Source organism: Netta rufina (genome assembly GCF_964035555.1).
Source record: "Netta rufina genome assembly, chromosome: 7".
NCBI lineage: Eukaryota > Metazoa > Chordata > Aves > Anseriformes > Anatidae > Netta > Netta rufina.
Genome location: NC_140130.1, coordinates 23,412,726 through 23,514,305, shown reverse-complemented (window position 1 = coordinate 23,514,305; position 101,580 = coordinate 23,412,726). Strand labels below are relative to the sequence as shown.

Below are 101,580 nucleotides of genomic sequence, written 5' to 3'. Positions count from 1 at the left end.
ACTGTTTCAGGAACCCCATTTTTTCCCCGATTTTCCTCCTGTGAATGCCCCCCCCCTTGCTGCATTACCCACAGCCGTAGGCTCCCTGCCCTGATGGGGGGGGTCACTGGGTGTGAAACGCCCCCAGTCCTGGCTGGGAAATAAGCGCTCGGGACAGCCTCAAACCGAAAAGTCGTTTTATTGGTACCATACATGACTCATAAATGGCACAAACTATGGAGGAGAAGGGGAAAAAAAAAAAAAAAAAGAAAAAAGAGAAAAAAAAAAAAAAAAAAAGAAACAAAAAGGCATTACAGTGTGTGCCCGGGGGGGTGAAGGGGGACAGCGAGGGGCATGTCACCACCCCACGGGAGCCCCAGCAACGCGGCAGCGGTGACAATCGTACCTTAACTGCAAAGCACAGCCCCCCCCCTGCCGTGCCAGGCCCCCACCGTGGGGTCCCCATGCTGGGGGGGGGCACAGGGCGCAGGAGCCACCCCAAGGCGTCTCCCTGGGGTTTTGGGGCCGGGAGCAGGCCAGGGCTGAGCGCGGGGCTCAGGCACCATCTCCCAGCCCCACCCCGGAGCCAGCAGCAGGGGGGGTGTCATGGGGGTGTCCCCCCCAGTTTGGCCACCCCCCCAGCGTCTCAGCCACGGGTGGGAGAGACGCAGAGTGCGGGCGGCCCCCCTGCTGCACCCACAGCCCCCAGTGCTCACGGGGGGGGTCCCCACGGCACCAGCCAGCCCCCAGCCCCATAGGGCAGCGGGACACCGGCTGGGGGGGGGCTGGCAGAGGGAGGGGGGGTGCAGACCCCACAATTTCCCCAAACCGCAGGGCTGCTCCGTGTGCCCCAGGCTCCCTAACACACGCACACGCTCTCGCACACGCACGTGCACCCAGCAGCCAGCCCTGCCCTGCACAGCCCCAGAGCCCCCCCCTGGGGCAGCACACGCTGCAACCCCCCCTCGGGGGGGTATCCCAGGGCCCCAGCTCCCCCAAAAATGCACCACAGAGGCTGTCTGGGGGAGCTGGTGAGCACAAACATCCCCCCCCCCTCCTCCAGGCACCTCCTGTCTTCTCCGTGGAAGAAGCCTTGGAAGGATTTTTTTTTTCCTTTTTTTCTTTTTTTTTTTTTAAACCAAAAAAAAAAAATAAAACCCAAAAAATTATTATTATTCTCGTTGTTTCCCCTAACATCGATGGAGGCACCTGCTCTAGTGATAACACATTGAAAGAACAGTATCGTACACACTGTCTACAGCGCGGAAATGTACAAGCACGAGGTACACGAACCCGAGGGCGGGGGGGGGGGCAGCGGGGACAACAGCACACAAGATTTACATTGAGGAGGGAGGCGGGGGGGGCTGCCCCCCACCCCCTGGAGGGATTTAGAAAGGAAGTCTGCAAAGTCTCTCCTTGGTTTGAAGCTCTCCGAACTGGATATAAAACGAGACTCCCAAGAGAAGAAGCCTGTACAAAAGTCAGGACAGGGTGAGAGCGCTCAGGGCAGGGAGGGGGGGGGCACCAGCGAGGGGAGAGGGTGGGGGGGGGTGGGGGCTTTTCCCATCTTTTTTTTTTTTTTTTTTTTCTTTTTTTTTAAACTTACAATTTTAATAATATTATTTAAAAAAAAAAAAAAAAAAAAAGACAAAAGTAGGAGGTACCGGGAGCCGGGGGGGTGGCCGGGGTGCTCCAGGCAGGAACGCGGGGGGCCGCAGGCACGGAGCGAGGGTGCCGGCCACAGACCTGCGGCCTCGGCCCCCCCCGTGCCCCCCAGCCGCCTCCCTGCCAGGCGATTCCTATGTACACAGCCCCCGTGGGCCCTGCTGTGGGTGAGAGAGGGGATGGGGAGCAAAACGGGGGGGTGGGAGAGCGGGGAAACGCCAGATCCTCGTTGGCACCCCCAGCGCAGCAGGATCTGACCCCCGGGTGGGGGCTGCGTCCTTCGCCGGCCCCCCCAGCCCCCAGGTCGGGCTGGAGATGTGCAACCAACCCTGCGGGCTGCTGCCCAGCAAACCCCAGCCGCCAGACCCGGGGCGAGGAAGAGGAGGAGGAGGAAGAGGGTCGCAGAGCTGGGCTGGACCCCAACGCGGGGCGGCTGCGCCCCCGCTCCCCCTGTTCAGCAGGCAGGGGCTGGGCGCACCGGGAGGGGACGATGAGAAGCTCTCCGGGGAAGAAGCAGGGAGGGAAAGGGAGAAGGGGGCAATAACGAAGCTACGGCCCCGGATACCCACCCCTGCCCCGGGGTCTCAGGGGGGGAGCAGGGTGGAGGGAGAGGGCTGGGGCTCGCCCCCGGCCGTGCATCCCGCCGGCCGCGCGGCGCCGGTGCGCCCCGGTACCTCGCCGCTTCCCAGTCACTCTCCGTTGCAAATGTACAGGTAGATCGGTTTGGACTGAGTCCGCGGGGGGGTCGGGGGGGGCCGCAGGGCCGTTACTGCGACGCCTGCGACGTGGGGTTCTCTGACTTGCTCTCCTGGCTGGAGGGCGGTTTGCTGTTCCAGGGGCTGTTGGCCCCCAGCGCGGGCGAGTTGTTGAAGCTGTCCTCGTCGTCGATGCCGTTGGCGGCGTCGAACTGCGTGTTCTCCAGCCGGGTGATGAGCCGCTCGTCCTCGTCCCCAAACTCCCCCCCCATCAGCGTGGGCTCGCCTACCACCATCACATCCTGAAAGGGGAGACGGTCCCGAAACATAATCGAGGTGGGGGGAGCCCTGGCCGCCGCACCGCCCCCGACACCGCAGCCCCTTCCCCATCACCAGCCCCAAGGTTTGGGCACCGCCTGGGTTGTGCTCAGGGGCTGTAACCCCCCGGCCCTGGGCTGGGTCTCGCTCTCTGCAGGGGCTGAGACCAAGGGGGGGTCCTGGAGACCACCCCCCTGCTTGTCCCCATCGCCAGGAGAGGGCTGGGGGGCTCGGACAGGCAGCCCTGGGGCTCTCCCCTCAGCCACTCCCCGAGGCTGGGAGCCCTCCCCTCCACCCCGGGGAAGGAAGAGAGAATGGAAACGGGATGCTTACAGGTACCTGACTGGACAGGGCAAAGGTGCTGGCCGGGCTCTTCTTCTTGCTGTTGCTGTTGTTGGTGTTTCCCCCGCCCGAGCTCATGGTGCTGCCCCCCGACATCTTCCTTTTCCGGCGCTTGCTGGGCTGCTGCCGCGCTGGCTCCGCTGTCCCAGGAGGGAGAGGTGGTCAGCCCCGAAGAGCAGCAGCTGGTGCCCCCCCAACCCTTTTTCTACCACCCCCTCTAGCAGGGCCACCTCCTCCCGTCCGTGCCGGGAAGCCCGTCGGGCAGCAGACTCACCAGGCGGCGCGACCATCCGCTGCCACTTCTGGAACAGGCAGGTCTTGAGGCAGTCCCGGGGGCTGAGGCTGTAGGTCTTGTGCCGTGACATGAGCTCCTGCATTGGTTCTAGGATTACACAGAGCTGCGGGGAGCAGAGAGGCTCGGGGTTAGACAAAACGCCCCTGGCACTGGCAAGGGGCCCCCTGTCACGCAGCCGTCTCCGCGTTGCGCCCACCCGAGCCGCACGTGGGGCTCGCAGGCTCTAGCAGATTTGCTGCCCCACTGCTCTGCGCCATCTGCCCCTCTTTCCAGATCCCCTGCACACTTACTCGGAGGTAGTTGAGTGTGGAGTTTGAGAGCCCACAGCGGGTGATGTTCTTGGATAACTGGTCCAGCATCTGGGGGTCCTGCGCCTAGGGGCGAGAGGAGCAGGGCTCAGCGGTGTTCAGGATGCGTCCTGGTCCCCCCCCATGCTCCAGATGGGGGGACAGGAGGGGCCCCCTCGTGCACGGCAGGGAGAGAACAGGAGCAGAACTCACATGCATGGCGAGGATGCTGCGGGGGATGAGCTCTCGATGCTGGCGGATGCTGAAATGCCACGTCTTTATCCTCATCATGTCGTCGAACATGAACTCCAGGTAGAGCCGCCCTTCCACGCACACCTGGCCAGGGCAAAAGGGTCAGGCACACGCTGCCAGCACACGCTGCCACCCTGTTCCCCCAGCCCACACCCCCAGGAACCCACTGCTCCTGCACACCAGGACACCCTCCCCGTGCTTGGTACAAGCCAAACCCATCGGTTTGCACAACGGGGGGGGTCCTGTGCAGAAAGGGGATGCTACGGGGCACCCCGTGCCATAATCACAGCCTGGTGCTCGTGGGCACAGCCCCGTCTGCCCGTGTGCTGGGTGCTGCCGGTACCTGGGTGAACATGGGCTTGCCGTGCTGGGTCACCATGGTGCACTGGTCGCAGTCCAGCGAGACGAAGTTGTTGTGGAAGGACTCCTTGGGGTGCTTGAGCACGTAGTAGAGCTCCGTGGCCCCTCCTTCAAAGATGCTGCGGAAGTAACGGGGAATCAGAGTCCGGCCGATCGCTGGAGTGGGAAAAGGAGGAAGATGAAGTCAGTAAACCCGGCTCCTTAGGGTGTGCTGGCCCATTCCTCCCCCCATAGCACCGCGGTGAGCCGCGGGCCCGGCCCTGCTGCTACTCACTGTATCTCTTTGGTCCATCCTCCAAGCAGAAAGTGATTGTTAGCATGGCGTCATCCTCAAAGAACTCCGTGGTGAAGGCGTCCCACCACAGATTGTCACATTCCTGGGGGTGCCAGAGAGACGCCGGGTCACCGACAGCCCCGTGCCGTGCTCGGCCCGTGGGGGGCTGCAGGGGGCAATAACAGGGGGCTGTCCCCTGGCCAAGCAGGACCCTGCAGCCAAGGGGATTTCTCCCAGACCCCACACAGCTCGTGAGGACGGGCAGCACAGAGCGCTCTCAGCGTGGGCTCTGTCCCCGTCCTGCCGGAGGGACCCTGTCCCCAACGGGCCCAGCTGGGAGCATCCCCCCGCCCCCGGCCACCCTCCCCTTGAGCTCCCCACCTCTGTCCAGTTCTGCAGCCTCTTGTTGAGCTCGAATATCCTGTAGTCGGTCTGGTTGCCGTACGGCGTGTGCCTCCTGCCAGGGAGCAGAGTGGGAGCGCTCAGAGCAGGAGGGAACCCCCGTGGGGGACACAGGGATGGGGACACACAGACACACACCCCCTTTAGGGCTGGGCAGAGCCCCAGCACCCCCCGTAAGTCCCCAGGGGCCAGCAGCATGCCCACCCTGCAGGGCACCCCCATCCTTGCCATGCACGGGGCAGGCTCCCCGCTGTCCCCCGGTCCCCCCGTGCTTACCCGATGCCAGGCTCCAGGTACGTAGGTGGGTACATGGGAGTAGGGCTGGGGGGAGAAGCAACACAGCGGGGTCAGCAGTGGGGACACCTCCACCCCTGCCCTCCCCGGCCCCCCCTTCCCTGCCACCAGCATCGAGCAGTTGGGATGCTGACGTCCGACAGTCCCACAGGGGGACTCGCTCCCCAAAATTGGGCTCTGCTCCCCGGTCCCAGGGACCTGTCCCACAGCTCCTGGGAGCTGCGCCCTGCTCCTCTGCAGCCGGGCAGGATTGGGGTTGGAAAACAGGGCATTTTGGCAGGTGCTGGGGCTGCTCCCTGTCTGGAGTCACCCCAGGAGTTTGGCCTGGCGAGGGACTTGGTCCTGCAGTGCTTGGGGACCTGGGACCCCCTTGATCCCCAAATTTACCATTTCTCCACCCGGTCCCTGCTCTGGCCCCGTCTCTCCCCTCGCACTACCTGAACTCCACGTGCTGCAGCCTCACCACATTTCTGGCGAGCCAAAGGCTCACAGCACCCCAAACCCAGCAGAGCCCTCCCCGAGCCCCGGCTCACCCCACATCTCGATCCAGCATGGTGCCCGGGTGGAAGGGGGGGAAGGCGTTGCCGTTCGGGGGCTCCTTTGGCGAGTACAGCTTGAACGACTTAGAGGAACAGCCTGCAGAGAGAGCAAAGGCACGGGGTCAGCCGGCTGCACCCCGGCACCGACCGCGGGCAGCCCGTGAGGAGAGACACCCCTGCCTCATCCCCGTGGCGAGGAGGAGGAGGAGGAGGAAGAGGCCAGACCCAGGGGTGCCCAGGGCTCACCGGGTGCCCAGGGCTCACCGGTTCTCAGCCAAGGGACGGGTGCAGCCGGAGCGCTGGGGAGCACTCCGGGCCCTATCCACCCCCCCAGCCCTTCCACGCTGCTCCTAATCCCGCTGCCCCGACCCGGGGAATGGCAGGGGATCGCTTTGCTGACCTTTCCATCGCCATGGAGACGGGTGAATAATCGCCCGGACGGCGGGTCCCCAGGCAGCCACCATCTGCCACTCGGGCAGCCCGGCGCTCGCCGTGCTCGAGATGGAAGCAGCCGCCACCAACCATCCCCGCTGCCACCCAGGGGAGTCGGGGACCGCCCGCACCCCGCGTCCCTGCTCCCCGGGGGACCTCAGGGTGGGCTCCCACGCTCCCGGTCCCCCACCCGCCGGCTTCCCGGGAGCGCCGCGGCACGCCCCGCTGCCGGCAGGACCCGGCACGCCGAGCCGGGCGCCGCCGAGACACGTGCGGCGGGGCTGAGCCGCTCCCCGCGGCCGGGCGAGGGTTTGGGCTTGGGTTCGGGCTCGGGCTCGGCGCCGGCGGGCAGCCAGGCAGCCGGGCCGGCCCGGACGGGCACGGTGCCAGGGAGCGCCGGTTTCACCGGCTGGGCCGGCCCCGCCGCCGCGGGGACATCCCCGGTGGTGCCGCGGCACCGGCCGGCTTGCAGGGAACGTCTCCGTCCTCGGCAGGCACAAAAAGAGGAGCAGAAAGCCCTAAGGAAATTGGGGCACGGCCCCTCGCCCCCACCTACATCGATTTAAAAAAAAAAAATATTTGCCACGGAGGAGGTCGGTGCTGGCGCTAGGGAATTTCTGCTTTCTGCGCCAATCCCGCTCAAGTTGTGCCCCACGGAAATTCAAATTCCACCGAAGCCGTGCTGGAAATTCAGCCTTTTCCTCGCCGCCTTGCTGCTGCTACATGGCATTACGCTGAAGCGTGCTTGATGCACGGGAAACTTTCCAAAGGCGAGCGTCTTCCGTCTGAAAGGAGCCGATCCATCAGGCGCAGAAAGCAGCAGCGAGGCTGAACCCTGCGTGCTGCCCGTCACCGCGTCCTCGAGCGAAAAAAGAGAACCAGCGGATCTCACCCTCTGATGTTTTGTTTTTATTCATCGATGAGAGAAGGGAGGAAAAGCCCCCGAGGGTTCCTGCTTTGTGAATTTCTCTGTCCTCGGCCATGTGTGGATCAGGGCTGAGCTGCAGACCGCGAACACCCTCGGTGGGCACGGGACGGTCTGCCAGGGTGGTGATGAGGGAGATCCCTCCCTGCCCGCTCTGCTCCTGCTGCCTTGCTGACAGCCGGGACGGAGCCCTGCTCCACCCCGAGCAGATTTAGCAGTGATAGGATCAGTTTTGGGGCCCTGCTAAGCACCCTGCCGCAGCAACTGGGGAGGGAGAGGTGCCGGTGACGTGATCCCAGCACCTCCAGCACCCTGAGCACTATTTTCAAAATATGCTGCTGTGTTAAGTGGTTTTAAGTAAGGTTACCAATAGCCCTGAGATTTACTACGGGCTGCCCGAGTGCTAAATCCACCGCAGCTACACACACACTACCAAGTGCACACGGGACAAGGCCACGACTTTGTGACAGCAGCACCAGCACCGATCTTCACCCAGGCACAGACAGAGCACACCGTGTGCTCAATGCGATGCCACTGCTATCCATGCTGCCCTTTCCCCAGGGGCATGGGGTCCCGGACCCTTCCCCACCCTCTCTCTCCCCCTGGCAAGAGGCTCGGCGCCGCGAGAAACGCGCACGTGGTCGGCGAGGAAAATCCGGCTGAGGCTGCGGCGAGGGAGCTGCCGGCCCGGGCAGGTCCAAGGGGCGGCGCGGAGCAGGAGGAGGGGACCCCCGGGGGCAGCGGGCAGCCCACCCGCACGGCACGGGGCGATGGGAGCAGCGGGAGGAGCTGGGGAAGCGGCTCCATGCGTCCGCGAGGGAGCCACGTAGCAGCCGGCGTGCCCAGCGCCCTGTCTGCCTTCTCCCCTGCTTCCCCTGCCTGTTGTGCTGAGTGTCCCCGCAGCTGGAAACGGGGTGGAAAATCCCCAGGCAGCCCCCAGAGGTGGGGAGCGCGGTGTTTGCGGAGCCAAAAGCAGCGCCAGCACCTCGCTGTCACCCCAGCAGCCCCCCGCAGGTGCCCTCTGGCCAAGTGGAGCCTTCCTTCCCCAGCTGGGGAGCGACTGCGCTTTGTGCACAAGCAGCAGAGCTCAGAAACGAGGCGAGGCATTAACAAAAATGAAAGTACAAGGGAAGAAGCATGAAGCTTGAGCTCCAGCGAGGCCGCAGCTCAAGCAGGGAGCATCCTGCTCCTCCCAGCAGCCGGTGGCACAGGGGCGAGCCTTCGCGCGAGGGCTGTCGCTGCTTCCCGGCATGCTCCCGGCCCGCTTCCTGGCTGCCTAACGAGGCTTTGCAGCGTAAATAGCAGCATTGTTTCGCAGGCGCTGCTTTGCCGGGCTGGGGGAGCCGTGATAGAGGCAGGAAATCCATCTGCCCAGCCCAGCCCCGCTGGCGAGGGCGCTATCCGGAGCTGGGCGCAGGGCGGCAATTCGCACTCGGGTCAAGTGGTTCGCGTGGCTTTGGCCGGTCAGGGTGTCTGGTGCTGGGGGGCAGAAGCAAGGAGAAGCATCCAGAGAGGCCGAAACACACGGAGAGGTGCACGGTGTGCCCCGGCAGAGCTGCTCCTCCATCCCTCCTTCCTCTTGTTCGGAGGGCACGGAGAGGGCAGCGTGAACCAAAGGGAAGCCGGCACCACCCCACACCCCCTGCTGCAGCTTGGAGTAAAAACCAGCACACAGCAGGGCAGAACCCACAGCGCTGCCTGTCCTGAGGATTACACTCTCACTTTCCTCGAGCCATGCAGCAGCTGTGCCCACATCCAAGCAGCCTCCGAGCTCACCCTGACCATTAGCTGTCCCCTTGCCGGCACCGTGTGGCCTCACCTCCGGCACCCGGCGATTTGTTGCAGCACGGCAGCCCTGGGGACTCCCAAAAGTGCTTTAGTTCGCTGCTGCCGAGCTGCCCGAGGAGCTGTGTGGCTGAAAATCAAGCACGTTGGGTTCCCCAGTCCCCGGTTAGAGTCAGCCTCCTCCTGGGGACACGCGGGGGACACGCCAGGCGGCACCCCAGCACATCAGCACCAGAGCACGCCGAGCAGGGAAATCCCAGGCGCTCCTTCCTAGTGACCGAGTTGGAAACTCAGGGGGACAGCGGGCGGCCAGAAGAGCAATAATTAACTGCAGCCTGACGGATCTGGACGGCGGGAGATGAATTGGGAAGGGCTGATTAAAAAGCTGTCACAGCTGGAAAGCTCCCGTGCCCCAGTGCTTCCGCGGCGCTCCATCCCCCAGCCTCCGGCCGTGCGTCCCCGGAGCAGCTCGGACACGCTGGAGAGGTTTGGGCCAAGCCACAGACCTCGGGATGTGGATTTGTGCCCTCGTCTCTGCTCTGTCTGACGCCGGGGTCTCTCAGGGCTGGGTGCTCAGCAGGGTGCTGGGCTCGCAGCCGGGGCTAGCAGGAGCCCCCTTCGTGGCCAGGCCCGCAGACGCGTGGAGGGAGATTCGAAGCGGGAGGCAGCGCGCCCTGCCAGCTGCACAACGGGCTGAAAATTGAATCCCTTCCAGCGCTGCAAGCCCCAGATGCAATCCCGCAGATAACCCACTTCTCAGCTCCACTGCCATCAACGTGGCGCGAGCCAGGCGTTTCCTGGGACGCTCAGGGACGCATCCCACTGTCCCCAATTGTTCCTCTCATCTTGCTGGCTCGGACCAGAGATCCCCCATCAAACATTGCTGGTTTCAGCCTCAGGAACGCGCCTTTCGCATTTCCAGCCGCTCTCCCTTCCCTCCAAAGCCCTCCACCTCCAGGGCTCCTACAGCAAAGTGAGGGTGCCCGAAGTCAGGATGCTCGGGGCTGGGCTTCGGCTTCTCCCACTGCTAGGATGCGGGCGGCACAGGGAAGTAAATAAACACCACGATGCTGGAACCACAGGGCTGGAGAAAACCCTCGTCAGCATCCCATGGGGAAAAAGAGGGACCAACACGCCTGACAAACTAGGATTTGCATTTTCAAAGGGTTTTAGACTCTGTGGCAGCAAGGAAAAATACACAAAGGTAGCCAGGCACGGTGATGGTCCTGCAGGGCTCACAGACAGCTCCTCTGCCCCAGCTCACGGCTCCTCACACGCCCGCAGCACCACACAACAAGGCGACCCCTGCGGTTTTGCGTGGCTGCTGCTCGGGGCAGCTCTCAGCAGGAGCAGGATCCTCCGGCAGGGGCTGGAGCCGCGGCGACAGAACCGCTGCCATCCCCTGCTGCCTGCCAGCCCCCGGCTCCAGCAGGGGAAGGGAGAGGGAGGAGGAAGGCAGAGAAAAGCCCGTCCGGTGCTGCTCCCGGGGCCGAGGGGAGGCTGTCAGCCCCCACGTGGCGCATGGAGATTGGCAATCCCGGGATGCACCGCTCGCTGCCGGCCGTGGCGAGGAGCAACGAGCGCTGCACGCTGGGACGCGTAGTCCCCGGGGACGCGGCCCCGCCGCCCGCCGCCGCCGCCTCGCTCCATGTTGTGGTGTCCCAGCTGCAGCACGGGGACGGGGACGGGGACAGCAGCACCGTCACCCCCAGTGGGACGCCCGCACAGGGCAGGGAGGGCACAAGCAGCGCTGTACGGAGCTTGCTGGCATCAGAACAGTTTGCAAAGTGCCACCTGCACCAGCTGAACGTCTCTGTCCTGGGTTAAACCGAGCAGAAACAGCCCGTGATAGATCTCAGAGCAAATGCTTTTGGGTGCTGCCCTGCCAGCAGAACGTGCTGTGCCTGGTGTCAGGGCTTTTGGCACAATGCTCAGGATCCCTCCAGCCCGACACCAGGCTGCTCGCCGTCCTCACCGCCCTCACATGGAGCAATGTCACAGCCCTGCGCCTACAGGCACCCCCAGTCGGCTGGAGGCAGGGGAACCAGCCCCTGGACGTACCCACAACGCAGCCCAGGGCTGATCCCAGTTGGGCTGGGATCTGCCAACGGCACCAGCACCCCCCTGCACATAGCACAGCAGTTACGGAGGAGCTGAACCCAATTCCCATCCCGAAAGAGCTGGCAGACTGATCAGCACAAACCGTGCCGCGGCAGGGAGGGCCAAAACCCCGGAGAGCCACGGGTTTGGGACACATCCACCCTGTGATCCATGGGCATGCGTGGCCCAGGGGGAGCTCCCCGACCCAGGAGCGAAGCCCTGCAGAAACCACCCCACCTCTGCTGCCCAGCCCCGGGCCCATCTCACCCGGGCATCCCCACTTTTAAGAGCAGTCTGCCTGAAACAACGGCCGGGAGGGCGACCGGTGGGACAGCCTCGCTACCGCAGGTGTCGCAACCGCACGGAGCAATTAGCGGCCGCACGGAGCAATTAATGTCAGAGCACCCTGCCCAGCGGGTCACTCGCAGGACGGGAGCTTTCCGAAGGAGAGGTGGTCAGGAGAAGCGCTGCTGCTGCTCCGTGACTGTGCAGGAGCCGTGGTTTGTCCCTTCGGGCAGAGCTCGAGCTCGTGGCAGAGTGCTGGCACGAACAGCTGGGGTGCTGGACACAGCTCAGAGCCCCCCCAAAAGGAGCTGAGATGCTCCCAGGGCTGGCCAGAAGGGTCTGGAGGAAAACACTGCCACGCTGCTGCAGTTCAGGGTGACGGAAAACACTTGGGGACGATCACTGCTGCGCCTGGTGGTGCCACCCTGCCAGCCGCGGGACAAGGACAGGTCCTCGTGCCCACCTGGCCCACCTCTTCCCACATCACGAGGGATGCGGGACGTGCTGCCTGCTCTCACCCGTCTCCAAAAGAAGCTGAGAGGCTCCGCATCACCAGCGAAAGGCTCCTCAGCTCACCAGTGAACTTTTGCATCCTTTCACTGGCACCTTCCTATTTTACATCGGCTGCGGCCAAGGGGAAAAGTCCCCAGCAAACCACAGGGAAAGCCCCGCATCGCCAAACCTCCCAGCGGGAGCCTCTCTCCCCTCGGATCACAACTTCTCTGTTTTTAAAACAAGACATCTCGCACACCTTTCTGCTCGGCGCTCCTTTCCCGAGTCCTCCAGGTGTGCTCGGATCGCAGATTTGGGATCTCTACAACATCAGGAGGGCAGAGACCAGGCTCCCTCCTCCTTCAGAGGAAACCACAACTCTCCCACAACAAGAACACGCCACAACCCGAGGCTTTCAAGAAAGAAGACGTCCAAATTCACCGGGACTTCACACAAACCGTGAGAGCTGGCACCCGACCGGCTCCGGAGGAGTCGCTACAGACCCGCCGAGACAAAGCGCTCCGGGACGCACGGCGAGAGCAGCGCCCGCGGAGCTGGGTGAGGAGGGTTTGCTCCCACACCTGCAGCTGAAGGCCACCGGGTCTGCCCCAACATCGCCGCGAGGAGCGCCGGTCTGACCTGTAATCCCAGGCGGCGCTTTTAGAGGAACAGAACAAGCTGTACTGATTTGGGGAAGAAAGTTTTCCAGCCCCCGCAGGATCCCGCAGCCTCCCAGCCCTGCGCTCACGCCTCGAGCAGGGACCCTCGTGGCACGGCTGCCCTGCTGAGCCCTTCTTCACCCTGCTTCTCTTTCGGGTTCATGCTGCAGCCCCGCTCTCCTGGCCACGTCCCCGGTTGAGCCTGCAATTGCCCATGGCCCAGGACCCGTCTGGAGCCACCAGCGCCGTGTCCCAGCCACGCAGCCCTGCGGCAGCTTCGGGGCTCGTCTCTCCCAGCCACTCGGGAGAGGCGTGGGAGAGCCGAGATTTTCAGTGGGAAAATTACCTGCCCGGCCCGAGGGCCCCGTGCTGCAGTGCAGGGACCCAGTCCCCTGCCCGGGCGAGTCGCTTCAGCTCCCCGGGAAACCGCAGGGACGGGCCCCGGGGAGCCCCAGGGGCGAGGGCTCGCGGCCCCGCAGCTCGTGCCAAGCCTCCGTCAGCACGGGGCCGGTGATAGAAACGGGAGCACACGCAGGTGCTGCTCCCCCCGTGCCCCCCCTGCGGCCCCGAAAGGCTTTGTCTGTGGGCAGGGATGAGCTGCGTGCTCCTGCAACCCCAAAGTCTTGCAGCACCCCTCCTCGTGCACCCCCTCGGATGTTTCGTTCCCTCCGAGGTGCTTTGGAGACGCTCGCGGGACCCTCGGAGCTGCGGGAGAGGACAAAGTTGCGGCGGGCAGGGAGGAGAGGTGGGCGAGCAGCCCCCCGTGACAGAGTGCCCGGAGGGGGCCGGGGGGGCGCGGGGCAGCTGTCAGGGGGCTCGGCCGAGGGAAGGAGCCGGGGGAAGAACAAAGGGAGCTGCGGGTCGGGATGGAGCGGGGCACAAGGGCTGCCGGCAGCGCCAGGGGACGGGGACACCTCTCCGAGAGGCAGGAGCCGGATGATGGGGAGAGGGGACGGGGAGGGGGACGGGGGGACAAACCGGGGAGGAAGAGGGGAGCCCGGGACGCACGGGGGAGCTGGAGACGGAGCCAAGGCGAGCTGGGGATGGGGCCGGGAGCCGTGGGGCTGCAGCTCGGGAAGGGAGAAAAGGAACGGGGGCACCCGGGGCGCGCACCGGGAGCGCACCGAGCGCGCACCGGGCGCGGGACCGGGGTCGTTGGAGAGGGCGCGGGGGGGGGTCGCCGGGGTGCCGGTGCCTGCGCTCTCAACTTTCCGGGGGCGCGCAGAGGAAACTTCCCGGGGGTGTGGGGGGGGGGGATGCGGAGGAGGAGGAGGAGGGGGGGGGCCGGGACTCACGGCGGGCGGCGGCGGCGGCGGCGCTGGGGCGGGGGTCGGAGCGCGGCGGGGCTGCGGGCCGCCATGGGGCCGGGGGCGGCGGCGGGGCGGGGCGGGGCGGGGCGCGGGGCGCTTCCTTTGTCTGCGCCGCGCCGACCCCACAATGGCTGCGGCGGCGGCGCGCCCGCTGCCGGCCGCGCGCACCCCCCCCCCGGCTCGCCCCGGGGCACCGGCACCGCCGGCGGCACCGGCACAAAGGGGAAAGGAGGGGACCGTAACGGGGGAGGGGGTTAAGGGGGTGTTGGGGGGGTGTTTGGGGGTGGCCCGCTGCTCGCCACCGAGGGTGGTTGGAAGTTTGGAGGGTTGGGGTCCTGCGCTGCTCGGGGGGTGCTCTTGGGGTGCTGGGGGCAGTCTGGTGTCTGCAGCCGCAGCTACGAACACCCCCTGCACCCCCAAAACCATATCCAAACCTACACACGCCCCCTGTACCCCCCTGTCCATATCCACGGCTGTGCACACCCCCTGCACCCCCAGGTCCATATCCCCATCTCTGCACACCCCCATAACTCCATGCCCGCACCCACATCTGTGAACGCCCCCTGCACCCCCATATCCACACCCACGCACACCCCCTGTACCCCCACACCCACACCCGTGTCTGTGCACCCCCCCGTGCCCCCACATTTATACACACACAGCTACACACGCTCCTACATCTGCCTGTCCCCCGTGCACCTGCCTCTCCACGTGCACCCCCAGACACCCCCCTATGCCCCCAAACAGAAGGCCGCTCGCTTTACGTGCACAAAAGCCACGTTGCCACCCACCCCACTCCCCGAGCCCAGCAGAGGGACCCCCGGTGGTCTCCCCACGACCCGATTTACAGGCACACGAGGACCAACACCACGAGGCCGGCAGCGGAGAACGGCTCCGCTAAGGGATGCTCAGCGCCTGGAACACACCGCAGGCAGGCTCGAGCCCTAGCCCAAACACTTAAAACTTTGAATCGACGCTGCTCACACTCACCCTTTCCATGCCTGAGTGCCCAAAGATGCCTTACAAACCCATATACGCACCCAGGAGGTGACGCATACAGCCACGCACTCAGCCACACGCCTTGCCTTCTCCCCCCTCGCCCTGCTACCACCGAGCAGCGCCAGGCAGGAGCATTTTGCCCCCTCCCCACCTGCAGGTCCTGCTGCAGGCACAGCCCAGGGATGGGCCCCGCGCACAGCACCGCCAAGGTTTGATCCGTGCCTTGGGAACCTCCCTCGCACGCCGCTGGGGCTCGGGGAGGTGCAGGACGGGCGCCGTGCGAGCGGAGGGCCCAGGAAGGAGCAGTGGTTATTTATTTGGCTCAGCAGAGCCAGGGCTGTCGCGCACCGACGCCTGCGAGCATCGCACCGACCGCCTCCACGCCTGGGAGGAGAAACCACCGGCGTGCAAACAGGCGGCAGCGCCGCGGCTGCCTGCGAGCTGCCGACGGCTCACGCCCAGGGCGCAGCCCGAGCCCACCGCCCAGCACCCCCCCGAGCAAAACAACAAAAAAATAAAAAATAAAATGGGAAACCGAGCAACCAAGCCCCCCAGACGCCCTTTTTGCTGCTCAGGTACCCACCAAAGGGCTGCGGGCTGGGAGAAGCGGGCCCATCGCACGGAGGTGCCCCCATTTGTCAGGGCTCCGAGCACAGCCCAGGGCTGAGCTTGGCACCAGCTGGAAAATATCCCTTCCCCTGTGAAAGTTTCAATAAAGGCCTACTTTTCTCTAGTTTGCTTTGATTTTTCTTTGAAGTTTTTCAGGGTTTTTCTCGCTTAAACTTATTTCCCTTTCCCCAGGTTTCTGGTAAGAACAAAAAAAAAAAACAACAAAAAACACACCACGCAGCTCATTGGGGAGGTGGCACGACGAGTAAAACGCAGCGTTTCGCAACGGGCAGCACATCCATGAGCTTTCCTTTCCTTGATGAGACTCTTAACTTTTTCCAACGAGGATCTTTGGGTGAAAATTTCCATTTTGTCAAAAAGCCAAAATCATTTTTGGGGGGGGGGCAGAAAGCCACATTTCTGCAGCAACCCTCCCCGCTGACACCGCGTCCTCCCCACGGACACCCACCAGCCCAGCCGGGGTGCCCTTGGGTAACCCCACAGGCGAATTTGGGATCCTCCTGGGCCGGGATCCCAAAGCTCAGCCTGGCTGCCCCGTGCCCCGAGAGCCCCCCCAGCTCCAGGTGGGACAGGCAGGCTGGGTGCACGCAGCAGGCACACGCATGCGCACACCCGTGCGGCTCGCCCTGCACACACACGCTCACAGGCAGGCTCTGGGCCGGCACGCACTTGCACGGCTCCTGGCACAGCCCTGGACACGTACACACACCCGCCCCGGGCACGCACACCTTCCCACACCCCTTCCCTGCCCCGAAGCAGCCGCTGTGGGGTAACACAGGCAGAGCTGTGGGGCCCGCCACGCATCCCCTTCCTCCGTTACAGCACGTGCAGGGTGCGCGCAGAAACCTCGTCCGGCACCGTGAGGTTTTGGGGTGTCCTCCCCAGCCACCGCGCCTCCGGCCTCGTTTTCTCGTCACCTGGCAGGCAGTGCTGTGGGTAAACAGAGGGAAAAGCCCCACAAAGGCAGCTCTGCAAGAGGCAGGCACAGCGGGATGGGCACACACTGGCCGTGCCACGGAAACGTGCAGTGCCCAGGAATGGGGCACAGGGGACGCTGAGCGCCCCATCGCTGCCCGGCTCCTGCCAGCCTGCATCTGTGCAGAGAGGGTGAGCCGGGCTCTGGGAGGCCACAACCTGCTGTCGTTAGAGCAATAAATCACCTGGCCGTGACACCGGTGACAGCTACGAGATGGCACGGCTCTCCTGGTCAAGACTGGCCATTAAAGTGCCCCATTCCCTCTCCGGATCCCAAGGCTGCACGATGCACACCCAGCCACAGGCACAAAATACTGCAAAAAGGGGTGTTTTGCCCCCAGAACGGCTACTCCTGGTGCCCGTGCCGTGGCCACGGGGCTCGGAGAGGAGCACCCACCAGTGTGTGGGCTCCACAGCCCAGCGCATCCACGACAAACACGCCCCGAGCAATTTATCCCGGGGCTCAGCAGCCCGCCGGGACTGCTCACGTGTCCCTGCTCGGCTCTGACGACAGCGCTGGACTGGTCCACGTGGCTGCAGCAGCCCCAGCTGTTTATGGTTATAGCCGAGTTAATAATTAAATAGATGCTGGATGGAGAGCAGAAAGGCTGGGATGCAGCTGGGAAGCGTGTGTGGTGGTGGTGGTGCTGGGGGAGCCCCTTCCTCGCGATGCGCTCTCGCCCGCAGCGCGGGGCCGATTCCAGCTCCTTGCATTTCCACGACGGGACCCCCCCAAGCATGGGCCCCTCGTCTGCCCTGGCTTCCCAAAGGCCAGCAGGGCTGCAAACGTCCCCACCAGCACGGCAGGGCCATCACCAGCTCCGGCTGTCCCCAGGGCTGTGGGACACCCACCGCTGGTGCAGCAGGAGCCAGCCCCGGGACACATCCAGGACACATCCCTGGTGGGATCATGGATGCTCCAATGGCTCAGATCCCCACAGCAGGGGAAGCTCGGTGCCAGCCACACAGCCCAGCGAAGCAGGGCATGCAGCATGCAGGCAGGACACACAGCAGTAGGAATAAAACCCTCTGCACCCCTGCGTGCCCACAGCAAGCCTGCTCCCACTGCCAGCCGGACCAGAGGCGGCTGGGACAACGCTCCTGCTCCATGGGATGTGGGAATGGTGCCACCACGCCAGCTTCCCACCCCCCTGGGGCTCTTCCCCTCGTGTGCCATGTCCCCACAACACAAGCAGAGCAGCGGGGGCATGGAATGGGAGCCTGCAGCCCAGGGTGCCCGCGCTGACACCCGGTGCCCGCCCCGGCGCACGCAGGCACGGAGCGGGGACGCAGAGACACGCTTACAGAAAAAATAACAATAATAAAAAACCTGCTAGCCATGCAAACTGCACAAACAGCAGCGGGGAGACGGACTGGCCTGGCACTTCCCAGCATCCGGGATTCATCCAAACCGTGGCAGGAGCGGGGCACCCCCGCACGCAGACGCAGCCCGCAGTGGGGAGGCGCAGCGCGCACCCCGGAGCACCCCTCTGGGGGAGGCACAGCCGTCCCTGCACCACAAAGCCACCGCCTTTCAAATGGAAATGGGCTCTGCTTCTCTGCCTCCCCCAAGGGGGCCTTCCCTCGCCTGGATCAGGGGGGTGGCTGGGGCAGGTGGGCCCCCCTTTTTCTCTGGAGAAGGCACGGCTCCATCCATCGCTCTCCCCGAGAGAGAGAGAGAGAGGCTTGGGGGAGGCTGGAAACTCAACAATGACTCATGCTGAGCAGGCGGCAGATCCTGGGGGCTCCCGGGATTAACCCTTCCAAAACAAAACCATTTCCAGACACCAAGACGCGCAGGGAAAGCCCGGGGGCCTCGGGAGAAGCTGCCTACGGGGGCAGATCCTGAGCGTCCTGGAGGGAGCAAGGAGGAGGACCTGGGTACGTGCGCGCTGAGCGCTGCCACCCCCTGCCTCACAAGGGCAGCTGGAGGAAGGTGCCACGAGGGGCGCAGGACACGCGAGCGCCGTGCAGGGCCATCAGGCTGCCCACAGGCTCCAAGAAGGAGCAGCCTGCACGTAGGTTGTGGCAGGTCCTGCTGGCGAGGGGGGCTTCTCACAGCGGCCCCACCGCCGGGGAAGCGCCCGCTGCGTTCCCACGCCGTGCTGGAGGTACCACAACGCGCATCCTGCACAAAAAAAAAATAATCCAGGAGCTGGAAAACCCATCCCACCCCTCCTGCACAGCAGCCACCACCTTGCTCACACTGAGGGGCACACTGGGGGCCAGCCCAGGGCTCAGCCTTGCCCCCGAGCCCGGGCTCCTGCACCCGCAGGCTTCGTGGCCCCGCCGCGGCCACCCACGGCCGCCAGCCCTGGCCCCTCTGGCAGCGGCCGGGGGCGAGCCTGCCAGCAGCGCGGGGTTTACGACTCCAGACGCTCCAGGTGGATTCTCTCATGTTACAAGAATGGTTCGTTTTACAGCCAGTTTCCTGGCCTGGGGCTGGTCCCCGCAGCCCGGCCGGGCTGGGATCCTGCGATGGATGGAGAGAGGCGCTGGGGCAGCACAGCACAGCCAGCACCCCGGGGCCAGGTGGAGAGGGGGGCAGGCAGCACCTCAGGGGGGCTGGAAATCCTCGACAGCACCCCAAAGAGCTGCTTCAGGGGAAAAGCAAGGCACAGGCTCAACACCCAGCCCCGCAGCCCTGGGGACTGTCACTTGAGCAGGGAGGAGACGAGGTCCCTGGAGCTGCAGCAGGGCCCCGCGTCGCTGCTCCCTGCCGATTTACGCCGCTGAAAGCAGCCACCCACGACACCCCACTCCTCAAAGATAAGCAAGAGGGGGATGCCAAATCCCCTGTACCCACACGCGGGGGTCACTGGGACCCTGTAGGATCCCCGTGGCGTGGTTGGGAGGGATGCTGCAACCCCCACCCCGGACCACACGTGGGACGCCTCCCGTGGGTTGTTTCCCGCAGGTAACTCCAGCAGCAGAGCCCACCCCCTCTCCCCTCACCCCCGGCGCGGTGCTGCTCCGAAGCAGCTCTCCGAATATAGCAGCATCAAATAGCTCTATCAATAATGCATCGCTTCTGCTTCCTCTCGCTGCTGTGTTTTTGTTGCTAACATGTGTGTCCTTCCTGTTAACAGCTGCCTCCGCTCCGCCGCCTAGGCCAAACCGGGACACGGCCACCGCTGCGTGGGGACGGTGGCTCCTGGCCCCCGTGAGCCCCGTGGCTCCGGGTCACAGCCCCGACGTTGGGGACAGCCTGGGCTTTGCAGGGGAAGCTCGCTGCTGCTCCGAGCCTCCTGAAGCAGGCACGGTGCTGCTGCACGCCGCGGCTCCCCAGAGCACCCAGCACGGCACGGGGCTGGGAGGAGAGCATGGGCACCTCCGCGGGGACACAGCCCCCTGCCTGCAGGCTCAGCCCTCCCCAGCTTCACCCAGCTCCCCAGAACCCCACAGTGAGCTCCGTCAGGGGCTCCTGCCCGCCCTGCCCCAGGCTCACCCCGCTTCCCCAGCCCGGCAGCCTCCAGCCCGAGGCGGGCGAGCTGTAAACCGGTCGCTGCACGCCGGGGCCAGGCGCCTGGGCTTGCCCCGTGCCCGGCGAAGCAGCGTGCTGTGATCTGCTCCTGCTGGCAGCGAGGCAGGAGCTGGGGCCGGGTGCCTGCAGCTCCATCTCCAAGGAGGGTGGCAGCGGGGCAAGGGCAGCCCCCAGCCCTCCAGAGGAGCCCCAAGGGCTGCGCACCACGCTGGCAGCGTCTCCAGCGCCGGAGGACGCGTGCCAGAGGTTTGCGCACACTGCTGCGGCAGCGCAGAGGCCTGGCACACAGCGGGAGCAGGGGGTGACACCCCGCTCCCCTCGCTGTCCCCGGAGCAGCCGGCGTCCCAAAACCACTCAGCCGGTGGCTGCTCCGACCTGGGTTTGGCTGCACAAACCTGGCTCTGCTCCCAGCGCAAGCCCCTCGGTGCGGAGGAGGGGCCCGGGGCCGGCGGCTCCTGCAGAAAGCAGGGGGCCCCCGGCTCTGCTGGAGCTGGGAGACCCTCGGGAGCCTCCCCCAGTCTGCTCCGAGGCCCTGCGGGAGCGGGCAGGGCGTTATCTGCGGCCCCACGGGCAGGGTGGGGTGGGAGCAGGGCAGGGGCTGGCAGCGGGGAGATTACGGCCCCATCTAACGCCCTGGGAGCGAGCGGTTTGGGAGGGAAGGGGACAAACGGCAACGGGGAGCCGGGCGTGATGGCTCTGATGGGATCCTGCCCCTCTTGGTGCCCTCTGTCACAGCAGGACGGGCCGCAGAGCCCCGCGGGTGCCCGTGCCCACAGGGGTGCCCCAGCACGTGTCCGTGCTGCAAAGACGAGCGTGCACCAGCCCTCGTGCACGGCCGCGCTCCTGCACCTCCGTGCTGCCTCCCCAAAACACCCCGGCCTCAGGGACGGGTCTGGGGGTGCCAGGCTGCCGCCCCCCCTCGCCTCCCCGCTCCAGGTGGGGCCGGCAGCGGGCTCCCCACCGCCCTCCCCCTGCAGCAACAGCAGGAAACCACAGCCCCAGCCTGCAGGCGCGCTGATAACGGTCACCGGCCCCATCCTGCCCGCCCCGGGGGGCCGGGGAGGGGGCACCCAGCCCCTGCCCTGCTCGGGGGCTGCCAAAATTCCCCCTGCACCCGCTGCTCCCCGCTCCAGCAGCTTCCCCAGAGCCAGGCAGCAAAGGGATGTGCCCAAACCGTGCGCGAGGCAGGCCCCCAGCGCCCACCTCGCCGCGCACACGCGTGCGTGCCCTCGTGTGAGCGAGCTGCGCGGATGTGGCCGGGGGAATCCCACAGCGAAGGTGTGGAGAAAGAGAGAGGGCGGCACGAAATCGAGATGGGAAAGTGAGCCGAGGGTGAGGGGTGCAAGCAGGAGACACCCGTGTCACCGCCGCCACTCGTGCAGGGCAGGAGGCGACGGCCATGCCGCCGTGGAGCTTTTTGGGGAGGGTTTGGGGGGTTCGGGGAGGGTCTCGCCGCCGGCTCTGGGCGGGGAGGCACCCAAGCAGGCGGGTGAATTCCCAAATTCCCGGCTCTCCCGCTCCCAGCCCGGAGGACGGGGGCAGTGGGGATTCCCCGTGCGGCTCAGCACGCAGCTGCCTCTCCTCCTGCCTCACCTGCCTCCCCCCGGGCCGGCCCCAGCACCCCATTTCCCCCCTGCACGGCACATTCCTCGCGCAGGGGGCCGGGAGCGGCACGATTCACCCGCGGGGCGCTGGGGGTGCAACTCCAGCTCCCATGGAGGTGCCGGGCACGAGGCTCAGCAGCGTTGGCAAGGCAGTAAGGTGACTTGTGGGGCCAGGAGCTGAGCCCCCGAGCAGGCTGCAGTCCCAGTCCCCGTTTCAAAGCACTCACACATCAGCGTCCTCCCCCTGTCCCCAGGGCCGTGGCGGGGCTCTGCTCCTGCCCTGGTTTTGGGCAGGCTGACAGCGCCCCGTCCCCACCACACACGGCCCTCCAGGCCTCGTGCCACGGGGCCTGAAGCCACGGCACACGTGTGTCGGGAAGGAAAACCCCGCTGGGGCGCACGGAGAGCTGCCCTCCCTCCCGCAGCAGGGCACAAAACGGGCCCGGGGGCTGCCAGGGTGGCTCGGGGCTTCGCCACCAGCGCTCAGGCTGGAGGAACCCGCTGCAGCCTGACCTTGGGTGAGTCCCTTCCCCGCTGCAAAAGGAGAGGGCTGCGGAGCCAGCCCTGCAGGGAAGGGAGGCCGGGAGCCCCGCGCAGGGGCAGGGCTGCAGGGCTGCGAGGGAGGAGGGAGCAGCGTGCCTCGGCTCCCCCTCCCCGGGGGCCCCACGGCACCAACACCGTTACTATGGCGGAAAACATCGCCGGCTTTTTGTTGTTTGTTTTTTTAAATCATAATAATAAAAAAAAATAACAGCCCAGAGCACGCCGATCCCGAGTGCCAAGGCCTGCCCGGTGCTGAGGGCTGCCCGCGGGGAGCCTGGCCGCTGGGGCCCCCCCCCCCCCCTGCTCCGAGTGGGCCCCGGGGCTGGTGGCACGGTGCCGGGCGCAGGGCGGCTGCTGCTGCCTCGGCCTCCTCCGGCTCCATTCAGCTCGTGTTTACTTCCCCGGGCTCCTGCTGCCTGCCAGCACGAGCTCACGGCTCCTTCCCGGGGGGCAGAAAGCACCCCGGGGGCAGAAACCACCCCGAGGGCACTGCCCTTGGCTATGGGGCCAGCAGCACCTCGCCCCCCACCCCAAACCTCCGTCCTGGCACGGGGGCAGCCACACGGGGTATGGGATGGTGCAAACCTACAGGGGACCCTACAAAGGACCCCAAGGGGGGGCACAGCTTGCAGGGGGGCGTTTCAGGGGTGAGCCCCCCCCTCTTCCACGGCATCTCCCAGGCAGGAAACTCCTCCAAGTTAATGCAGCCCCGAAGAGCAGCCTGGGCAAAGCGGCTCATTAAATGTTTCTGGCTGGCAGGGGGCCAGCGGCAGAGCTTGTTTTTTCTATATTCCGATAAACAGCCCGGGGAGGGGAGGGGGGGGGGAGAAAGGAGTGTGTGTGGGGGGGGGGCACAGCCAGCGGGGAAGCCTCTGGACGTGCCACCAGCTCGGGGAGGTGGGCAGGGAGGGGGGCACAGGCGCGTGCACACACACACGCACGCACACCCGGTGCGCACACGCAGGAGGCTGGGAAGAAACCAAGGGGGGGGGCACACACACACACACACGGTGACGATGAAGCCCCCCCGGCGCCCCTTTGCCCACCAGCACGGCGGTGACACTGCCGGTGGCACGGGGCCAGCTCCCGGGGGGGGCCCCTGCTAGGAGCTGGGGCTCTGCCTTCGCCCCCGTTGCAGCCGGACCCTCGCCAAGGCCGGGGCGCGGAGGGTTTGGGGAGGTGGGGGCGCACGGAGCCCCCCCCGTGCCCTCCGGTGCCTGTCGGGGCTTGGTGCTTTAACTGTTTGGCCTGGCTGGGAGGCAGCTTCACGTGACTTTCTGCTTGAGGAAGCAGCGCTCTGGCAGCTTCCAGTGGGAGATGGAGGAGGCGGTGGGGGAAGGGGCCGCCTGCCTGCATGGAAACGCGGCGGGGAGGCGCGGGGGGCACCCCCGGACCCCTCCGCCCCCACAGCCCCCCCCCCCGGGGGGAAGGCACCGACCGCTTGGGGACCCCCGCGGGGAGGTGCGGGGGATGCAGGGGGCTGTGCCCCCATGGGGTGTCCCCAAGTGTTGTGGTGCCCGCTGCCCCAAAAGCCCCCCCCAGCAGCAATGCCAGCGGGTTGTGGGGTGCTCCGCCGGGCACCCGAGGGGGATGGGGACCCAACGTGGCACCGAGAGGCATCCTCGGAGCTGGGCCATCACCCAGCGAGGTCCCCAAGGGAGCAGTGTCCCCGCTGTGGCCCTACACACACCCCCCCGGGCCACACTGAGCATTGGAAACCGCACAGCCCCTTCCCCAGGCACCACCAAAATGCCCCCCCGGGACCCCGTGCACGGGGCCACCTGGGACCTGGTGGCGGAGCGGGCTCCAGCACCCCCCAGGAGCTGCTGCTCCCGCACCGGGCATCCCACACCGAGCAGCGGGCAAACCCACAACCCCACAGCCTCCCCAAATCCCCCTCCCCAGCCCCTGCAGCCCCCCCAGCCCCTGCTGGCCGCCCCGCCGAGCATCCTCACCTCGGCACACCCCCCGCCAGGGCGCCCAGCACCCACGTCTCAGGGGGTGCACGGCCAAACCCCGCTGTGTGGGGGCACCTGGAGCCCCCCACCCACACGGGGTGCCCCAGGGAGGTGCAGCCCCTGCCCCTCTTTGGGGTCACCCATGGCTGTGGCAGCCCTGCAGCGGGGCTGCTGCAGGCACCCACAGACAGGGGGGCCCAGCACCACACGCTGGGGGGCCTGACCCCATAAAAGGGCCTCAGGACGCAAGCCACGGGGACCCCAGCCCCACAGCCTGATGCAAGCCTCCATCACTGGGGTCCCAGCCCCATAAACGGGCCCCAGCATCAACACAGGGGGACCCCAACCCCATAAATAGAGCTCAGCATCTAAGGCATGGGGAGCCCAGCCCCTATAAACAGAGCGCAGCACCCACACCAGGGGGACCCCAGCCCCTATAAGCAGAGCTCAGCATTGAAAGCATGGGGACCCCAACCCCATAAACAGACCTCAGCATTGAAAGCACGGGGACCCCAACCCTATAACCAGAGCTCAGCACCCAAACCAAGGAGACCCCAGCCCTATAAACAGACCCCAGCACCCAAGACAGAGGGACCCCAATCCTATAAAGAGACCTCAGCATCCACACCATGGGGACCCCAGCCCCTATAAGGAGCCTGCAGCATCCAGGCCGTGGGGTCCCCAGCCCCATAACCAAGAGCTCCGCATCCAAACCAGGGGGACCCCAGCCCCATAACCAGCCCCCAAACCAGGGGGACCCCAGCCCCATTCCCAGCCCCATCCCCGCCCCCCAGCCCTATAAGCAGCCCCCGGCCCCACTCACCAGGGCATGCACATCCCACTGACATCTTCACATGCCTGGCCCTGCCGGGGGTCGCTGCGCGCTGCCCGGCCCGCGGGGGTCTCGCATGGACGGCGCGCCGAGGGCTCCGGCGCCGTTACCGGCGGAAGCGGGGAGGGGGGGACGCACGGACAACGAGGGTGGGGACACACGGACAACGAGGAGGGGGGTGCGGGGGGGGGGGACACACGGACAACGGGGGGGGGGGGGGGGGCGCGCGCAGCCCCGCGCGGCCCCGGGCACGGCCACGGGCAGCGGGAGCGCGCGGGCGGGGCGGGGGCGGCGGCGGCGGAGCGGGAGCGGGGGCGGCTGCGCCGGCGGCGGGCGGGCGGGCGGGGGGCGCGGTGCGCATGCGCGGGGACATCCCCCCCCCCCCCACCCGCCCCGCCGCCGTCTCCTCCTCCCTCCCGTCGTGGCGGGGGCGCGCCGCGCGCCCCCGGGGTGCTGCGCACGCGCGCGGGAGCGCGCCCCCCCCCCCTTACTTCTGTGAGGCGGGAGCCGCCATGTCGGGGGAGGGAGGGGTTGAGGGGAAGGGGGGGTAACGGAGAGGCTGGCAGCACAGCAGCCCGTCCCAAACGCGGCCCGACGGCAAAAAGAAGGGCCCCAATGCAGCCAGTCCTCAAAAGGACCCAAAAAATGAGATTTGTGCCCCAATGCAGCCAGCCCCAAGCAGCCCAACACTCAAGACCCAGACCCCAACACACCTGGTCCCAAACACATCCCAACTACCAAGACCCAAACCCCAATGCTGCCAGCCCCAAACAGCCCAACAGCCCAGACCCCAATGCAGCCAGACCCCAATGTAACCCAAAAACCAAGACCTGTACCCCAGTACAGCCAGTCCCAAACACAGCCCTACAGCTGAGACCCAGACCCCAACACATCTGGTCCCACACACAACTCAACACCCAAGACTTGTACCCCAATACAGCCAGCCCCCAGCACAGCCCTACAGCCCAGACCCAGACCCCAACACAGCCAGTCCCCAAAAACAACCCCAAAAAACAAGGCCCATACAATACCAACAGTCCCAAACACAGCCCAACAACCAAGACCTGTACCCCAACACACCTGGTCCCAAACACATCCCAACAACCAAGACCCAGACCCCAATGCAGCCAGCCCCAAACACGGCCCAACAGCCCAGACCCAGACCCCAATTCATCTGGTCCCACACACAACCCAAGACCATACCCCAACACAGCCAGCCCCAAACACAGCCCAACAGCCCAGACCCAGACCCCAATGCAGCCAGTCCCAAGCACAACCCGACACCCAAGACCCACACCCTAATTCAGCCAGCCCCACACACAACCCAACACCCAAAACACATACCCCAACACAACCAACCCCAAACACAGCCCAACAAACTAGACCGGTACCCCAATACAGGCAACCCCAAACACAGCCCTACAGCCCAGACCCACACCCCATGCAGCTATGGGGTGGGTGCCATTCCCCAACACAGCCCTAGGCCCTCAGTAGGGCCGTGTGGGGGCTGTGGGTCCCCTGAGGACACGGCAGGGTGGGAGGGCCGGGGCCAGGCAGCCGCAGAGCAGCGGGCAGGAAGGAAGGAGGCTGGTGGCGTGCACGGGGAGCTGGAACCCGCTGCGCCCTACACAGCCCTCTGCGGGGACAGCAGGGCCACGAGGCAGGGAGAACCCCATCACAGCCCAGGTCATGCTGTGCACAGCACCATCCAGATCGTCCCGGGCAGCAATGGGGGCAGAACAAGAGGGCAGCCCCCGGGCACACCGAGCTGCCCGCCGGGCCCCTCTCCCCGCAGTAAGGCCGGCCGCCAGCCCATCTGCTCCTGTCGGGGTGGGATTGGGGTTGGCATTCCTCTTCACTGAGCTCCCTCTGAGCATCGCATGGGGTCGAGCTCTCCTTCGCTGGCTGTGCCCATTAACCCCCAAGCAGGACCCACACCACACGGGGCTGGGGGCACGAGGGATCGGCCTCGGGGGACCTCAGGGTGCACGGACGAGGTGCTGAGGCGGGTCACCGCACGGCCTGGATGCGCCCTGCGAGAGGACACTGAGGGAGAGGAGGATTCAGAGCAGGAGGAGGGGGGATGCGGGGCTGCTGCAACCCAAATTCTCGCACTCAGCACCCCCACGAGCTGCCCGGTCCCGGTCCCGGTCCCGGTCCCGGTCCCGGTCCCGGTCCCGGTCCCGGTCCCGGTCCCGGTCCCGGTCCCGGTCCCGGTCCCGGTCCCGGTCCCGGTCCCGGTCCCGGTCCCGGTCCCGGTCCCGGTCCCGGTCCCGGTCCCGGTCCCGGTCCCGGTCCCGGTCCCGGTCCCGGTCCCGGTCCCGGTCCCTCCGTGTGTTCCCGCCCCCCTCCCACGTGTTGCCGCGCACCCGGCACCGCGGGAAAACGCGCGCCCGCCCCGCCCCGCCCCGCCCCGCCCCACCAGGGCGCTTCCCGCCACTGACGCCACCCGGCCCCGCCCACCGCCCCCCCCTCCAGGCTTTCGCCCGCTGCCAACATGGCGGCGAAGCCCCAGCACCCGCCCTCTCCCAAGATGGCCGCCCGCCTCGCTGGCCGTGTCTCCTCACCCCATCTCCCCCCTCTCTCTCACTCCGCGCCGGCAGCGAAGGGGTGCTCTCCCAGCACGCCCCGCGCGGGGACGGGAGGGAGGGAGGGAGGGTGGGGTGCTGTCCGCGCGGTGCCCGCTGGGAGTTGTAGTCCGCGGCCGGCGGCGATCACGTGGCGCGCCCGGCAGTGGCCGCGTTGGGAGCGGAGGCGCCAAGATGGCGGCGCGGCGGGGCGGAGCGGGGCCCGCCGCGACCGGGACCGGGACCGGGATCGGGGCCGGGGGCCCGGCGGGGGCCGTGTCCCGGGGGCCGTGTCCCGGCGGCGCCCCCCGGCCGGCCCCGTTCCGCGCCGGCAGCCCCCTGCAGGTAGGAGGCGGCCGGGGAGCGCCCGTGACACGTGGAGGGCCGGGGCGGCTCCCGCCGGGGCGGCGGCGGCTCCACGTGGAGCGGGGGGGAACGGGGGAAAACGGGGGGAAACGGGGGTGTCCTGCACCGGGGGGCGCTGGGGTGTGGGGTGTGGGGTGTGGGGTGTCAGGGTTTAAAGGGAACGGGGTTTGGGGGGGCAGGGTGTGGGGTGCCGGGGTTTTGGGGTACCGGGGGTTTTTGGGGTCGGGTTGTGGGGTGCCGGGGTTTGAGGGTATGGGGTTTTGGGGTCAGTTTGGGGTAGAGAGGGGTTTGGGGCCGGGTTATGGGTTACCAGGATTTTAGGGTTTTTGGGACCTCCTCATGGGTTACCGGCACTTTAGGATATCAGGGTTTTGGGGACCAGGTTATGGGTTACCAGCGTTTTAGGATATCAGGGTTTTGGGACTAGTTTATGGGGCTACCAGCATTTTAGGATATCATTTTTTAGGGACCAGCTTATGGGCTACCAGCACTTTAGGATGTCAGGACTCTGGGATCAGCTTATGGGCTACCGGGGTTTTAGGATATCAGGATTCTGGGACCATGTTATGGGGTTAACAGCATTTTAGGATATCAAGATTCTGGGACCAGCTTATGGGGTTACCAGCACTTCAGGATATCAGGATTTTGGGACCCCCGTATTGAACACCAGCACTTTAGGATATCAGGATTTTAGGGACCACCTTATGGGCTGTCAGGATTTTAGGGTCCAGCTTACGGGCTACCAGCACTTCAGGACATCAGCTTTTTGGGAGAAGCCACCCTCCTGTCACCGCCCCGCACCCTTTTGGCCGCGTTCCCTGGGCGAGGCGTGCGGCAGGTTTTTTTGGGGCCGAGCGGCAGGATTTTGGGGCCGAGCGGCGCGGCGCTGCGTGACGCTTCCCCCAGGCAGCCGAGGAATCCTCCGAGCATCCTCCCCGCTGCCGGGGCCGCCCCGCGCGGCTCTCCCCGCCCTGGCAGCTCGCCTGGGCTCCCAGGGCACGCGTGTCCTCGCTGACAGCCCCCGGGGCTTTGCGTGGCTCTGTGGGGTCCCCGCTCACCCCACAAGGAGCTGGGATGGAGGCGTGCACGTGGAGCCCTCGATTTGGGCGCTCGGGTAGCAGGGCAGCGGGTTAAACACCCCGTTGGCATACCCGAATATCCTTTTGGGGTCGTGGGTGTCTTCTTGATGCCTCACGTCCACCCGGGGTGCCACGGTGCCTGACCCTAAACACAAAGCGGGGGCAGGGGAGGCGTTGGGGGCTGTTCGGGGCTGTTTTTAGGGATGGGAGCAGCCCGGGCGGCTTCGTGCCCCCGCCCCGACGCGGTGCTGGCGGCCGGGGCAGGAGGAGGTGCCCGGCCCCAGGAGGATCAAAGGCAGTCCCGGGGGGAACGCGGCCGCCGGTGACTCAGAGCTGCGGGGCCTCCTCGCCAGGTGCTGAGTCAAAGGAGTCGGGGAGGGCCGGGAGATGCCGGGACGGGGCCGTGCTGCCATGGGGATGGGGTTCTCCCGGCCTGGCTTCGCCCCCCGTTGTGTTTTGGGGGAGGCCGGCTGGCTGGCGGCTCCCCCCCGGCGCTCCCAGGGCTCCGTCCTTGGTGCCCTTATCACGCCCGTCCCTGTTATCTCTGCCCCAAACCCGTCTGCAGACGGGAATTCCAGTCCTGGCCCGTGCGCTGCACCTGGCCGAGGGCAGGATCCGGCCTCGCTGGGACGCCCAGGGCAGGGGGCTGGGGGGAACGGGGCGCTGGGGGATGGATTTTGGCTCTGGCGCTGGCGGCCGCTGAGCCCTGCTGCTGAGCCCTGCACATTCGTGTGAGTTTTGTGATGTTTGGGGCTTAGCCGAAGCGCCGGAGCTGGAGGCAGGAGGGCTGTGGGGTGTGGGGCCAGGCTGCCTCTCCGCTGCCTTTCGGGCACGAGAGGAGCGTGGGACTGGGAGTCGCTTTGCCTCGTTCCCCTTCACCAGCCCCAAAACTCCCCGAGAGCTCCGGGCGTCAGTGGGAGGTGTGGTGGCCCCTGGGGTACCCCAAAGGGTTTTAGGATCGGGGGCTGGAGCCCGACCGGTGCTGGGCAGAGCCTGTAGGATGTCCCCACGATGCTCGCGGCGCTGAGCTGGCCGCCCTTGCCCCCACAGTGCTTCTCCTTCGACGAGGACGACCTGAGCTTGGCGTCGCTGGACGCAGAAGCCATCCTGGAGGCCGAGGAGATCCTGGGGACCATGCAGAACTACCTGGACTCCTCCGTCATCTCCATCATCGAGGACCTCTCCCTGAGCGAGGTGGGGCCCCGGGAGCGGGATGGGGTGGCCTGGGCTGCTTGGGGTCAGCGCTGCAGCCCCTGTGGGGTGGGGGCTTCGGGGTGGCCGTGCCCCGACGCCCTCTGAGCTGTCTCGTGCCCCTTGGGCAGAGCAAGGCCTGCCTGGACGCGCAGAACGAGCTGTCCCTGCTGACGGCCATCACCGAGATCCTGGACAGCACGGACGACGAGACCCTGTCCCCCTTCGACACCATCATGGACGCGGAGCTGCTCACCTCGCCTCGGGAGCGGGACAATCCCTCGGTGAGCCCACCCTAAAACCCGTGGCAGGAGCCCTGCTGGGGTGTTTTTGGGTGTCCAGGGGGCGAGGTGGGAAACGCCCGGGGAGCTCTGCCTCACCCCCTCTCACCTTCTCTCAGTTTCAGAAGTTTCTCAGCTTGTCCCGGCCGGCCCTGGAGTGCGAGAGCCCTGCCCCGGAGCACCCCAAGGGGCTGCGGCCCCCGAGCCACGGCGGCAGCGTGCCTTTATCCGGGAAGGTGAGCAGGGGGGAGCTGGAGGTGGCCGTGCCCACGGAGCAGAAGGAAACGGCTGTGCCACAGCCCCTCTGCTCTCCCTCACACCATGGGGGCTGATGCGAGCTCTGGTTCCTCTCCCCAGCCCGACGTGGAGCTGCCGTGGGAGCGCGAGGAGCCGGCGGGGCCGAAGAAGCAAAACTGCAGCACCCCCAGGGGGGAGAGGAAGCAGGGCCGGCTGCGGGCCCGCGGGCAGCCCCTGCCGCAGCGCAGCGACGGCGAGGAGGAGGAGGAGGAGGCTGCCTCCAGCCCGGAGCTGGACGGCAGCGTGGAGCCCGCGGGGTTGTGTGTGAGCGGGGCCGAGGCCGTGCCCGAGGAGCACGAGGACCCCTGCATCATCAACACGGGCGACGTGTCCCTGAGCGAGCTGGTGAAGTCCATGCACCCCTACTGCCTGCCCACCTTCACCGTCTGCCTGGACCCCGAGGCTGAGCCCGTGGCTAAGGAGCTGCTGAGCGGTCCCGTCCTGCTGGAAATCGTGCCCGGCGAGGGGGAGAGCGTGGAGATCCCCGTGGTGCTGCAGCCCCTCGCCCCCGGCTTCCCCGGCACGGAGCCCCAGCTGCTGGGCGCGGAGGACAGCGGGGAGCCCATCCCTGAGCATCCAGAGGAGCTGCCGGGAGAGCCAGCGCAGGAAAAGGGCACGGAGGAGGAGAAGGAGCCGGGGCAGGAGCCCTCCAACCACATCCCGGAGAGCAAAGCCCCGGCGGAGGCCGTGGGGGCGGGCGGCAAGCGCCAGGGCTGCGAGAAGGGGCGCGGGCGCGAGCGAGCGAGGAAGAGTCGGAAAAAGAAAGCGGAGGAAGGGCTGAGCGAGGAGGCCCGGGCGGGCAGGGACTGCGTGGCACACCGCCTGCGCTCGGGGCGGCCGCGGCGGGCAGCACGACCCTCGCCACAGGTCTCGGACTTCTTGGCACGGCAGCTGGAGCGCGCCAAGGAGGAGGGCGGGATGGAGCTGCGAGCACAGCGGGCTCCGCGGCCACGCGGCCGGCCACGGGGGGCCAAAAAGGAGCACCCGGAGCCACTGAAGGAGCCGGAGGGAGAAACATCAAGCGTGGAGCCAGAGAAGGGTGAAACCGTGGAGGTTTTGGGGAAGGTTTTGGAGGAGCCCCCAGCGGCGTCGCAGCCCAGCCCCGAGGAGCGGGATGAGAGCGAGGGGACGGCGCAGCAGGGCGGAGAGGTGGTGGAGGCTGCCTCCGAGCAGGGAACGGGGACGGAGCCCCCCCAGAGCCTGCCGGTGACGGAGCCCAGCGAGAGCCTGCCCAGAGAAGCCAAGCCCAAGGCGCTGAGCCTGCGGGAGTACCGCATGCGCATGCAGCACCGCCAGCCCAGCCCGGGCGGCAGGAAGGAGGGCGAGAAGCAGGCGGCCAGCAAGTGGCCCAGCGTCCCCGAGCCTCCCACGGAGCTGGCGGACATCCCCTGCCTGGTGTCCCCCATCTGCCCGGCCCCCGAGGCGCCCGGGGCTCAGAAGAGCCCGGAGAAACCCGCCAGCCCCCTCGCTGCGCCTCCTCCTGCCAGCAAACCTCCCCCAGCCCCGGCTCCGGCCCCGGCGCCGGCCTCGGCCCCGCCGCCTCCGGCCACGCCGCTGCCTTTCGTCGCGCCCCCCGTGCCCCCAGCTGCCGGGGCGGCCCCCCCCGGGCTGCCCCCAGCCCCCGCGGGTGCTTACGCCCTGTACCCACCAGTGCCTTCCTGGCCCTGCTTCGGCCCGCAGCCCGTGGGCTGCCACGGGTTGCCCCCGCCGCCCACCGCCGGCGCCCCCGGTGCTTTCCACATGGTGCCTGGCCTCCCACCCCCACCCATGGCCTGGCCCCCCCCTGCCCTGCCGCCCCCGCCACCTTTCGGCCCCTACGGCCCCCCGGTGGGCTGGGCCCCCCCATCCTACTGGCCAGGGATCCCCATTCCCCCTCCAGTGCCTCCCCTGGCATATGGGGACCCCGGAGCCGCGCTGCAGGGCGCTGCACCCCCTGCGTTCCCGGCTGCTGCCCCCCCCGGCACGGCCCTGCTGCACGGGCAGCCTCCCGTGGCCCCCACCCCCAGCTGCCCGGAGCCCCCGGCTTTCCCCGTGCAGCCCCCCCCGAGCACAGAGACGGGGGGTGCAGGCGGGCAGCCCAGGCAGGCTGCCAGCAGGGTGTCGGACCCCAGGAGGCAGGCACGGCTGGCGGGGGAGAGCCCCCTCCCCAAAGCCCCCCAGGCAGCTCCAGCGGCTGCCCAGCCCAGCAGGGTGCCCCCTGCGCCCCCCCAGCCTTCGGAGGAGCCCCCGGCCGCAGCCCCCCAGCCAGAAAAGCCCCCCCAGGTGGTCACCCCAAGCCCTACGGAGGTGTCGGCCGCTGCTGGCCCCGCTGCGGGGTCCCCTGGCACGCACCCTACAGAGGAGGCCAAGGGGGCTGCGGAGAAGCCCCCTGAGGAGCCGCCCGGCCACAAGTCCCCCCCGCAGGCTGCGGTGCCACCCCAAAAAGCGTGCCGGGAGGGCAGCCTGCCCGCCAAGCCGCCTGCTGCACGCCTCTCCAGGCACCAGCCGCTCGTCAGCCCGGCGCAGCCCAGCGACAGCAGCAAGGACATCGTGCGGGCCTTCATCAGCGAGATCGGTGAGTGCCGACCCGGCAGGGTCCAGCCGACGCTCCCCGGTGGGTTTTGGGGTGTGTAGAGGGGGGAAAGCTGCGCCCGTGGGCTCGCCCCGTGCGTTTGGGAGGCTGGTGGTGGCACACCTGACTCGTGCTCTCTCTCCTGGCGCAGGGATCGAAGCCACTGACCTGTCCAGCCTGCTGGAGCAGTTCGAGAAGTCTGAAGGTGCGGATGCGGCGCGCCGTCCCCTGCAGGGTCCCCTCTGTGTCCCCGGGCTGGTGGCACCACGCGGGGGTGCCTTGTCCTGGGGTGTGTCTGCCTCCGTCTCCGTCCTGCCTTGTGGCAGCGGCCGGGGGGTCTCTGGGGTGGCCAAGGGGGTGGGAATACACTGGGGGGAAGAAGAAGGGAAAAGCTCTGCAGGGAGCTGGGCTGGGCTGGGAAACCTCTCCCTGCTGTGTCCCCACGTGCAGGGCCCGTCCCCTGCCCTCCTGCCTGCTCTCACCCCCTGCTCTCTTTCAGCCAAGAAGGAGGAGGCTCCTGCGCAGCCCCCCGAGGACAGGCGGCCGGCGGGGAGCACGGGGTGAGTCCGGGGATGTCTGCATGCGCAGGCTCCATCCGTGCAGCTCTCGGATCCAAGTTGCTGTGAGCCCCAGCGTTGGGGAGCGCGGGTGGGCTTTGGTGGCTGCTGGTGACCAAGCTCCCTTCCCCTTCTCAGGGCCGAGACGCAGCCGGAGAGGAAGCCCCCGGACGGCCTGCAGGGCTCGGAGCTGGCCAACGTGGCAGGTAAAGGCCAGGAGCAAGGAGGGGGGGCTGCCCGTGCCCCACCAGGGGCTGTCCTGGGGCTGGGGCTGCCGGGAGGGGACCCTGGGGCTGGGGTGGGGGTGCCCAGCCGGGCAGGATGCAGTGAGCTCCCCTCTCTGCTTCACCTGGGCTCGTTCCTGAACGCTGTTTGATGCTCCCCCAGGGCTCACCCCCCCGGCGACGCCTCCCCACCAGCTCTGGAAGCCGCTGCCCGCCGTCTCGCTGCTGGCCAAGACCAAGTCACCCGTCCCCGCGCCGCAGGAGGGGAGCCAGAGGACCGCCAAGCTCCTCGCCAAAGCCAAACCTCTGCCCCAGAGCAAGCTCCCGGGGAGGATCCCCGCGCCCCCCCCCAGCCACGTGTGCTCGGGGGACCACGACTACTGCATCCCGGGCACGGCGCGGCCGGAGGGCAGCAGCAGCAGCAGCACGCAGCCCCCCGGCACCGAGAGCGGCTCCCGCTGGAACGTCAAGCACCACCGGGACATCACCATCAAACCCATCTCCTCCTTAACCAAACGGACGCTGGAGCAGCCCAAAGCGGCCCCCAACACCACCGGGGGGCCCAGCCAGGAGCCCCCGGGGGCGGCCAGCCCGGCCCCCCTGGATTATCGGACTAGCGTCCCCAGCGAGGCCGCCGCCGGCTGCAGCAGCCCCCCCACCTCGGTGCTCCTGTCTCCAGCCGCCTCCCCCTGCCGGGACCAGGAGCTGCGGCCCCCCAGCGCCCAGCCCGGCCGTGCTGCTGCCAAGAGGTCCCTGCGCTGCTACCGGAGACCCCGGGACTCGCCCAGCCCCTCGGCCGGCAGCTGGAGGGCCGGCCGCAGCCGTGCCAGCCGCTCCTTCAGCTCCAGCTCGGACGGAGCTAGCGAGTCCTCGTCTTCGTCCTCCTCCTCCTCCTCCCGCTCCCGGTCACGGTCGCTGTCCCCGCCGCACAAGCGGTGGCGAAGGTAAGTGGTGGGGCTCTCTGGGCGTTGCCTGGTGTTTTGGCAGAGGTGCCCAGATGCCTCTAGACCTGCTCGAGGAGCTTTATTTCCTTGTGGGTGCCAGACCCGGACCCGGGGAGCTGCTGTGACACTGGCATCTGGCTGAACCTCACCCCTGGGCAGGGCTTCTCAGTTCTCCTGGAGCACCACAAAGTGCTTGCTCAAGTCCAAGCCCTCGGCTGTGCCGTGGCTTTTGGCAGCTTTCTGTGGGTTCTTAGTGCAGGCGGTGGCATTTGTGCCAAGGAGCTGGCACAGCCCTGGGCGTAGGAACGAGGTGAACCACGATGGCAGCAGGAGCAGAGGAGAAAGCCACCTTGCTTGGCCACTCTTTATCGAGGTGGTCTCCTTCATTTTGGGGTCCTTGTGCCTCTGGGCGATGTCCCCCTGCAGCCTGGCCCAGCTGTGCTGGGAGGAGCTGGTGAGGGCTCCCTTGCCACGCTGCCCTGGGTGCTCAGCTGGTTTTGGAGACGTCCCAGGGCGCTGGGCCTCAGGGCTCCTCCATCCGTGGCTGGTAGGTGTGGGGGCTGGAGCAGATCAGGACAAGCACACGGTGTTGAACCCCACGAGGATGCAGCCTGGGGACTTGCCGTGTTGGGCTTGGTTATCCAGCAAATACAGCTGGCCCTGTGCTCAGAAATGTCCCCGTGGACGGTGCCATCCTGACCCGCTGGCCCCCGGGAGCTGCTGCAGCCCATGACGTGGAGCTGGGTACAGCAGCCCTGGTCCCTGTGGGTCCTTGTGGGGCTGTGGCCATGCTGTATGGCTCCCCGGTGCCTGTTTTTTGCTCTTTGAAGGCTGTGCCTGGGGAGGCTGCTCCCATCAGGCTGCAGGCTTTGGGGCCATGCAGAGCAATGTCTCTGCGGTGCCTTTGTATCCCCTGGCAAACTCGGGCAGGTGTTCCCATAGCCTGGCTCACCCTGGGTGCTCTGGGGAGGATGGGGGTCTTTTTCTTCCCCAGAACCGCCTGGTGCTGGGCACAGGGAGGGCTCGGTGCTGAGCTGTCTCTCTCCTCCCCCCAGGTACCGCTCAAGATGTTCGCACAGCTCCTCCTCCCGCTCCAGCTGCGGGTCGTGTGGCAGGTCCCGGGACAGGTCCTCGTCCTCCTCCTCCTCCTCCTCCTACTCGTCCAGGTCCCCGTCCCGCAGACAGTCCCGGTCCCGGTCCCCTTCTCCCCGCAGGAGGAGTAACAGGAGGAGACGGTAAGCACGGCCACCCTGCGGGGAGGGGAGCCCCAACCTCCCAGCGGGGCTCCTCGGGCATCTCCCCCGCGTCCTGGTCCTGGGATCGCTCTCTTCCAGCACCCTGGAGCTCACGGGTCCGGTTTCTGCCTTGCCAGGTACAGTTACGACGCACAGGACCACTACCAAAGGCAGAGGATCCTCCAGAAGGAACGTGCAATAGTGAGTGGGGCGGCGGGCACGCGGGCAGCGCCGCGGGGAGGCTCTGGCCAGTTCGTGGTGGGGGGCGGGTGGCGATGCAGGGGCTCGGAGACGCCGAGCCCTCGAGCCTGGCTGGCCGGGGTCCCCCCCCAGGTCCCAGCTCACGGCACGGTGCCCCCTGCCCGCAGGAGGAGCGTCGGGTGGTGTTCATCGGCAAGATCCCCAGCAGGATGACGCGCTCGGAGCTGCGGCACCGCTTCTCGGTGTTCGGGGACATCGAGGAGTGCACCCTGCATTTCCGCTCCGAGGGGTGAGAGCTGCGTTGAGCGCGCTGCCAGCTGAGGAGGGGGGGGGGGGACACACGCAGCCCTGCCGTGGCTCAGCTCCTTCCTGCCCTTGCAGGGACAACTACGGCTTCGTCACCTACCGCTACGCCGAGGAAGCCTTCGCTGCCATCGAGAGCGGGCACAAGCTGCGGCGCCCGGACGAGCAGCCCTTCGACCTCTGCTTCGGCGGCCGCCGGCAGTTCTGCAGGAGGAACTACGCCGACCTGGGTGAGTCGTGCAGCTCTCCCCGAGCCTGGATCCTCTCCTTCCCAGCTCCGCGTCCCTCCTGCGATGGAGGCCAGGCTCCGTCCACCCCCTGCCAGCCCGGCTCTGGGTTTGGAGGCCGGCGGGCGAAGCGAGGTGGGGAGGAGCAGGAGGAGGCAAAAGCCCTGCCAGCATCCCCGTGGCTCAGGGCGGGTTTCTCCCCGTGTCTTGCAGACTCAAACCGGGAGGATTTCGACCCGGCCCCCGTCAAGAGCAAATTCGACTCCCTGGACTTCGACACGCTGCTGCGGCAGGCACAGCGCAGCCTCCGCAGGTAGCGGCAGGCACGGCGGAGCGCCCGCCCCCCGCTTTTGTACTCAAAACAAAAAACAAAAGACAAAAAAAGTATGGAGAGAGAGAGAGAGAGAGATGAGGTTTTTAAGAAAAAGAAAAAGGAAAAAAATTTGTTTTATAATCAATATTTAAGGAGGACGGGTCGTGTCCATTCAATCGGAGGGGCCCAGGCAAGCCCCTGGCTTGCCCCAGCCATATAATAAATGTGGATGCCCAAACAGCAGCGCTGCCTCGTCTCCTCCTTCGCAGGGCCACGCGTGTGCTCAGGGCTCCCAGGGCAACGTGGCTGCCACGGGGGGGGCACTTTGGGGTCAGGGTGTTTGGGATAAGCGGGGCAGGATGGGGGTCACTGAGCCACTGGAGTGCCTGTCTCAGCCCCTCAATGGCTCGGCATGGGGTGAGCGCCTCTGCCAGGACACGGGCACGGTTTTTAGGGCTCTGTGGGAGCCGTGTCTCTGTCCCTGGGCAGGTTTTGGGGCCGCATGCACCTCCCGTGGTGGCCACGCAGGGGCAGTGCTGGATCCCCATCCACGGCCGCTCCCTGCCGCAGGATGGGGTCCGGGGGGCTCCAGCCCTCTGTGCTGGGGGGGCTGTGTGGGCAGGGACAGCGCTGTCCTCCCCTGTCCCCTGCTGCTGGCAAGCCTGGGATGTGATGTGGGACAGGGCTGCTGGTGCTCCTGCTCAGATCGTGCTCGGCCACCAAAGGCTGGGGCGAGCAGTGATTTTGGAGAGCCCTGCCCTTGGTTCTGTCGGCCCCGGGGGGCTTCTCTTTGGTGCTCCAGGAATGTGGGGTGTGTTCAGGCTGCCTGTGGGGTGAGGCCCTGGGGCCAGCTCCCCCCTGTCCCGTCCTGCCCAGCCCTGGACTTTGCACGAGGGAGGGTCCGAGGAGGTGGCTGCATGCCCCGGGCTGGGCAGGGGGCTCTTTGTAGGGCAGCTTTCCAGAGCCATCGGCCCATCCTTTGCACCCCACTGGGTCAGGGTCTTTGTGGGCACAGCTGGAAGCTCGTGGAGCCCCTCCTGTGCTGGGACCAGGATGGAATTGGGCCCCATTACCCCGGTGAAGCTGTGGGGCAGCCCCACAAGTGTGGTTTCACCCTGCGTGCCCACACTGCTGGGCTGCCCGCGGTCCCCTGCGCTCTGCCGCGGGTGCAGGGGGGGCAGGGGGTGTGAAAGCGTTTGTGTTGCCAAAAGAATTAACACCCGGCCGGCGTGCCCCATAAATCTTTCAGGCGCTGGAGGCCGGCTTTATCCCCCCGCGCTGCAGTTTAATGGTTTCCGTTGGCAGCAACCTGGCCCTGTGTGCTGGGGTTATTGATTTAAGGGCTGCCGGGGAGGCTGTGAGGGCTGCAGAAAGGTGTTTTCCTGCCGCCCAGCTGGCGGCAAAGGCTCTGCTGCAAAGAGGAGGCAGAGAACCGGGGTTTTGCTGGAGCCTTGGGTCTCATGGACCACGAGTATTCCTGCTGAGCTGTTGCATGGACACGGGGATTTTTAATTTTTATTATTTTTCCCCTTTGTATCAGCTGGTTTGGGTTCCATGCGCAAAACGCAGAGGGCCTGCAGGAAAAAGCCCGGTGCAGCTCTCTCCTTGCACAGCCTCTGCTCGGGGCTGGAGGCTGCACAGCCCTTGGCCCTGCTGAGCATCCCCCCAGCATCAGCAGAGCCCCTTACCTACAAGAAAGGTTATTCTAGGGCCTTGGGGCCAAGCACCTGCATCGCCATGGGGTGGACGAGCTTTCCAGCCCCTGATTTGGGATGCTCAGCACGCAGACCCCAAAAGCTGGCTGTGCAACGCTCGCAACCCTCGAGATTTGGGCTGACTGCTCGCCCCAGAGCTCAGCCCAAAGCAGGGGCTGGTGCTGCCCGGTGGCTGTGACCCCACAGCCTCAGATCCCTGCAGCAGGAGCCTCACAGAGCATTGCCCTGGCCCCAGGAGGGCACCCAGAGGGATGGCTGCTGCTGGGATGCTGGAAGCACGGGCTCAGAAGAGCCCCCGAGAGCCAGGAGGGGTGCTCGGCCCCTTCCCACACTGGGTACCCTCCACTCTAAGTCTCCAACACCTCTACTCTCCTACACCCCTCACCCCAAATCCCCACCTGGTCCTGGAGGCCAGCTGGGCTTTGGGAGTGCTTTAAAGCTGTGCTTGTGCAGCCGAGAGCTTGGTAAATTCCCCTGTTCCCTCCTACAGCAGCTTTTGCAGGCACGGCTCATCCTCGTGATCCTGAAGCTGCGAGGAATGTTTGGTAGGTGCCTCTAAATAAAATACCTGCTCTGGTCACCCCCCAAACCAGGAGCTGCAAATGCTTCTGGCTTCTTAATGCAAAAGCTGCACCAGGGCCGAGGAAGCAAGCAGGAGGGAGGAAGGGACCATCAGGTCTGCAGCCTGGTGATGGCAGGGAGCTTGTGCAAGAAAATGGCATGGGGTCTAGAAAATAGACCTGAACTGGGGGAAATATTCAAACAAACAACCAAAACCCACACACAAAAATGTAACCACCGTTGTTGATTGATTTATTTTTATCAGTCCAGGAAAATTCCCTCCTGACCCTAATGTGGCACCAGCGCTAAGCCTGGGGTGTGAGCAGACCTCAGGAAGGGTAAGGCGGGGAGCACCCACACACGAGGCCCGGAGCTGGTCCCTAGTGCTCAGGAGGAGGAAAGCCTCAGTACCTTTGGAAGCAAATTAGGAGGGAAATGATTTCTTCCCAGCGAGCAGCAGCAAGCTGGAAGCCTGGGCTGGGAGCAGCACCTCCTCCAAGCCACCTTAGTGCTGGTGGCTCCTTGGCCAGCCAGGAGCTGTGTCCCAGTGTCCCCAGTGCCCATCTCCAGGGCTCTTCTGCTCACATGTTTATGGAGGGAGCGTTTCAAATCAGGCTGTCTCTGCCCTGATACCCTTTTGGGAAGGCTGGTCCAGAATTTCCCTCCCGGCAGGGCTAGAAAACCCTCCAGTTCCCCATCTAAAATTATTCACGGTTTTGTGCCGTCGTGGCACGACTTCCAGCTTTTCATAACATTTTCTTATCTGTTATCTCCTTTCAGTGCTGCTTCGGAAATGTTTTTGTCTGCTCTCAGACTCTGGCTGGGACAACCAAGCCTCCAGTAGGTCTGCCTCAGCCGGCGCTTGTTTGTCTCCGTACCCAAACAGGCTCTTTCTGCGCAGTGGAAATTTATCCTTTCCGGCTGCAGAGCTGTGGGGATGTGCTGGAAGAAGTCTCACAATGCCTTGCGCAATGGCAATAATGTTTTCTGTCTCTGCTAAAAATAACTTGTCTGATGCATCCTCGCATCGTGCCATTCCTCTTTCACAGAAGCATCAAGCTGCCGCTTCGCGTTCATCCTTCAGCGCAGCCAGGCCTTTTTATTCCTACAGTGCTTCCATTTCACCAGTTTATAGCAAACGTCCTTATTTCTTGTTCCCAGGTTCCCAGGCCTGCCCTTTCTGCTGTTTTATTTCATCCTGTGGCTGGGCTCACGCGATGCTACGGATTCAGGAGGAATCGCAGCTAGCTGACTCGTGGTTTCGCGCCCCAGTTACACCCCAGCTACCTCACACCCCACCCAAACTTCTACTTCCAGCTCGGACATCATTTCTGCTGCCCTATTCCCGTTTCTCTAGGTATCTGGTCGCTCCCTGCCTTCCCGCTATCACCATTTTGGCAGCAGAACAAAGCCCACGGCTGCGGGGCTGGCAGAGCACCCTCTCCACCTGAAGCCACATCTGAAATCGTCGTGTTTTACTTCGCAGCGAATCGATACGGAAATTTGCCTCCTCTCTTGTCGGAGGATACCTGAGCCCTGCTTTTCCGCTGCTGCTTATTGCCTGGCATTCAGGGGGAAATTAAAGGCTGCTGTAATTGCACAATTTCTGCTCTTTATTCTCCTCGTAGCCTTAGAGACAGCGCAGCGGACGCTCAAGGCCGCGTCTGGTGTGCAGCCAGCCCCGAGAATACCCGCGCGGGGCCCTTTTCACCGCCCTTTCTCAGGCCACATCTTATCCGTGTCACCCCTTTCATGCCCTCGCGGCGCCCTGCTCTGCTAGCAATTGAGCCCTAGGAGATCACGCTGCCAGGACAAACGGGCTGAAGGCTTCCTGATGCAACGCCAGGGAGACCCGCACGGCGCTGTGCGAGGTCGACTGGGAGGCGAAGGGCACGGGGGAGCCACGAGGCTGTGAGGTGGCGTGTCGTATCAAGCCCTGCTCCCAGGTGAGCTGGCGAGCATCGGGAGCTGCATCTTCACACGGCTTATTTTTAGAGGCAGGAAGGATGTGGAGAAGGAGCGGCAAATGCTTCTGTTACCTAGAGACAGTTGGGGATTGTCCCTAAATAAAGAGGCCGTCCTGCAAGCCCCCAGGGGCCAAAGGTTTTCCAAATGACGTGTTTACTAGGACAGCACTGCAGAGGCTTAAAATAATGGTAATAATAAAACCCAAAGCAACTACGAAACCGAATTTAGCAGCTCCAGCCATGCAGCTCAAGAGCAGGGACGGTTGGCAGCACGAGTTAAATGGCCTGACACGGCCAACAAGCACGACGTCTCCAGCTCATCGGAGGTCTCACGAAGTGCACCCAGGACACGTGTGGTGCTGTGCCTTGGAGGTGGATGGACACGGCAAAGTCCACGTGCAGTGCACCAGGACACAGAGCCCAGCACGGGGGTTGTGGAGCACGCACTTCCAAGACCTAGGGCTGCATTTAAGATCATAACCTCTGAGGAAATCCCAGCACAAAGGGTGAGGAGCTTCCTCGGGCTTTTCCAGGCTTTGAAGCCTGGCAGCCAGTCGGGCTTTGTTCCATTTTGTTCCCTTTTCCCCACTTTGTTCCATTTCCACCCATGGACAAGCCCACGATTGCTACCTCGTGTCTGGCGGGAGCAAAGGGACCTGCAGGATGTGGCTGCTCACGGATTGTGGCTGCCACCGGGGGAAAATGAATAAGTCAGTGTCCTCCGGATGCGGCCGGAGGCAGGCTCCGGAGACGGCGATGCTATCCATGGCCTGGATAAAGGGAACGGGTCAGGGCAGGACAGGGCCTCTGAGTGCCGATAGCAACCGGGGGAGGAGGTGAGAGCAGCCAGCACCGCTCGCTGCCGTGGGCAGCTGTTCGCTTAATCCCCATCTCTGTCCACATCTCCAAACATCTCCAGGCGAGAGCGAGGCTGGGGAAGCAGCAGCGCCTCCCAGAACTGCAGCCCGGGCTCAGTTTTGTCTTCGCTCCCTCTCCCGCGTGGTGCTTTGACTAGTGGCTAAGTCCTCAGTGCTCCCCATTTGACTATTCACCTCCGTCATCTGTTCACGAGGCGGCCGCGGGTTTATCGGGCCCGAGATCTGGCCTGAAGCCGTCAGTCACCACCTTGTCTGAGCGGCGTTTCCTTCAGCCTGCTGGGAGGCACGTAACGGGCTGAGGCGGCTACGAGGCTGGTCCCAAACCTCGGGAGGAATCGTTCATCCACCCGTTCCTGTTAAACCACAGCTGCCCGCGGGGCACTGTAATATTGCAAAAAATTTCTGAGTGTGCACGGCGGCGTTTGGGAATTGGAGGCTCTGGTAAAGTCGCTTTTCTTGGCTCTTCTTCCCTCCGAGCCTGCTGTAGGGCCCTCAGCTCCCTGTAGGCTTCCTCCTACTGTCTAAAACATGTTTTTATTAGTAATCTTTGTGTTTTTAGCAAGCTGCTGTTCAAAAGCGATTTTGGCTGGCCTAAATGTGTGGAGGTTCGTTTTTTTTTTTTTTTTTAACTTGTCAGAATTTGGGATTTTCTGTGCTTTGTCGGTGGCCATGACAGACTTCTTGAAGGATGTCTTTTTACTTCTCGATGTCGTCCTTGCTGAGCTGTTTGACTGTGCCATATTTGGAGATTTTTGTTGGTTAGCATATTTTGACTGACGGCATATTTAAAGCTTTAAACACAGGGACTCTGTGTCACTCGTAAGCACTTTGTCCCTTCCTCAGCTGCTTTCAAATTCTTAATTACTTTCCTAAAGTTTGCCCTCGTTCCCTTTTGAAGAAGGGTGTACTCCTCTCCCTTTTTGAAGTTACATCGCACTGCAATGTACTTTTTTTCTTGCTTTTTCCTCCCTGCAGTAATGAATTTGAGCACATTGCGTTCCCTACGCCAGTTACCGTTTGCTCTTCCATTTCAGCCTCTCCCCCCTGTGCACTCCTCATGACTAACTCAGGACTTCATCCTCCACTTGGCTCCTCTGAGTGGTCGTTCTAAGAACTGTTGATGGCTAAAAATACAGTCTTTGCATCATTCTTTGACATGGGGGTAATATCTCCCGTTATTATTATGTTTTCTCCCCCGACAACCTCTCCAACTCCTCCAACTGTATTTCATTTCACCGTCCTAATCAGGTGGTCAATAGCGTGTGCTTGGTATTACTTAGACACGTATCAATGCTTGGAGGCTCTCTGCTAGCTTAAACAAAATCCCAGATTACTTTTATCTTTTTTTCTTTATATTTTTTTTTTCTGGAACCTGGGCAAATGGTGTCCTGGTAGCCTGAATCATTTTCTGTGGTTTCGTGCCTTGAGCTGCTGTTTTTGCAATCTCCTGAAACATGTCAAGATCTTGCATTGACTTTTTTTTTTTTTTTTTGATGTTGTTGGTTTTTAAAAATAGAATTCACATGTTCGATGTCTAGCCCTGGGCTTTCCTGTATGAAACTGTCTTCCTCCAACCAGCCCCTATTTCGGTTTGCTGAATCTCCTTTTGTTACTGAAAATAAAACTCCCATCACCTTGGGGAAGGGCAAAGAGACTTGCCAGCTGTATGCCCTCTCCTCACCTTTGGCAACAGCAAGAAGCATTTTATGATCCTTACTGGTTAAGATCAGCTTACTGTGTATGAAGACATTCACTCTATATACCCGTACACATTCTTGCCAGGTTGATAGGTATGGAAATCATGCCCTCACTTCCTCGGTCTCTATTTACTTAATTTGCCACTTTTCACTTCTTGACGACCAAGGCCTGCTGAAGCAGCAGGCTGCACACCGCATCAGATAATTCAGCGATTTCATATCTGAATTGCTTCAGCGTTCTTGAGCAAGCACCGTCGCAATTAGTGTTTGTCACGGAGCCTCCTGCACCTTCCCCACACCTCCGCAGTGACCACAGTCACAAGGAACACGTTTCACATCGAGGGTAGTTTTGAACGTGGCAGTGATGGGACACGAGACAGGGCACCAATGTCTGAAGATGCTCTGGAGTGCCGCCTTTGTTGTCGCAATATATCTGTGACCTCTTCCATGAGCAACTTGAAGTTCCCAGACACTTTACATCCTTCCTTTCGGTGCGTCTCTGTCAGTTTGCTGGTGCAGAAAGCTGGTGAGGTGCAACCCTCTGTTCCCCTTGTGTCTCTCCTAGGATGCTCCAAGCCTTCCTCTGAGCTACCCGTGTGCTTGGTTGAGGAAATGTTTTGTTGTCTCCTGTCTCTCTGGCATTTACAGGCTCGTCCATCACACGTATGAGCAGCTGTGTGTGAGTATGAGTGCTTAGTGTGTGCGCATAGAGGCGTTGGAGCAAGGAGCACAGAGCTGACCGGGGTCTGTTCATTGTGGGTACCGGATCCGGCCCCATCCGCAGCCTGAGGGGAAGGTATCTTGTGATCCCGTGCTTTGTTTCCTTAAGGGTACTTGCAAAACCCTGCAGAGTCATCCAGCATGGAAACATATTCAGTATTGTATTCACCACAAACGCTCATCTTGAGACTTTTGTGTGGATTTGTTTGGATTTTGAGAGCATCTGTGTGTAAATGAAGGGTTTTTACCCATTATCTTCCTACAATACCCTCATTCTTATTTATTTTTAAACAAAACCAAACAAAATATTCTGAGACTTTTGGAGGTATAGCATTACCTACATTTTCTCTCTGCTTAAAGAAAAAAGCTATCTCGAGTAGTGTTTGCTGCAGACAGCAGGGCACTTCCAGCTCTGTTCAGGTTCCAGGTGAACGTTCCCTTATCCCCTACAAACAGCTACCAGCTGACCTAGTGTTCACCTTGCTGCATGTGCCCTTCCTTTTGTTACGAAGGCGATATTTTCTAGTCCCCCCTCCAGATTTCCTGTCCCTTTAATGGCAATAAACTGCCCGCTGTAAACCCTACCTCACTCCTGTCCACCTTCCAAATCTATTTTCTATTTATGCTAATATGACAATTACTGACAACATATTGTCCTGTGTACTAAATTCCATCCTAAACTCAATGAAGATCGCTCTAATAGTCTGCCTTTCTCTAGTGAAGCTGCTATTACGTGTGACAATAAAGCTCTCAGAATTAGGCTTCTCATTGTGGCCCTCTTTATCCATCCCGTGTGCACTCCACGGTGTTCTGCAGCCTGCGGCTCAGCAGGGCAAAGCCCAATATTTTCCTTCCCTTCCTTTCTGTGCTGTTCTCAGCTTCACCACCTCTGGACTGCCAGCCTCATCTCGTGCACCATGCTGGACGTTTGGCTGGATCCATGGTGTCTGGGCATGGCCCATAAGCTTTGCAGGGATGGACTGACTTTTAGGAGTGACCCTTGCTGCACAGCAAATGCTGAGTGCCTTGTCAAAGGTTAATTTTCCTTCCCATAGACTTGGTTAGGCTTTCCAAACTGCAGCGTTCCCTCTTTGGCCCATGATCAATCACAGTCTCCTCTATGATTTCACATTAATTCCAGGTAAAAATAACAGCATCAAAACCAGATGCACACAAAAAACCACACACACACACCAATACCAAAAACCTTTTTACACTTTATTTTAGTGTAGGATCGAACGCACTCATCTGTGTGAGAGCCTCCCTGGAACAGGGCAGGGACAAGCATTGAGTCTTGGCCTGCGTTGTTTTACCCCTGTGATCCCCAGTTTGCTGCAGGGAACTATCCTGTCCTGGCGAGAAAACTGAGCAGACTGTGTCTCTCTCTCGTTACTCTAAATCATTTAACAAAGGCGGTACATTGGAGTTAAGCCAAGTCCCTCGGAACGAGGTATGTTTCTCCTTAACCTTCGGTGGGGTCTCATTTGTTGCTCCACTTGACAAGGCGTTGCCTGCATTTGGTTCTGCTTGGCTGGGGGCTCCCCAGAGGACCGGGCTGCTTGCTTCTTCACTCAAAACCTTGTTTTCATGGTGTGGTAAATACGCTTTGCTGCTGACTGGCAGAGGGCTACAAAGCTGAATTTGTGCCTTTTTTTCTCACTGGTCCTCGTACTTGGGATTGGGTGCTACCTTCCTGAAGCTGAGGCTCCCACGTTTCCACCAGGCAGATTTCTTCCTCGCCTCTCGCTGCTTCCCAAAGCAGCTCTCAGCAGCAGGAGCTCTGATCCAGCTTCTCCTCGAGCTCATGAGGTGCTGCCCTAGTGAGGACACACGATTCCCTGAAACCGGGGAAGCTGCATCGCATCCAAGTGCTCTTTTTTGCCCCGCACCATCACCTGCTCTAAAGGCTTGGCTCCTGCTGCAGGACCCCACTGCTATCCTCAGGTGTGCATGCACTTGGCCGTGTGCTGCCTGTGCAGGTCTCGAGAGAAGTGTTTCGCTGGGAAATCCGTTGATGTAAGAGGATAGATCGAGACTGCCCGTGCAAATCTCACATGCAAAGCTGGCCCGTTTCATTCAGAGGTGTGCTGCGCTGATGCAGAAGGTGCTACTTTCAGTATGGGGTTGCTGCAAGCCACGCAGCAGCCAGACTCCTGCAGATCAGCAACTTGTAGCCCAAACCCTTCGTCCATTTCTGTGTATTCATGCTGCAGGACCAGAGGGGCAGGCAGGTCAGGAAGGTGTGTGTGTTAAATCCTGTTCCCACTGAATCCCGTAATCACCTCGGAGTTTCATGGGGCCGTTTTTTATTTCTCCTTCCTCCCAGCACCTCTGGGGCTGTAAGAATACCAGGTGTGGTGCAGGGCCTGGTGAGAAGACAGGTTTCTGCTCTAATGCCTTTCTGCGTCTTTTCTGTTCCTATGGCAAAACGGATGTTGGAGAGACTTGCTGTAGCATCTGCCTTGGAAGTTTTACCTCGGAGATGCCAGGCCCTGCTCGGTGTTAAGTGAAATTGTCTGCAGCTCATTAACATCAAAGCATTTTCTCCACTGGTCTGGGCAGCTCAGTAGTAACCAGCAGATGAACCAGAGAACAGCTACGCTCTCCGCTAAGCTTTGCCTGCAAACAATTAACATCAAAGGGGAGCCACCATGAAACAGGGGGAAAACAACGCTCCTACTGCAGCGCGTCCCGCGTCTGGTGAGCGGGGGGAGGCTGGAGCCCCGGCCCAGCTTGGGATTTTGTGCTGAGCCATCTGCGGGAGCAAGCAGAGGAAGGGCTGCTGGGACGGTGCACTGAAACCACCGTGCATCCACTTTGGCTGGAACAACGCTGTCTGGAGGTGTCTGGCAGCACGGTACGGGCTCTGGCGTATCCGACACCATCCAGCTAACTTTGGGATCAGGTGGGATCTGCCTGGTATGTTTGTGGCTGTTTTGCCACCTTGCCATCGCTTTGGCTGGCTGTCCCAAGGCCAGTCCCGCTGTTCTTCACGCCCTTCTCCATCCTTCTGAGCGCAAAACTTTTGGCTAGCGATTCCAGATGTCGCTGCCTCTTTTTGAAGTGGACTTTTACCCTCTGTTTGCTTTTCCCCACAGGAGTCCTGTGGAATGAAGCCGTTTTTTAGGTTACAGGACCATTCCCTTCCTCTAGCTCTGTAGTTCATGCTTTCCTCATCCTCTTCCTCTTTGGCAGTGGGTTAGAAAACCAAACCGTCGGTATTTTTCACACTAGCAGCCTGTGATTAGCGCTGGGGAACAGCAGGGTTTTGAAAACAAATTCAACCTCTGACTCGCTTACCGAATGTTTGACCACAGCTCTAACCTGCCCCAGTAGCAGCTCAAATGCTTTTTGGTAAGTGCTGCACCAGCGCAGAACAGAAACCTGGGGCTATCTCTAAGAGTTTGCTGTCTAACCATTGCAATCCTTTCTTCCTAGACCCCCCAAAAAAAAATAAAAATAAGAGAGAGACAGAGAACAAAACTGCGGCTCTCTATTAATAAAAGCTGGGGGTCAAGATTAGAGATACTATAACCACAGAGAGATGTGATCAGCCAGCACACGCTTCCTTCCTGCTAGCTCCGCCGTGGGAGTGCTCACCTCCAGCCACAGGCAGGGCAGCAAGCGAGCTGCAAGGCACAGCTGAAACACTTAAAGCCACCGAGGCTCATGAGTCAAGGTCGGAGGCTGTGACTTCCAGGCGAGGTGCCCTCTCCAGAGGGCAGGCACGCTTTGTGAAATGTGTGTGTGATTTTGTTGGTGCTTGCTCAAGAAAAGTATGCTCAAAGCCCATCAGATGCAAGAGCCCAACCATCACAGAAGGAGGAACTATGGAAATTTGGCTTGTCCACGCTAGGCAAGGGACATGGAGGCTGTGTGTGGAGGGCAGGGGAGAAAAGCCGGTCAGTAAAGAGCTCCTGCGCTGTGCGGGTGGGCTGGGGAACTGTCTGCTGGAGAGGGAAATGTGAGGCAGCCTTGGGAAAGGAGATGGTGGGAGTAAGAACCCAGACTCGCTCGCAAGAAACCCATCTCCCAAGTGGAGATGGATAAATCTAAGACCAGCATCGTATGACCCAGCTGCCTGTCACAGCAGGGATGCGATCTGAGGGCAAAGAAATGAGATAGGAACAGCTTGATGGCCAACAACCATGCTGCCAGCGAGCTCTCCGCCACCACGTTTGTTTTGCAGGCATCAGAGCAAGAGAGAGCTGGTGAGGGAGACTTTGCAGGAAGGCTCTTGTGAAGAACGCAGCGGGCAGGCACTGAGCCTGGTGTATCTGGGCTGATAAGATGCGAGGCCAGCAGCTGTTGGCCTCTTTCACAGCTTCTCCAGGGCTACGGCTCCTTTCTGCTCGTTGGGAGGTCTCACCCTGAAACTCCTGTTGGATTTCTGCCAGGAACCACTGGCCAAGCACACTGGGATTGTGTCAGATAACTGCAGCCCTGTGCTGGCATTTTACAACACCCTCCTGCAGTCACGGCCCACACCACAACAGCCCCTGCCTGAAGCTCAGAGCCCCTGAATCGTGGCACAAACACTTCTCCGTCTCCACAGGAAACATCTCATCGGGGACATCACCCCGCTACCACATTTCCACACAGCCAGCTCTGACCCCTCTGCCTTTCCGAGTCCCTAATTGCGTGCAGCTTGGCAAGGTCACGGGAGGGAGGGTAATGATGCCGGCGGTTGGGGTGGGGGAATGCAGGTCGTGACTCCCGGGTTTCATCTCTGGCCCTGCTGCTTACCCAACTGTATTTCTACTTGACAGCAGAGGAAGGAGAGCGTCTGCTGGGAAGTTGTGGTTACAAATCCCTCCCGCCTGCTTTACCCGTGTAACACAGGGGAGGTGTTTCCTCCCGCATGAAAGGAGGGCAGGGTCTGGGCTGGGATATTTCGCCTTTCCGAGCTCATGCCCTAAGCGTGCAGGGAGCTGGTGCTGCTGTTTTCCTGCCATCAGGAGCCTGGCCGTGCAGCACCACATGGCACCAAGCAGCTCTCTCCCTTCCCCTGGGCTCTACACTGCAGACACGTGCCAGCAGAAATCGTGTTACTCTACATCAACCTCTTACAGGGCCTGTGGCCAGGCTGGGGGAGGTTTCTGGCTCGGGGTGTGAGGTGGAAGGGTGGATGGACACCGCTAAAATACAGGCGGTGGTTCTGGTGGACAGGCCTCTGCCTGTCGCGGGCAAGTGACATCTGCTGCTAGCCATGGCCACCAGCGGGCCTGGTGTCTGTAACTGCACCTCAGAGCAGATGAGGAGATTTCGGCTCTTGGCAGAAAAGTGTGTGGCTGCTGGGGGTGGGATGTCCCCTCAGGGTGAGATGTCCCCTCAGGGGTGTTATGTCCCCTCAGGGAACAGTGACCCCTCAGAGGAGAGATGTCCCCTCAGGGGTGGGATGTCCCCTCAGGGAGCAGTAACTTCTCAGGGGTGGGATGTCCTCTCAAGGGTGAGATGTCTCACCCCTCAGGGGTGTTATATCGCCCCAAAGAACAGAGACCCCTCAGGGCACAGAGACCCCTCAGGGGTGGGATGTCCTCTTAGGGGCAAGATGTCCCCTCAGGGACCAGTGAACCCTCAGGGGTGAAATGCCCCCACAGGGCACAGAGACCCCTCAGGGTGAGATGTTTCCACAGGGGGTGAGGTTTCTCCTCAGGGAGCAGACCTCTTGTGGGTGAGCTGTCCCCTCAAGGACCAGTGTCCCCTTAGGGCTGAGATGTCCCCTGAGGTTTGTGAGATGTCCCCTCAGAGAACACAGACCTCCAAGGGTGAGCTGTCCCCTCAGGGTGGGATGTCCCATGGTGTGAGATGCTCCCTGAGGAAACACAGACCCCTCAGAAGTGGGATGTCCCCTAAGTGTGAGATGTCCCCTGAGAGAACAGTGACCCCTGAGGTGTTTGAGATGTCCCCTCAGGGGTGGGGTGCCCCCTCAGGATGAGCTGTCCCTTGAGCTGTGAGATGTCCCCTGGGGGCACACAGACATCTCAGGGGTGGGATGTCCCCTAAGTGTGAGATGTCCCCTGAGGGAACAGAGACCCCTCAGGGGTGGGGTGCCCCCTCAGGATGAGCTGTCCCCTGAGGTGTCAGATGTCCCCTGGGGGCACACAGACCCCTCAGGGGTGGGATGTCCCCTAAATGTGAGACATCCCCTGAGGGAACAGTGACCCCTGAGGTGTGTGAGATGTCCCCTGAGGGCACAGAGACCCCCTCAGGTTGCAACGTCCCTTCAGGAGTGGTGTATCCCCCCCCCTCCCGCCATGCGAGCGGGCAGCACTGCGCAGGCGCGCGGCGGCGGCGGCGGGGCGGCGGCGGGGCGGGACGCGGGGCGGGGCGGGGCGGGCGGCGCCTGCGTGGCGCGGCCCGGCGGGGCGGAGCGGGGCGGGGCGGGGCGGGGCGGGGCCGCGGTGGGCGTGGCTCGGCGCGGGCGCGCGGCCCTTCCTTCCCGTCCCTGCCCCCCCCCCCCTCTCCTCTCCTCACACGGCCGTGCCCGCCGCCGCCGCCGCCGCCGCCCCCACCCCCAACCCCCGCCCCCGGCCCCGCCGCCCAGAAGATGGCGAGCCCGTGCGGGCGGCAGCAGTGCTCCATCGAGAGGCGCGGCGTCCGCCACCAGCTCGATTCGTGGCGACACAAGCTCATTCACTGTGTAGGTGAGGGACGGCGGCGCGACGGGGAGGCCGGGCCCGGGCCCTACGGAGCCGGTGGAGGCGGCGGGAGGGGAGAGAGAGGCTCCACCGGGGAGGCTCCGCGGCCTGCGGGACCGCCCCCCCCCCCCCCCTCCTCCCCTCCTCACCTCATCCCCTCCCGCCGCCGCCGCCGTGAGGCCCGGCCCGGGCCGTGCCCCGCCCTTTGTCGGCGGGGAGGGAGCGGGGCCGGGGGTCCTGCCCTTTTGTGCGGCCCCTGTCAGCGCCCGGCCCGGCCCGGCCCGGCCCGCGGCCCCTTCAAAACTTGCTCAGGGCCGGGCCTCGCCCGCCTGTCACCGCCCGGCCCCCCCCCAACCTCCCCCCACCCCCCCCAGGGCCCACCGTGAGGCGGCACCGAGAGGGTGGGGGGGGGGGTGAGGGGGTGGGGGGGGCACCGGGAAAGTTGTGGGTCGGAGGCTGGAAGGATGCGTGCTTCCCTTTTCCTTTATTTTTTTTTAATTTATTTTATTATTTTTCTCCCTTTATTTACCATTTCCCCCCCCCCCCTCTCCCCTCTCTCTCCTGTGCGCCTCTGTTGTTAGCAGGGCTCCCCGCCACCCGGGCGTTCGCCTTTATTTATTTTTCTAGAGGGGGAAAAAAAAAAACAAAACCGAGGAGCCTGCCGACGGCCCCCCTGCGCTGCGCCAACTTTCTCCGTTCCAAACAAGAGCTCTCTCGCCCTTTTATTTTCTATTTTTTTTCCTTTTTTCTTCCTCCCCAGCGAGAAGCCGAGGCCTTGCCCGCGGGTGGCAGGGCACCGGCGGTAGGCCGGGCATCCCGTAGGTGCAAGGTGGGTCTGACAACAGCCACGGCCCCACGGCCCCAGCCATCTCCCACGCCGTGCCTCTCCTCCCCTGGCCTCCCTCGACCCCAGCCCCGAGCCTGGTTTTATTTTTAAATATGTAAATACGGCCCTAAGCTGCCGGGGGCTGCTCGGCGTAGGTAATCGGGAATAACGCTCGCAGATTCACTTCAGTGCCTTGTGCGCGGAGTTAAACCTCTTATTGGCGGTTAGCTCAGCATCCCGGGTCGTTGTCGGGGATTGAGGACGCCGTTTTGGGTGGCAGCAGGAGTTGTGAGCGCTGCTGGGTCGGCTCCTGGCCACAGCTAAGCGCGTTAGGGGGTGTGATGCAGATGTGTGCGAGGGATGCTGGTTAGCTCCAGGTGAATGCCAGCAATTAGCTGGTTTTGAGCAGAAAGCAATTCAAGGGCAATGCATTGCCGAGAAACGGCCCCTTCATGTGAAGGCGCTGGCTTTTCTTTCCAACTGGTTGTCGATGTTTCTAGACCCAGTTTATGCGGTTTAATTCTGATTCTAGCTGCTAGCGTTGCTCTGTTAGCAGCGTCGTGTCGGCTTCCGTCTCTACGTGAGCTGGATTTATTTTAATTCTGTCTCCTTTTCATGTCTCCTCTTACCTTGCCTGCTGGGGATCACCTGTTCTAGTCCTTTCTGCCCTCCCTGCTTGCAGCGTGTCATCTCATCTTCCCTTCCGTCCCTGCTGCTTTGTGCTCGGGTCCTGGGATCCTCCAGCGCTGCTGTCCTGCTGCTCAGAGCCTAGCCACGAGGAGTGAAGGGGGAAAAAAATGACAGTTTCAGAGCTGCTGTTGGAGATCTCAGGCTGGAGTGAAACGCAAGAATTATTTGCTCATTAGGCTGCTATTTGGGAAAATCGTGGGTAGCTAGAGAGGTTTGTGTAACCTTCAGACTTGAGGAAAATGCTACGTTATTAAAGTTCTTAGCAACCCGAAGCGCTAGAACTTAAAACAAATACCCTCCCTCCATCGTTCATACACACCCCGATCCACTCCCTAAAGCCATTTAAATAACCAGCTCCCGGGGGGTTGCTCTCTCCTCTATCCCTTCCTCAAAATTATTTGATATAATTTCTGTCTCTGAAGGATTTCACTCTGTGGAAGTCCCTCTGTGCCTGTGTGTTTAACAAAAGGTACCCTGAGAGCTGTTAAGCACAGAGTTGACCGGGATTTTTTGGAGGTAAAGTACAAAAACATTTTTAATAAAATGAAGTCCAAAGTTTAACAGTGCTATGAGACTTTTTATCTTGATGGCACTGTGTCGTAAATAGTTTCAACCTCAAATTGATCAGCTTTATGAGGTCTTGGGACCTGCCCTATTCCTAGTATGAATCTTGCATAAATTGTTAGGTCGTATAAGTGTGTTAATTGTTACCCATTTTTGTTTCTGAATTTTTTTTCCCAGAATTATTGAAGGCTTATTGCACTAGTCCGGGATATCAGCAGGAATTATACTGTTATCTTAACTCCTTGCTCCAAATACCACTTTGTCTTAAGTGGCTTGATGGTGTTCCTGGAGGCTTGGAAGTCGAGCTGTTAAATGAGGGAACATTGTTTTTTGTGTTGTCTGTTTTTAGAGGTCTTAAGAATTTGTTCCTCTAAAAAAATACTGAAAGGTAAATATGGGGAAGTAGAGTATGGGACAATTCCTGTTATGTCAGAAATACCTATTTGTATTTAGTTCTGACAGTAAACCTGAGGTGTGTGGGATTCTCTGTGTTAGCAGCATTCCCTGGAAAGTCCTGCTAATTGCACACAGTGCAGTAGTCAGAAAACATAAAGCCTGTGGTTTGAACTAGTGCATTTGGCAATAAAAATGGCTTAAGTAATTCACTTTTCCCTCTTGTTTCTGCAATAGGCTGGGCTGTGGCTTCATGACAGTTTGTCAAACTACGCTCGTGTTCCCAAGGGGAGCAAAACCACAGCAGGACTGCAGGACAGCCCTTGCCCACAGTGAGCCAATGCAGGGGAGCTGTGCCAGCAGAAATTGTCATCCTTTTGGGGGAAGTAGAAGCATTCTCTGCTAGTCTAGCTCTCTGCACTGGCTCGCTGTGGGATCCAGCAAACACCAGTGCTAGCACACAGGAGAGGGCGAGAATGCATGGCTGATGGAAGGGTGAGTGAGAACGCAGCAGGAGATGCAGATCATCCTCAGCTGTCACGCAGTTGCATCTTTGGTTGTGCCAGCATGGTTTTTGTGTTGTGGGAGGTAGCTCAGAAAGCTGATCTGGCTTAAACCTGTCCTCGCCATGCATTTCAAGCCCAGTTTTCCCTTTTCTTAAGGCGAGGGATGGGACGGCTGGTGAGGAACAAGTCCACAAACAGTTCTGCTGATGCAGTGATGCAACGGAGGGAGCAACGTGCTGTGCCCAGAGGTGGAGGGAAGTGTGGTGAAGGGGCTCTCAGCTCTTCTCACAGCACAGCGTAGTGGGTTGTTGAACCACAGCGTAGGCAGTGCAGGAGGAGCAAGCAGTGTCTCGATGCACCCATAGTACTTTGATTCTAGAGGCACGATTTGCTAGATGATAACTGTTTGATGCTGATACAGGTGCTCCCTGTGCCAATCTCGAGGGCTAGCATCTTTCTTAGTGGCCAAAAGCAGGTGCCTAGCGATGAATGTGGGTGGCTGTGGGTTTTTCGTAATACAATTTGTATGTATTTATTTCAACATTTGTCTATTCATCTCTCCCAGGCTTCAGTGACTCGCTGAGTTGGAAATGGTTAGCGAGATCAGATAAGAAATGGAGTTTAAAGGGAAGAGAGCCCACAGATCCCTGAAACTGCTTTTACGCAGGCAGTACTAGCATTGTGGTGCCGTGTGCTTACTAGACTGATAGTTTCAGGTGATCGCATGCGTTTCTACTAGCTGGTGATGCCTGGCCCGTTGTTAAATATTAGCAGCACTCTAAGAGACTCCCTGACTGAACCAGAACTTCCCCTGGGGGGAGGGAGAAAGGCAATGTATTAGTTTCCTTCAGCAGCGATCGTGATTTTGGGACAAAATGATCAAAAAGGGAAACCTGTAAAATCCACAACAGCTTTCCAACCCTGGGCTCTGTCAGTGTTTCATTCAGAGATTACTTCAGCTTATTTTGGCAGCCCAGAAGTAAAATCAGCTAAACAATTCCCATTTAGATGTTTACTTGTTCCAAGCAATCGCTGCTGGTGAAATCCCGTGACCCAGGTTCTTGATCCTTATGCTGATTTGTTGAATGGTGGTGGTCTTCCACGACTTCAGGTACTTAGGGCTAAAGTGTGGATTCCGTGGAAGAAATACGAGACAACAGGAAGTATTAGAAGTTAATATTAATCAAGAGAAGGTGTATAACAGGGAATAATTCTGAAATCTTTATTGCGTTTTCTTATCTTGATGATCACTTGGGTTAGTTCCAGCCTGTATTACAGCTGATATGAGTAAGCTGCTGCTTCCAAAATATGGAACAGTTAGCCACGTTATCTCATTGTTTTAGAAGCAGGCTTGAATCTCCGAGTCTTTAACATAGTTCTAGTTCAAAGGGCAGATCGTATTTCTTTGATCCAAAATAAGAAAGGTCATTCTAGCCCTGATGGTGATGGAAAACAGTAATAAAAAAACAAGTTAGCAGAAACTGGGCTGAAGTAAAAGTTTAAATATAGAGCTATTCTAAGCTGGTTTCTGTCCCCATGCCCCCAGTAAACGTGCAGGTGGTACTATTGGCCTTATCTCCTCCTGCATACAACGTAGATGCAGCTTGTGAGTTAAAGATCATCTCTCTTCAAGGTCCCTTCCAACCTGAGCGATTGAGGCGCTTTGTATTAATATAAATCTGTCGTACAGCAACTTGCTGGTAGCTAAAGGCTTGTTCAAGAAGATCTGGTCTAGACACATTTTTGTCTGTTGGCAGCACGAATGCAGGGAGGGAGAATTACCCTTTTATGACAGTTATGCCAGGAAAAAAAATTGAGGCAGCTGTCACTTAAAAATCTTTAGTTGTAAGGAATGAAATTTACAGCTTGATATTTAGCTTTACTTTAAATGTGCACGGAAGGGTGGTAGGCATCTGAAGAACAGTAGTAGAAGTTGAACTGCGGGGGACGCATCTAGATGTGTTTCAGATAGCTCCGGTATTCTCCACAAATCCCTTGAAATCACTCGTTTCTCTGCTTGCAAATGGAGAGAACCCTGCTAGGGATGGGACCAACCGAACAAAAGCGTGCTCAACAACCTCGATCATCGCTGTGCGTTCTTCGGATGGGTGCGAGATGAAATTTTGGATTAGGCCAAATCACCAGGGTTGTTTGGCATTTCAAAGCAAATCTGTTTTAACTTGTACAAAGTAATAGCTGTCGCTGCAGGGTGGGAGGTTTCCTTCTTGGGACGCTACGTTTCCTGCAGGCTGAACGTTTTTTTGACTTAATTTTTAACTAAGAGCTGACGACGTTAGAGTTCGTCCACTTTTCATAGCACTCAAAATGAATTACAATAATCCAGGCTGTGCGTGCAGCAAATAGTCCAAATCCATGTAAAGGCTCTGTAGAATTTGTATATGAATACGTAGATGGATTCTACAGATCTCCAATTTTGAGGTGATGGCACCATTTAAAGAGTACCTGTAGGACTTCTTAATTTCTCCAAGCCGGTTTTGGCAGTTTGTGCCATATATTGCTGTTAATGTAAATACTGTTAGGCACAGAAATACAACAAGTGCACTTTAATTAAGGATGGATGGTACAAAATCCCTGCTCTTGTGCTCAGTTGTCTAAATCCTTATTGCACAGTACTTAAATGTCTTAATGCTCTGCCATCTTAGGCTGTCTACTTTCAGGCAAGTCCTGTCATGTGGTTTTTGTCTGAGAACTTGTGTTCTTTAGTGGCTAGTGTAAAATACCAAAGAGAAAACTTACTAAAGGTCAGTTTAGGCAAAGGTCTAGAAAGGCAAACATTTAACAGGGTTAAGGAGGGGTAGCCATCTCATTCTGGTTTGGTGTGGCTAGGACACGGCTGCAGTGTTTTATATGGGACTTTCCAATTCTCCACCTCACCCTACTGTGCATTCATGTTCCCAGGTAGAATACGAAGCCTTGGTTCTACAAGGTTACTTGATGGCTCCTCCTAATTCTCTGATGAATACAAGGGCTTCAGGATTTTCTGAGGATGAGGTTGGATGGGAAGGTCAGGGCCAATCTAGGTTCTGCCCCTTGCTGGAAGGGCTGGCAGTGCTTGTTTTCCTAAAATGGACAGAAAACTCTGCAAAAGCAGCCAGTCGTCTGGTGGCACGTGGTATCTTGAATCCTCATCCAGGCATGAGGTGAGCAGAGGAGCTCATCTGAAGCATCGGATGGAATCGCATCCACAGGCTGAAGGGAAGCGGAGCAGAGAACAGGATGGCCTCTTCCAGCACCAGTGAGGTTTTTGATTTTCATCTTCTGTCTTGTAACTGCAGTACAGGCAGTGGTTATGGCTGACAGCAGTGCTGTCTGTGCTGGCTTAAATAGTCCCGTCTGTGCCCACAACTTGTGTGGCTGCCTGGTGAATCGGTGCCTTGCCTAGACCTGGCTGGAAAGCAATCGGTTGTTTTTTTTCCCCCCACAACATGTACAGGGGATGGAGAGGTGGAGAATGAAGAGCTGAGGCTGTTTGACTGGTGTTGTCACGTATGTATGCATTTCTGCTGCCTTTCAGTGAGTAGCTGCTAACTTCTACGTGCATTGTGTGTGCCTACAGGAGCAGAAAACCTGCTTCATGCATGTTTCTTCAAAGTCCTGTGGGTTACAGGATACATCCATGTGGCCTCAGCTTCTTTTGGGGGAAAAAAGAGAGCTTCAGCTTCTTTCCTTTTCTCTTGAAGAAGGATGTGCTGTTCTCGTGGTTTTTGTTGTTGTTGTTTGTTTGCCTTCAAAGCACTTACCTTTTAGCTCAGATTTAGTCCATCTTCCGTGCTGTGCAGTAGTGGCATGTTCCCTTTCATGGCGAGTTGACAGAAATTCAGCTCTGGAAGCTGAGTGGGGGATTTAAGTTACACATCAGGGATGAAGTGGAGGTTATGGTGTTTCAACATTTCTGCAGGACATCACTTCCTCTGTAGTAAAATTGCTATTAGACCATGTCTCCATTTAATTTTTCCACTCTCACAGAGAAGAGAAAAGATGGTACTCCTGTTGCATTTTCTCGAAGCAGCAGCAAAGTGGCTGCACAGGGAAGACTTGCAGGGAGACAAAGGATGCTCCTTATGCCCTGAGGACCATGATATTTTATGGGAGGGAGAAGAGGGGGAGAAAAGAGGACTGGACAAGAGCCTAGTATTCATTAACAAAGGAAGCTTTCAGAAGCTGAATCCAGCAGCGTGGAAAGACATCAGAGGCCACCAGGCAATCTTAACTCTTGAGTTGAGTTTACTAATGAAAAATTTCCTGGTTCTCTTTGAACATTTTTTTTTTGTAACATCTTAGTGTGGGCATCTTGATATCTAGCTGGAGGATTGCAAAGGTCAGTGTGTCACAAGTGGCCTTCCTCCCACCTCAGCTGCTGTTGGGGCAGGATGGCGGTGCTCGTGTTTCGGAAGTGGAGTAACTGACAGGGTAGGAAGAGGAACAGGTAGTCCGGCTACACAGTTCTTCACTTCTTGATTTCTCTTTGGCTATATTAACAAAGGGATGTGAAAGTTTCACCCCTCAGCCTGCAATTCCTTGCAATGCTCCCCCCAGGCCAGCACAGCGCACTGATGCTCCTCACCCTGTTCTCCTCAGCACGCCGTGGTGCTGGGGCCGATCACGTGCAGCAGCCTCTTGTTGGCTGTTGTACAGGGAACTGCTTAAAACTTTGTCATGGGACAACCTCAGGTTAGTCAGAGCAGTGTGCTGGTACGCTTCAGCCAGGGGGGCTCGTGGCCAGAAGAGCCCTTTCCTAGCCTGTGCCTTGTGTCCTGCAGATTTGGGCTTCTCAAATATATTGGGATACACAGAACAGGTTGTGATTAGACCTTCCTAGCTTTGTTTAAATGCTCACAGCAGAGTGACTTTGCCTCAGATTTTGCCCTTCTCTTAGTGCGCTCATTTATTTGGTAGTTATCTTGTCACTTTCCTGAACGAGCTGGAGGTAGGTGAGACAGCAGACATTGCCTCAAGTTGGGTTGTCTTCTGGGTTAGGATCCATAATGATGGCAAAAGCGATGAAAGCGGCTTTCTAGGCGATGCTTCATCCTGGTCTCTTGGTGCATTTCTGAAAATGTGCCATCGTCTCCTTTGTGTGAAGAAGTTTTTGCGGAGGTGGACACCTAATAACTTCCATTTTATTCTGCAAAATCAAGAGAACAGAAGTGCATGGAAATAATTTCCCTTTTTGACCTAAGGAAATCTTAAAATCAATCTTCTTAAAGCAGTGAATCCACGTACAGCCTGTAGAAAAGGAGGGATGTAGCTACCTTATCCCTTGTTTCTTGTTTAGTATTTTAAATTCATTAGGAGAACTTGAGTATGAGATTGAGGCAGCAAGGACAACTTCTTTTAGAAAAAGCATCCACGGTTTTCTCTGGATGATAGTTTCTCAATCTAATTGACCTCACCGTGCAGCAAGTGAAGTGCCCCTTGCTGGCTCTAGGAGCCCTTTGGAGAAGTTGTGCTCGTGTCGAGCTGCAAGGGAAACGTTTCACTGACCTCGGTGGCTGTCATTCATCTACGTTCATCTGTAGCTTACTGTCTTTCAGAATATTACAAGACTGACTGAAGAACTCCCAAGTGCAGAGGGAAGAACTAAGCGTGAAATGTTGGCTGTGTGCGGGTTTAGACGAGTATCTGTGCTTCAGGATGCGTTGTGTAGGACCTGTTCTGAGCCTTTGTGAAAACGAAGTGTCAAAGTCTTTTGGGGGTGGGGAGGTAATTTTTTTCCTGAAAATGTTTCCCGTGAATATGTAGGTTATTGTGACTTGGGGGACAAAATTACAGCAAGTGCAATAGGAAGTTATTTTTTTCTGACTAAATGCTTACTTATTGTCTGCACACTTTTTTCCTTACACTTTCCCGCCTTCGTTATGCACTCACACAATGTAATAAAACTGTAATCTTCTGGAACTGCACGGTGAGATGCTCTGAGAACCCAGTTCTTGTATCTTACAGTATTTCTGAGAACTTTTCACATGAACTGTGCACTCGGTTTTGCCTCTGCAGTTTTCCGTGAGCGATGCGCAGTGAGTTGGGAGCGGATGACTTCAGTGTGCGGTTGAGACAGGCCAGGCTGAGGTCCATTTTGGGTATGCACACTTGAATTTGACAGGAATGCTGTGTTTATCTCTTGAACAAGCCTGAACTGTTGAGAGAGGAACTTTGTTTTACCAGGGCTCTCTTAGATCAGTGATTTTTTTATTTTTTTTTTTATTTTTTGTTTTTTTTCCAACCTGGAGTTGGCAAGAAACAACGGTGGAAAAACAAGCCTATTGCCAGGAGTTTAAATTGCGTGGGGTCTTTACGCTTTTCAGGAGCCCACAGTTAGAAAATTACTGCTCTAAATGATTTGTAAACAAAGGCTGTTTTCTTTTCCAAAGTGGCTGTAGGTGTTAAGGGGAGTACAAGATGATATTTAGACAGCTATTAGATAAGGATTGGATTTTTCTTTTCCCTTCTCTTTTCATACCTACCTACTTAAGAGTATATTTTTATTTAAAAAAAAAAAAAAAAAAAAAAAGATACTGCAGAAGAGACTAGCCCTGGGAGGCTTCAGCTTGAAAGCTAATTTCTGGAAAAAGGTTCAAATGAAATCAAGTAAGTCTGTTTTAAGTGCCTCACTCCCTGCATTCAGGTCTTTTTTTTTCTTCTTCAAGAACCTTGCCGTGAAGGCCAAACACCTGCTACCGAGTTTGTGTTGGATCTGAAGATTTCCTTACCGCTCCCCTCTGGTTGTGAAGGGAACCTTGAGTACGTGGTTATCAGCATGAACTGATGTCAGTGCCGAGCGCTGGCACATACCCTGAAACAACAGATTGATGCCCTCAAGACCAGAAAGGCAATCCATTTTATTTATTTTAATGACTAAAAGATGATCCAGGTATGGGAAGGACAGTAGGCAGTGATAGTCGCTTGGTGCATCGCTCTTCTGGGCGTCAGAGCCCAGGTAGCACTCGTCCCAGCCACTCTTGTAGCTCGCTCTGTTTTACCAGAACCGAAGCAGAGGTCACAGACTGAGTGCAATTGCAGTACAAAATTGAATATAGAGTTCAGAGGTTACTCTGCTCCGCAAGTTACTCAGTTTCAAATTAGATTAAAAATTGACTTCATAAGTTAAAGATGTTGCAGACCTGTAGTCCACTTTGCTACGGAGGCTGCGCTCCTTGGCTGTAGCAAACAGATTGGTTCTTGTTCCTAAATCAGCTGCTGGCCTGTGACTCATCTTGAATTCAGATCTTCCTGCTGTTTGTACTTTGAACTGAATTCTCTGCTCCAAATAAGAAGAACGCAGAGGGCTTCACGTTTTCTCAACCCCTGGTAGCCCAGGGACTACCGGGATGGGAGATGCCTTATGCAGCTTATACGTGATGGGAGATGGTGGAGGGGAAGGCATGTGGGGAGAAGTCAATCACAGCTTTGTTGGTCTATACTTACTGGCATGTTGCTGAACTTTAGCAGCTAAATGCACTTGTGATGACACCTCACAAACTTCAGAAAGTAAGCAGTTATATTTGGAAACTTTTCATTTGGGTTCTTCAGGACTGAAACGGCTAAACCTACTTTGAAATACAATGTGAAGATGCTCCCTCCCAAGAAATGAGCCTCTCCCGATTATTGTGCTCTTGGGCATTTCAGCATCCTAACCCTAAAACCTGCTTGAGATCCTTTTCTGTCTGTCCTTCACCTCGTAACTGAACCATGGAGGGCTTTGTCTGGCTGGGAGGGATGAGGAATGGTTTTCCATGCTCTGTCTGGGGGAAGAAAGGAGGGATGTCTCCTGATCTCATCTTTGAAGCAGACAGGTCTTGGCTCTGAGCTTGCCATGGTGCTGCCTCGAAGGCTTTTCGTGGCTCTGTCCACAAGCAGCGCACAGAGCTAATTTCGGAGCTGGTTTGTACAGGCAGGCTCACAGTCGTGTGTTGGAATTTATAGCATAGTTTGGAGAGTCTTGTCAGGGCTTTCTTTTAAAAATAACAGCTCTCACTCCGAACAGCGTGGTTTGCCACCCGTGGTTCTGGCTCTGCTTGCCATCTGGGTCCCAAAGGCAGGTTAGTGAAGCCCAGGCGTTAGCGAGGAGCCTGGGCTAGGCTGGGCTGGGTGCCTGGGACCCCACGGTGCCTGGGGCAGTCCCTGTGAGCGATGCCTGGTGATCTTCAGGAGCAGCCCGTGGCTTGGTGCAGCCGATCTTCCGCTTCCAGTGGCCTCACCGAAGTCGTAAGCTTGCTGTCGTTTTTGGAGAGAACATGCCGAATGCTTGTCTGCAGACTTGGAATCTCCTTGGTGATGCATTCTGCTGCTCAGGTGGCTCCTCCCCGTTGGCTCAGCCTGAGGGGAGGTGGACAGCCAGCTGAATGTGAGATAACGGGACATCAGAGCCTTGAAACAACCCCGAGTCTTTCCTCTAGGAACCGGTGGAGGAAGGTGAATAGCTCTCTAAAACCAGGTCTCTTTCCGAAGTCCAGGTTTAGCATAAAGCTAAAGCTTTGCAAAGAATGCTTTTTAGAAAAGGAGAAGATACAGTTTCATAGCTGTATAATTACTCGCCTCCCTTGAATCCCCCGAGGGAATGTAAAGGTGTCTCTAAAACAAGGAGACCAAAGGATTTTGTTGTTCTGCTTCTGGACTAAGTGGGCTGTCAGCACCATACTGAGTGGCATAGCTAGTTAGCTGAGAGGTGTTTCTGTGAAACCCAGAGACGAGAAAAAAGGCAAGGCCAACCAGAGCAACAAAATAGATTTTGCTGAAAAATAAAGCTTTAAATAGATGTTTCTAGCAGTGTGGGTTGTTTTTTTTTTTTTTTTTTCCATTCTTTTTCCTTGTGGGATGGGGCTGAACATAACCAAACTTCAAGGTTGCCTGAGGGGCGGTCATGGATATTTCATTGTGAAGTACTGAACTCCGATAGCCTTCCAGATAAATCTTAAAGCATTTTTGAGAGAGAGACAAAATAGTTCACACTCTAGATGCAAAACAGTTTCAGGTAAGCAACTGCTGTCTTCCCATGTGGGATAAGGGAGTAAGTCCTTTTGGAGCTGCTGCTTATTAAATTTTTAGCATAAAATTTGGGGGACAGAGTTTAGGGAAGGACTGGTGAGGGAAGGTAGACAGGTTCTGTGGTGTATTTGTGGTGGTGTTGCTGTTTGGTTGGTTTGCTTTAGCATACAAAGCACTAGAAATAACCTGGGCAAAAGCTGTTGTAAAAGTGTACGGTCCTAACCCTTAAGTCATGAACTGAAGAGATTTGCCGAGACGACATGCATCAGAGAACCCTTTTTTTCAGGAAACCTGCATCAGCAAATAAGCCTCAACATCACTTGATAGAACCCACTGTTGGCTTTTGTGCCGTGAGTTGTTATTTTTCCAGAATGAAGTTAAACATCAGGTTATCCAATTTTTAACTGTATTGCATCACAGCAATTTAAGCAATTCGGTAGTGAGACATTTTTGAAAAGACATGAAATTATTCTGTGTAAAATCATTGTTGTAGTGGAAAAAAGAATCAGAATTTACCGATTCAAGCTGGTATATCCTAAACTTAATGTCTGATGTGTGTAGAAGGTGCTACAAGAAGAATTGGTACAACTTTTTTTTCCTCTCCTTTTAATGACGGGAGAGGGACCTGAGTCATCCTGCACTACACTGCAATAATGCATTTCGGCGTGATTTTAAAGAAACTGCGAGTCCACCTACAGCCTTTGCTGAGCTGTGAAAATGTGCATTGCGTTCATCGTAGCTCCAGGTTTGGGTAGTAGCTTGGATCCTAATCTCTGACAAATCCCAGTTTTTCGTTATTTAAGGAGTATGGGAGCTCACAGATGTTTAACGCTGCCCAGTACAGAAAATCCTTCAGGAAAGGCCTTTGTTCTACCACAGGGAAATAGGATGTAGTCAGGAGAAGTGGATTTTCATGAAAAACCCCAGCTCCCGGTTACGGAGCAGTTCTTATCCCGGAGTAAACTGGAGGTGTTGCAGCGAGGCTCCCCCTCTCCGTGCCGGTGCCCTCGCGCTGTGCGGGGTGTGTTGGCTGGTCCCCGACCCATCTCCTCGTGTTGCCGTGCAAATGCAAAGCGAGCGAGCATCTGGGGGGTGGAGGGGATGAGTGGGATCAACCCTGTCAGTGGAGAGGTGGATTTGTCACGGATTAAAGTGCCAGGTAATCAGTAATCGTAGCTTCAAAACACTGAGGACGTGCTGCGGGGTGGGGTTCCTCCTAACAGTAACCTTCAGTTAGCAGTAATCCGTCCTCTAGTAACTTCAGAGAAGCCAGTTGTGGAATTTTGAGTAGTCTTCTCATGGTCAGCAGCTTACACAACGTATCTTGTGCACATTTATTTTGCTGCTGTTGTTTTCTTGTTTTTTGTTCCCTCCTCTAAAGCACTTGAATTAGGCAAGCCTGGTTGTGCTCTTGATGCTGCCTTGCTGGTGAGCGTACCTTGAGCTGCACTATGTCTCCAGTGAGTAGATAAATCTTTTATCCGGTGCGTTAATTTTAATACAATTAACAGAAAATTACAGATAAACTGACATTATAATGGAGACATTAGAATCATCATTAGTTGCTGTCAACAGGAGGTGCCTTCTAGAGATCAAACCAGCTGAATTCTCACTGTGTATGCCCTTATAGGGGCTCAGAGCAGCCTGAAACGAGAAATTCCTACCAAATAATGGTAATCTTGACTCTAACCCAAAAGGAGGGGAATTAACACGCTTTTAATGTTAGCTGAAAGGGAGGGGTTTGCTTACCTGTTTGGGTGATTTGCATATTTAGGTTTTATGGAAATAGCAACAGACACTGCCAGGACATAAACCTTTAGGTTGATGATCTAAGTTAGAGAGATGGATTGGTGCAGAATCAGGCTCTTTAGGGTCAGTGTCCTCCCCAGACTGCAAGGACGGTAGATCTCTAACCATGGAAGCCTCCTGAGGATAGTTCCAATACAGATGGACCCCGCGTTACACCAGGCTGCGGAGCATCATTCTTGTTATAGTTCCGTATCTTCCTTTTTCCCTGAAAAACAGCCCCAGCCTCAGAGGATGCTTGGGCTGATCACAAAGTGTCGGAGTCAGGGAGGCTTGGGCTGGGCTTTGTGTGGTCAGCCAGCCAGGATGCATGGTCATCAGGGCTCCTGCTGCAGGGATTTGGCATTTCCACAGCATTTAGGGCTTTGGTTCCAAACAGGAGTAAACTACTGGGATAGTTTAACCCTGAACAGCTGTTTTTATGTGAGGTGAACCTGCAGAGGTTTGCTTTCCTTTTTTAAAGGGGAGGGATCACTCGTCCTTATGCAGTCTCCTCAACCTGCACAAGCAGAGCTGAGGTGGTACAGAGATGGTAAGGAGGGGTGGGGCAGGGAAGGGAAGGGCTGTGAAGCCTGCTGTTACTGCTGAAAGGATGCTCAAGAGGCTGCGCTTTGAGTCCAGAGGCTTAACTGGAGGTTGTCTCCATGAGCTTTATCTCTTGCTGGCACTGACCCCTTCAAAAGGGACATCAGAGGTGCTTTGCCCATGCCCCCGTGTGCAAAAGAAAAGATTTTTGTCGCGTCCAAAGCCTTGCATCTTCCTGAAATGCTGAGTTCTTCCACGTGGTTCTCAGATCTGTGCTGGCTCTACGACTTCAGCTACTTAAAGGCAGTGCTGTAACGTTTTAAAAAGCTGCGTTTCATCTGGGGTTGGCTCGAGGGATGCCTGGGAACGTGCTGTGGGAAACTCGGCTGAAACACGCAGGACTGACCAGTCTGTCAAAGATGAGAAAAACTGGTAGGGATCGGTTCTTTGTTCTTGCCAGCACACCACAAGCAGAAGGTGTAGGGTGCCACAGGGTGACTTCTTTCAGAAATCCCTTAGCTCAGCAGTTGTCAGGAGGAGGAAGGAGAAAACCTGCACCTCCTGTTTTGCTGTGGCGATGTGCAAACTGAAGTGCAGGCCTCCGTGCTAGAGCTTGTGCTGAGATGCAGCAGCATCATGGGCAGAAATAAGCATCTATTAAAAGGTTTTTGTTCTTTGGTGGTGTTTTTTCCCTTCCTTTCCACTTTGGATCCGTGGACTGCCCTGAGTATAAAGCACACGGCCACTTCTCCGAAGCCTTGTTACTGAGGGTAACAAATCCTGCAAAATTAGCCTGTTCTGTTTATTTGGGAATGAAGTGGAATAAATGTTTCATACTTCGTGCCTGGAAGCGTTTCTGAAGAGCAGAGGCTCGATAATCCTCAAAGACGCACGCTGGTTACTTAAATTGCTGCATTTGAACTTCTGGGGCGTGGGGGAGAGGGAAATCTCTTGCAGGCTTGCTGAAGGCAGAGGCAGTTGTTTCCTCCTCCCGCTTGCCCCTCCAGCTGGATGGTGCAGCCAGCTCCCGACGGATGAGTGGATGTCATTACTCTCAGAAAAGTAACTTTAAGGCAGAAGTGAAGGGTTTTTATTCTCTCTTTGCGAGGAGTTGAACTAGCTGTTTAGGTTTCTTTTCTCAGGGACCACATGAATAAATGGGAACAATACAAGGTTGAGTTGCACCTGTAAAAATGGATTCATTTTGTTAGCTTCCTCCTGTTTCTGCACAAAGCCACGAGCAGCAGAAGTACTGGAAGAACCTGCTGCGTAGGCTTATGCTAACCGTATGTTAACTTTGCTTAAAAAAAAAATTAAACCCTACCTCCTGCAGAACTTGATTTGCCATTGAGAAGAGCTTTCTACTTGCTGGGAGTGAAGGGGAATTTTTCAGTCCCTGGCAATTGTGCAAGGAAATGGCTATTGTTACTGACTCAAAGACTGTAGAAAGAACTTTAATTTCCCTGCTCTGTTTGATGCCTCTGCAACTCCGAACTGTTTTTCAATGCAAATACGCAGCTGACTGTCCGCTGTTGCTGTTCCTGGGTTTCTCTCATTTTACTCTTTCTTCCCCTGTCCCCCATGTTTCCTCTCCATTGCGTGTTTGAAGTTATTTTACATGAGACATGTATGTTTCAAAACTAACTCTGTTTTCTCCTTAGGTCATTGACATATTTGTCTTCACTAATGTTTGCAACGTCTCCAAACGTAGTATCCTCTGTGAATTGACTAACATGCTGTTTACCCTTTCTTCCAGATCCAGTTTCTGATCCTACTTCCACATTTGGGAGTATGCAAGGGACAAACACATCTCTTTGCGTAGCTTGACTGGATATCCCAAGACTAGGATGTTAGTATATTTAAACAATTTTTTGCATTAAAATGTTGCCAGTATCTTAATTGCACATAGATTATTTTTTGAAATGTAATTAGCTTTATTGGCATTATGCATATTCAGAAGCCTGCTGGTAGAGAGGGTTTTTCTACAGCCTGACTAGTGCTTATTGATGACTTCAGAATGGGTGCAGGAGTAGGAAAAATTTCAGGGTTGCTTTCTAAACGAGCCAGGGTTATTTAGTGTTAGAGCATTAGCATTCATTCTTGAAAATCTTGGCTCTTTGTCTAATAAGATTAACTGTAGGTTAATCCAAGAACATATAAAATCTTTAGGCTGTGTTCAGGATATTTATGAAAGACTGCTTCAGACTTCTGAATGAATATAAGCCTAGGAGAGATTTTTAAATACTTGAAATAGCCAAATATCTGTAGAAATATTTGCATTAAATGTAAAATATTGTACGCTGATTTATTTATCTTTTAATCCTTGCATCACAGGTTACATTATTCTGGTACTCGTAAGGAAGCAGTTGTCTAGAAGAGTAAAACCCTATGCTAAGCTATTTTTGCAGAAATCGTAGTGCAGCTTCCTTTAAAATGTGTTTTGTGATTGTATAGTTACTGCAAAATATACTGCATGCTTGCTGGTATGTAAGCAATTGTCTGGGGGTAATTACCAGTTTGATGATAAAGAAGTCAGCATTAAACCAACCTGCTATCTTAAAAATATGTATTTTTGACTTGATCACCTCTTGGAGTGTCTCATGTATTCGAGTATGACTATTTAATTGAATTATTGATTGAAATGCTACTATAAGCAACTCTTTAAGTTGTCGAAGTGCATTGGGTGCTGATGGCAGTGTTTGTTGTGCAGCTGTGGATTCCTCAGGTTCCCCTGCAGCCTTTAGTTTTCCCACATGCTTCCAGTCTTGTCCCCTTTTAAACGAAAGGACCGTACCCCTCTTCGTGTGCCTCGAATTCCCACCATTACAGCTCTTACCAATCTTCCTGGCTAGCATTTTAAAATAACTGCTTACAGTTTCTGTGCTTAGGTTTTCACTTCTGTTGCCCGGCTCCGTGTGTGGGTAATGAACTTAGGCAAGGCTGCAGTTGTTTGGCGGAGCTGCTGCTGGCAGATGTTCTCGGAAGACCTTGTGCTTGGGAAGTGCAGTGTTTTGTAAGGCTTACTCTGGTGTCTTGTTGTCTTTTAGTGGTTAGTTCCTTTGCTCACCCTTCCGGTGTTATTCCTGTGGTTTTAGAGAAAAGCAAGTTTGTTACGTTTGCTTACAGGCTTTTCAAGGGAATTTGAGCTTCATTGAGTGCTATTGATTATTTAAATCTTACAAAATCTGCTGAAGCTCAACGTGTTCCAGAAGTCTGATTTTTCCTTGAGCATGGGGATATTTCTGGTATCAAAGAATGCTTTAAAAAAATGTCAGCTCTATCCGAAATAACCTTTGGAGGATGGAAGGCATAAGACTGACAGCAGTGGAGAGTAAGCTGCTTACATGAAATCGTTATTCAGGTTTCTTGCACGTTGGCCATTTGTTCACTCCTAGTGCTGTACTTTGTGTGTTACGTGTGTGTGATGCTCCTCCCTTTAACAAAACTCGTGTATGAAGAACTCTGGATGAAGGAAGGACCCAAAGGGAAGGTAGCTGCAAAGTGTCAGCCTGCTTTGTAGCTCTGAGCATCTGGTGGTGCTGCTCCAGGCTCAGCCCTTTAGAACCAGATGATTTGCATGTAACCCGCAGAAGCACAGTTTGTTTCAAATTCCTTCGCTGTTTATACAGTTGTACTGCTGGCAATTCCTAGCCATGGATTAGGAAATCCATTTATGAGATTCTTTTCTGAAAGGACTGTTGAGAAGTTACAAAAAGAGCTGCTTTGGATATAATACAAGTGGACGGTGACCCTGATCTTAAAAGCTGAAGCTTTTCTAGCAAAGCAGCACTCAAACCTGTGAAGTGCTTCTGTTGTTTCTTCATATAGAAGTTGTTAGTGGTGTTTCTGTCTCCATTGAATTCAGCAATACAACGTGGTGTGGAATGCCAGGCTGGAGAAGCTTTGTGTGTAGATTACCTGGAAAATTGAATTCAGGTTTTGAACAAAGGATCTGTGGTAAGCAGTTTCTTAGAAGGCTGAGTGTTTTCTCTGTCTTCTTTCTTGCCACCAAAGAATCAGTTTTAGATCTGCTGAACATCCTGAACAGGGACCTTATTTTTGAACAGACCTGAGGCAGTGACTGGTCTGCAAAGACCTCTTTATTGACATACCGACTGTAAAACTGGAACAAAGCTCTGTTTGAGATGGCTGACCTGCAGATGTTTGTCTCTGTAACAGTTTGTTGTTCTTGAACAGAAACCCGTGATTTTATTAAACATATTCAGAGGTTCTGCTGTAATTCGGTGACACTAAGAAAGTTAGTGCACGGAAAGTGCAGGACTGCTGCCTTCTCTCAGTTCAGATCACACACGTTGCTTTCAAGCAACCAACTTCAAGTAGAAGAAAAAGTAAATTTGTGAGGGGGACAGTATTATGGCTTCAAGCCAAACGCAGTGGATGATGTTTGACTTCCTGAATTAGACTGATAATGTATTGGAGTAAAGGAGAAGGTGAAGACTCAGCAGTGTCAAAAAACTGCACAGAACTGCTTGGTTTGGGCAGGACTTAAAGATGATAGGAGGAGCTGAAATTACTGTGTATATATAATTTGGTTAAGAGCAATTTAAGCTGTTAAAAAGTCTGTAGACGCTAAATTCACTGTAGTTACCAGGAAAGATGTTTAGACCTAATAGTGATACCCTGCGTTGCTGTCATAGATGATGTTGTCTGTCCTATTTTGCATCAACTCTAATCCCAAGACTTTTGGTTTTGAATATGTCTTTCAGAGCAGATCTTATGATCAGAATGCCTTCTGAGTTCTGATCCAGTACCAACTTCAGATGCCTGCCTCCAATCTCAATAAGGGAAAGACACGCTGAGAGTAAAGTCAGATAGAGGTCTTGATTTCAGCAACGTTGGTGTCTGTGCTGTCCTTAGTCCTGCCACTTGTTCCTGTTGGTATAACTGAACTATGCAGGGAGACTCTTCCTGCACAGAATAATGCACTTGTAAGGTTGTTTGTATTGCCAGTGAAAAGAGAAGAGTGTGGATAGAAATGCCTGATGTTAAGCAACGTTGCTTCTGTCTGATGTTGCTGTGCAGGAAGTAGAAAAGCTCACCATAACCCCAGTTATATAGTTGTACACAAAGTACTGTAAAGAAACGGGGTCCCTCTCCTGTGAAGCACATCTATAGGCACAGCTTATGGAATTGATGATGTGTAGCTGGAGCTCAAAGGTTAGTAAGATCCAAAGAATTGCTATATGAAATGATGGCAAACATTACGTGGCGTTAGAAGTAAGAGATTTATCAGTCACTTTCTCCTTGAGGAGAATTTCCCCCAAACACCAAAGGTCAGACCGTTTCACAGCTCTTTACTGCAAGTTCCTTGCATCTGTGTGTAGTTATTCTTTTTTTTAAAAGAAAGTTCACTGCTCCTAGTCTACACTGAGTAATGCTCCATCACATCTGGCAATTTCAGTTCCCACAATTTATTTCAGCACCAAATTGTTTTGCTGCTATAATCTTGTGTTATAAAGTTGTCAGCAGCTGTGCTTACGCTTCTCTGCATCCAGAGGAAAATCGGGGCCTGCAGTTTCTTTATTACTGTGGCGTAACCTGAGGTGTGAATGAAGGAGAAGAGCGGGTATTTCTGCTAGCATTTAATTTTTCTGGCATAAAAGTAACAATACAGCTGTGTCTTCAGTGCTGTATGCAAGAGTTATTGTGGACTCCCTTTGGACCGTTGTGCTTTTGCTATTATTGACGTGTAAAGCTGGAGTGGGCTGTTAGGCTTAGCAGTGCTCGCCGTATGTTTGCACCTTGTGCTGGGGATGCACGAGTGCATCACTTCAGGTATATTTTCAAATGTAACCTCTGCAGTGACAATTAGTTGTTGTGCTCTGCTCTGCAGCCAGTAGGAATTCTATGCTCATGTCTTTCAGAGTTAAGATACTTCCCTATGTGTACAGATCTGTGTTTTTTTTGGTTTTTTTTTTTGTTTGTTTGTTTTTTTTGGGGGGGGGAATTATTATAATTATTATTTATTATTTAATTTAAGGGGCATAACTTCCATCCTGCCCCCTGTTCTAATTATTCTTCCACGTTGGTGCTAGCTGCCTGGGACACCCACTGACTTCACCTAGATCATCACTTCTGCCTTTCAGTTGAGACAAAACTGAGCAGTCCATCTGAAAAGGCTACAGATAATTTTCCAGAATTTCTGGGAAGCCTTCTTAAAATGCCAGGTATACTTCATATTCACCGTAGTCAGGATTCAGCTTTGTTTCTGTGACTGAGATCCTTCTCTTCTACTGTTAGCTTCTCAACTGGAATCTAGATGTACTTGCTAGTGTAGTGAAACTTAATAAAAAAAAAAATCACTTAATAAAGTGGTGATACTCTTGTGATGCACAAGGATTTTGAGGATGTTGTTGGAGTCAGAAGGCGTGCTTTTCGTTTGGACTATTATGTAATGGCTTATGCCAGAGGTTTCTCTAACATCAGGTAGGCTCTTACAGGCAGAAGTAAGAACAAAAAGGCCCTTGGCAGTTCTTACCGTACAGGTCAGCCAAGTATGTGCATGTCTCAGCTCAGAAGCATTCAGGCAACTTTCACAGGTCTGTTGTTTCCTGGACAGCATCAGATTTTTAAATGATGGAAGTGATGCAACTAGATTTAGTTTCCTAAAGAGAATCACACTTCCATTGCACTTTGCAGACCCTGTATGCATTTGAATATCTCTGCCTTTGTCGTAGAGGTAGAGATGGCAAGGGACTGGATATAATTAGCAGAGAACCAAAAAGAAAGAGTAGTGCATCGAGCTAAGGCAGTAATGAATGCTGATATACAACCGACCTCCTGTGAAAAAGGAGGTGAAACTGAGCCATGCTCCAAGAATTCACCAGATCGTATCTGTGGCTTAGTAGACGCCTCTTCTGCTGGTGTCCTGTGTTTAAGTGGATTCAGCAGCTCGTGCCTCCCCTTTCTGGGCTGTTTTAGCTGAATTGTTTCAGCTGGTCTGGTTTCACCTGGTGGTTGCACTGGAGATGGAATGATGTGGGGCAGGACCAAGTTGCTGGGAGAAGGGAACCTGCTTAAATAGGGCTGGGGTGGGACGTGAAATAAAACAAATATCTCAGCCATTCTAACCCACACCTCTAGCACGCTTTGGCACCACACTAATTCATATCTCTTGAGGCTGGGGTGGAAATCACCCATATCTTGTGCTTCCACATACCCAGCTCTTTGGGGACAAAGGGGGATTCTGCACGGTCCAAATGGACTTGGGCCTCTGCTGTCCCTCCTCGTGGCAGCCTGTGCCTGCCTGCACACCTGACTCTGGCTGATCGGTGCCCATGGAGTGAAGTGGGGCAGCAAAGTGACCCTGCTGGAAATGCAGTCTCCATCATGGAAGGTATTTTTTGGACAGATCAATTCCATCTACTGCAAGGCTGTTCTTAGGCATGGGCTGGGGTAGCGTGGTGTATGGGATAAATGCTGGTAGTTAACGTCACCTTAACTTCACCTGGCAGTGAAGCATTAACAGGTTGTCTCCAGCAGGAAGAAAGTTTGAAGTCTTTTTTTCCTGCAGTAAGTAATTGAGCACTGTTGGGTATGAAAAAACTGCCTCGAGTTGGAGAAATATTTGGGTTTCTATACAAACTTCTGTGGTGGCTTTGTGCTATTGAGTGTGCTCATTCTTGGGCTGTTCAGCTCTTTTAATCTGTTGATAAACTTTCTGTCTGGTTGGTAGTTTCTGCTCAGTGAAAGTTAGTCATGTAAAAAACCTCCTGATCTTGAGTTGAATCGTACAACACAAGCCCACCACCCCTGGCCTGATCGGCTAGCCAGATTAGGGATGTGCTATCTGTAGCTGGGAGGCTCTTCCCACCCCTGCAAATCCCCGTGAAGATTACAGCTCAGCCTGCCAGGGCGACTGCTCTGTCTCGAGGTGGTGTTGAGGCAGCCACTGGGAAGTCCTCAGCTTTTGGTGAGCTCTGCTGCAGAGATGTTTGATTGGAGATAAGGTTACACGCCTTAATGAGATTCCCATCTTGATATCAAATCACCAAAACAAAAACAACCCTTGGCAAGAGTCAGGAGATGGTCCATGCTGTGCTGTTTGCCTTGCTATGTGCTGTGCTCTGGAAACAAGCTTTATAAGCTATCACTTCTGCTTTGGGGGATTTATTTTTTTTGAGGGATGGTTCTTTTCTTTTGTTGTAAACAGTGAGATGTAGCAATACTAACAGAGAATGAAGAGATCTGTTCCCATTTCTTGTGCTGAGGAACAGCCTGATAAGTTGCTTGCTTTGCCTCCCAGTTCTCCATGGAGAAGAGAGATTTACCCTCTTTTAGGGGATTCAGTGGGGCTCTTTTCTGTTCTGAAGGCAGGCACATTGCAGCACTGTTTGGAGGTGTAGCGGTGTCTCTGCCACACTTAGCTCATTCACTTTTAAATGCCTTGCTGTGAGTTTGATATTCCATCAGAGAAAATGTGCTTGGGCTCGGTTCTCCGAGGAAGATTCTCCCTCGCTCTGTGAGGGTTCCTCTTCTCCTGAGCTCCCAGGGCTTGCTGAGGGACCTCCGCAGGTGATACCACGTTAGGTCTTGTGTTCTGGTGGAAAAACGCTGTGGAAGAGCTAAGTATTACCATATAGGACTTGGTTACGCCTGTTCTGCCTTTAAACAGTTCCTATCTCAATGTCCTTCAGTAGGTAGCTGTTCTCCACGTGCTTGTCTGTATCCTACAGCACCAGGTTATTGCTATTTAAGGTCCCTGGACAGCCACTGTGTTTCCTAAAGCTGCTGCTGTCTGTGGAGCAACAATGCCTACAATAAGCCCCTGAGCAGTGGAGCTCCGTTCACAAGAGCATGAGCTTTGGAAAAAGGATGGGCATTTTCAGCATTTGTTCGCCAGGAAGCTGAGATGAAGTTGTTCTCACCTGTAGTCATCTAACTTGGCACCATTCAAAGATTTCTCATCGTAGGTAGATAAGCTCTTTTGTTTTGCTGCTTGAATAAAAGAATGTTCACAACTTGTATAATTGCATGGATGTCCTGAGACTTGGTTTATATTAATAACTGTCCTGTGACTTTTTTTTTTCCTCCCTTGTTGCTTGGTCTTGCCTTTCTATTAAGATGCCTGTGACTGAAACGTTCAAGTTTAATAGATTTTTGTCCTAAAAGAGACAGAATTCCCGTGTTACACAGAGGCTGCAGGATTTTTCTGAATTAATTCCTGCTTCAAATCCCATAGCTGTGGATAAATATATCCAATCTTGACCAGAAAATCTAGGCATGAGAAATCCAATAAAAACCTGATGGGACGGCGGTGGCTGCCTCCTGCTCTGTAAGGAGGCTCCTGATTTTGTGGGTGTAAGAGCTGGGGAGAGGATGAGGAGAATGTGCTGGTGGCCAGCCCGAGTTCCCCTAATAAAACTTCTTGAGGATCAGAGCCCAGCCTGGTCTGGTGGTGTGCTTCTGCTGTTTGCAGTTGTGCCCGTGTCAAACTATCTTACATCTGGCTGAGTCTGACCAGCTTCCAGTTTTAGCCACTGGCTCAAGAGATGCCTTTGAGAAACTCTTTTTCCTGTTCCTAGATGTGTTTTCTTTTGTGGCTTTCTCTAGCCTCCCCTGCCAGCCTCCCGAAGCAGTGTTTGGCTGCATTTTCTGTGCTAAGCACCCCAAGCGACCCGGCCCCTCTGCTCTTTGCTGCCCTTCCTGCCTTCGTATCTCCTGCAGCCTTACCCACTGCTTTCCTCCAAGTCTGAAACCTTCAATGGCCTGGGGCCAGGAGCCAGTACCCACTGGCAGTGGTTTCCCCATTGATGCTAACGTTTCAGGAACTGTCACTTAATCAATTCTAATCTGTTTGGTGCGTATTGGGCTGAATTTTTATTCCTGTTCTTATTTTTTTTGGCTGGTTCTAGTCAAAATACGTGGCACCGGGCCAGAAGTGGTATGCTTATCTGAAAATATTGTATTAAACCTGTTATTGCTAATCAAACTTTTCAGTTTCATAACAGTCAAATTAAATATTTTTCTTAAGTCCGTGTTGATTGACACTCTTTCTGCTGTTAATTCCACAGTAGGCAAGTTCTCTGAGCTGTTCCATTGTTTTCAGAAGCCTTTATTGAGTTGAGTACTCATCTGTTCAATGTTTTGATATTTCAGAGGGATAGCTTTTTTCCAGTCCCCCGGGACTTTTGAATATTCCACGACTTTATGGAATTCAACACAACTGAAAATACTTATTTGAGTAAAAAATAAGAGTTAAAATAATCTCCATAATATTTTAAGACTATTAATTTAGGAACATTAAACAACTGTCATAGATTTTTTTTGTTAAATAGCGTAGTATGCCATTCAATTGAAACTTAGTTAACATACTGCCATATTCTTATAGACTTGTAAAGTTAATATGCATATTGTGTGCCTTCTTTTTGGCTTCATCTTTGCTTACCTTAAAACCACGTGCATCGCTTTGCCCAGGCCTTTGGAACGCTTCTGGGTTTTGACTTGGTCTCTGCTCTGAATCCAGTGGCTGCTCCAGGGGATTGTTATCTCTTCTTTGTGCTTTCACTGCCACATCATTATTTTTTATTAACAGATCAGGTTTTTCATGATGCATTGGGGTATCTAGTAAAAAGTTGGTAATAGTTAAGGAATTTGTACAGAAGATATGAGGCTGGTGTCTTAACGATTTGACTCAACTTTCAGCTTTTTGTAGTTGCCCTTTTGAAGACCAAGCTGCTGTATGTTGGCCTGCTTCTTGTAAATAAATGCTGAGGAATTGGTTTCCTTATTTTCCAGTAGGAAGGGGACTGTAAGACCTACTACACTTGAATACTAGCCAGGGCAGTGGTTACGTAGACTGAGATCTAGCTTACAAATCGCTAGTCACAAGTTAAAAATGATAATAGCCGGCCTGAAGAGTTGATACAGGTATGTTTTCATTTCCCCCTTCAGGTCCCCAGCTGTATGTATTCAACTTTTTCTTTGACTTCTTTAACAATCTATGTAATATCAAATAGTAAAGGCAGATGATAGCCCTTCTTTTCCTTACTACCCTCAGTGATTTGACTTCCAGTAAGTGCTACGTGCCTTACTGCTTTGACTGGCCGTGCATTTAGGGCTGAATTATGTAGGAAGTGTTAAAGAACATGTTTGAGCTGTGCTGTTGCAGGGGGAAAAAACACATTTATCACGAGTCTTGCGTTTCAAACAGCATCAATGGCAGTCCAGAAAGGCATCCCCATCTGAAGATCTTGCATTCCTGCTTTTAAAAGTGGGAAATTGTAAAGCTTGAAGTTAAACCATCTTTAGGTGAAGTTTGTTGGTTAACAGGTTAAGCTTATATTTATGGATTTATTTGGCTTCAGAAGGGAGGGTGAAAATGCCAGAAAAGGTGAAAATAAAACAGTTTTGACGCAGGGATAAAAGTAGTGAAATTTGGCCATGCAGAAAGCTGAATGGTCAACTCTTCTTTTTGTTTGAATTTCCGTACTTGTTACTTTTAGTGTAAAAATGGCACATCCATATTCTGATTGTCAAAGCATGTTTTAGAGAATGTTTCTTAAATGCTGCTTTACTTCTGCAGCTAATAATTGTGGAATAGTAAATAACATGTAACAAGCTGTGAATTTAAGAATGTACTCCACCCTTGTTTCAGTACGAAGGATTTTCTTTGTTCTTTCTGTTTTTTTTTTTTTTTTTTTTTTTGCTTATTCCTCCCTTACTGGAGAGCCTTCTGAGATGAGATTTCTTTAAGCTATTTGCAGATGTTTTGTTTTAGAAAAATTATTTTTCTTATAAATTTTTTACACTAATGTAAAACAAAAGATGTTTTTCCCTTTTATAGGTCACCAGTAACATTGTAAGTGTTCAGTGTGGCTACTTTAATCGTGAGGAACATATCTAAAAGAGAAGCCTCTAAAATATTGGCATCTCCCTCCCTTTTCCTCTTCCAATTCTGTTGTTCCTGCAACTTTTCCACTAGCCCTGCTCTTCAGCTGCTGCGAACTGTCAGACACTGAGATACAGAAGAAGAAATACAGAAACAGGAATTTAGCAGAGGCAGCCATGTTAATTTCTGTTCCATTTGAAATGCAGGAAAATATCATCTGCCAAATGGAAAAGGACAATCGGTGGGAAAAGAAATGTTCTTTTCAAGCTTCTAAGAGCAGTGACAATGGAGAGAAAAAATACTATAAAAAGTAGGCAGCTCCTTTTTCAAGATTTTGTTTTCAATGTATTATGCATGATTAAATGTACACAGTACACAGTTGCTCTTTTGGAGTCCTAAATGACTGAATATTACATTGCAGGGCTCATATTGTCTTTACTGCATTGCATTTTGCATTTAGGGGGAGTAGGGCTTGGTTTCATGGCAGTTCTTACCAGTCTTTAGTATAATTTTTGAATACATTCATACTTCCCTTATTTGCCTTTTTTAATGTCAAGCATTGCACATAAGATGTTCTGCTGTTGCTATGCAACTGCTAAATCCAATATTTAATATTAATAAAAACCGAGTGGCATTAGCATCCCTGAGAACAGTGGGCTAGCAAACTATGATTGTACAATATCCAAGCTGTAAAACTTGGCAGGGACTTCAGTGTGCAATTGCATGCATGGCAAACCGTGGGGCATGAGTCACTGGCAGTTACTATTTTAAGACTGGTGAGTTTGAGTAAAATTTCTGAGCTCTTTCAATTTTTATTTATTTATATATATGCGCTGTTTTTTTTTGACAAAGAGAGGAAGGATGAGGTTGGTTAGCTGTTTGTTTTACTGGAGAGCTGAATTTCAGGTACAAAATCTGAGGGGTGGCTACCCGTAAAAAGGTCAGCGTTATAAACCTATGGGTCAATACCCTGATTCTCCCCATTTTTCTTCTAGGTCAGGTTGATCGGCCCTTTCCCACTGTTCCTGCCACTTCCTGAAGCCTGAATTGGCTTTTTTTTGGAGGCAGTGCTTCTTCCCTGCCTGACAAGGTGCTGTGTAATGGGATGTTTTTCCGCTTTCTCCTTTTCCACCTTGTTTACTGATATTCTCCCTGTTTCTATTTACTCCTGGCTGCTGTTTCACCGTCGGCCTTTCACACTTTTTTTGTTCTCCATTCAGTGCTTCCTGAGATTAGATTTTTAGTGTCAGCCTCAGATAGGCATTAGTTCAAGGATGATGTTATTTCTCTGGCAGTGCTTTGGCTGCTGCGGTGATATTGCAGGCTACGAATTCTACAGGGTCCTGCATCTCGTATGCAGTGATGTTAGTGCACCGAAACTCTTGCTGACACCCAGAGGGGTATATTGCTGCTTGTCTTTCACTTTGAAGACAAGACTGCTGTCTAAAAAAGCAATAACAGTGGTATTAGATCTGTATATTGGCTGAGTTATTTTACAATTATTGCATGTTTGCAGTGCAATAATTGATTTCCTTCAGAGTATGCAATCACTTAGCTTAAGAAACCCCTGTAAAACCACCTGAAACTGCCCTTTTATCTGTTTCTGATTCACCCGAGCATTTTTCTCTAAATTTAAAGCCGTATTTTCATTTGGTAAGAAAATCCCTTTTTCTTCTACCTCGCAAAGATCCAGGCAAGTAGGAGAAGCTGCCTTGAGCTACATGCAAACTGTTACTAAACCTACAAGGCGAAGGCGAGGGGGGGGAGGAGAAGGAAAAGCAGCGAGTGACAGTTGAGTTTTATCCCAATTGTAATGGGAATGCATTTTTATAAGCAGGTGGACTTTGTCTGTGCCCCTTAAAATAATCTTTGTACTTTCCATTTTCCCTCTTGTTAACCTGGCTTCTCACCGTATCGGGTAGTTAACAGCTCTGTAGGTTTTACTGCCAGCAGGAGTTTAGTGTAATATTGATTTAACGTTTCCAAATAATGGCAGTAATTTTGGTGAAGGTTTTTCCTCGTTTGGGATCAAATAAAATTGGTTAGATTTATTTTTTAAGTGCGGCATAAGTCGTGGCACTGGAGTAAATCAGAGTGTGTATTTTAGATGCAGATCTATGACATGAGCAGTGTAGTGATTAGAATTTGGTTCCTTAGGGGCACGGCATTGCTGAATCCCTTTCCTTTTAATTTTCTCTCTTCAAACCTGTAACTCTTCAGAAAATATTGATTCTAACGTTTGCTGAAATTCAGAACTGTAACTGAATGCCACTCAGAGATGGAAGAATGCATTATTATTATTACTTAGTATTTGTTTTTAATTGCAAAAGCGTACCTTATTTAAGTTTGGAGGCTTAAGCCAGAGATTTTTTTTTCATATAGCACTTCCCTGGTGTTGTGAAGCTCGTTGTAGGACTTAAAACTTGCTATTTTCTGTTCAAAATGGTTTATTTCAATGTCATGCTGTTCTTTGTTTTTAACCTAGCTAAGTGCAGGAGTCAGTGGACTCTAGGCTGTGCTATGGTTTGCCAGTAGTTCAGTCATCATAATTGACCCATGCATCTTGTAATACTAAGAGAAAACACGTTGAGCTCTCTTCTTGGAACAGATAAATATAGAACTGCTATTGTGAATATTCTTGGAGTGACGTACATAATCTAGAAAGCTAACAATTCTTTTATTTGCTTTTAGGGTTTGAAAGTATTCTAGAAGGCCTGTTTGGACCTGGATTATTAAAAGATCTCAGTTTGTTTAAAGGTATTCAATCTCTATGTTTGTATCTTGTTCTGCATTTCTAATGACAGAAGCAGCCCCAGCTCTGCCTCTAGAAAATGTGTGTTACCGTGGTGATTTGTGCTTTTTTCCCCCTCCCCCAGGCAGTGCTCACAGTTAGTTTCATATTGGCTAAAATTACTAATGAGTGTGCGTTCATCTTTATGTAGCTGGGAGTGTATTTGGCAGTGCTCGGGGAAAAAAAATATTTGTTGTGCGGAGATAAAATGTATACAGTTTGGTAATCTGGGGATTTGGAAATATGGCTGAAACGAAGCCTGCATCCTCAGAATGCAGGCAAGAATGTTGTGAAACAGGTATTTAATTCGGCATTTCTCTTTTGGCTCCAGTTGTGTCGCGGTTTATGAATATGAAGTAATCTGCTATTCCTCTGATTTACAGACTGTGAGCCTGAAGGTGTTTCTGATTGGTCTTTTGATGAAAATTGTCTTTTCTGCTGCCTGAGAAGAGAAAAAGTGAAGGTAACAATGCAGATGTGTGAAGCTAGTAGTTGTAGGGGAGGGACAAAGGGAGGGAGTTTGCTGCTCCTAGTTAACTGAACACAGAAAACCTGCAACCTCCTTCCCCTTTCCCCTCCCATGGAAAAAGGCTTTCTGAATTAAAATAATTCAAGTTAATGAAGAGACTTGCTTCTTGTCTGCAACTTTTCCTTTGTGGTATGTGATGGTGTGGTGGTTTGTTTTTTTTTTTGTGTATGTGTAGTAGCTCTTTCTGTATTTTTTTAATTTGTTTTGTGGATTGTTGAATTTTGAGTTCTTTGTAAGTGATCTTATTGTGATCATGCAACTCTTCCCAAGGGAGCCAAGCTGTGGCTTGTGTATGTTTACTACAGCCAGACCCTGGGCTTATCTTCAGTATGGAAATACGGTCCCTTCTAACAACCTCGAGTCTTGTTCTGTATCTTGGAATCTCTTTCCCTGTGGGCCATATCCTTTTATTAAAGCGCTCCTGTGTATGTCAGGTTTTCTATTGTGCTTGTTTATAACCACATCTCACCCTAAATGCGGACAAGTCAGCTTTGCCAACATTTTCACCTCTAGTTTGTTTTCTTAATCAGATTATGGCTGTATATAAAACAAAGGTTACCATGCTGTACATGATTGTTGCTCGGCCCATGTGTTGAAATAATGATTGCTCTATAGCACAAGCAGAAAGGGTCATCTGTCTTAACAGTGCCAGCAGAAGAAGTTTTCCCTACTACTACTTCCTGCACAGTGTAACAGGCTGTGCAGAGTGGTTCTCTGTAGGCTTACAAAAGAACCACAAGCACCCTTTCCTCTGCAGCAGCTACCATAGCTTTGTTCATGAAGGAAGTACCTCCTTGTTGACACCGGTACTTGCTGTGTTGCCAGTCTGAGCTTATTTTTGTGTCACACTGTTTGTTAAGGCACTGGGAGGAGAGGTAGGAATGCTTACGTTTAGAACAGGTGTAAGGCGTGATACCTCTTCATTGACACTGACAGCAGGTAAGCTTTATGTATACTCGTGACGTTAGGAGTCCTGTCTTGTTTAACTTGAATCATCTCATAAAAAGGTGAAATTCAGTGTTTAGCGCAGTTCTAGCTAACACGTTGAATTTATTAAGAAATAAATATTACGGGCTGGTCAGCCTTGTTGTGGGCTGGGAGAATCTAATGAAGTATGGGTGGATCTTTAAAAAGACTTCATCATCCTCATAGGCCCTATTTATATTTTCAGTGCAATGGGCTAGGCTTTCTGTCACTGAGCACTGGAAACATAACCTTCATGCTAAAGGTGGTTCCTCACCTGGTTGCAGACTGTGCTGTTTGGGATCTTTTAAATGGCCAAAAGAAAGATGCAGGTGTGGTCCCATCCAGCGTTGCTCCAAGGAGCAGTTTCTGGCATCAGGGTCTAAAGAGATTTTAGGGTTGTGTGCTCAGAACGACACAGAATGCAGCAGGGGTGTGCAGCATCGTTAGGCAAAAGCAAAAGGTGAAGGGATGGAGGCTGTGAATTTGGGGCTGGCCAGAGACAAACGTGAGTTAACAAAGGTAAATGTTAGTGTCAGTCACTACGGGCATGGTAGAATAGTTTTTATAAATAGAACCCAAGCCATTCCTGTTGTTTTACACTTCGGTAGCCAAAAATGCTTCTTTCAGCTATTTTTCTTACAGCTGATTGATAAACAGAGACAGCAAAGAGAGCTCTGTACACAGGCTTGCTTGCTGCACGGCCAGATAATGACTGGCTGTCTCGAGGATGAAGGAATGGGGGGAAAAAAGGGTGAGCCAGTCCATTCCCATCAGACTTGTGGCTTCTCTGTTAATCCTGGTGATTCTCCTCACGCTGGGCCCGGAGCTGTCAGAGCTGCTTTGGAGTACATGGGATTTTTCTTTCCTCTCTTCCTGCCCACCCCCAGCCTTTAGATCAGTTCCGTTGTGTTTTTTTTTTTTTTTTTTTTGGAGTGAGGGAGGGAGGAATATGGCTCCTTTGAGACCTAGTGAGTGCTTGATATGTTGGCTATGGGAGATGGCGTGGTGGGAGTGCTTCCTTTCCTGTGTGGGTCTGCTAAATGGCTTCATTGCTGGCCATCACAGATGTCATTAGATGCAATATGAAGTTAAATATGACTCTCTTATGGGGGTCTTCACATAGCGTGGGTTTAACATCATCATTTGAAATAAAACCTCCAAGACTTGATTGTTACAAAAAAGTTAGTAACTTGATTTACCCAAATGATGGACAGTCTTTAGCTGATGGACTGAAATAAATTAGGAATGGTACCAGTTTGGTTTGAAATATCTTCCATTCAACATCTGTAATGATACCTTTAAACCCTCTTTTTAGGGAGTTGCAGGTTGAAGCTTCTAAAACTGTTAAAACCCATCTGTTCCTGTATGTAACGTGGTTGCAGTTGTGCTTTCCATGCCTCAATCTCTATTCTGCATTTTTGTTATTGATGTGCATCCCTTCGCCTTTTTAGGAAGAGAACCAAGTAGGATGGGATGATTGGGTTTCTGCTTGTGTGGTGGTGAGTTACAGAGTTAAAAGGCACATCACTGATGTTGCAGCTGGGAGCAACGCAGACACTAAACTTGTAACACTACATAGCTGTGGCTGGCGTTTTCCAAGGAGCACACCTCTACCAGTACTCCCTCTTAAATTAGTGACATAATTAGCTTACTAGTGGTGTTAGTGTTAGGTCAGAGGTTGGACCAGGTGATCTTGGAGGTCTCTTCCAACCTAGGTGATTCTGTACCCAGTTCTCACCTTTGAGTGGTATGTAGGTACTCGGTCTAACAAATTCAAAAATAATCTGTGGTGTTTTATTGGGATTTCATTTGCTCAGAATGACCTGTAACTTAGGAGGCTGGTAGCTATGCTTAAAGGGAACTGAGTCCTGGACTCCAGGATGAGAGTTGGAGGCCCTGGCTGGTTTATTGGCAGAGCTGCTTAAGGAAGAAAACTGCCCTTACTCTCCCACCCCTTTCAGCAATGTTAATTCTTGCTTTTACAAGCAATCAGATTCAATTACATGTGTTCTTCAAAGGATGGGGAGCCATCTGCTGAAGTATTCTGAAGAGATTAATTTATTTGTAGCAGTAGATCTACTTGCAAATGCATGGATTTATTTTTTTTTGCCAGTCAAAATACAAGATGGCTTTTGATAGAGGAATGGACTTAAGTGTGTCCGTTTGAGAAAGACAGTAAAATACATGCCGAGTCAGGAGCTAAAATCTCCCAGGCACATTTTTGCCCATATCCAAAGGGTTGTATGCAGTTCTGTAAAGCTTTTAGAAACGGGATTTTTTTTCTTCCATCGTAGAAAACAAAATACAACAGCACGATAGCTTGAGTTGTGTGATCAGAGAGAGCAGCTAGTTAGCTCAGGAGCTGCCAGCAGGCCGTCAGCACGTGCCTGTGTGCAGGGGTGCGCATGGGCACTGAGCGACAAAGTACAAAGTTAGCAGCTCCAGCGGCGTGCTCGCAGTGAAAGGAAACAGATCGCGTTCGGTGGGGCCAAACCCGGTGAACTCTGTTGGCTAATCTGCAAATGTGGTAATTCCCAGCTCCCTCTGGGCTTCATCCTTCTCGGGGAAGATTTAAGACGTGTGGTTGGTTTTATTTGTCTTGTCCCTTTTCCTTCTAAAAGGCTGTGGTACAGATAAGATCTATCAATTCAGCTGGATTGAACTTTAACTATATTTGACTTCCTAATTATGGTTCTTAATTTTTCAGTGTGGCTTGTTAAGAAAACTGACAGAGCTGTGACTGCGGAAGAAATCTGTGGCTCCATCTAGAATGGTTGTGTCAAAGGCAGTAGCCTTGCCTGCCACGTGCTAGTATGCAAAGCTCAAGCCTACTTCCAGATATTTTTGTAAAAAGATGCAGATAGATAAGGTCAGAGAAAAGCAGCAGTAATAAGAGGAAATTGGGAAATGAATCTTTAAAGAAGGCTTAATTTGAGTATATTCCTTTGGAGAAAAAAATGCAGCTGTCTAAAGCTACATAAAGGAATTTGTACTTTTTGTTTAAATAAAAAAATAAAAGGGGAGGGGAACGACTCTAATCTCATTAGTTGGTGAGAGCAGAACAAGAAGGATAATACTCTAAGCACATTAACTATTTTATAGATATATTTAAGCTATAAAAATAGCAAGAGAGGAAATGACTTCTGGAACGTGTTCTGGAGCCTCCCGTTGCTGATGGCAGAAGGGTGAGCCTGGTGTTTGAAGTACCACAAAATACCCCAGCTCTGCTCTAAGGGCCTCAAACAGCTCTCCTGATTGTGAAGGTGTGTGGTGGTGTACAGCGTGTGAAGGAGTCGTATCAGAGGAACTCTGAATCCTCAAACAATTTGGATATTTTTGAAAGCTTGGAAGTAATTGCCTTAAACATCTAAAGCTAATATCATGCCATTATTTGATTATGATTAGTCATAATAACAGCCTCTGAATGCGGTGTCCTTTCGCTGTGGAGCAACATAGCCACTTTCCATGCAGTTCAGTTCTCATTGTCTGGGTAATCTGGAGAGAAGCTACCGCTGTCATTTAAAGCATTAACTCATAGAATAATTGATGACGGCAAAGGAATTGTCTGAAAATGAGTTGAAGTTGCAGACCTGTTAGGATTTCTGATTGCTTTAGAAGGTCGTAGACTGTGTATGGAAATCTTAGGTGTGCTGCAAGATGCTGTAAAACATTTTTAGTGGATTTCATCACTTTAAAGAAAAAAATCAAGCATTGATAGTGGCAATTTTTTATTGGATGACTTTAATTAGATATAGAGGCTAAAACCCAAAGAGGCTGTTGGTGATAATCTCTGGCTGGGTTAGCTTTGCTTGTGTGTAAATGTGAATGTAAGCATATTGTATTTCAGCTGAATGTGATTTTTCTTACTATAGATAATAAATGATATTCAATATCCATGGATCAGTTAAATTAAATTTGCTTGGAGTTTGATAAATCTGACAAATCAGTCATCTTGGTTAATGAGGAACTCAGTACTCAGTACTGGCTCTTACTATAAAAGCTCGCATCCTCAGTAAGTGAGGGTTGTCTTAAAAGTAATTAAACCATCTGAATTTTTAGGTGATGCCAAGCTGGGAACGGTTGCAGGTGCTTCAAATGGCGTGCACAAAATTGAAAATAATCTTGACAAATTTGAGAAATGGGATAGACCGAAACCTGTTTTGTCAAGTCACCAGTTACAGATGTCTGAAACGTGATAGCGCTGTAACAGCAGTCAACTGTTCGGGGGGATCTATCAAGAGAGGCATTTGTCTTAATACCTGGAGAGGAAATTCTTCTCTTGCATGAGTGCTGGTGAAGCCTCAGCTGGACATAGTGTTTTGAGAGAGGTGGAAAGGAAACGAGTAGTGTGGAAGCACAAGCAACCGGAATGACTGGGTTGTGTTTCTGTTGTTTAATTGGTGTGGGGTTTTTGCTTGTCTGTTTTTGTTTTAAGACAGGCTGAGGTTTATTCCTGAACGTAGAAGGAAGGCATTGTGTCCCAGGTGTACTTAAGACTCGTCTACAGAAAATAATATTCCACTTTGCACTGGCTAAGAGTTAAAAAGACTGTACAAGGAAGTGTTGGAGAAGGCAATCTAGGGATGCTGAAATGTTCCTGATCCTGCCTTGGGAGGGCTGGGAGCCCACGCTGTGTCCTCAGGACCCTGTGTTGGCCTGACAGCCCCAGGTGGTCTGTGGGAAGCCTCTTTGTGTTTTCTGCAGGAAGATAGGTAGGGATGATCTCGTATTCTGTCTTCACACCAGCAATTTAGAGTTTGGGTTTGCTGTATCAATGCTACCTGCAAGGAGGGTAGTGTGGATCCAACCCCAGTGCTGACAGGACTGGGATGTCCAGGATTAGGTGGTCTCTCAGCAATATTCATTGCTGCTAACTGCATGGTGGTACTGAAAACTTTGATATGATTCAGGATTAGAGTGAGAGGATAAGACTGAAGACAGCAGATCGAAATGTTTATTGGGGAGAATGATGGAAAATCAAAACAAACAAACAAAAAAGACTTTTGGAAGTAGACTTTGAATAATAATCACAAATAATTAGTGTCAAAGCTTGTGAATTTTCTCTGAGGAGTTAACCAGCTACAAAAATTGCTGGAATAACTTTGACACAAGTTATAAGAAAACCTAAAAGTGCAGTAAGCAGAAATCTTTCTCTTAAATTTTGTCTTATGTGGTCAATACTGATCTGAAGATGCCAGAGAGCAGCTGAAGATTCCTTTTTTCTTTTTTCCCCTGTGCATAGGGTTAAATCTGACTTTGTATAACTATTCCTTTACATTCTGTTGTCTTGGACAATAGTAAAAATTCGTGCAAGAAAAGATGCGTGGTCCTTAGTATGAGAGGTAAGAACTCGGCAGTGTACTCCCTTGCTACTCCCCTGTTCTCCTGGATGCACATCAAATGATCCTTTACTCAGCCATTCACCAGAGTAGGCCACTTGCAGGTGTGTTTTTTTTTTTCTCCTGGCTATCCCTATTTTCATCATTCCTTCTCTATGTAAAAAAATGTCCAGTTTTGGCTAGTCTAGGTCAATTAAATTGTGTTCATCATGCATTACCTATACGTGAATAACACGAGTACACTTGTTCATGGTGCGGCGTGCTGCTGCCAAATTGTTTCCATAGAGTTTCTACTCAGGCCGGTATGATGCTTGCTGTGTAATGTCTTAATTGCAAAAAGTACTAGGAAAATGTGAGATGCCTCGTGTTGGGTGAGGATTACTTTTGCTTTAGGCTTCTTCCAGAGTTATAGTCTGCCAAAGGGCAGAGTATCCCATCAAGCTGATATTGCCTTAACATTGCCTTTTTTTCCCAATTCTCTTGTTTGTCCTTTGAATTTAAAGAGCTTTTTTTTTTTTTTTTTCAATGGCATGTGGTACCCTAGCCAGAGGGTGCTAATTAAATGTAATGGATCTTATCTATCCAATATCTCTGCATCAGGTTGCAGAGATTCCCTTTAAAGTAAAACAAAAGTAAAAAAGTTTGTTTTAAATGCTTAGATATTGCAGTGATTGTGCTAAAGCTTCTGCAGCATCTAGATTAACTAATCAGTTAGTTAATTTGCACAAATGTCTCCTTTTTACGCAAACTGAGTTGGGTTTGCAATTATCCTCATAATGGCTGAAGGGGGATGGCAGGACAGATTCTGGGCTCAACATTGTTGGACGTGGAAACACAGCTTGGAAAAACAGAAAGCAAGCGTGTTCTATAATGTCTCACCTAAAGAATAACTGAGAAAAAATATTGGGTTGACTTTCCACCTCTATTTTCATTGTGACATCCTGTACTGATGCTTCAGGTCTCTGAAGTATGGGAAAAGTGTAACTGCATGTTCAACGTGTTCATAAAATGCCTGTGAACGGCAGGAGCACCAGGTACAGGTGTACCTGGCACAGGAGTGAAGCTGTGTCTGTAGTTAACCACCCAGTTCAAGTTCAGTCTCCTAAAGAGTCAAAAGCACTAGTCTTTCCTATGAGAACCGGTAGGTTTGAGGGTAAGCCTGGATTCTGTGGTATAAAAACCAGCATCAGGTGCTTGGGGAGCTTGAGTTCCGCAGAACGGTGCCTTCGTGGCAAGCGTGCTTTGCTCACCTCTGTCGTTGCATGCTCCTCGCCTTTTGATTTAGCACAAACTACTGCCTGGTAGAGTATCTCCCCCTTATTTTTGACGGAGAACTTTTGGAAGCTGTTACACTACAAATCTCACAGCGTGTGCCCATGTTGCCAGGCCAGAGTCCACGCTGGTTCATATTATTACCCTTTGCACGTAGTTCATGTGACTGCTGCGTTCGTTAATTTACTGTAGGCTGATTATGTAACCTCGTTTCATTAAACCTCTTAAAAGTTGAGGCGTTACAAAATTAAGAATGACTTCTTTTTTTGTCTTCCTTTCATTTATTGTGAACTGTAAGTGACTTGCCAGTTTTCTCCTTCCCTCCTAGCCCCATGAGAACAGGAATCAGAAATCAATTCAAACGTTAGAGGCCAAAAAGCCAGTTACAGCCAAGGTATTATGGTAACTGATACTATGTAAAGGTTAACAAAACAAAACACTCCCTAAACCCAAAGAGTGGTTGTGTATGCATTCCTGCAGTAGGTAAATACAGGTAACTTCAATATTGCTTAAAATGAAAGTGGGAGGAAAGGGCCCCGAAAGGGATTATTCTCCTGAGCAGGAATAAGGCATTGAAGAGAAAGAAACGAGGAAGGAGGATGGGTGGGGAAATCCAGGCATTCAGGATTTTTGTAACCATTGTCTTCCAGTTTCTTGAGTTGTATTAAAAAAAAAAAAAAAAAAAAAAAAGTAATTTATTTTGGCATCTCACAGGATTTAATGATCCTAGTTAAAAGACCCGTTTTGAAATATTCGAGATAACTCGGTTGCTTCCGCTTGTATGAAAGAATGAACTTTAATTCATTGCGGATGTTGTAAGCAGTGAATTTCTGTTGATTTCACTTAAAAGTAGTCACTGCTGAGTCTCTTCACAAAGAACCTGTTTGTTACCAATGCTTGGTCATCTCTTGCTCAATTGGGATGAAAGCTGTGTAAATTAAGGTGTTTTTTTCTGTATTTTGCCCTCGATGTTTCCTTTTTTTATGGAAGCAAAAGTAATAGCTGAAGAACAAATGTTAGCTATGTGATTTGCAGCCAGATGTGGTAAAATATCTAAATCTTCTTTATGCTGGGCTGTTATGTCCTATAATGGTATCAAATCTTTGTCTTCTGCTGCATTTACGACAGGAAACCAAGGCAAAGCAGGATGTTCTGGCGTAGTCAAAATTCAAGTCTCAATTTAAATAGATTCACCTCTGTGCTGAGTGTCTGACAAAGCTTTGAATTTAGTAAAATAGTTAATGCCTAAGGAACTTGCTTCGTTTTGGAGTCAGGAAGATCTTACAAATATTAAATATCTTTGCAGGAGCACTTAGTCAGTCTGGATGAGCCAGCCTCGGAAGCTGGACAAGAAGCTCTGCTTAGACAAGAGCAAGCAAAAATCATTCGTTTTGAAAGGCAAGCGGAAGAGTTCCTCAATGCAGTCTTTTACAGAAAAGGTTGGTTTTGATGGGGGGATTGGAAATGATATCTCTTGCCTTTTTGCTTGTCTTTTTGTATGTGATTTGGGTACCAAGTCAGATGTTCAAGTTGTCATTGCATGTTCAGTATTTGCCAGTTGTCTTCTTTATATGTATTTACCATGAGTGCAAATAGATTCTTAAATAATGTAGCAGTACAACAGTGTGGTCTTGGGAAAGTGGAAGAGAGCATAATACATTTAACCCTAAAGTAAAACTCAACACGAGAACGCTAGTGTTCTTACAATTTTGGAGGAATTACTCGGTTCTTACCCAGCAGAACTCCTCTGAAGCCAACGTTTAGGTGACTGGGCTATCTGGAAGAAGGGGAGAGTGGTGATGGTAGGTGGGATTTTCTTGGTTTTATTAAATTTGTTAATTTTAGGGATCTGTATTAACGCAGGGTGTTTTTTTAGGAGGTCAGCAGTCTTCTCACTGTGGTCTGTGGCAATTTCCACCCCCCACCCCAGCAGTCCACAATACAAAATATAGTAGGAATTGTGCAGAAGGGTGTAAATGGAAAATTCAAAAAGTGATCAGCAAAAGAACTGGAAAATCAGTACTATGAAGTATGCTGAGAGCAATAATAGTAGCTCAGTGTTGGAAAACTGTAAATCTGTTCTGGAGAGTTACATCAGTTAAACTGCACTCCTAAGAAGGCACAAAACTCATTTCACTGTTTTCCGCCAACCTGAGAAACAGGAATCTAGAGGTTGCATCCAAGTGCATCCTGAGTGAAAGTGCATTGTACTTATCAGTCTAACCCATGTGTGAGAAAATCTGCCAAATCAGTAATTCCAACCTGTCTGCTGGGGGACAATGAAGGCTTCAGTTTAACAAATTAGAAATTGCTGTAGCCAGTCTTCAGCCCAGCCTCACAGTGACCAAAATATTTAAAGGTGTTTAAAGCAGATAACAGTATTTTAGCCTTTCTTTTATGGCTCAAATGAATAAATACAAACGGTGTAGTATGATGAATTGCGTGGAATATACAAGCATGTAGGATGGTAGGAGGGATAGTTATTGCATTACTACTGATAGCTCAGATAATGCTTTTATTCCAAGTCTGTCTTTTCAGTGGCTTTTTTCTTTTAAGGTTAATCTTTCCTTTTGCTTTTGAATTTATCCCATCTCACTTTAAATCCAGAGCAGTTTAAAAATAAATAAATAAATATATAATACTTTATTTTCTTCCAATTCAGTTTTCTGGTGGTGATGGTGGTTGTGAGGAAATGCCTTTTCAGCACTCCCAAATGTTTTGTTAAATATCTCATCCCTTTAACGTTGAGCTTAAAGTTTTGTGTGACCTGTGTGCGTTTCATGCGAAGGGCATACTTGCCTATTGGAAGGAAAATAATGTAACGCTTTCTCTGTGATCAGATACACGGAATGAGGATATTGAAATCGCTTCAGATGACTAAGAATCTCTGACATTTTTTTTAAATATACTCTTGTTTTCTTTTCCCTGGTGGAGCCGTGCTCGGTGCAGGAGCAATAAGGGAGGGGAAGGAGCCTGGCAGGAAGTCAGTTCCGAATCCTTAATGCATCACTGTCCAGCTTGGCTGTATTTAGATTGCTTAAAAGGTTATTTTAACTCATGCCATTGCCATGAGATCCCCAGGCAGTGTCATACCAAAGAGGACACAAAGAATGGTAGAATTCTGATGCTCCTGCGTTGCTCAGAGGTACTCGGCTCTCCTGGCTTCAGGCCAGAAATTATTTTTTTTTCTTTCCATCCTCACTGCCAATAACATTTGAGGCTGGTATTTTGTAGCCCCCGTGGACTGGGGGACATGCAGATGTTCTGTGAACGGATGCAAGCCTATTACATGTCATGGACACGAACTCATGTGCTTAACATACATAGACAACGAGCAGTATCAGCAAACTTTCTGAACAGGCTTACTGTCCATTAATCTTATCTACTTGCTCTGCTTTGTGCCCATGGCACTCCGACTCACTAATGCTTCTATCAAATATTCATAATTCCAGTGAAAGCAGAGTGGTAGTATCTAGCTGTTTGATCAGACCTTTACGTTGGGGCAGGAGAGGACCTTCTCCTGATGGTTTAATGAAATCATACCTTTTTCAGTTGGTGCTTCCCTTTTAAGATTTCAGTATAGATAAAACACACAAAGGCTATTGAGGCTTTAAAGCTCAGATGCGCTACTTTAGTAGACAACTTAGAGTAGATAAATGTTGGCTGTATTTATCTCTATACTTTAGCTAATTTTTTTCAAAGAAACTAAATACTTGGAATCAAAATAAACATTCTGTTGATTTCCAGTAACACTGCAGAGGCACCAGCAAATGTTTTGCACTCACTTTTGAACAGCTTTAATTCTTGACATTTAAAATTCAGACTTTCTATTGAGCAAGAAGCCTTTAATGTCTAGGTAACTACCCTTCTGCTTCAAAAATTAGTGTCCTGAATTATTGAATTTATTTTGAGCAGCACTAGAAAGCCCTAGTAGTTGGTCTGTGCTGTTTCTTTGAAGTTGCAGATTAGAAAGATGCATGGCTGTAGGCATGCACAATATTTTCTGCCTGAATTTGGAAAATAAGTTTAGCTGTAAGCATTATTGAATTGTACAGGTGAATGTGGGGGCAGTGTAAAGGCATGATTCTTTGGAAAATGTAAGTTATGCAGAGCATTCGTGCTGCAACATGTAGACATTAAAAGCACATGCCAAATAGTTGGCATCAGTGTGATCAGAACAGTGGTTTGTGCCCTTCTAGGCTTTCTGAGAGCCTTTCACATGTCCTTCAGCAGGATGTGTAGAGAGCTTAGAAAATGGAAGAAATGTCACACTTGCTGGACAAAGTTTCCGTGCTTCTTCCCTGTTACAGCTTGCCCTTATGGATCACTTGGGTAGAAGGTGAGAATATAAACACCTAAACTTAAGCTTGGCTCATCTCTTGATGATTTATTAGAACTTTTGGTGAGTCATGTGCTTAGCAACAATAAAAACAAATATCCTATAAGCTTCACAATAAAATGATTAACTATTTGCATACACAGCCAAGAAATTTACAGCTACTGTACCCTCTAAGATACCATTCCTATAAGATAAGATTATGCATCGTAACTGTCTAAGATCTTAGATTTAATAAGCTGACCCTAGCAGGAAGGAATTCAGGCTTGATAGGTGTTCAAAGCTCAGTATGATTTTTTTCACCAAGAAACAGAGCAGCTGCTTGCTGTGGCTCCCTGCTTTGTGAGCAGCTCCACACTCAAACCTTGGTGTCAGCCGGCTTTTATAGATAACTTGGAAGCTGTTTGTTGGATTGATGCATTTTTGTCAAAAATGGTGGCAAAAGACAAATTAACACTATTATCCAACAGGTGATTTAGTAAATGTTTCTAATAGCTCAATCTTGATAAATTGCCTTTCAACCTGGGCAATCTTTTTCAAAAAATAAAAACAAAACAACACACTTTTCTGTTGTTCCTTTTTGAGTGTGGATTTTAGATTTACTTGGTCATCTTCTGCACAATTTTCTCTGAATGCTTTTCCAGAAGTAGAAAATCAAACCTTTTGAGCCATTTCTGGAACCTAAAAAAAAAAAAAAAAAAAAAAAAAAAAACCACCCTGATTTGGCCAGAAAAAAACATCAATGCTTGGGAGGAAGTTGTAAGACACAATCTGTGATGTCGGAGCTGTGGATTTACTTTGACATCATGAATTGCTACTGCTCTAAAATAGTAATTCACTTGAATATGTTTGTGTTGCCCATATTTCCAGATAGTTTTGTATTTATATGCTATTTCATGAGGGGGAAAAAAAAAAAAAGGGTGGGGGTAGACTTCTACCTGTTCCATTTCTCATTCCATACCAGTATTTTTAGCAAGTCTTCTAGAAATAGAATTAGTTTTAATTTGACACCTCTTGCTTTTTGTGTATGGGGAAAATTCTTTGAATAATATCTGATGCATTTTAGTGTAGCAGTAGATAGGATGAGATGGAAGACGCTTGATCTTCATGTGAATTATTTTGAAGAATCAGAAATATAGTGCTTTATTTCCCAGTAATTTCATAGGGGACTGCTGCAACTCTATTCTTCCCCCTTTCCTCTTCTGTAGTTGCAGGTAAGTTATTCAATTCTTCCACTGAATAACCTGTTCAATGTTTTTGCAATGAACTTCATTACTTGGTACTTCTCTTCATGGGTCTAGCTCTCTTTTCCATTTTCACACCTTTTAAAGGTCTGGCCAGATATATTGAAAACAAAAGATGAGATTTTTATAGATCTCATAGGAAACTGTTATTTTGGGAAGGTTGTACCAGAATTAGCACTGGTTCTTGTTCAGGTATTCTAAGACTTAAATACATATTCTACAGAAACTAATTTATCCTTGACTTTTTTTAAATAAACAATGACTTAATGTAAAATCTGTTTTACTTAAAGTGCTTCCTTAAAAAAACAATCTCTAATGTTTGCAGACAGTCCTAGGGTCTCTGACCCCAATATTCCCCTAGTGGCCCGTGAGATCATGCAGCGAATGATCCGACAGTTTGCTGCTGAATATACCTCAAAAAATAGCTCTACTCAGGACTCCAGCCAGCCCAATAGCACAAAGAACCAAAGCCTGCTGAAAGCATCTCTGGTCGCCTCCTCTCCCACGGCTGCAACTGCTCAGAACCCTGTGCTCAGCAAACTTCTCATGGCTGACCAAGACTCACCTCTGGACCTTACTGTCAGAAAGTCTCAGTCAGAACCTAGTGAACAAGGTAGGACTCTTACCAGTGTCTTGCATCCTGTGGCAATCCATGAATGGCATTCTTGTTGCACAAACAAACGAGTAGAAGTTTGCAATTTTACGTAAAATGTGAAGTGGAAAAGCATTAGATGTATTACAATAAAATAATGACCAGCTGGATGAGGCTGGCAGAGAAAATACATCTTGAAAGGATGTAGGCTGATAGGCGTGAGTGATTTTTCTGAAGAAGGGTAAAAGGCAGGACATACTCTAACCTCTGGGTTCAAATGTGCTGTTGCTGCTGGGAGCTATGAGAAACAGTCTGTCAAAATAGGCTGCACGCTTGCTGGTAAGACAAGACCATGTGGTCCTGAAAATTGTCTCCTTTCTGAAGATCAGTACAGACTGACTGAAGGACTGATGGCATTTATTTTCTTCGTGGTTGTAGCATTAAAGCAGTATCTTTTTAAATTTTTGTGACAAATTGCTTTGTGAAAGCTGCAAAAATGATACCGCAAACTGTCCAAAACTTCCTGATTTGTACATTTGGAAAAGTATTTTTTTCTACCTTAAAAATAGACTTGTTCAGCAAAGCACAGATTGAATAACTTGTAACAGTGTTGCAGGGCTTGTTTTAGAGTGAAAACCTTGCTTTCCATCAAAAAATGTTTTTAACAAGCAAATTCTGCGAGTGATTATAGTATGCAAGTGTTTTTTTTCTGCAAATATGGAATAGAAGTTGTCAGAAGCTATCTTACTGATGGCGTTGGACTTAGCCTCTTTACCCTTCTTTAGAAACGTGTTAATAAATGTCTGAAACCATGCTACTAAATACAAGGTAGGCTATCCATCCTCGAGTTGAAAAGATGCCTTAAAAAAAAAAACAACACAACCAAAGCAAAACCTGTAGCTAGCTGGTACATAGTTGTAAATATCGCTTTATCCTTTGTTGTTGAACTGAAGTTTATGAAGTCTCTTGTAAGAAGGTCAATTTCTGGTGTCTGACAATATTGCGATGGGACATCTGGACACTTATTACACTTATAATTGCAAGTTGTCGCCACACGTCAGTTACCAAATTGCAGTGCAAGGTTATATGGCACTTCTTAAAGGGAGGCCCTCTGTGTTTAGCTGAAAGGCTTTTATTTCTAGTTAATGTTATAATAAATGTAATTAACGAGTGTCTTTTTTGCATGCATGTTTATAAATGTTAAACTGTTCCCATTTTGAAGCCTTTCCCTGAAAGAGTAAAGGAGAGAATTAGTTCTGCTTCTGGTGTTTTGCTTTTTTTTTTTTTAATTGGAGGGTTTTGTAGAGAAGAAGAAAGCATATACACGAACTGTTCTTCAGAGACGAAAAAGCTCCGAGATAATTTATAATGTTCATTATACTTGTTACGGAATTAGAACATGTGCATATTAACTTCTGCAGGGATCTGTTTGCTGATGTAATTATTTTTTTTCCAATTTACATTTAATGTAATTGGGAAGGGGGTTTGCCAGACTTGCTAACGAGAGGCTTAAGAGGCTGTCGTGGAAGACCACTGGTGATGCTTTTTGGTATGTTTCTGTTCTGGAGGACTGAGGGGAAGAAGTTAGTTTGTCAGCTTCTCCCTCGGGGCGTGAGGCTGGTCCTGCTTGCCCTCCAGGACTTGTAAGTAGTGATGAGCCTTCTGAAGGGAAGGTGGGTGAAGCCCCTCCAGCAGCCTGCTGTTCAGGCCATCCTTTTGAAAAGGAGGTGCCACTTGAGCCGGTCACTGTATCCCGAGCTGGGTATCAGTGTTCAGAGGGAAGGCTCCAACTCTGCTCGCTTCGGGTTGGGTTTCGGTGCGCTCCCCGACGCAGTGGGTGGAACAGCTTTCTGTCAGCTGGGTCTGTTTCGCTGTTTATCCTCTTGTTTTTTTTCTCCATACATCAAATGAGAACTCGAGGCAATCTGAAAGGCATCGTAGGTTGTTCTTGTGTTTGGTGGCACTTACCTGAGTTAGTGAGCAAGCAGCTCTAGTTTAGCTCCCATTTCGTTTGAGGTTTCATTTCTCTCAGCCCCATAAATTTCTTGTTTCAAAGTTTCCAGGAATTTCAGGTGGCTGGGCTGCTTCTAAGACAATATTGTCCTTATTAAAATGACAGGAATTTTATGTCTCTGTGCAATGGCAACAAGGCTTTGCTAGCAAAAAAAAAAAAAAAAAAAAAAAAAAAAAAAAAAAGACTCCCTTTCCTGTTGCCTAGAAATGAGAGGTTTACGTAAGGGCTCAGAGGAGCATGGGTGAGCACAAGGAAGTGCCATCAGTCACTGTGTCCAGGGCAGGATGGAAGAAGCAGTCGAGCAGGAAAAGCTGTTTGGTATATGGAAGAGGAGGCAGTAAAATGACAGGACAGAGAGGAAATTCCTACTGGCAGCCCTGCCAGTAGGGATCCATCGGAGACGTGGAAAAAAGGATGAAGCTAGCTGCCAGGTGAGGAGTCCTGCATTTGTGCCTGTGGGTTCATTCAAAAGTGAGTTTCCAATATGAAATTCTCACATTAATTTTCCTACATTTATTTGCATTTTTAAAATAGATATATAAATAATCCAACGCTGATTTGTGTATATATAATAAACACAATTTTAAAGTTCCCCAAAGTATAAGGAGTTGGAAGAGTGTTTTGTTATGGGACTGCTGAGGGTTAGTTATGCTTAGCCTGCTTTGTGTCCTGAGCTGTCATTTGTAGGTAGTCATTTGTTCTCTGGCTCTTGTAAACAGATGCTAAATTTTGTTCTGACTTCTGGAGACAATGCTGAATTCACTTGTAAGCCAAACTATGAACAAATCCAAATCTTGACTCGTGTAAAAACAAAGTTAAAATGTTGTGTGCTAAATATGACTTTAGCCCAAAGGAGTGATTCTGTCAAGGGACAGCGAGGCTGATTCTGTTTCTTCAAACACTGAAGTGATCCTTTCATCTCTACAGACGGCGTGCTTGATTTATCCACTAAGAAGAGTCCTTGTGCCGGCAGCACCTCTCTGAGTCATTCTCCAGGGTGCTCCAGTACTCCAGGAAATGGGTAAGAGAAAGCAACTTACTATGATCTTCTAAAACTTTTTTTTTAAACTAAAAATATGTTTATCTCATGTTAATTTTAACTTAGTTTTGGTGTTAACCCTTTGGAGTAATGTGTCTTCCAGCTTGTGTGTTTGGTAAATACCTTCATCCCACCTGCCAAATAAGAATTGTTGCAAACTGAGACAGGTTTATTGCAGTAAAGAACTCTAATATCTGTTACTTTGGCCAGGTTAATGCTTAGCCACAGAGCTTTCCATTAGTTGCTGCTTGGATTCAGTGGAGATCCAAGTTCAGTTAAATGTCTGAGGAGTCTTTGTGATATAACTTACATTTCACTTCAATTAGGGGAAAGTTAACTAACAAGTTTATTTTATGGGTAGCAATGATTTGGATGATGAACCAGGATGAGTTTGATTTAAATCACTGCATGATCTTTGTTAATATTTCCTAGCATGAACCACAGCTTAAAAAAGGGGGTTGTGGGGAGGGACAGGCAAGGAGGGAAGTCTAGAAGTTCAGAAAATTCTAGGTATGACTTTCTGTGATTGCATTTTAGCACCGAATTAGTTGTTTTAAAAAAACATAAAATACATGGTGTACTACTCTTGTCTTAATTAGTTTAAGGTGTGAAAGAAAGCTATCAATAGTTACTTTTAGGTTTCATATTTATAATGGTCACAGTTTGCATACATTTAGAAACCCTTTACTCTTAGGAGTGAGATAAATGTACTGGAGAGGTTGACTGGGAATAAAAGGGACTTTGGGTGTTGACAGGAGAATTTTATCTTGAAGCTACCGTGAATATTTTTATTAGTGAGGTACAGAAACAGTATGTGGTATAAACTACCGTTTAATTGCTGGGTTTAGCTTAACAAAAGCATATAAAAGACGTGAATTTTTAAACTAACACCCCACCGCCACCCATGTAATCCCATGTAATGCTAACAACTGGTTTAACTGTTGCATTTATCTGGAAAAATACTACTCTCTCAGATTTTCCCCCTTTCAAGATTTCATTTCTCATTTAATATTTTTATTAAAATACTTCAGTCCTTGTTTAGCAGTTAGTCTTAATACTTGTACACCGTTCTTAAGTGCAGACCTTGCCCACCAGCTCTTCTTTCAATTCAGAAAAGGTTTCTGTTTCTAGCTTTATTTCCTTATGAAGGTGACAAAATCCACCAGGGCTGCAAACTTTGTTCCCTTGCTTGTGCCCCAAGTGAGGGCTGAAGTCCCACACGTAGGGATGACAGGGCCAGCATCTGGCTCTGTCCTGATCAGTTCTGTGGGTCAGGAGAGGATGCTGTATGTTGGCACCTGTAGTTGCTTGTACAGGTATGTGCTAAATGAAGGTTTAGTCTGTTCAGCATGAAGAAATCAGGTGTGACCTTCTGTTGTAGCTAGCTGCCAGTATTGCCTTTCTTCAGGCACAAACACTGGTGCACATTCGTATGCTGTAGAAGGGGCAGAGAATATGCACCAAGTTCTGTGGGACAGCAGGCTATTCATTTCTCTGGATTTTGGTCTGAATCCAGTTTGACTCTTGGTACTCCAGCTGTGACCTATCGCACCCTGGAGAGGAGCTAGCAGCATACATGTTAAGTGCTGTGCATGTTACGTGCCAGGTGCTTTCAGTGGATATGTCTGCTCTAAAGGCTTTTTTTTCCTGATCTAAATGTGACTTTAATGTAGCTTTTCAGTAGTATTTACTCTGTCCTTAAGTAACGCTGATTTATCTAGAGGGCTTCACACCAGTAAAGTCTCCCAGAGCATTGAAACTGAATCGCTTCCCAGTCGCTTCGTTAGTCTGTATGTTGAACATGGGAGGGTCTGGAGGTGGAATTTGCAACTAGTTGCTGGCCAGTGTGACTTAGTTACTACAGAGGGGCTAAGCAAGCAAAATATTAAAATACACGTGTTTATCTGCAGTAGTACATTGTGTCATAAAGAACACTTGTGACATAAGGAAAACGGTTAAAAAAAAGAAAAAGCATACTGTTCTTTTCTGCTACTAACCCTTGGTCTGGACTAAAGTTCATAGCTTTGTATTTGAGTTTTTTTCCTAGCCATGCTGTTCTGTGTGTCAAATGAGAATCAGGGACATGTATATATGCACTTAGTTGTTAAGAGAGCAATTTGGTAAGTCTAGCGTTTTTCTTTGTGATCTGCAGTATCCCAGCTTTCATACTCGGTGCTTAACGAAAGTCAAGCCAATCAGTCATATTTGCATGTTGAATATGTTGCATTTTTGGCTTACTCTTTTATTACTGTACTTGTTTAGTGGTAACGTCACACCAGTAACACAGTTGTGTATAGATCTATGGCGATTGACTACTACTTTGTAATTAAGGTGCTATTTTCAGACGCTTGCGCGAAGCCTTTTCTCCTCCGAGAATTTGTGAACCCAACCAGAGACCAGCCAACAGGTTTCATTTTTTTCTTTGCCCAAAAAGCTTCTCTTTTTTTGTGAACAAGTTTTAAAACTGACTGATGCTGAGACTTAATAAACAAAAAAAAAATTTAAAAATTAAAAAAAAATTTAGAGAAAAAAATAAATAACACAAAAAGTGATGTTACCCAAGCAAGGCCTTCTAATAAAGGAGTGGCCCCCTCACCCATCCCTCCCTACCTGTGCAAGTCCTGCTCACATCAGTTTCCTTCCATCCAATTAGGCGACCTGGGAGACCCAGCCAGCACCATCCAGAGGGACTACAGAGTGGTGATGGGGTACCTCCAAGAAGCTTGCAGGATGGAACCAGGGAAGGTTATGGCCACTCTACATCTCTTAAAGTACCGCTGGCTCGATCACTCCAGATTAGTGAAGAACTGCTGAGCAGAAACCAGTTTTCTACGGCTGCCAGCCATGGGCCATCTGGACTACAGAATCATGGACAGCACTTAATATTATCCAGGGAGGCTTCTTGGGCAAAACCACACTACGAATTCAATTTCAGCCGCATGAAATTCAGGGGAAATGGTGCACTCAGCAACATCAGTGACCTTCCTTTTCTTACAGAAAACTCTGCCTTTCAAAAAATGGCACTTCAAACTAAACAGGATGGGAAAAAGGACGTGAGCCATTCGTCTCCTGTGGATTTAAAGATACCACAAGTTCGAGGCATGGACCTTTCTTGGGAGTCCCGCACTGGTGACCAGTACAGCTATAGCTCTTTGGTAATGGGTTCACAAACGGAGAGCGCGCTTAGCAAAAAGTTAAGGGCTATCCTTCCAAAACAAAACAGGAGAAGTTTGCTGGATGCTGGACCAGATTCCTGGGGCTCAGATGCTGAGCAGTCTACCTCTGGACAGCCATATCCCACCTCAGATCAAGAGGGAGATCCTGGCTCCAAGCAACCTAGGAAGAAAAGAGGGAGATACAGACAGTACAACAGCGAGATACTGGAGGAAGCAATCTCTGTGGTTATGAGCGGGAAAATGAGTGTTTCCAAAGCTCAGAGTATTTATGGGATCCCCCACAGTACACTGGAGTACAAAGTTAAAGAGAGGCTGGGCACTTTGAAAAACCCTCCAAAGAAAAAAATGAAATTAATGAGGTCGGAGGGGCAGGATGTTTCAGTAAAGATTGAATTAGATCCCCAGGGAGAAGCAGCACAAAGTGCGAATGAATTGAAAGATGAGTAGGGATGTTGTAGAGTGCCAATTACTTTGCAAACTGGGTGAGCACTACTGCATAGTTCAACCACCATTGAGCACACCTGATTCTCCTACTGACTGCAATGTTCTTTCCTTTGCAGTCTAGCATAGACTTGTGTGGACACAGGTGAAGGGTGTGCTCTGAATGTCACATTTGTAAATTTTTTTCTTGCCTGGTATGGTGCAGTTTCCCTCCTTCACCTGCCCACTACCCCGCTCTCTTTTTTTTCCCCCCCCCCTTTTTCTTTTTTTTTTTTTTTTTTTTGCCTTTTGCATGTTTCTCTGTAATAGAGAGTTGAGTTACCTCATAAAGAATGCAGATCTGTGGAAGTGGACATCTTGCCTGTACAGCCCGCCTGAACTCCCGTTGCTGGAATTTTTCTTCTCTGCCTTTAGAGAAATAAGTCCACTTTGTTAAACTGATAGTCT

The 101,580-nt window shown here is 53.2% G+C and overlaps 3 protein-coding genes across 8 annotated transcripts; 2 read left to right on the top strand and 1 right to left on the bottom strand.

Annotated features, from left to right (window-relative positions):
* Nucleotides 1-234: 234 nt before the first annotated feature.
* On the bottom strand, nucleotides 235-24,819 carry LDB1 (LIM domain binding 1). Of its 5 annotated transcripts, none has more exons than XM_084289839.1 (11): nucleotides 24,707-24,819; nucleotides 5,697-5,799; nucleotides 5,146-5,190; nucleotides 4,849-4,924; nucleotides 4,468-4,570; nucleotides 4,177-4,349; nucleotides 3,795-3,917; nucleotides 3,585-3,668; nucleotides 3,274-3,397; nucleotides 2,991-3,139; nucleotides 235-2,641 (listed from the first exon to the last, which is right to left on the bottom strand). In XM_084289839.1, the coding sequence occupies exons 1-11, from the start codon at nucleotides 24,729-24,731 to the stop codon at nucleotides 2,411-2,413; spliced, it is 1,236 nt and encodes a 411-aa protein (XP_084145965.1). In that variant the 5' UTR covers nucleotides 24,732-24,819; the 3' UTR covers nucleotides 235-2,410. The 5 variants fall into 5 exon arrangements, with proteins under 5 accessions (XP_084145965.1, XP_084145966.1, XP_084145969.1 ...); XM_084289840.1 differs by having other exon boundaries at nucleotides 2,997-3,139; XM_084289843.1 differs by lacking the exon at nucleotides 24,707-24,819 and adding an exon at nucleotides 8,879-8,956.
* A 2,627-nt stretch (nucleotides 24,820-27,446) lies between these two features.
* Nucleotides 27,447-37,284, top strand: PPRC1 (PPARG related coactivator 1). The gene is made up of 14 exons (XM_084289798.1): nucleotides 27,447-27,627; nucleotides 29,778-29,921; nucleotides 30,050-30,202; nucleotides 30,319-30,435; nucleotides 30,557-33,050; nucleotides 33,199-33,252; nucleotides 33,547-33,607; nucleotides 33,743-33,810; nucleotides 33,992-34,772; nucleotides 35,828-36,007; nucleotides 36,145-36,208; nucleotides 36,376-36,497; nucleotides 36,590-36,741; nucleotides 36,952-37,284. Exons 1-14 carry the CDS (start codon nucleotides 27,478-27,480, stop codon nucleotides 37,053-37,055), a joined length of 4,644 nt encoding a protein of 1,547 aa, XP_084145924.1. The 5' UTR covers nucleotides 27,447-27,477; the 3' UTR covers nucleotides 37,056-37,284.
* A 13,855-nt stretch (nucleotides 37,285-51,139) lies between these two features.
* LCOR (ligand dependent nuclear receptor corepressor) lies at nucleotides 51,140-101,139 on the top strand (the record flags this gene model as incomplete). Of its 2 annotated transcripts, none has more annotated exons than XM_084290562.1 (7): nucleotides 51,140-51,236; nucleotides 80,086-80,151; nucleotides 80,569-80,648; nucleotides 89,598-89,730; nucleotides 94,197-94,484; nucleotides 97,405-97,498; nucleotides 100,170-101,139. In XM_084290562.1, the coding sequence occupies 7 exons, from the start codon at nucleotides 51,140-51,142 to the stop codon at nucleotides 101,137-101,139; spliced, it is 1,728 nt and encodes a 575-aa protein (XP_084146688.1). The 2 variants fall into 2 exon arrangements, with proteins under 2 accessions (XP_084146688.1, XP_084146687.1); XM_084290561.1 differs by having other exon boundaries at nucleotides 89,598-89,734; nucleotides 94,162-94,484.
* Between the last annotated feature and the right edge of the window lie 441 nt (nucleotides 101,140-101,580).

Coding starts and splice junctions, on each gene's coding strand:
- PPRC1 (XM_084289798.1), top strand. CDS start 27,478: ATGGCGGCGCGGCGGGGCGGAGCGGGGCCCGCCGCGACCGGGACCGGG. Junction 30,436..30,556: donor GCGTGCCTTTATCCGGGAAG/GTGAGCAGGGGG, acceptor TCCTCTCCCCAG/CCCGACGTGGAGCTGCCGTG. Junction 36,742..36,951: donor GAGGAACTACGCCGACCTGG/GTGAGTCGTGCA, acceptor CGTGTCTTGCAG/ACTCAAACCGGGAGGATTTC.
- LDB1 (XM_084289839.1), bottom strand. CDS start 24,731: ATGTCAGTGGGATGTGCATGCCCTG. Junction 4,925..5,145: donor TACCTGGAGCCTGGCATCGG/GTAAGCACGGGG, acceptor GCTCCCTGGCAG/GAGGCACACGCCGTACGGCA. Junction 4,571..4,848: donor GGCTGCAGAACTGGACAGAG/GTGGGGAGCTCA, acceptor TGGCACCCCCAG/GAATGTGACAATCTGTGGTG.